At 38.2% G+C, this 135,396-nt stretch overlaps 4 protein-coding genes across 6 annotated transcripts; 2 read left to right on the top strand and 2 right to left on the bottom strand.

Annotated features, from left to right (window-relative positions):
• Positions 1–8,933: 8,933 nt before the first annotated feature.
• Positions 8,934–12,313, top strand: LOC112049373 (zinc finger protein 184). The gene is made up of 2 exons (XM_024087616.2): positions 8,934–9,133; positions 9,215–12,313. Exon 2 carries the CDS (start codon positions 9,222–9,224, stop codon positions 10,041–10,043), a length of 822 nt encoding a protein of 273 aa, XP_023943384.1. The 5' UTR covers positions 8,934–9,133; positions 9,215–9,221; the 3' UTR covers positions 10,044–12,313.
• Positions 12,314–13,917: 1,604 nt separating this feature from the next.
• On the top strand, positions 13,918–75,721 carry LOC112050193 (unconventional myosin-IXa). The gene is made up of 34 exons (XM_052886470.1): positions 13,918–14,770; positions 16,823–16,966; positions 19,328–19,440; positions 27,401–28,314; positions 31,218–31,398; positions 32,221–32,360; positions 33,155–33,401; positions 36,323–36,458; positions 36,837–36,985; positions 37,835–37,945; positions 38,734–38,781; positions 39,231–39,416; positions 40,390–40,584; positions 41,070–41,317; positions 42,547–42,718; positions 43,643–43,829; positions 45,981–46,069; positions 46,719–46,790; positions 47,438–47,554; positions 48,013–48,187; positions 48,828–48,940; positions 49,379–49,551; positions 54,435–54,582; positions 59,879–60,025; positions 60,825–61,242; positions 61,996–62,265; positions 63,027–63,188; positions 64,554–64,658; positions 65,193–65,330; positions 66,071–66,253; positions 67,745–67,860; positions 68,431–68,572; positions 69,826–70,010; positions 71,340–75,721. Exons 1-34 carry the CDS (start codon positions 14,735–14,737, stop codon positions 71,485–71,487), a joined length of 6,108 nt encoding a protein of 2,035 aa, XP_052742430.1. The 5' UTR covers positions 13,918–14,734; the 3' UTR covers positions 71,488–75,721.
• Positions 75,713–78,719, bottom strand: LOC112051042 (uncharacterized). Of its 3 annotated transcripts, XR_008251594.1 has the most exons (3): positions 77,547–78,719; positions 75,941–76,580; positions 75,713–75,901 (listed from the first exon to the last, which is right to left on the bottom strand). XR_008251594.1 is itself a non-coding variant. In XM_024089902.2 (2 exons), exons 1-2 carry the CDS (start codon positions 78,611–78,613, stop codon positions 76,040–76,042), a joined length of 1,608 nt encoding a protein of 535 aa, XP_023945670.1. In that variant the 5' UTR covers positions 78,614–78,719; the 3' UTR covers positions 75,713–76,039. The 3 variants fall into 3 exon arrangements, 2 of the variants coding, with proteins under 2 accessions (XP_023945670.1, XP_052742429.1); XM_024089902.2 differs by having other exon boundaries at positions 75,713–76,580; XM_052886469.1 differs by having other exon boundaries at positions 75,713–76,580; positions 78,223–78,391.
• A 2,279-nt stretch (positions 78,720–80,998) lies between these two features.
• On the bottom strand, positions 80,999–126,233 carry LOC112051862 (probable phospholipid-transporting ATPase IM). The gene is made up of 23 exons (XM_052886471.1): positions 125,943–126,233; positions 110,988–111,046; positions 105,934–106,146; positions 104,914–105,119; positions 102,700–102,830; positions 99,952–100,151; positions 98,808–99,026; positions 98,269–98,377; positions 97,515–97,654; positions 94,432–94,611; positions 93,354–93,464; positions 93,096–93,272; positions 92,256–92,427; positions 91,411–91,515; positions 90,917–91,069; positions 90,046–90,202; positions 86,957–87,091; positions 86,337–86,488; positions 85,001–85,224; positions 84,260–84,485; positions 83,168–83,271; positions 82,805–82,978; positions 80,999–82,270 (listed from the first exon to the last, which is right to left on the bottom strand). Exons 1-23 carry the CDS (start codon positions 126,127–126,129, stop codon positions 81,887–81,889), a joined length of 3,918 nt encoding a protein of 1,305 aa, XP_052742431.1. The 5' UTR covers positions 126,130–126,233; the 3' UTR covers positions 80,999–81,886.
• Between the last annotated feature and the right edge of the window lie 9,163 nt (positions 126,234–135,396).

Raw genomic sequence — 135,396 nt, 5'->3', positions numbered from 1 at the left:
ATGATGATGATGATGATGATGATGATGATGGTGATGATGATGATGATGATGATGATGATGATGATGACGATGATGATGAAGATGATGATGAAGATGATGATGATGATGATGATGATGATGATGATGGTGATGATGATGATGAAATAATTAACAATTATTTTGTATTTCTAAACATTTTATCGGTTTAGTTAAATATATATTACAAAGAATGTCCAAAATTGGAAAATTTTCAAACGATGCAGATATCACATTGGGCCAGCGTGTTTGACTAGTAGCCTAACCCCTGTCATTCTGAGAAGGGACTCGTGCTCAACAGTGCGCCGAATGTGGGTTGTACATGACGATGATGCTCATCGTCAGAAAGAATATCTCATAATTTCATAGCCCATCCAGGATTCCACCATTCCAGGAAACCACATACCAACCTAACCAAAGATTTTATGCAGATATGTTAGATACTAACGCGTTGAAACTGAGGTGGATAAAATTTTTACCTCTAACGGCCATTTTAATCCGTTAGGAGTAAAATTTTTAAAAATCTTGAATGACATTATTTTTAATACTTTATTCTTAAATTAAGATAATCAGTCACTTTTGATTGATGTTTTTAATATAAATCTTTCATGTTTTAAGTTAGTGGTGTTGTAAAATGATTAGTGGCACTATATTAAAATATAAATAGAAGGGGTAATGGGGGTGAAATAGGGGTAAATGTAAGCTTTCGTCGCGGGCGGGCGTGCGTTAGTTACCAATATAGGTAAGTATTACTATTACAAAAGTTTAGGCATGTAATTTCGTAAGTATTCCACTAAAATAAATAGGTAGATAACTAACTACCTACTTAACAAACTAATCTCCAACGTTATACAAAATAGTATGTGCGTATGTATTTCGATAACTGAAACACGATGCCAATTTTATCAAGAGATTTCGCTGTAAATTACCACTCCAAAAACAACACATGCTCGCTAACGACGCTTTTATCTGACGCGCGACGGACAAACAGCGTGTTTGCGTCGGATATTTGTTTATCTCTATCTCCCCGCGGCGTTCCCCAGGGCCACGAAATATTTGTGAGTCAATCTCGTGACCACCCCTGGTTTGTTTTATGCCTAATAAAACTAGCAGTTATATATTTTTTGCTTTTTAACTCATTATAACTAGGGTAAACCCAGATTATACAAAATAGGAACTTCCTTTTAGAATATAGGTTCGTAGTTAGTCCTAGGTAATATAATTAGAAGGGGTAGACATTTTTGCATTTATGAATTGCACGTCAGTGTAGATAGGTACATCAAGCCTATATAATTCTTAGCCTATTTTAACGGCCCATCTCTATCTCCCGGCGGCGTTTCCCTTGGCTACGAAATATTTGTGAGTCAATCTCGTGACCACCTCTGGTTTGTTTTGTGCCTAATAAAACTAGAAGTTGTATATTTTTTGCTTTATAACTCATTAGCTGGCGTGCACAAGGCTTATAACTAGGGTAGGCCCAGGTTATACATAATAGAAACTTCCTTTTAGAATATAGGTTCGTAGTTAGTCCTAGATAATATAATTAGAAGGGGTAGACATTTTTGCATTTATGAATTGCACGTCAGTGTAGATACATCAAGATTCTTAGTCTATTTTAACGGCCTATCTCTATCTCCCCGCGGCGTTTCCCTGGGCTACGAAATATTTGTGAGTCAATCTCGTGACTACCCCTGGTTTGTTTTGTGCCTACTAGTGCCTAATACAACTAGCAGTTATATATTTTTTGCTATAAAACACATTAGGTGACGGCCTCCGTGGCTCAGTGGTGTGCGCGGTGGATTTATCGAACGGAGGTCCTGGGTTCGATCCCCGGCTGGGCATATTGAGATTTTCTTAATTTGTCCAGGTCTGGCTGGTGGGAGGCTTCGGCCGTGGCTAGTTACCACCCTATTGGCAAAGACGTACCGCCAAGCGATTTAGCGTTCCGGTACGATGCCGTGTAGAAACCGAAAGGGGTGTGGATTTTCATCCTCCTCCTAACAAGTTAGCCCGCTTCCATCTTAGACTGCATCATCACTTACCATCAGGCGAGATTGTAGTCAAGGGCTAACTAGTAAAGAATAAGGAATAAAAAAATGATTAACTCCATAATAGGTTATTATGGAGTTTTGTCTGTGGTGGCTTTGGAAGATAGCAGGTTCAAGGGTCCAAACTCTCAACCGTCCAAATAGATAATTATAGTCTATACTAATATTTTATAGCTGAAGAGTTTGTTTGTTTGGTTGAACGCGCTAATCTCAGGAACTAACGGTCCAATTTGAAAAAATCTTTCAGTTTTAGCCTATTTAGGAAGGCTATAATTAGACTATATATTATCCCCGGGAACGTGAAACCGCATGGCGTCAGCTAGTCTATACTAATATTATAAAGTTGATGGGTTTGTTGTTGATGTTTGTTGTTAAAGCTGATGTGATGTGATGTGATGCGTGTGTGAAGTCTGCCAATCCGCATTGGGCCAGCGTGGTAGACTTTTGGCCTAACCCCTCTCATTCTGAGAAGAGACCCGAGCTCAGCAGTGAGCCGAATATGGGATGATAACGAACGATGTTTGTTTACTACATTTACTGACTAACATTCAACTATAGTAAAATGAGGTATGTCTATCTATCACACGCTCTATTAAAATAATTAGAAAAACGTGTAAATAAATACACCTATCTTCAAAGATTTTAAACTATTAGACATGTCAATAGCGCGTCGAAACGGAGGCGACCCTTGAGGTATTGTCTCAATTTAATTTAGTCACATAGTAAAGTCATTTAAACAACGAAAGTTATTTAAACAAACAAAAACTAATTATTGTTTACAATGTCTGATTGTGTGTTCGAGCAGTGTAAAAACTGTAAGAATACAATAACATAAAATTGAAAATTTTGAAAAACCCCCGAAATGACCAATATTTTCTTTCTGTGCGCTTTATTTGAGACCCCACTCGAGTATATTTGCAGACATTCGTTTATTCTTCCCCACTTTCAACCCCTAAAACCTTTAAACGGCTGAACCGATTTTCATCAAACATATCTAAAAATACTCGCCCGTAAGTCACTTTCATACAAAATAAACTAAATCGCATCATCCGTCCGGGAGCTATGGTGCTACAGACATACTGGCATACAGACAGACACGTCAACCTTATAACACCCCTCTTTTTGCGTCGCAGGTTAAAAATATAAAATGTAAGAAAGTAAACACAAAATTGTGTATGTGTGCGCTCAGTGGAGTAGCTAGATTCAGCAGGGTTCCCAATTTAGGGGTTTTCCCCCCAGATTTAGGGGGTAAATAAGTGAGATGGGATTTTTTTAGGGGTCTGAAATTTTTAGGGGTATTTTCAGGGATTTTTTTGACTCTTTAATATTTTTAAATTGATGATAATTTTCATATTTCTTTCTTGACCTAGCGACGTATAACGACATATAATACATTATTCTGCAACCACTCTAAGGCAACTGGTGGCAAAATCTGAATCATTAGATGAAGACGTAATATTTTGTCTGTATTAAATATACTTTTGAAACAAATTACAGCATATTATTTCTATCATTTATTTATTTCTTCTTTTTTTTAATTTTTTAACAATTTAAGTATACAATTATGAATTTATATTTTTTAGGGGGACAACTCAATAAATAGGTAATGTGATTTTAGGGGTTTTTGACATAAACTTTAGGGATAAATATTTTCGAGAGTTGGTAACACTGCTAGATTGGGATCACTTTTTGCGGTGATTTTGTTGGCACGTAACAAATCTAATGATATAAAATCATTGCCTACCTCTATATTAACTTTTATTCGCACAATTTACTCTTAAAGGCATTTTCCGTCGTAACCAGTTGTAGGAAAACAACGGTGCCAATACTACGTAATGGATACGAGGAGCGGATCGCGGGCAGATGCTGGTACCGCCAGCCACCGGACGTTATCGTATCGGCTACACGCATACCTACGTCTAGTACTAACACTACCAGTACCCAGTACCAACTACGCATGTAGGTATATGCTAATTGTATTGCACTTGCGGTAATGTTACGTAATTGCAACGTGCTAGAGATTCCATTCACTGAACTTGAAGCTACCTGTGCCTGCGTAACTTGAAAAAAATCAGGCATTGCAACCAACTAAATGACGAATACTTTATAGAATCCAAATAGGGATTCGCTAGCTATAGCCTATTATTATTTATATATATATATATATATATATATATATATACCTTATTATTATTATTTTTTTTTTTACAAGTTAGCCCCTGACTACAATCACACCTGATGGTAAGTGATGATGCAGTCTAAGATGGAAGCGGACTAACTTGTTAGGAGGAGGATGAAAATCCACACTCCCTTCGGATTCTACACGACATCGTACCGGAACGCTAAATCGCTTGGCGGAACGTCTTTGCCGGTAGGGTGGCACGGCCGAAGCCTCCCACCAGCCAGACCTGGACAAATTAAGAAAATCTCAATCTGCCCAGCCGGGGATCGAACCCAGGACCTCCGTTTTGTAAATCCACCGCGCATACCACTGCGCCACGGAGGTCGTCAAAAAAGAAAGAAAAAAGTTAACGAAGGAATTGGAAAATTTCTTCCGTTTTCAAAATAAATATGACAGGGTTGAACAGGGTTTACCGACTTTAATCATGGCACCTAAAATAAACAATGCTAACCATTTCTATTTCGTTTAATTTTGCAAGACCTACCTACCTACTTCCAAATATTAATTGTAATGTTCGTCGTTACTGTTTAACGTAATTCATTTATATGTTCTTTTTTTAATTTTTTAACAATTTTACTAACACAAAATATAATACAAAACACTATTAAAAATTTATAAAAAACTTTTGCCACTGATATATTTTTTTATATATTTTTTCACTTTGCCAGTGATAACAAGTTTCTCTAATTTATCTCTCTCCTGGCAATGTGACCGAAGTACTCGAGGATCCTCTGAAGACAGGTGGAAAGTCTTTTCGAGATGTTGAGTTGTTTCAACACCGATGCATTAGGTACCGAGTAGGTATGCACTCTACGTTCAAATAGTAGAAAATGGAATATTCCGTCTCCAATACAGGTTCCTCGGGGTAGGCAGTGCGTTTTTGCATCTATGCAGTGCACGCCACTGCTCCATTTATTTTTATACTCTTTATTTGTACACCACAAAAAAATAAAAGAAAACAAGCAAAACAGAAACATAAGAAAAAGTAGAATACAAAAGGCGGCCTTATCGCTTATTAGCGATCTCTTCCAGGCAACCTTAGGCTTAGGAACTTATTAAGATAACTGTAGGTGGTGTGTATGTAATAATAATGAACATTATACATACATACAAATAACTACACACTAATACATATACCATAATACACAAATTATATAATAATTATAAATATCATAAAATAAACTAATATATATAATATATCATTATGTCGTTATTAAATATTCTAATAAAATAAAATATGTCATTAGTGACTAAGATAATATGTCTTAACGGATTTTTTAAACATGTCAAGGGATTTGGATTTCCGAATGTCGACTGGGAGTGCATTCCATAGCTTAATAGCACGTACAGCAAATGAACACTTGTAAAATTTACTCCTATGGAAAGGCATACACAGAGTAAGAGCACGGCATGTTCTTAGCTCTGATTGCACTCCCAGAAATGTGAATTTCTCCTTAAGATAAGGAGGATATTTTGGATTAAAGAGCACACAGTACAGAAGAGAAAGTACATGCAGATCCCGGCGACGGCTCCACGGCAAGGTAACTCGAGAAGATCAGGCTGCAGTATCTATGGCGGTCGGCGCCGCTAACCAGACGCTGGTGGTGCCAGTTACCGGGAGATAGCGCCCACACGTTCGCAACGCGTTTCATTCACGACAGGATGCCCAGATTTCGTACCAGTACGAGTATACCTATAATATAACTTCAAGGGCAGTGGCGTGCATAGGTTTCTGATTCGTTCGTTATCAACCCATATTCGGTTCTCAGCTGAGCTCGAGTCTAATCTCAGAATGAAAGGGGTTAGGCGTCCACCACGCTGGCCCAATACGGTATGCGGGTTTCCTCACGATGTTTCCCTCTACCGTTTGAGACACGATATTTAATTTCTTAAAATGCACACAACTGAAAATAGTTGGTCGTGCATGCCCCAGACCGGATTTGAACCCACATTCACCGGGATCGGAGGCAGTGGTCATATCCACAGGGCTATCAGTGCTCACACCATTCTGATTAACCTGACATTTAGGAAAGGTAAAATATTTTAGGCTTAACTTGGCCCATGGAGTCGCATAGTGTAAAAAAAATCTCCGAATTATTTTATTTCGGCTATTTGCCACGACTAGTGACATAAAGGCTGGCTCGTTTTCTGAGCCTGGCTGTCCAACGCGGAAATGCAGCCAGTATTTATGTCACCATTCCACATGTACATGTTTTGAATAGTTAGGATAAGCTAGCTTATGTAACTTTTCTTTCTCATGTATACATAAGTAGGTATATTGTATTGTAGGTATCGTGTGTATATGATTTAGGGTTGCCAACCGTACTATAATATTTATAGTATGTACTATATTTTGGGTCCGGCGTACTATATACTGTTGCAGAAATATATAGTACGCAAAAATACTAATTTTTTTACATTAATTTTTACAGAAGCCAGTGTGTAGAGTATCCGAACGTGTATTTTAATGTTGGTTTTCATTAATTTTAAAATTACACACAACAAATATATATATCTACCTAGTTATCTTTTATAGTCAATTTTTTTGCTTATTTCATAAAAATACTATATTTTCTTTGAGTGTAGGTACCTACCTACCTACTGAAAAATACTATATTTTTTTTTCTGAAAAAATGTGGACAACCCTAATATAATGACAATGTAGCTAAACTTCAATCTGGTTAGAAGTGTCTCTCTCGGAAAAACCCATCTCGATGGTCCATAGAAATCATGAAATGCGGTAAAATAACGGGAATTCCGTCCGGAGCGGAACTGATAGTATTTTTTGCAACGTTTGCATGCTCTGCGTACATCCCTTGATAAGTATTTTGCGATAACAATCGGAAGTTTGAAACAATTGAACAAGTTAGTGCAGAAACCAGAAATGAATATCCAAATAATATTCTATGTAATATGTTTAGTATCATTAGTATGTGAACTCTTCAAACTCTGGTGATTTTCCAGACCACGGCTAATCCTTTGCACAAAAAATGAGGCAGTCCTTCTGTCACCAGTCGAGGGCCGAGGCAACTAGCCGCGGTTAAATAATGCGGTAATGTACTGTGTAGGTATACCTATAATGTATCTAATATGTAGGTATACATATATCTATTATCATCATCATCATCACTACCTATATTCGGCTCACTGCTGAGCTCAAGTTTCCTCTCAGAATGTGAGGAGTTAGGCCAATAGTCCACCACGCAGGCCCAATGCGGATTGGCAAACTTCACACACGCAGAGAATGAATATTCTCAGGTATGCAGGTTTCCTCACGATGTTTTCCTTCACCGTTTGAGACACGAGATACTTATTTAATTTCTTAAAACGCACACAACTGAAAAGTTGGAGGTGCATGCCCCATGGAGGATTCGAACTCATACTCTCCGGAATCGGAGGCACAGGTCATCCACTGGGCTATCACGACTCTCTAAATATATCTATACTTTATCTATTTTCTTCGACTCTTCTCAGCAGAGTCTCAAACTTGACGTTTCAAAAGTGCTTGTAAACTAAGCCTACTTGAAATCAAAATTAATTTTGCATTTTGAATTTGAATTTGTCGAACGTACGTTTTTATCTCTCATCATCATCATATTATAGGTCTCATCAAACGCAATCTTTGATTAGGTCTAGGCTTAGCGGAGAAAACGGAATATTAGGTATATTATTATTGTTTAGTTTTTCAATGAAATCCACATAATAATTATTGAAAATATAATAATCACCACATTCTGTGTACCTACCTATCTATAATCTTCTATAGGTAAACGAACTGTCGCGCAGGTCGAGCAAACATACGATAACTAAAAGAAAGTGAATGATCGCAATTCAATAAACAACACAACTTTTTAAACTGTTATTTTGCTAACTGATATACCTATACCTACATAATATTACACTACATACATAAGTATATTTATTATGTACTAGCTGACGTCGCGTGGTATCACCCGCGTAGTTCCCGTTCTCGTGGGAATACGGGAATAATATATAGCCTATAGCCTTCCTCGATACATCGGCTATCTAACACTGAAAAAATTTTTCGAATCGGACTAGTAGTTCCTGAAATTAGCGCGTTCAAACAAACAAACTCTTCTGCTTTATAATATTAGTATAGATACCTATTACCTACCTATGCTGAACTATCGGACCCTTAGGACTTCGTCCGCGTGTGCCTATCAGTAAATCTTACAGTGGGACAACTCTTCCTGTCCGGCATACATATTTTTGTGTAATTTTAACCGTTTACGCAGCGCACGCAATGGAACGCAACTCAAAAAAGATTCAATTTTGGTCCCATTTTTCGTTGACATTCCGTTACTATTGGTTGTAACGTGATGTTGTACCTACGAGTATCTACTAGCAGCCTTCGATAAATGGCCTATCCATCACAAAAAAAAATCAATCCGGATCAAATCCTGAGATTTGCGAATTCAATCAAACAAACAAACTCTTCAGCTTTGTAACATTAACGTATATATTCCTAACGTGTAAGGAGGTACGAATACCAACTCAAAAGCTATCTACGCGTTTAACGTTAATATACTGTTAATGCGTTAATACGCACAACGCCCAACCAATGCCCAAGTGAGGAAAAGGCCTAGGAAAGAAGATGCTGTGATAATAGCCAGCCGGTTCGCAGAACTCTGACTAATTATGTCGCAGAATGACACCATGGAATCATAGTGGAAAAGAGGTATGACGCCGGCGCACGCGCGATAATCGGCGATCGCTGTTATCGCGTCCCGTCCGCTGGCCGGAGCTGCACGCGCTCGCACTGACACTCCGACCACACTACGCAAGCAATGCGCTTGTCTGCTTGACCGCTACACACAGATTTCACTTTTACTTCAATTCACATTTTTTTTCGATTCTGACGTAAATTGTAAGTGACAGTAAAGTTTTTTGATTGAAACTGCTAAAGTTTAAAAACTACCCTACGTAATTTTTTATTTTTCATTTCCAGATTCAGAATGAAACGCGAAGGCAGCGGTTTGCTTCTCGACGACGTGCTCGCGAATGATGAACTTCTCTTCGAATACTCGCCGGCCGAGAGTCTGATCAATTTCGAATTACCCTCGAATGGCGCTGACGTCGGCGACTGGCAACTCAGTGATTTGGACTTCCAGTGCGACGCGTTCATAAACGGTTTCAACGACTCAAACAGAGATGGTTCTTTCGAAGGCAGTTCACCCCTACTGTTCGACTTCGACGACTTGGACGACAAAAACCTGGACGATTACCTGCTCGAAGCTCTGAGTGACAAATCCCGGGATGCGCAAGCGGCGGATTCTAACAGTGTCAGTGATGATTTAGGAAGGCTTTCGGTTCTCGGAATCGATTTGGATTCGACGTGCGGTCAAGTGAACACACAGAACGAGTACGAAGAGAGTGAAGTGCGAATTGTTGTGCAGGATACGAAAGTGCGGTCGTGGGGCGAACCGGCGTACTGTCCTACGTTAGGCGCGTTCCGGTGTCCGGTGGAGGAGTGCGGAAAGTTGTACGCGAAGGCGTCGCACGTGCGGGCGCATCTGCGGCGACACAGCGGCGAGAAGCCGTACCGCTGCACCTGGAGCGGATGCTGCTGGCGGTTCGCGCGCTCCGACGAGCTGGCGCGCCACACGCGCAGCCACTCGGGCCACAAACCCTACCGCTGCGGCGACTGCGGCAAGCAGTTCGCGCGCTCCGACCACCTCGCTAAACACGGCAGAGTGCACGCTCGCCGCGCCGCCGCTGCCGCCGCCGCCGCTAAGCGCACCACCGCTCAAACTTACCGCACCAGAAGACTGTTATAAGTTCAATCTACGTTAATCTTAATAACAAGGCAATATAAATGGCGTGTACCCATCCACTAAAAAGCGGAGTGTTAGTCGACCCCTCACCAGGTGGAGTGACGACATCAATCGAGTCGCAGGTTCACGGTGTTGGAAGTTCCTATACAAAAGGCTTATGTTCTGCAGTGGACGTCTATCGGCTGATGATGATGATGATAATGTCCAACTATACAAACCAGATATCGCTGACGGATATCTTAAGTCTAGTGTGGAGAGTGGAATAGCAATGTGGGACATGCATTCAAAGTTACAATATAAGTGTCACATAAGTGGCGAAGCCAATTTCTATTGCCTTGTTCAAAAAGATTTCTATGGTTCCACCAGTGCTCTTTTGTGATCGAGTGATTAAGACTGTTAGAGAGTATAAATGAGACTGTGAAATGTGTAAATAGCACATACTGACCAAAGATCGCGCAGGCGCGTTTTACTTTAAGAATTTATTATATTCTAGTTTTTACTTAGACCAGTTATTAATGGTCTAAGAGTTTTTATTGTGGAGATATTATTTACAGTGGAATTCATAGACGTTGCAGGGGCACCCCCAGGGGACCACGCTAAGTGTCGAATTGTCATACGCATAGAGTTTAAATTCGACACTCAGCGGGTGAACCATCCCCTGGGGGCGCCCCCACAACGTCTGAATTCCGCTGTTTGATACCAACATGCTTACCTATTTCTAAGCGTTTTATTACATGTTATGACCTATGTAAAATGTTTTAGTAAGTACCTACTTACTATGAGTATATGAGTTTATGTTAGGTAGGTGCCTACTTCAAAACTGCTGAGACTATTTTACATTTTTTTTAGAAATAAGTATAGACTATGTATTTAGATGACTCTTATTTATTTAATTATTTGTATGACCAAAAACGTATAAAGCCTTGCTTTGTTACGCCGGCGCCGGCCATAGACGGTTAATAATATACCTAGTACAGCCTGCATACTGGATACAGCAATAGAAAACATTGATACATACAGCCACAGAAAAGTAGAAAATTTAAAACAAGTAGGTATGTGCAGCGCGCGTAGGGATGAAGCAAGTGAAAAAATATCGAAATATTATGGTTATGATTGGTTGTGGTTTCGATATTTCTTTTTACTACATACATCCCTACGCGCGCTGCAGGCAGTGTATACTCTTGACCATCTATGGCCGCATTGCTGGCGGTATTAGGTTCGGAAAACGAATAGAACTACCTAGTTTTTTGTAATTTGCACGCTTTAGCTAACTGTTAATATTATAGCTGTACCTGGTACACCCAGGCACTAAATACGTACTTACAAGCCAGGTAAAGTTTTTATTATATTTCCTAGGTATACGAATTTATTTTCTATCTAAAACCGTGTACCTAATATAAAATAAGAATCAAACAGAATCTCAATTCGCATCTACATAAAATTGTAGTATTTTTAGTATACCTATACTCGTAATAATCGGTTATTATTTTATATAAAAATAAGAGGTAGGTATGAGTAATTCGTGACATGTAAAAAGAACGCTGAACCCACGACGGCCATAGTTACATTAATTTAGTATGCCCAGGTATTAGATAATAATAATCACTATTTTATATTTAACTAACTGCCTACCTACCTAAGATTAATATTATTTTTATATTGTAATACGCCTCATCATTTTCTAGAGATACCTATTCCACAGTAAACTGCCTATTCTTACCAATTATTTTTATTATTATTAAGGAAGAATACAGTACTTAGAGAACTTGAGCTAACTTATCCTAATAACTATATAAATCATTGCCCGAGGGTCTCCACGGCAAAAGGAACAAATATCTAGCTCTCGATAAGAGGAAGCATACTTACCTACCGGTTTCAGCTTTTTCTTACCAATTGACTATTGACACTTAAAAATAGACAAATTAAACCTATGTTGTAAATACTCGTAGATATTAATTAATTTGATAATTTATTAGACCACTTGATTAAAATTCGACATCAGTTTTATAATCAAGTAATTTTCATTAATTTATTATATTTACCGATTCCACATACCAACAGCGTTATTTTTATGTGACACGAGTTATAAGTTAATTTTTCATGTGTTATAAAGTATATTTATATTAAGTTATACGTAGGTATTTCATACGTGAGCTTTGTACAAAGTTGAAAAGCAGAACCATATAACATAAAATGTTTTATCCGTGAGCAGAACAATATTGTTAATAATTCGATAAGTAGCAGCTAGCAATAATAAAAATATTATAATGATACTCGTAGATACATAAAATACATTGTCCCTATTTACTGTCCTTATCTTATTCTATTTACAGTTAGGTATATTTAAAAATCGCGAAAATTGACAATGCAATCATACCTACTCGTATGTTCTCTTTCAACAACTTTCGTTCGTTCGTTCGTTATCAATCCATATACGGCTCACTGCTGAGCTAGAGTAGAGTCTCCTCTCAGAATGAGAGGGGTTAGGCCAACTAAGGTGGGAAGGAATTTTTGTCTGTTGATTATTGTGGATATTGTAGAATAGGTCTTCTACCAATATTTTTTGATTTAGGGATCCGTATGTAAAATATTAAGCTTTTAAGAGTAAATATCTTTTTTTCTCACATTCACACTTTCTACCGGCTAAACGGTTGTGTGTGGATACGTGAAAAAAATCACAAAAGTAGGATATATAATGAAATTTCAAGGAAAACTATAATAGCCAAGTAGCAATTGCTATTAAGAGAGTATTAGTCAACCAACTTAAAAAAACGTAGTTGGAAATCGAAATTTGCATACTAATTCCGTTATTAATTCAAGAGATAAAGTTGTCAGTAAGATAACTCGGAGTTTGTTAAACAATTAAAGTACATTACGGGATTAAAGTGCTAACTTAGTTTACGGAACCCTACACTGCGCGTTGCCCGACACGCACTTGCCCGATTTTTTAAACCTATGACCAGCTTTTGACTGCGAATCAGTGATCACCTGAAACGCATGCTACTAACGAAATAATCTAGCGCAACCTGCAAATACCACTAAAATCTCTTTCATTGCGTTGGCACGAAAGAGATTGGAACCAGGACAACTCCGACCATCCGACGCCATTGGATGATATTTTGTCTTCACTGGTCGCATGTTAGCACTTCTAATGAGTAACAAAGACAATGCAGTCTAGATTAGCAGGCTAATTTGAAGAAGGTACCCAAAGAGTATTTAATCAGGAGGTAAGAACCAACTTTATTCTCTATCCATGCACGGTTTTTACGCGGCTTAAAACCGATAAATATTTTATATCATCTCTAGCGTTAAATTGGTACTAGTTTATTTTCGAATTGCGCGACAAGCTTTTATTATCATTTAAGTTGTACATAATGAGGTTATAAGTTGATAGTAAAAATGTTGAAAGAAAAAAACATTTTCTTCTTTTTAGAGTGTTTAAATAAAAATTTTTTTAAAAAAGTTTTTTACTTAGAATTTATATTTATTGTGATTTCCTCTATAATTCCAAATTTAAAATTCCCGCATTTAATCAAACAATTGTTATCTGTGCAAAATATACATTACGTCACTACAGACGCAGAATGGAATTACTTACAGGAACGAAATCACCTAAAATTTATGAAATATCTTAAATCTAATAAATAAAATACGATGATGATAAAAGTGATAAAGGTGATATAAAATTGATGTGACTAAATAAATTATTTGATTTCCAAGTTTATAGATATAATCTATAGACTCTTCATGGCATAATAAAAAAAAATAATAATATTATCTATGAAAAATAGTAAAAGAGTCTATGGCTCTGTATTATACGACCAAATAATGATGTCCACAGTTTTGTTATATTTATAGGTGAGCTTCCGAAATATATAACTTAGCAGTATAATTAATAGATACACGATTCAATTCAACTCGAGATACAAATAAAAATGGTGGTTCAATTCCTAAAATATTTTGCCTATTGAATTTTAATTATTAATACTACCTATAGTAAATTCCAAGCATAGTTATTTTTATTGTATGTAATCCCATTGTAATTGTGCATCTGGTGCGAGTACGTGGTGCATGTTCGCGAGAGTTGTGTATGACAAATAACAGGTTGTTGAAGACTCAAGACACCGAATTCGCTGCGATTTTTTTATACATACAGTGTACTTTCCAAATATAAAGGAAAAGGATCGTTAAATACTTGAGAAAACAGAGTGTACAGTGCAAACTGACGTTGTTAATGAAATATCAATATCCTAGAGAGGCAAGACAAGCTAGGCGACTCAGTTTCAATCAGCATGTGACCCACATCTGAGATTTCTCTTCCTTGTATATTGTTGTTTTACTAATATTATTGCTTGAAAACCTGACGCCGCTGGTGTTGAGCTCAATATACGACGACGATCGACGAGCAACATCGCTATGGATAGATATGACATTTTATGATCTTGTCACGGTTGGATACAACCCGTGTGGGGTCGAAAATACAACAATAATTCTTCGTACTTCAATAATACCGTCTGCAGTACTCTCCACAAAGGTTCAACATTGTAGACCCAACAAGTGGTGATTGTGAATAAAATAGTTAATGTGAAGTTTTATGAATAATTCTGAAGTGAAGTTTTTGTGGTGTACCAAAATGAGATTAAGGCATTTTTACATTAAATAAAGTCACAGAAGTGTCAAACAATGAAGTAGGAATGGCTCATGCAGAAAATCACAGATATATTGTGCAGGTCAGTTATGCTTCACAAATTTGAACTTTGCTTTCAATAATAATAAAATGAGCAGCAATCACCTCCTTATTTACTCAATGGCATCCTTAGTTGTTCTAATATATAGCAGTCTATGCTAGACTCATGTGCCTTTTATGTGAAAATCCAGTATTTGCACACTTTTATAGGTTCCCACACACAGGCATACACACACATCCACTTCTGCATTTTTAATATTAGCTGGGAAAGTCAAAACTAACACACTCTTTGATTGTGTGATATTTACATACACAGTACAGTATTAACTTCTAGATTGGAGTTGTTATTTCTACATGAACTCTTTATAGTGATTTACAGATAGCTTGGGTATGGTGACAGTTCGTTTCACCCTTGTAAGTTTGCTGCGATTTACAATAATAGTATGTATTATGACATAAGGCAACTGTCACCATGCTATCTGAAAAATACTTTAGTCTATAGAATACTCCACAAACTAATAGACACCTGCTTTCCTTGTTTCAATCATACTAACATAATGAACTTAAAATTTGAGGATAGCCTTGTATTCTTAACAAGAAAAATAAACACAGTTTTATCCAAGTAGTCTGTGTGTGTGTGGGTATGTGGATAAGTATAGTGTTTGACGTATAGCCCAGTGGATATGACCTCTGCTTTCGATTCAGAGGGCATAAAGTCTTCCTATCCTCATTAGGCCAGCATAGTGGACTACGGCCTAACCTCTCATTCTGGGAGGAAACTAGTGCTCAACAGTGAGCTGAATATGGGTTGTAAAAGAATATTGTATGTTCATCAGGGCTTAGGTAGGTATGTGCTGGTGACAGAATTTTTTTAATTGGCCTAGTTATCAGCCTATTTAACACAAACAAACAATTAAATCTTTCCTCATTATAATATTAGTATAGATTAAGTTTATATGCAATAGAGTACTAAACGATTACCCCGGTGATGTTGCTGAGGTTCAACTAACGAGCCTAAGGCACTTACAGAATAAAAAAAAGCTGAACTATTGAAACTTATGAAAAAAAGTTTGGGAACCTCTGATCTAAAGGTATCTAACATGTTTAACTGATAAGTTTAATTTGTACGTATTTTGAGCAACATTTGAATGTAATAAGACTTTATTTGAATGAACTTTTACTGATAGCAATACTTTTACTGACCTTTGTTCATCTTTTATCAGTGCTTGTAGTGAGTATTGCACTATACAAAGCTGCATAGGCAAATGAAATCTATATGTACATATTATGTGTTTGTGTTTTTCAAATTAATCTCAATTAATAGATAATTCTGCTGGATATGCAACTGCCTCATTAGCCCACTGGTGTGCACTTGTTGTTCACAATGTTTTTCCTTCATCGTTCGAGACAAGTGATATTTAATTTCTCTGAATGCACATAACTGAACAGTTAGAAGTGCATACCCTGGACCGGATTCAAACCAAAGCCCTCCTAATCAAAGGCACAGGTCATATCCACTGGACTATCATGTCTCGTCTAATAATCAGATATGCTAATGAAAATGACTGGGACTTGGCTTAACATGTTTCTTCTTCCTTCTGGGCTGTTTCCGTACTTGGTTGATTGGCCATTGTGGTAGGTCCTTGCTGGGTTTACTCCATCCAGCTGAGCTTGCTCGAAAAGCTTAGTCCCAGGCCACTGATAGCGTCATTGAGTGTCCCTGAGAAACAAATGTAGGTTGCTTCTTGCTCTGTTACGCTGTTGCAAGCTTAACATGCTTTACGAGGCCTGGAAAGAGTGACAACACCAATTCACCACTCCACTAATACTGTGAATTTTTGGAAAGGAAAACATACAATATTGCCTGAGTCTAGGCGAGGACCTCTCAATTTATAGCACAAACTAACCACTGGACCCTTGAGGCAGCTTGTTGTTGTACTTGCATTTTTTTTTTTTTAATTTCATGTCCTCATCCGTCCCAGTACCACACTATAGGTGCATTACTTCTACTTTATCACGGTTCATTATTTGCTTTCTGGCAATCCCATTCATTGTACTTGCATTAAATAGTTATTATTATTCTTGTTTCACATAGGTCTTTGTGGGGGCACTCTCTGCACAGTATGAGGCTCTGTCAGTGGAAGCCTCCAAGCAGACTAGCTCAGAAGAGATAGTTTGTTGCATCGCCGATAAACTCAACCTGAACGATGGATCCGGAGGACCTTATGAGCTTGCAGAGGTATGTAGATTTGTTATTTTTATGTGAGAGGAATGCCAACAATAGCAGAGTCTCTCCATAACCTGTTTGAAGACCTTGACATTGCTAGAACTACAGTAAATTCTATTTTAGAATGGGTATCTGGAAGACTATTCTATAACAATGTTTTGTATAAATCGTAAGCGCGATTTTCGAATTCACCTCTTTTTCTATAGTATTGTGTTAGTGAGAGAAAGAGTTGATTGAATTCGGAACAAGCACTTGCGAGTTGTACAAGACACCATTACAGAATAGCCCTACTGAACCTGCTCTTGTAGGAACATGCAAAATTGGGCAAGGCAGAGAGAGTAACATTTAACCCTATGCTGGTCTCAAGTTCCGGGCTCTGTTCTGTTCTCTCTGCCACACAATGTATCCAGCACCTGCACTGTGAACCTTTGAATGCTAATAGTATGAGATCTCGCATATGGAATGTATATCCTCATCTGTTATTTATTTGGGATAAGAAATAAATGATAGATAATACTCACATTGACATATTGCAAATAGTTTGTCTAGTAAAATTAAGCCCAATGAGTATTAAGTGATTCAACTTTTATTAAATTATTTTATTAAATTTATTTAATCTACTTCCTTCTTTGCTTAATTAATAAAAATTGTACACTATTTAAAAGAATATACACAACAGTATAAACGTTATATAAATACCTTCATTTAATCATCTAATATGTCAAATGAAAGCTTATTTTATGCTTAATTTAACTTCATTAGGTTGCCGTTGATCTAGTTCATGGTTTCCTAGATTTTATATGAAAAATGTGTCTGGCCGCAATTTAACTAGGCAACCTATTTGCAATGTGTCACTGTGAATATATCATTTATTTTTTATTACTAATAAATAACTAGTGCGAACTAGGCCTTATCCTTATCCTTATTGCATGCTGTGACAACCAATAAGTGGGTCTGCAATAATTGTCGTAACTTATATATTTCTTTATATTTTATTATAAGATTTTATTGTAACCTGTTGGTGTCCTGTTTAAATAAATAAATAAATAACAGATGAAGGTATATATTTCTAATTCCGGTTCTTAGACCATAAAATATTCCTCGCATATATCTCATACATAGAGTAGAATATTATTTCAGTGACAGTATTGATTATGTCAAAATTAGCATGGCAACTTCGTTCGTAACACTCCCGATGGGTCCGCGCGGGCCGAGGGGCGTGTAGCGATGAATGAAAAACCCACGACTGATGCGCCTCACTTCCCCGAACGCACTTTCACACCCGCGCAGTCTTTCCCCCCGTCGCCCGCATATCATGGGAGTGTCATCAACGAACTTGCCAGTAGCGGATTAAAAAAAACAACAACAAGAGTAGGATATGAAAAACGTGTTTTACTACCAACTTTAGCGTAAGACGGGATTAGTCACTGATGATAAATATCGTCAATTAATTTTTTGCGGCATTAACTACGCGCGCCTGTGAATTCCACACAATTGCAACTTCCTAACAGATGTTTCTTTTTCAAATAGACTGTAATGTAAATATTTTGCCGCGGATATTCAATCAATGTTAGGAATACTATTTCTAACAATATGTATATTCCGGTATTTGATTATTTTACCGGCCCACGGTTTTAACTTGCGCCAAATAGTAGATACTTATTATTTGTTGGTAAGATCTTTGAAATGCTTTGGATATCAGAGTGTAATTCAATTAAGCAATATATTTTATATAAATCCTAATTTATTTAAAACAGAACAGTACTTTTGACAGACAACTGTTAGAGTCGCGAATTATTGAGTGTTAATTTTTGATAATTCATCTCAATTCAAATCTGGTAGCCTATATAACGTAGTTGGGAATATTGGTCATATTACAAAAAAGATGGCTAATATTGTTTAAAAAAAAAAACTTTTTTTTTTTTTAATTTTTAATTGTAAAATAGCCATGTTGACATTGCAATTATTCTGTTTTTTTTTTTATAAAAAACAATCACTGGACGCAAACTTGATGACGCTTCGGAACAGGAACCTCGTGCGTTAAGATGCGCAATACAAAATTAGTATTTAGGTATGATTGGAACACATCCCACTCGAAGTAGCCTTACCAGTGGCGTAGCGTGCCTTTAAGAGGCCATGAATCATAATTAGTTAGGGGACTCAATAGACAAACGGCAAATCCCGAAAAATCTCTTTAGTTTTGTTTACCTCTAACTTTGTGTTATTAATTTTTGAATTTCGTATTTTAATCAAAACAATATCAAGGACCAATGTTGCTTTCACATGTAAGGGGCCCCTTATAGTCCGAGGTCACTGATCCGAAACGTCTGTGCATACTTCATGTTTGTTTTAATGGAGAATGTTGTTACTCAGGTGGTCGGAGACATGGTCAGCGGGGAGTGCAAGGAGAGACGGCTGGGGCCCAGCGAGTCCCCCGTCGCCGTTATGATGCTGTGGCCCAACAACAACTCCGGACAGTATTATAGGTAACCTGTTCTTTTATTCATTACTTTATTTTTTACTAGCGGACGCCCGCGACTTCGTCTGCGTAAATTTCGATGTCAACTTTACTACTACTCCTACCCTACCCTACCCCTACCCTACCACTACCCCAACCCTACCCTACCCAACCCCTACATCTACCATACCCCTACCCTACCCTACCCCTACCCCAACCCTACCCCTACCCTACCCCAAACCTACCCCTACCCTACCCCTACCTTACCTACACCCTACCCCCATCTTACCCCTACCCCCATCCAACCCCTACCCCCATCCTACCCCTACCCTCCCCGTACCCTATCCCTTTCCTACCCCTATCCCACCCGTACCCCTATCTCACGCCTATCCTACCCCTACCCTACCACTTCCATATCCTACCCGTACCTCTACCCTACCGCTACCCTACCTATACCCCTACCCTACCAATACCCTAAACCCGGCCCTAAACCTACCCTACCCCTACACTACCCCTACGCGTCCCTACCCGTAGCCTACCTTACCCTGTAACTTCTCTATCTTACTCCTACCCTTAGCAAAATCGGTCCAGTCTTTCGAGAGTGGTGGTATGACCAAGAGAAATAGAGACTTCTATGCTAATAATATAAAGAGGTAAAGTTCGTGTGGTTGTAGGAGGTAATCTCTGGATCTACTGGACCGATTTGGAAAATTGTTTTACCAATAGAAAGCTACGTTATTTGCGAGTGTCATAGGCTATGTTTGATCCCCATATTCACACGGGAACGGGAACTACGTAAATGAAAGCGCCGGGCGTCATATAGCGGAATTACTGCGTCTTTTAGAAATTTTGTATTATCTCCGAAACTATTTAAGTAATTAACATACTGTAAAGGGCAAATCTTATCTCCATAATATCCTTGTGATTATTAAATAATTTATTTTAATAAGGATTAAAGTTTAGTTGTATAAATAATGACGTAAACCTAAGTATATAAAATTAATAATTTTTAAAACACAAAAGGTACTATATCTGTTAATATATAGAAGATAGATATATGGCGTCGCGGACTTTTTTGTAGAACTTTTAAAGATACATAAAGTCTCCATACATTAATTTCAATTTTACACAATGGTTAAGGCAGCGCATGCGAATAAGTCTGTTTAAAAGGTTTTTAGTCCGACCTGTATGACAAAAACTGTGATAACTCGGCTAATATACATGATACCAATATAAAATATAGCCTATAGCACTCCCCGATAATGTAGCATTCTACTGGTGAAAGAATTTTTAAAATCGGCCCAGTAGTTCCGAAGATTACCCCATTTAAAAAATGTGACAAACTTACAAACTTACAAACTTTACCTCTTTATAATATTAGTATAGATTCTTTACAAGTTAGCTTTTGACTACAATCTCACCTGATGGCAGGGGCGTAGCTACCGCCGTATCAGCCGTATCAATTATTTGGGGCACCGGACTACAGGGACCCCTTGCGTGTGAACTTTAGTAAAATGTAGCCTTTTTCCCTGGTTAAGCGTAAAAGTTGAAAATATCCTACATAAGTCACCGTCATATTTATTTTAAGTGAGCATTTTTGTTTATTTTGTCAGTAATCTTTACCTTTCATTTAGGACCCCCAATTAATTTTGATGCAGGGCCACCCCAAGGCACGCTAGGCCACTGCCTGATGGTAAGTGATGATGCAATCTAAAATGGAAGTGGGAACTTGTTAGGAGGAGGTTGAAAATCTACACCCCTTTCAGTTTCTACGCGACATCGTCCTAGAACGCTAAATCGCTTGGTGGTACGTCTTTGCCGGTAGGGTGGTAACTAGCCACGGCTGAAGCCTCCCACCAGCCGGACCTAGATCAATTAAGAAAACCTCAATCGGCCCAGCCGGGGATCAAACCCTGGACCTCCGTTTTGTAAATCCATCGCACTTACCACTGCGCCACGGAGGCTGTCAAAAAATTCAATTCAAAGGGTATCTGGGCACCAAGTTATGAAAACTGTTTCCAGACCATACAGATATAATACATAACCTTTCTTGCAGTCGGGTAAAAATAGGTAGGGTAGGGTAGGGTAGGAATTTTGGTGCCAGAAAGTAGAACATTTCAGGCACTAAAAACATCAATAACCCGAAGAATATTCCTTTAATTTCCATACACTATCACATCTATTCATGACCCGGATTAGATGTTTGCCTTCACAATCGACCTTCGGGAGCAAAGAGAGAGATTTCCATTAAATATTTATATTGAATATGATGTGTAGGTTTTAGGAAAGCTGGAAATAACTATTTAACGGTCTCTCATTGTAATTGTTTATATTGAATTCCTAATGCCCGTGAAAATATTCCACGTTTATTGGGAGCATCTGCGCTCACGTTGGCATTTATTTTCAGTCATACTTTGATAATAAACACCGAGCCTCGCCGATGACTGACGTCCCCGCACAAAGATCCGACCGTAGACAAATAAAGAAATAGACAACTGCGTGCCGTTGTCAGTCAAAAGATTTAACGTGATTTGGATTTTGACGTGTTTGTGTCTTCCCAACACATTATATAAAACCATTTTTTAACCCCCGACGCAAAAAGGGGGGTGTTATATATGTAGGTGCCGTATCACCCGCTTAGACCGATAAGTAGCGTAACTTACTCAGCCAGTGAAAGCCCCGTCAACATCAGTCCAGCCATTTCAGAGTTTAACCGGACAAACCGACACAGACGAAAATTTAGAAAATATTTTTTGTAATATACTTTTCTATATTATATTAATATTTGATTTTAAATTAAAAACAGAAACTTTATCGATTGCTAATTAACAAATATTATTATTGTCAAATTCGTTTGACCTGCCGATGAGTCTGTTACCGAATATCGAATCACCTTATCTAATTTCTTTACAGAGTTTATTGGAATACGATGGTTGCTATCTATTCGTCTATTTATTTCTTTGTCTACTGACTAATATTTCTTTTTATCGCAAATATGTCATTACTTGCCTTTTTATTCACGTTCTCTATTAGCAGTGTATTTGGAATTTGTATGACGTGTCTATCAGTCTGTAGACAGTCAGTCGGTACCTTATCATAGGCTTTACTTCCTTCCTGATTGAAAAATTTGAGCTATATGAATCATCCGGGTAGTTTTATATGTCATCGAAAATGATTTGTCATTTTTCAATAGTTTCAAGGTCTGAATTCAATCCGAGACAGACTGACAGAAAATCCTAAACAGATTACTTTTTGAATTTGAGGGCTTGATTCCCATTTGCATTATGTCCTTACCCACTTCTAGCTTCTAGCTTTATATATCTTAATCTAAGCAAAAAGCCGTGATAGCCCAATGTATATCCCTCTACCTCCTATTCCGGAGGGTGTGAGTTCGAAACCGGTCCGGGGCATGCACCTCTAACTTTTCAGTTGTGTGCATTTTAAGAAATTAAATATCACGTGTCTCAAACGTTGAAGGAAAAACATCGTGAGGAAATCTGCATACCAGAATTTTTTTTAATTATCTGCGTGTGTGTAGTCTGCCAATGCCAATGCCAATGTTGGTAGACCTAACCCCTCTCATTCTAAGAGGAGACTCGAGCTCAGCAGTGAGCCGAATATGGGTTGATAATAAATTAGATATATAGCTCGACGAAATCGTCTCTCTCTAACACTATATTAAACTCACAATACCGAGTTATAAAACATCATTACAGAATAGCGCTAGGTAATGAAATAGTTTCTATACGCCCGCGCCTTCCGCAAATCACATCAACGCGGCTCATTCCCATTAGTATAATAGAAATCCAGAATAAGCCAATTTAGAAATACCAAATTGACCTAATCCTGGAATTGATCTTGTCATACAAGATGAGAATTTCCGCACTTAAAGACTTTATTTTAATTGAAGTTATTCAGCTGGCTACTTTAAGAATAAACTTAGAATATTTCAATCGTCTGAAAGCTGTGTGATATATTCTTTAAAAAGCTATTTTAAGAATACCATATGGCGAAGACTCTCACGCCCATTACCATGGTGGCCGTGATTAATTCGAAAATTGTCACTATACCTACTTACTCACCCCGAGTTTTTATTATGATGGTTCCCTTGCTTATTATTGAATAAAAGAAGTTGAATGTTTGAAAAACAAACAGAAAAACGAAATTTAGAAAAAGCTAAATCTTTATTTAGTATTATAAAATTGATTTATCTATAAATCTATAGTATATAATATTATAAAATTATCTTATTTATTACTTTTTAGATTTTTTCTTTTTATACTCATAAATCGCCCTCAGTATAGATAGAGAGAAAGGTATTGCCTATGATTCTGCAATGTAAGGTTGAAACATGTTACGTGTACTACGTAGCGATAAGGCTTCCTTTGTATCCTATTTCTGTACTATACTTTTCTGTATTATTTTTGTTATGTTGTTGTGTGTAAATCATCATCATCATCATCATCATCATATCAGCCGATGGGCGTCCACTGCAGGACATAGGCCTTTTGTAAGGACTTCCAAACATCACGATACTGAGCCACCTGCATCCAGCGAATCCCTGCGACTCGCTTGATGTCGTCTGTCCACCTGGTGGGGGGGTCGGCCAACACTGCGCTTACTAGTGCGGGGTCGCCATTCCAGCACTTTGGGACCCCAACGTCCATCGGCTCTTCGAACTATGTGCCCCGCCCATTGCCACTTCAGCTTCGCAACTCGTTGAGCTATGTCGGTGACTTTAGTTCTTCTGCGGATCTCCTCATTTCTGATTCGATTACGCAGTGATACTCCTAACATAACTCGTTCCATCGCCCGCTGTGTGACTCTGAGCCTTCTTATGAGGCCCATAGTTAGCGACCAAGTCTCGGAACGATAGGTCATCACTGGCACCACGCACTGTTCGAAGACTTTTGTCTTCAGGCGTAAATAAATAAAATAAATAAGTATTAAGTTGTAAACACAGCTGACGCTGACAATTTATCGAAGGTCCGATTTTTACCTAAATCTCCGCTAACAACTCTAGCGGAACATTAGTATGAATTAAAACGCTCATAAATCTTCTACAAACGTAACTAATGCCGTTGTTATGCACACCTACGCCGTACGTGTGTATGTCGAGCGAAAATCTATTCTTTTTTTTTATCGTTTTGTTAACAGCTGTACGTATTCTTTGTTTTAAATAACAATAACTGTGTTACACACGATCGGTATGTGTTATATGTGGTATGTAGCTAAATATGTAAACTAAAAAAAATATGTGTCTACTTCTGATTTGTGATTTCGAAACGACTGACTCTTTTATGGCTTCTCTTGTGAGCATTAACTCGGTTATTAGATTTTTTTAAAAAAAGAATATTTGCCAGACCTTTTAAATATGACCAATATTCCCTTTTTTGCTATTCTAAATTTACTAAATTTGCTATTCCCTCCAACTGGTCGGGAAAGACTGTATTAGGAGTGGGTCCGACAATAGACCGACGGGGCGGGGATCGATCCACCACCCCTCAGTGATAAGAATTTTAGATTTTTGATGAGATTATTAGAATTGTCTGTCTATTTCCTATAGATAATAATCGTCCGATCCCATTTTGATTTTTTCAAAACATAGTCGAAAACTTTATCGGACAAGATATTTGCTTGTTCCGTCTACTAATAGCATATTATTGTAAAATATGATATGTATAAAGACAATCGGACTCGGTAGTTGTTCTATGAGGGTTCTATTTTTGTATTCAAACGATCGGAAAACTAAAAAAATTCCGGTGACAATAATAGCGAAGATTGTGCAGTTGTAATAAAAAATAAAGCTATTATCTAAGGACGTTTCTTCACAGAACTTAAATTTTAAATGATTAAAAAACGCTTAATTAATTTGAAACATAACATAAAACCTACATTTTTACATTACGACCTAACTCATTTGTGTCGTAACAGATATAGGCTTATCAGCTTCCACGCGGCCGACGTCGCAGGCAATCGCTAGTGTTCACTATTTTTCCTCTAGCACTTAATTAGCACCATAGCAGTAGCCGGCCCTCTGTATAATTATCCAAGTATAAACGATACAACTAACCTTGCTAACATATTTATTTACATTCAATTCATTATGCGAACAGTATTTAACTTATATAGACAGTGAGCTGTTATTACCTCTTAAGGGTCGTATATCTGACAAAGCGAATTTGTTACTCACTAACTATTATTAACATTGATGATGCTGACCTATAGAAATTAATTAACATGACAGCATATTTGAGAATATGAGAATTAGTTAATTTTCGACTTTATTGCAGTGCCAGTAATGTCAATACTAGTTTGATAGTATCAAGTGCCCACCGCCCTTAGAGGTCGTAACTCCTAAATCATATTGCCCCATTTTATTGTTTAAACTCAGAAGCGTTTACTTTTGCCCACGGATCTCACGCATATTAACGCAATTAATATTACAAAATAATAAAATTAATGATTTAAATATTTATGTGTTTATTTGGAACACTTTTTAAAGGGGTGAAGCTTTTTTACTTCTATACAGCGCACAGACTAGTAACTACAGTTTACATACGCTGTAAAATGTTAATTGAATGTTGGCTCCCTCTAGGGGTAATAACATCTCAACGAATACAATAGATATGCATAAGTATTATGTATAACGTAGAAGCTATCGATTTGAATGACAAACATTTCTATATAGCATTGTTTTAAGATTATTCTATTTTAGTACTAGACGTTAGTTTCCTTTTTAAGACACGTTTACATTTTTTTTTTAATTGATTTTAGTTACCTATTCTCAAATATCTAAACATACTTTTAAAAGTGTACATAATAAATTATATCAAGTTACAAAATTACAACACACCTATTCTAAGTTTTAACTTTTGCTTATAAGTTATAGATGTTTCAATACTATAATATTATAAAGAGATAAAATTTGTAGGGGGTAATCTCTGGATCTCCTGAACCAATTTTGAAAAATATTTTACCACTAGAAAGCTACGTTGTTTGTGAGTGTCATATGTTTTATCCCCGTATTTTCACGGGACAGTGAGACGTAATAGCCCAGTGGATATGCCCTCTGTCTTAGATATTAATGGATGGAGAGCGTAGGTTCGAACCCGGTCAGGGGCATGCACCTGAATTTTCTTAATACTCTAGGTGTGTGAAGTCTGCAAATCAGCATATTTGGGGCCAGCGTGGTGGACTAACTCTCACATACTGAGAGGAGACTCGTGCTCAAAAGTTAGCCGAATATGGGTTGATATGATGATGATTTTCGCGGGAAATGCGGATAAAAACTGCGAGGCGTCAGCTTTTACTAATTTATTTATTAGGAAGAAAAATTAACAGCATTACCAGAAAAAACAACCGATATTTACGCAGTATTAACTAATTTTAATATAATAGAAACTAATTTACTGAAAACATAATTTACGTCATATTTGAAAGGATATTACCGCGCTTATCATAACCATTACAACAGTGTTACTTTATATAACTGCGCCGATATGAACTGCTTCATTAAATTATCCTGTCACTGGACAACTATTTGTAGACGACAATGGTTATAATGTTTTTGCCGTGATTCACGCGGCGTAATTATCTAATAATAAGTTTAGTTGTAATTTTGCACTTTGTATATCCTTAATATGTTTTTAATATTGCAAATTGCATATTGCGCTGCGTCGAAAATATTGAGATGAATCTCGTATACGCAATTGTTTAGTACATTTGTAATGGAATGAGCTTGAGTTGATGAAGGGACCGCGTTACGAACGGTCGGGGATACGGCGAGCGTGAGTCACTCTTCCTGCCGCCGCCGTTTCGCGATAACAACCATCCTGCCAATCAAATTAAAGCTCAAATTTTGTCTCGCGCACCAAACATGACGTCTATTCCAAAATTCAACTGAAAATGACGCAAACGTAATGTTTTTTTTTTATAAAAAAATATAAGTTTTAAACTTGATAGTGAATGTTGTTTTGTTGTTGCAGATTTTATTTGCGCGAAAAAATCCCCGACGAGCCATGGATGGAGAACTTCTCAGTGGACCCGCAACTGATAAAGGATTACTTCCAACGGTTCCTTTATCAGCCGAAGGACCGCGAGTATCCCGATTTGTGCCAGTTGCCCGAACTGAACGAGCAGACTTTACTCGACAATCTGAGAGCCCGATTCGCTGCCGGATACATTTACACGTACGTCGGCTCCATACTGATAGCGCTCAACCCGTTCAAGTTCTATCCGATCTACAATCCGAAGTATGTGAAGTTATACCAGAACAAGAGGATAGGGTCGAGTCTACCCCCGCACATCTTCGCTGTCGCCGACGCCGCGTACCACTGTATGCTGAGGGAGCGAACGAATCAATGCATAGTGATAAGTGGGGAGAGTGGTTCAGGGAAGACAGAAAGTACAAATTTCCTCCTTCATCACCTCACTGCGTTGAGTCAGAAAGGATCTCATGGCAGCGGCGTCGAACAGACTATACTAAGTGCTGGGCCGGTGTTAGAAGCGTTTGGGAACGCTAAAACGGCACATAACAACAACTCGAGTAGATTCGGCAAGTTCATACAAGTGAACTATAAGGAAAATGGCATGGTTCACGGTGCGGTGGTCCAGAAATACCTTCTGGAAAAGTCCAGAATATGCAGCCAGGGTCGCAACGAGAGGAACTATCATGTGTTCTATTATCTGTTGGCTGGTGCCTCCGAACAGGAGAAGGAGCAGTTGCATTTGCTCAGTGTGGACAAATATAATTATTTGTCGAAGACTGGTTGTAGTGTAGTGCCTGGTGTTGATGAACAGTATGAGTTCTCGCGGTTAAAACAGTCGATGGACATGGTTGGTTTCACCCTGGATAAGCAGCGGAGGTTGTTTGCCGTCCTCTCTGCCGTACTACTATTAGGTGAGTTTACCTTTTTTACATAAAAAAATATTTAAATATAAAAACATCTCTACTGTACTCTATATACATATAAATTAATCCATATATCCCTTGGTCACGCCATCACGCGTGAAAGACTGGACCGATTTCACTATTCTTTTTTTTAATGTGGTTGTTATTTTTTAGGTTTAGTTATGACAGAAAAAATTTAAAAATTAGGGGGAAGGGGTAGGGTAGGAGTAGGGTAAGTAAAGAATAGTTTCGATTCTTTTTAAGCCCCTTAGTCATGAATTTGTTTGTGCTACACGGTATAAACCAAATTGCTCTAATTTGTTGGGCATACGCCGACAATGAGTTTAGTCGATTTTTATTTTAATATTAACCTTTTTATGTTTGCAGAAACATATTAATATAGATACAATATAGGTCGTAAGTTCGTTTGTGAGAGAAAACTTCTGTAACTATACTGGAACATGCAAACAGGATGTTCTAATATAAAATGTTTACAAACTGCTCTTGTTTTCCTCATGTTTCAGACTGATTTTTCATAAAACTAAATACATTGTGCATGCAAATATGTAATGCATGCATGTAAGCATGGTTTGACTAATATTGTAAATGTGAAAGTTTAAAAGGATGGACGTTTGTTACACTTATACCTGAAAGTACTACAAAAACAGGATTTTAATATTAACTAGCTGATGCGCCGCGCCGCTGACTTGACCTGCGTTGTTCCCGTTCCCGTGAGAAAACGATAATTTTTTTTTTTTTTTAAATAAATATACTTAAACAATACACATCACTATCTAGCCCCAAAGTAAGCATACAGAGTAGCTTGTGTTATGGGTGCTAACATAGTTGATATTATAATATTCATATACATTTATATACTACATATAAATACTTATATAATGTATAAATACACACAGACACTGGAAAAAACCCATGTTCATCACACGAATATTTTCCAGTTGTGGGAATCGAACCCACGGCCGTGGATGCAGAAACCAGGGTCACTACCTACTGCGCCACGCGACCGTCAAAATATAGCCTATAACAGTCCCAAATAACGTGGCTTTCTAGTAGTAAAAGAATTTTTAAATTCGGTTCAGTAAATCCAGAGAGTACCCCCTAAAATATCACAAATTCTACCTCTTTATAATATTAGTATAGACAGGTGACTTTTTACTCTAATATTAGTGTGTCACTATTACTCATAAAAAGGGTTGGTTTTTTTTTTAGGTAATCCAATGTTACCAAACTCTCATCAATGGTCATAGATAAGTTATCTATTGCTATCCATAAAAAGATAATTTTTGATCAAGTTGCTAATACTTGATTGCACTAAAAAAGTAATTGCTAATCATGTCATAATAATGTATACTACTGATAAGAAACCTTATCACAAAGTTGATTGACCCTAACACCTTATCAGGAAAAAAATGTGTTTTAAGTAAATATAAAGATTTAATTATAATTTGTAATGCTAATTTGTCACATTTGTAAACAATCAAGTTTTTCTATTCCTTACTTATTTATTTAATTATTTAAATATTAAAATACCTGGACATGATACAAAATAAAGTAAAAATAAATGATGGTCTTATTGTAAAACAATCTCTAACATAAATCTGCTCGATACCAACAAAGTGGAATGCTTTTCTTCACAATATAAAAAATATATAACATTAACGGACGCCCGAAACTTCGTCCGCATTAAACCCTACTCTACCCTACCCCAAGTATCCCATGTCCATCTCCTGGTTCTAAGCTACCTCTGCACCCGCTTTCAGCCAAATCAGTCCAGCCGACTTGAGTTATAAATAGTGTATCTAACACGACTTTCTTTTATAAATATTACTACATTTAAAAAGATTTTCAAGTTCTTTGTCTAAATAATTTATTAGCCTGTTTGTTCAACTATAGAATAAACTGAATGTAATTATATGCTTAATTTAGCACACTAAATTACTGATATATCTACTTTATCTGAACGCTGCATTATTTAGTGACAGCATTACCACATACTTTTTTCATAATAAATGGACTAATTTGTCATTAACTGCATAATTCAAATAAATTATTTTAGTAATAAATTTTTGGGCTATTATTGTGTTAATAAAAAAAATATTAATCCAAATGCTACTGCTAAATGTGTTTTACTCACTCCTAGCTACATGTTTAGTTAAAAGGAACATTGTTTATATTTAAAAAATATGTGACTAATATTCTTTGTTAAAAAATGTTGTATGTTATTTATCAGACATTGTTTTGTACAGAGTTCATATTTAACCTACCTCCACAGGTGGGTGTAAGTTTTTTCCACGAGCATGATTCCTTTAGCAGAAAACTCAATACATTACCTATCTGGGAATAATGCTGTCTTTCGAGATGTAAAGTACCTACCCTATGTCTGTTTCTGTACTTTCGTGAATGTGTATGCAAAACTTTATGATAATAATTAAATCAATAAACATAATATGTATGTCCAATTGTACAAGCAAATTATCTTCACATTGACAATATGATTTTGGATGTACATTGTTACTGACACTTTATTTCACCTTTTGTTGTAGTATTAATATAAAATCAAATTCATTTATATCAAGTTTCAGGCTTCTATTCACGAAAAGTTTTAACAGTGAGTGGCGATGCTACCACTGGCAAATTAATAGAATTATCATTCATCATTATCAACCCATATTCGGCTCACTGCTGAGCTCGTGTCTCCTCTCAGAACGAGAGAGGTTAGGCCAATAGTCCACCACGCTGGCCCAATGCGGATTGGTATACTTAACACACGCAGATAATCAAGAAAATTCACTGGTATGCAGGTTTCCTCACGATTTTTTCCTTCACCAGTTGAGACAAGTGATATTGAAAGTAATGATTTTTGGTTTTCATGGTTCATTATATATTTTCAGGTAATGTGGAATTCCAGCCTCAACGCAAGTCCTACCACCACGACGAGGCAGTGGGGGTGCGCAACCCTGAGGTGGTGTCTTTAATATCATCCCTTCTGCGAGTGAAGCAGGAGACATTGCTCGCGGCTCTCACTTCTAAAAGGGCGAGAGCGTCTGGCGAGACACTAGTTATTAACTATAGGTATGTTAAAATAATAGATTATATGCATATGACCCATGATCATAAACGTGCTTTAACTCGAGCGTCGCAGTGACATATTAGATTTAATAGATTCCCTTATGTTACGCTCAAATCGTCAGATTTTCAAAAAGCACACTTTTTAGCAATTAACCCACGCTATCCTTATCTGAGTTAGTTGCTTGAATATTTTTGAAGTTGGTTCTTTGGGTTGAAGTGGCTCATTTGCCCCTACCCTAAAAAAATAACTCTCTGTGAAAACCATCGTCGTACTTCAAGGAATATTCTAAATAAAGAAGCCAAATCGGTTCAGTCAGCCGTTCTCGAGTTTTACGCTTAGCAACACATTTCTTACATTCGTTTTTATATTATAAATGTGTGTGTATCGTTATTGATAAAAAATACGGGCAGAACCGCTGACCTTACCTTGGTCATCGGCTCTGCCATTTACACTAGGTATGCTACATACAATCTCACTAATCGCTCATACACAATTAACTACTCTTAATTTTACTATTTACCCTGGTACTTGTGGTAGAGGAAACGCATCGAGGAAGTCCCAGAACTTGTGACAAGGGAGTAGGTTTAAAGTTTAAACCTTTTAAAACTAGTTAACACTCACCATCCATGCCCGGCATGTTCTCCATGCCCACAGTAAACAATTTAAGCTCAATAATTATTACACTACGAAACATTATCGGACAAACTTACTAACGCGACGACTTCACGCTGCTTAACAAATAATTTAAAAAGTCATCAATCACATTATTTTTCTTAAAATCACTACTTAACTTTTATATATAATATAATAAATAATCGTTCCAGATTGCCGGAAGCGATCGCGACTCGAGACGCGATGGCGAAGTGCCTGTACGGCGCTCTGTTCGATTGGATCGTGATGCAGGTCAATCACGCGCTGCTCTCCAAAAAGGACACGCTGCGGGAACATCAGGGGCATAGTATAGGTACAATCGCATGCAAACTTTATTCGATTCGGAACATCCTGTACATCCTGTGTTAGCCCTCTTATAAAAAAACATTCAAATTTAACAATTCCTTTTTTTGGCTGATTGTGTAAGTGCCTTAAGCTCCTTATGGTACCACAGCGGCGTCACCGGGGGGTTTGAACGAACGCAGAAGCATCGCCCGATGGGGCCCGAAGGGAGAGCAGAGTAGATGGGCGGAACGACTCTCTAAGGGCGTCTCCTCTGAGTCTCGGATCTTGGCTTAGAGGGCCGTTCGGGAAGGGTGTTTTAGCTTGAGTGTATCAGTCCGGGCGCCCCGAGATCGTGAGTTAAAAAGCCCACGTCTGGGTGACGTCAGAAATCGGGGACAACAAATGCACTGCCAAGTATATGTTCACACGACAGCGTTTTGTAAACACGACGCTTTTTTATCGAGCAGTGTTGCATTTTCAATTTTTGATATGGGAGAGACCTTCATTCAACTTACACTATAATATTCGCTACACCCGCAAACGCTGGGTTTTAACGCATCGCTTTTTTAACTCTTGTGCGAATGAGGCCTTAAGCCTAATGCAAGACTTTAGGTATCAGGGGTACGGGGGTAGCGCGCGCCTCCCTCCCATCCGCAGTCGCATCATGCGTCTTGATTTTGTGAACTACGCGTAATCGCCTCAAACGAAATATGAAAAATTTTTACCACATGAAATCTCGATTACATGCGGTCTCAAATTTTTTTATAGTTTAGACCGGACTCCTTTCGGGTATGCTGTTATTAAATGAGTATACATTTACAGGCGTCCTCGATATATTCGGCTTCGAGGACTTCGGTCCGAGCAACAGTTTCGAGCAGCTGTGCATCAACTACGCCAACGAGCACCTGCAGTACTACTTCAACCAGCACGTGTTCAAGTACGAGCAGGAGGAGTACCGGCGCGAGGGCATCCGCTGGACCGACATCGGCTTCCTCGACAACACGGGCTGCTTGCAACTCATCGAGGGCAAGCCTGGCGGGCTGCTGTGCTTGCTGGACGACCAATGCAAGTGAGTAACAAAACCAACAACGAGCACCTGCAGTACTACTTCAACCAGCACGTGTTCAAGTACGAGCAGGAGGAGTACCGGCGCGAGGGCATCCGCTGGACCGACATCGGCTTCCTCGACAACACGGGCTGCTTGCAACTCATCGAGGGCAAGCCTGGCGGGCTGCTGTGCTTGCTGGACGACCAATGCAAGTGAGTAACAAAACCAACAACGAGCACCTGCAGTACTACTTCAACCAGCACGTGTTCAAGTACGAGCAGGAGGAGTACCGGCGCGAGGGCATCCGCTGGACCGACATCGGCTTCCTCGACAACACGGGCTGCTTGCAACTCATCGAGGGCAAGCCTGGCGAGCTGCTGTGCTTGCTGGACGACCAATGCAAGTGAGTAACAAAACCAACAACGAGCACCTGCAGTACTACTTCAACCAGCACGTGTTCAAGTACGAGCAGGAGGAGTACCGGCGCGAGGGCATCCGCTGGACCGACATCGGCTTCCTCGACAACACGGGCTGCTTGCAACTCATCGAGGGCAAGCCTGGCGGGCTGCTGTGCTTGCTGGACGACCAATGCAAGTGAGTAACAAAACCAACAACGAGCACCTGCAGTACTACTTCAACCAGCACGCGTTCAAGTACGAGCAGGAGGAGTACCGGCGCGAGGGCATCCGCTGGACCGACATCGGCTTCCTCGACAACACGGGCTGCTTGCAACTCATCGAGGGCAAGCCTGGCGGGCTGCTGTGCTTGCTGGACGACCAATGCAAGTGAGTAACAAAACAAACAACGAGCACCTGCAGTACTACTTTAACCAGCACGTGTTCAAGTACGAGCAGGAGGAGTACCGGCGCGAGGGCATCCGCTGGACCGACATCGGCTTCCTCGACAACACGGGCTGCTTGCAACTCATCGAGGGCAAGCCTGGCGGGCTGCTGTGCTTGCTGGACGACCAATGCAAGTGAGTAACAAAACCAACAACGAGCACCTGCAGTACTACTTCAACCAGCACGTGTTCAAGTACGAGCAGGAGGAGTACCGGCGCGAGGGCATCCGCTGGACCGACATCGGCTTCCTCGACAACACGGGCTGCTTGCAACTCATCGAGGGCAAGCCTGGCGGGCTGCTGTGCTTGCTGGACGACCAATGCAAGTGAGTAACAAAACTGGCTTGAAGCAGTAAACCGGGAGATACTTTTGTAGTGTGTAAATTTCTTTTAGTGCTACTTTACCGTTAATAGAATATATTTTCAGTTACAGTTATGTCCTTTTTATAAATTTTTGTTTCAACTTCTGACTCCAAGAATAACAAATTAATGGACACAAGGTGATAGGATGATTTATAACAGGAATGGTGATAGGTTGACCCTAAAAATCTGTGGTTTTAAGTAAATGAGTGTCTTCAGTAAGCGATAACTTTGGTATTTTTTAGTTGAAAAAAAAAATCCGTTAATGTACAAAAATTTGTGTATTTAGAATACACAAATTTTTGTACATACAAAAAATCTTATTATATAAAACACTAAAATCAGTGACTCACAAAGCTCAACATAATAATTATCACTTTAGTATAGAACAAAATATTCATCATCATACACAAAACAGCGACATGTATCAGAAACCACGTGCTTGTTCGAGTACAACTAATCGGATTATCGGTACTTAATACCCGCGCTGTTGAAGTGTACGCTTCAAACCTTCTAATGAGTATTTACGTCTTTTAGTTACCTTGCTTAGCCCCTGATTAACTCATAATACTTCGGGAATTGTTAAATAATACTTTCATCATTATCATTAACAGTCGATGGACATTAATGATGATGATGATGAAAGTATTATTCTTGCTGCCACTGCTGGACTAAGCCTCTTGTATGGTCTTCCAAACAACACGCTCTCGAGCCGCGAGCATCCAGCGGCTCCCTGCAACCCGACCAACACTGGGCTTTCCGGTGCGAGGTCGCCATTCCAGCACTTTGGGACCCCAATGTCCATCGGCTCTTCGAACTGCCACTTCAGCTTCGCGACTCACTGAGCTATGTCAGTGACTTTGGTTCTTCTGCGGATCTCCTCTAATTTCTGATTTGATCACGCAGAGAAGCCCCAAGCATAGCTCGCTCCATTGCCCGCTGAATGACTTAGCGATCAGGTCTCGGATCCGTAAGTCATCGCTGACAACACTCACTGTACGAAGACTTACGTCTTCAGGCACTGAGGAATTTAGGACGAAAAAATGTCGCGGAGTTTCCCGAACGCTGCCCAAACGAGTTGCATTCGGCGGTTTACCTCTTTCTCAAAATTGGACCTACCTAACTGGATTGTGTGTCCTAGGTATATATACTCGTACTTGTCAACAATTTCGAGTGCAGAGTCCTCAACAATAACAGTTATTATAGAGCTTTACCATTTGATATATAACAGTCAAGTGCTTTTCGTTATTTTTCTCATAGGGGAGCTTCGTCGGCTAATAAGTAATATAACAAACAATATGTATACGCCATTTTTGTAAATATCATCCCTGCAAACCCAGCAAGGAACTCCCGACGACCCAGGCATATAAAAATGTCTGTAATACTTTGAGAAAATAAAATAAAAACATTAAAATCAGAAACATACTTTACAACAATGTTTGAAATCATTATTTTTCTTAATAAAGTTTTTAAGACTATTTATAGACGACAAGTTGCTACATAGTTTTCTTCTTTAGGATGAGGGATTAGTATCGTTATCGTTCGGAGAGCAGTAGAACATAGTTGTTTTTTCTTATTTCACAGTTCTTCAAAAAAATCATTCATTCATTGTAATGATCATTCTTAAAATCCAGTTAGACTTTAAAATGATTACCAGATAAGACACCATCACAATCAGTTACATCACAAACAGAATCTCAAAGAACAGTGGAGTTTTTAATACTTTGCTTATTTGTTACAGCTTTCCGTGGGCGACGAATGAAACACTTTTGCAGAAATTTAACTCCGTGCATGAAGACAATACCTTCTATGAAAAGCCTCAAAGACGAGAACCTGCGTTTGTCGTCAAGCATTATGCTGGGAGGGTCAAATATCAGGTAATCTTCTCTATCAAACTAGTCTTAGAATATAATTTTTTTTATTTTTGAATGCTACTAGCATAGTCATAATTAATGCTAATGTAACAATTTTTTTCATATTCAATTTGAAAGTTACGTAGGATTACCTGAACTTGGTGGGTATTTAATTAACATCAAGTCAGCTTAGCTTAGCAGTATACCAAACTATCTGTTCATAAAATAATTAACTACCATTTTGTAACTCATCCGCTGAACCGTTTTGTATGCTGTTTGATTTTGAATTTAAAATTTCGTATAGTTGTTAAAAAAACTGTATTTAAGTCTGGCCTGTTGTCTACATTAGTTTTACTTTGCATTATTTAAAGTAAATGGCCTAATGTCTAAAATGTTTTCTAGGTCACAGCGATGCGGGAAAAGAATCTAGATCTAATGCGACAGGACATAGTCAGCGTACTGAAAAACTCGTCGCTGGCCTTCGTGAGGGAACTGGTCGGAGTCGACCCTGTAGCTGTATTCAGATGGGCCATCGTACGAGCTTTCTTCAGGTACATATTCATCATCATCAACCCATTTTCGCCTCACTGTTGAGCACGAGTCTCCTGTATTCTGACAGGAGACTCGTCAAAAGGATTAGGCAAATAGTCCACGCTGGCCCAATGCGGATTGGCAGACTTCACACTCGCTGAGAATTAAAATTCTCTGGTATGCAGGTTTCTTCACAATGTTTTTCCTTCATCGTTTGAGACACGTGATATTTTATTTCTTAAAATGCACATAACTGAAAAGTTGGAGGTGCATGCCCCGGACCGGATTCGAACCTACGCCCTCTGAATCGAAGGCAGAGGTCATATCCACTATCACAGCTCCACTGGCTATCACGGCTCCACTGGGCTATCTCTCAGGGAGATATTAGTAATTATCCAAGGTTATTTTTTTTGTATAACACTATACAAAAAAATGGAAAGAGGTTATGGGGCCGCAGCCCAAAGCGTTGATCTGATGAGATCCGCATCACACTCGACTCCACAGTCTAGTCTACGAAAATAGAACACAATGGCGTGACACAATAAAACTGAAAGTCATGGATGGAGGTGGTCACGACCCTCATATATGAGGAACGCGACTGAAGAAAGAGAAGAAAAGGCGTAGAATATGTGGATACACAATATATATCACTTGTTCGTTAGCAAGAGTTTACTTGAACTTAAAGACTGGGCCAAAAGAATTTTTCGCACAAAACCACACTTAAGCATAACCCAGACGCCACACATAACTGCAACCAAGCTTGCCAGCCTTCAAAACTCCTTCAACCTTAACCAATCTTATTCTTTTTTAATTAGCCAATTATTTAAGAAATAACCCACAAGTCATCAACCAAAGGATTTTTATTACAGAGGGTACTTCGCATTCCAAGAAGCCGGCAGGCGACACCGTGTGAACAGAGTCGATGGCGCTTCCAGGGTACAGAGAGTTTCCATACAAGTGCCGAATGATAGCATTATCAGGTGAGAAACTTTACGTATTGTGACCTGATGTCATCGTCCTGTCCAAAATGTACTAGTGTACGAAGATACGCTTTTGTATACAGTTAACTTTATTAAAGGTCGTGTTCAAAAATAGGCTATAGAATTACATAACACATGTTACCATGATTGGAAAGTTTGCCATACATCATGATGATCTTCATAAGAATAGATTTGCTTAATTCAAATTTCTAGAAAAGGTTTATTGTTAATTACGCTCATTAAAAGAATAAATTAACATGAAAACTCTGTATATTTGCGTGCAATGTCGTAGTAATTAAATAAGTAATTATATTTGATGTCAGTGACGTTCAAATTAATTTGACAACTATTTGCCTATGTGAACGCAACCTAATTATCAAAATGCGTCCTATTAACACAACCTAAAGGCATGATTTCTTGCATAAATAAATGACAATGAAAAGAGTATAAATATATGTAATTATATTGAAATATACAAGTGTTGATATTGATACAACAATTATAATTTTTAATGTAATATTGTTATACTATAAAGTGAAAATGATATTTTGTGGAATTGTTTATATATTATATTATTTATGGTTTTCTCTATATTATCTCAAAAGTATCTAAAATTTTTTAGCATCGTTCATATGTCAAATAAAATGTAATTAAAATTTATTGCACTTAAAAAACAATTTAAGTACAAAATTCAATGTTTCAGTCCAAACGTATCAATACCAACATGATAATTTTTGTATAAGCTTCGCTAATACAGTATTGTGACTCGATGATATGTCTCTGCTCAGCCAACTGGCGACTGTGTCGTCAATCAATCTCGCAATCAACCGCATTGCGTAAGTCACCGTTTATAGCATGCTTTACATTTATGTGCACTAAGCATGGATATCGATGTTTTTTTTTATCTACTCCACTTACTTTTTGTCATCTTTTAGCGTTACATTCTAAGAGGCTGTGTTTAGGTGTCTTCAATTCTGTAGAATTAATAATTTTAGGTAATATATAACGTTTGATGACTTCTGAAATTGCATTTCTTGTAGCCAAAGATAAACAATAGCCTTAAACACAGCCTAGTAATAACTGTACTCGACCATGTCACTGTTAGCGCCCTGTCACGGCCACCTTTAACTAGACCCGTAATTACCGCACTCTCATCACGGCACACGGTATCGCATGCGTACTCGACGGCACCTAATCGACTGGTTTTTTTTTTATTTTGTTCCCCTTAATTTTTTGTTTTCGTTCCATTAATTCAGTATTATGCCTTGTCTGTCGGCCCGGTTAGAACGCCTCGCGCGGCGAGCAAGGCTCGGGTCGGCGACAGTAAGCAGCGGGGCGAGGCGGCGGCGCGCGGGCGCGGGGGAGGGAAAAGTTACAGGATCGCGGAGACGCGCACGCGCCGCCTCGACCGCGAGCGCGACGAGCGCTTCGACGACGCCGACGTGCTCCAGCGCGCCAGCCTCATTGTCATGTACGTGCGCACCGCTTGCCGCTTGCGCGCGGCCGCACGCGCCAACTGTAGTCTGTCGCTGTCTCTGCCTTGGCTCTGTGGCTCTCTGGCTCTCTCTCCACGCTCCACTGCCGCGATGCGTTCATCAAACAAACTAGCTCATTCCATCGACCGATCGGATACTTATATTACCAAATTTTTTACACCGTGCTATTTTCATCGACTGTAAACCGCCCTGACATTTATTTGTCCAATACAAAAAAACCCCTTAACAATATTAAAAATGACGTCAAGCTAAATCACGCTAGCGAAAAAAAAAATTTTAATGTAGTTCTAAAATAATCGGTTTTTGAAAGTTTGTTACAATCGTAACTCCTCGAAATGTACTTTGTTTTTTTTATAATAACTCTAATGGATAATATACATTGGGTACATTATGTGAAATTTCGGTTTAAGACGAAGAGAACTTCACGGTGTATTTACTTTTATTTTATTTGATTGTTTAATTTTATTTATCACAAAAAATCATCATCATCACATACGCATGTCCCGTCTATTGAGGGATATTGTCTTAATTTTCTTTCGTGTTTTGATTATGATTATGCCAAGATTTTGTTTGATGAATTTTCGTTTTTCTGTTTTTTTTTCGGATTAACGTTGAACTGGGTAATACACTGTTGTGGTGATGGTTACTTGTAAATAATTCTTCTTATTCTTTTATTGTAATAATAAATTGGTGGTTCTGCGGTATGTGTTCATTATAATACTTGGGATATAAAAATTAATTTATATTTAATTGTATAATTATATAACTAATAGATCACGGCTTATATAGTTCAGTGAATACCAACACTATGTTTTGGTTATCGTATTGTATAACAGCCAACTAGTAAATGTACGAGCGCATGAATGTATATCATCCAGTTTTTTTCGGTGGTCGGTATCATTGTCTCTAATGTGTGTGTACCTGAAAGTTTTTTATGCATATTGACAGGAAAAACAAGTCATTCAGGCCCAGAGAGCGGGCGAAAAAAGGGTTGAAAAACTTGCAAAGTGTGAAGACTCTAGCGGGCCGCACGGCCGCGCCCGCCGGCAAGCGGAAACAGCCGCTAACTGTGGCGGCGCAGTTCCAACACTCGCTTGCGGCGCTCATGGAGACGTTAAATCAAGCCAACCCGTTTTTTATAAGGTATACACAAGTGATATTTGTATTCAACAACACCATTAAATCATGACTTTTAAACATGTCAATTATTAAAAAAAAGTGTGCGAGACCACACGACTGAAGTGAAACTTCTTTCAAAAATAAACACAAAGCGCCATCTTTGAACCTCAGGTATAACTGCAACAGGTTCTGCAAGTATACAAAAGTATAAGTATTGCTTCAAAGTTATCTAAGAACGCCATCTAATGGTAGCTTAAATAATAAACACTGTTTCACTGCGCCTGTAGATGGCAGCAAGCATCGCTCGATTACAATTTTCTTAATCCATTCATCAACAGCTTACTCCTCAAGTCAAGAGTGTGTAGAGAAGTTTTACTTCAAAGGGGAGAGCTTGTGCTATGGGCGGATACAACTAAAGCCTTACTGGTGGGTGGTCTCAAAACCTGCCCGAGTTCGGCTTAATTTAAAAAATTAAAAAAAAAATACTTAGATGGTATGTTTATCCACAGGTGTATAAAGTCAAACAGTGATAAAGTACCGAATGTGTTCGACGAAGAGACAGTACAAAGACAGCTGCGGTACACGGGCATGTTGGAGACTGTGCGCATCCGGCAGGCGGGCTACAACGTGCGCCTCACGTACGAGGAGTTCATACAGCTGTACCGCATCCTGCTGCCCAAGGGCTTGCTGAGCTCGCAGACGGATGTGCGCCACTTTCTCGCCACGCTCAACTTGGACAGAGACAACTATCAGCTGGGTAAGAGACAGTACAAAGACAGCTGCGGTACACGGGCATGTTGGAGACTGTGCACATCCGGCAGGCGGGCTACAACGTGCGCCTCACGTACGAGGAGTTCATACAGCTGTACCGCATCCTGCTGCCCAAGGGCTTGCTGAGCTCGCAGACGGATGTGCGCCACTTCCTCGCCACGCTCAACTTGGACAGAGACAACTATCAGCTGGGTAAGAGACAGTACAAAGACAGCTGCGGTACACGGGCATGTTGGAGACTGTGCGCATCCGGCAGGCGGGCTACAACGTGCGCCTCACGTACGAGGAGTTCATACAGCTGTACCGCATCCTGCTGCCCAAGGGCTTGCTGAGCTCGCAGACGGATGTGCGCCACTTCCTCGCCACGCTCAACTTGGACAGAGACAACTATCAGCTGGGTAAGAGACAGCTGCGGTACACGGGCATGTTGGAGACGGTGCGCATCCGGCACGTACGAGGATAAGTTACGTGCCTAAACTCAATATTATGGAGGCTGGAGTTAGTTTTAGAAACGAAAACTGCTATCTATGCCGCTCAAAAAACCGCAAATTATATTTTCTCGTATACAAACAGAGTGTCTTATTTCAAAGTGTTATCGCCGCGTTGCAACGACTTGCGGTACGGACGGCTTCAGTGTGCTCGTGGCGTTCAAGCCGTCCACATCTCTTGTTGTGTAATTCTTTATGGGTTACTTGGAATAGGCGGGGAGAGTGACTTGAGTGGAAAAGGGGAGTGTTTGTTAACAGTCAAGGATCCTTTAACCCTACACAAATCGTTAACAAGTGCGTGACTCCACTCAAGGTCAGTCTCTGCCACTCAGGGTTTATTGGTAACATTCTTAGTACTAACTGTTAGACCTGACAGACTTTCATTAAATAATTGTGTTTTGCAGACAACCGCTTCTGATATGAAACCCCTTATACTCTGACAAAAGTAAAACAAAACACAACTATGTTACACAAACAAACATGTGTAGCATTTCTAAGGGTGAATTATCTCGCACAACTCTGATGTTGCACCACCTCAAACTGCGCAGCTATTAGGACCTCTCTGGTGACTGCGATATGTTTTAATTGCGTTATGTTACACTGTGCAGTCATACGCCTTGTATCCAGAGCGGACTCGAAGTTTGGTGCATAATACTCTTGTTAACATCTCGATTTATGCAAAGAGATACATAATAAAAAGAGATACAATGCTTTTATTCTTACACAGGAGCAACAAAGATCTTTATGCGCGAAAGCGAGCAAACGAAGCTGGAGTACCGGCTGCACCAACAGATAATGGCGTCAATCATCACCATACAGAGGTGGTTTCGTGCTGTGCTCGAAAGGCGACGGTTCCTGGCGCTGCGTCGCGCTTCGCTTATCATACAGGGTTACTGCAGGTAGGAATGTTCTCGTTGATAAACCTACGTAAATTCAACTGATATACTCGTAGTCAGTATTATTAGCCTATTTTAGCCAGGGCCAGGTATCCTTATAGGAGAAAGGATACCCAACACGCTATTTCACCACGCTCTATGTTGCGGTTGGCGGATGTAGGATGATAATGATGAATTTTTTGACGATTAACGGAACGGACAGCTTACCACGATCTTGGAGGCAGGGGGTATAACCCCAATTTCCCAATCTGGCTGAGAATTTTTATTGAATACAAGCGACTTCGTCCGCGTGTATCTCGATGTAAACTTTCAACTAAGTTGTAAGCGCATTTGTTGTAAGCATCTATATTTATATATATATATATATATATATATATATATATATATATATATATATATATATATAAATGAGTCGTGTTAGTTACTCCACTTATAACTCAAGAACGGCTGAACCGATTTAGCTGAAAATTGGCAGGGAGGTAGTTTAGAGCCAGGACAAGGACATAGGATACTTTTTATAAAAAAAAGTCGGGTTTTCCTTCCTGACGCTATAACTCCAGAACGCACGAACCGATTTCCACGGTTAGCAAAGAAAATTCAGGAAAAATTTCAATGTAGGGTAGGAATAGGGTAGGGGTAGGGTAAGGGTATGGTAGGGGTAGGGTAGGGGTATGGTAGAGGTAGTTGAAAATTTACATCGAGTTCACGCGGACGAAGTCGCGGGCGTCCGCTAGTAATATTATAAAAAGAAAAAATTGAATAAACTCCGAAACTACTGAAGCGATTTTGTAAATTTTTTTTAGTGATAGGAAGCTACACTATACGCTACATATTTTTGTCCGCGTATTCCTACGGGAACGGAAACCACGCGGGTGAAACCACGAAGTGTCTCCTAGTACCACATAAATAAACTGTTCTGTGTTGCAGGCATTGGCTAGTGCTGCGGTACGAGGCGGCAGTGCGCGTGCAGGCGTGGTTCCGCGGAAGCCGCGTGCGCCGCTGGTACGTGCGTCTCCGGGACTCGGTGCAGCTGTTCCAGGCGGCGGCGCGCGGGTTCCTGCTGAGGAAGACCCTCCCCGAGCTGCGGAGGAGGATCACACCGGTTCGAACCAGAGTGAGTAGTGAACTTTGACTATTTAGACTATGGACCTGTTTCGCACCCAAAATCACCAACAAAAAAGTCGGTTGTTTTTTGAGGGAGACGAGGTAAACTCACACATCGAAAATATTTCACGCTGTTAAATGTATTCTGTGTCCATACACTACACACAACTATAAATTTGACTCGTAATACACACATGCGTAATTTTTACACAGAGTAACAAACACATTGCTTAGACTATCCACAGAATATATACATAGAATATTCGATTACTTGATCGATTTTTTGCTGTTCCATCAAAATAATCGATTCTTTTTAGAAATTGTTTTTATTAAAAATTTAATAAAATTATGGTAGAAATACTTACAAATGGAACGTTACTCCATCTTTTATTAAATTACAAGTTTTTGGCCGTTTTTATGCCATTCAACTACAGAAACCGGCATTTTTAGGGAGCTCTTTACACGACGAAAACGATTACAACAATGTAACATGCTATAAAATATAGCAACTGTTTTTATTAACGCGTTAGATCATTGATTTTTGATCTTTGCCAGAGGGGTAACAGCGAGCCAGGTCCTGATATTAATGGTCGAAGGTAGTGAAGTCTCGAAGAAAGGATGTGTCCCAAAATGGGTCTTTATTATTTATAATTTATAAGCAGGTCGGTAGTATTTTTTACGGATAGAAGATACAAATTGCTGTTTATAAAAAAAAAATCAGTATTTTCGGAACCCGAATTAATTAGATAAATATTTTTTTTGTTTCGCTTCCCTATCTGTAAATTAAACATAGACAATACAGTAAAAGTGTTCAAAACAGCCAATAAAAATAAGTGGAATTGAATTCATAACCGGTGTAAGCTGTCAATGTCATGTAATATTGGCAAATGTCAATATGACACAGGTTAAAGAGAAACATTAAATTGTAGACAGAGAAGCATGAAATAAAACAATTCCTTAGATTGCTTTAAAAACGTCATTTAAGAACGCGACTACGCCAAGATCACTGTCAATCTGTCAGTCAGAAAAATTCTTAATTAATGTTACCAGCTACTGAAAAAATTACATATTATATAATTAATTAAAAAAAATGCGGGTTTCAAAATTTTTTTTCATTTTAAGTTTTAAGCTCTTTATTTTATGTTCTTTAAGATGAAAATCATTTGTTCTGCTTACTTGACACTCGGAATAAAGGCCCAGCCTCCATACAAAATTGGGACATGTCCTTTAACGTTTCTTTAACTCTACTAGAGTCAAGTCCGCTCGCTAGATATTGATGGGATGAAACAACTTTAAGCGCGTCTTCAGTAAGTGAGATTTGGATCTTAGGGACTTAAAAAGAGAATCGGACTAATTATTATAATTAAATTTAGACATGACTTTAAGAAATTGGGAGTTTTAGTAGTCAGAGTAAATTGATATTTATCTATATTGTGTGCCTGTGCGATTGGTGATAAGTTTTGTAAAAAAAAAATAATATTAACCATTGTTAATGCTTAACGTAATACAAATGTATATATACACAAATGTATCGCAGGATGATCAGACAGATCGGATAAGCCTAGATAAACAATTGCATAGGACTGTATGATTGTATTTTCTTTATTGTCTGACCTGTTTGTAGCAACGGTATCTAGGTGCAAACCATAATTACTTTATATTAAATTAGGATCTATATTATGACGTGACGGGTAGCAGCGTTAGTGATTGTAATATCATTTTGTGGTAGAGGAAACACCGCCAAGTGATTTAGCGTTCCGGTACGATGTCGTGTAGAAACCGAAAGGGGTGTGGATTTTCATCCTCCTCCTAACAAGTTAGTCCGCTTCTATCTTAGATTGCATCAATACTTACCATCAGGTGAGATTGCAATCAAGGGCCAACTTGTAAAGAAAAAAAAACCTCGAGCAGGTGTCAAGACTCGGACATTATCCCTATTACTCTATGCAATACATCTTACCTATTTGCATGTACCATATTCTTGCACATGATTGATTTATCTGATCATCCTACATATATTGTACAATAATCCTCGTTTAAAAAACCGTATTAACTGATCTAATCTCTTTGTTTTACGTGTCCTACTAATTTCATCATAACAATAATATGAAGTGTTGTAGTGCCATAAACATGTACAAAACATGCCCCTATGTGTTGACAGCATGAGAGTAAACCGACACTCGACACTGACGGCTTCAAGACCAGACCACCGAGTATAGAACAGCTGAAGAACATTATTGATAAGCAACTGTAAGTAATTTTAGCTTAGGGACTGTTCACATGTAACGTAAAATTGTTTCTACAGTGCGACATAAAAGAGAAAATATTTTTTACTCTTTGGTGTCGCACTATACACATGATGAGTTTCGGGTTTAGTTTGAAAGTAAGCGAATTTTTCTTTTTGAGCGATAAAAAATTAAAAAAACATTTTTTTATTGTTTCTGTCTCTATTTTAAGCTAATATTGGAAAGCACTCAACGGATTTTCGTGCGGTATTTACAGATTGAAAAAAAATATGGAAACACATACATCAAGGTTAAGAAAAAATCGGAAAAAATACAGAATTTCACGCAGACGAAATTGCGGGCGTCTGCTAGTATAACAATATAGCCTACCAAAATTGACCGATACAAAGCATATTGCAATTTAGGTACTCTACACTTATATTACCTGGTATATTACCGGGCCGAGAACATAAATCTCATTATGAAAAAACCCTTGCTTATTGATTTTTCGTTAGATGTGAATGCTTAATTCATAATGATTACATTAATTGATAATTTTTAAATAATAGAGATATGTGTTAAGTTCTAATTTACATCTTTTGTATACTAATATGTAAATGTATTAAAATTTCTTAATAGCTAAAACTTTTTCTTATGATAAAAACACTTTTCAGAAATATGCTCATACAAGAGGAAGCGGAAAAAACAAGACAACTTCGAGCTACACAGTCACTGCCGATAGCGAGGTAATTTTTTATTCAAAACTGATAACTTTTTTATTTAATAAGTTACCAGTAGGCCTAACTTGCGATTCCAAGACATTGAAATATTTTATTTTAATTTTTACTTTGCTCTTAATTGATGATGCAATCTAAGAAGCGAGCGGGGTTATTGGTTTCTACACGACATCGTACCGGAACGCTAAATTGCTGGGCGGTACGTCTTTACCGGTACGGTGGTAACTAGCCACGACCGAAACCTGCCACCAGCCAGACCTGTACCATTTAAGAAAACCGCAATCAGCCCAGCCGAGGATCAAACCCCGGACATCTGTCTTGTAAATCCATCGCGCGTACCACTGCGCCACATGCAGGCCGTAAATAAAATTTTAATTTAAAAAAATGGTTATGATGATTTTTACATAATCATGTTGGTTTAATTTAAGGTTATCTCTACTAATATTACAAAGCTGAAGAGTTTGTTAGTTTAGTTGAACGCGCTTATCTCAGAAACTAATAGTCCGATTTGAAAATTCATTTCTGTGTTAGATAGTCCATTTATCGAGGAAGGCTATAGGCTACTTATATTATTCTAGTATTCCTACGGCAACGAGAACCACGAGGGTGAAACTGTGCAGCGTCAGCAAGTTTTAAATAAAATTAATGTTTTACAGCTTAGAGAAAAAACGCGATAACCTAATAGAATGCTCCGCGGCGCAAACGTATAACAAGAGAAGAGTGTCTAAAACTCAGAATATTACTGAGTTGCCGCTGAAACAATCAAATCCTACGTAAGTTACAATACTCGATTTGCGAACATAATCTACGTATATGTATATATCATACTTATAACAAAACTTTACAAGTCCAATTCACATTGAAGATATTTAAAAAGATATTAGAGAGCAAAAAAGCCAAAATGCAATTTTTATAATTTTTATTTATCTATTTTCTGTTTTAGTTTATCGCTTGGCATGATTTGAGTTCATACTACAAGAGCTAATTTTTATCCCATTAAAACTAACAGCCATATTTATAAACACGTATTAAAGATTTAAACCTCAACTTTCTTCAAAGTAAACTGAACTTTAAATAGTAGACCCATTCACTTTTGAAGAAAATTGAGTCCTAAACCATGTTTATAAATGGCCTTATGTATAGTTAAAGTTTAAATTTACGTGGACGTAAAGTCACTGACTCTGCTTTGTGAAAATAATTTAGATTTAACACAAAATTTAATTTTGTACAGTCTAATTCACCAAGAAGCCAACGAATCGTCCCCGGACGAGAGTTGGAACGTCAACACGAACAAGTACCAGCAGGGTATCGTCGCGTGGCCCAACAAGATCACTGCCGAAGATCTCGCCAACGAGCTGCTGTGGCTCAGGATTGACCAGAATTATCTCATGGCTGAGAAGAATAAGGTATGTTGTCGACTGCTTGTCACAAACTTGGACAAATCTAATGTTATTTTCATTGACCTCTTATAATAAAAGTACGCACAATCATGTAGAAAATTTCACTTTTAACCTTTCTTCTTCTTCTTCAGTCTTTAAACCAATTTAGCTTTGACAGTTTTAGAATTATTGGTAAAGGAAATTATACCTTATGGCCTTTAAATATAGTTCAATATTCAATAAAATCCCAAATTCAGAGCTAATTCAACCTTAAGGATTGAGTTTAAGGTTGAATTTGCAAAAGCGACTACTTGAATTGAGTGCCAAGAAGTATCCCACAGTAAATAACGCATCCACTTTTTAATAGGAGATCAATGGATATTTTATATGAAATGCGTCAATTCCACAGAACAGAAAACGTTAAAGTAAACGCTTTTAGCTATAAAAGAACCAAGGGATCGGGACCTGCGTATCCTCATTATGCAGACATGCTGATGTGTTTGTATTAAAAGAAAATCGGTATTCTCGAAAAAACAATATACCACCAGTTAATGAATCTTTTTATAAAGAAATCTTTATAACTGTTTCAATAAAAAAGTCATAGCTGTAAAAAATAAACAACTTTCAACTCTATGTTATGAATATATATTTATTTATTACGATTTAGATACGGGAGCGAGAATTGGCGGAATCAATAGCGAGCAGTAGTGAAGAGTACCTGCGACAAGTCGGCGACTGGAGTCCGGCGGAGAGTTCCGACACCACTAAAAGTAGTTCCAGGTATGTCTTAGTAGAATATAAACAAAGTATGTACAACACGTATTTTAACAGGCTCCATCACTAAAAAAATATGTAACAGACGTGTACTGTATTAGTTAGTAGTAGTGGTATTAGTTTTAATATAATACGATCATCATTTAATTTTGATTATCGCCGTTGGAAAATCATGTAATATAAAACAGCTGTAATATAAAAGTCATCTTCTTCAGAGTAATAATAATAACAATAGCAATAATAACAAATGGGCACTCAAATGTACCGCAACGAGAGGGTTGATTTTTTTTATAAATTTTTGATAGTGTTTTGTATTTTATATTTATATTGACATTGGTAAAAATTAAAAAAAAAGAACTAATACATAAATAATAGAGAAACAATAGCACACATTTTCGATAACGATATCTAAAAATTCGTATATTTTCTCCCTCCTAATACCAGACGGACGTCCCCTCAAGTGTACCAACGCAGTCTGTCCAGCACGACGCTGGAGCCGCCGGCGCGCGCGTTGCACAGTCTGCCTCCAGTGCGACGCGACCCGCGCGACCAACGCGACTCGCGCGACCAACGGGACCATCGCGACTCGCAAAGGACCGACACGAGCTCCGACTCCTGTGAGCATACTATCTTGTTTCATATGTAGTTTGCATAGCACGATCGAAAGCGCGCGCGCTTTACCGTCTTCTGTCGTTGGTGCGCCGCGATTTGCGCGACCAACGCTACCGTCGTGACTAGGAAAGAAGCGACACCAGCTCTGATTCCTGTAAGCATACCACCGAATTTTGGTCTTGACATTCAGATAGTATTATTTTCATCAGTTTAGACCTTATATTTCAAAAAATTCAAAATTCATTTATTTCAATTAGGCTTAGTTTTTCAAGGAAAACAGTGGTTTCAACCAGATGTAATTCCTTAAGCTTAACATTGGCTTTTACTTGTTGCACGTTAGGTAATGTAAATATTATGCATTTTGTTTTCTTATTGAGCACTAAGTTATTAGCTTCAAACCAATGTACCATTTTCATAAAAGAGTTGTTTACATCGTCATAATTTATTTCTCCTCTATTAATTTTAAAAATAAGTGATGTTTTTTGTCATCTGCATACAAAACTATCTCATGATTATCCTTGTGAACATAAGAAAGGTTATTAATTTAAATGAGTAAAAGTAATGGTCTTAGTATAGATCCTTGAGGAACCCCATATAAAAAACTGAAAGTTTATCAACCCACTTTCCTACCATTAGTAAGTATTTTAGTTAATGACAGAAAAGGTCTAAAACTTTAGTCGTCCAAGATTAAAGACTTCTTCGTGACACCATTAATAGTTAAAAATGTGTGCGTAAATCACAGGTTTACGCACTAAGCTCGCTGTATTTTGTCATGGACAGGTCGAGGCCATAATAGTGTCGGAAATATTGTTTCACTAGCGAACGCCCGTGACTTCATCCGCGTGGAATTCAGTTTTTCACAAATCCCGCGGGAACCATGTTCCGGGATAAAAAGTAGTCTATGTGTTAATCCAGAATAAAATCTATTACCATTCCAAACAGCCAAATCGCTTCAGTAGCCGCAGCGTTAAGGAGGAAAAACATACATACACACTTACACACACAAAAATTCGCCTTTATAATATTAGTGTGAATACAAATACAAACGAAAGTGTATGACTTATGGACGACGTCCCTTTGCCGCCCGTCCAAGTTCTAAACCCGTAATTTCAGGGTTTATATAACCATTTGGGTCGAACAAGTTTCGTCATCTTAATAGTTTTGAACCATCAGCAAATTTATCCTTTTCGTAGTCACGTGGTTGTATTAATTATCTATAGTCAAATTGAGTAGGTATTTTAAACTATGTAAACAAACAAAAACAGCTGACTCAGGGGTGCTCAACATTTTATCATTATTTACGAATATTATCATGAAATAAAACTTCCTGTGATAAACAAATATTTTTTTAATTCTATATTCCTATATAATATATTCTGTTATTTATCAAACAGATAATGCTTCACTTATATTAAGGGTTCCGTTAGGCAATAAAGAACTCTTATAGTTTTGTTTCTTTATTATGTAGAAGCAAGCATAAGGTTTCCTCGACATATTTAAATACATTAATCAAAACGGTTTTCTCGGAGGACGATAAGGGTGATTGATTCGTACGTTTCTTTTTTGGTGACGGAAACAATAGCAACGCGGAATAACTGCTCCGGCTAGTACCAGGCTCCGGTTCACTAATTTTCGTACTAAACTAAATAAAATTAATTAATTAAACTGATAAAAAACCCGACTGCATAAATGATAAAAGAACTGAAAAGAAAAAAAAGCTCAGTCCAGAAGTGTAGAAAACAATTAGAAAACAGTCGGGACCTATTATATTGAATAGGATGATTTTCGTCTACATTTTTTATTAGGTCCCGACTTTAGTTTGATCAATTTTTATATCATTTATGCCGGGTTTTTATATTTGTTTAATTAATTAATTTATTTCACACTTTTTAGTTACGATAGATGGTGAATTTCGGATTTATTGGTTACGTTTGTTACAAAGTACGATAATGTATACCTAAGTCCAACCGAAATTAAGTAAATATTCAAAAAATCTACGCAACCCTCGGTGGCTGAATCCGACTCGCACTTGTCCGATTTTTATAATCAATATATTTCTTTTAGTCTATTTTAGGTGTTTTATAACTACACTTCATAAACCTCGCACCTTATAGTCGTCCGCCTCGCGTATTATGTATAGACTTAATTAATATTAGAATTAATAAATAACGTTTTCCTAATTGTAGTTTTTTTAACATGGCCATGATATACTATTTTGAAATTCTCACAAAAATCCCTTGAATTTGATTCGCATGTTGCAATATTCACAAAAAAAAAACTTCACCCCGATTCTATAGCGTCTCACAGTCGTCTTGTTGGTTTTTTTTTTCTAATTTCACCTATCTAAGAACACTTGGGTTATTAAAACAAATCTAACGTTATCTGAATTACGTAAATCCGTTCAACGGTTTGGAAGATATGAGGTAATAAAGAATATTACATACATACATACATACAAGATACGCGCGAAAACATAACCCTTCTTGCAGTCGGGTAAAAACAGTAAACAAACAACAAATACACTATAATTAACAATAACAACGAAACGAGAACAAAACGAAATAACAAAAATTACAAGGGAAGAAAATACGCACGACAGACTGGATTTAGTTAACGAATCATTAACGAATACTGATATATAAGTAGGAGTATTAGTCATAGACAGCAAATAAAGTAGTGTTCTGTGCTGTGAAGTGTGAACTGTCAAATGTCAAATCTTCTTTCACTTATTAATACAAAATCAAAATAATTATCATAGTATATGGTAATTCTGCAATAAATGAAAGGTTAAATTCACATTAAAATAAAAGAAATCATCGTTTTAATTACAACTTCTTTCTTCTTTTGATATGAAAATACGACATTTATAAAATAATTAAAGTTATAATTTAATTTTATAAATGCACATTTAATACCCATAAAACTCAATATCTTTATTTTTCATAATGGTTTGTGACTCATGTCTGCTTGGGTTCTTTTTATGTCGTTTGTATTGTTTTTGTGCAAACTCTATATATTTAACATAGACGAATTAGAAATGGAAATGGATCGCACCCAAATGCAGCAACAAAATTGTCTGTCGTTTTTTGAAGGGTACGAGGTAAACTCAGTCATCGATAATATTTAACAAAAATAAATAATAAAATATTTAACAAGAATAATATAATCTGTACACAGAATATTAAATTAATGAATCGATGTTTTGCTGTTTGTTCGTTTGTTAGAAGAATAGTATCTATTTTTCTTTTAGATATTATTTTTATTACAAATTTATTATTTATTATAATTATGTTTTTGATGACCTCCGTGGCGCAATGGTATGCGCGGTGGATTTACAAGAAGGAGGTCCTGGGTTGGATTCCCGACTGGGCTGATTGAGGTTTTCTTAATTGGACCAGGTCTGGCTGGTGGTGGCTTCGGCCGTGGCTAGTTACCACCCTACCGGCAAAGACGTACCGCCGAGCGATTTAGCGTTCCGGTACGATGCCGTAACCGAAAGGGGTGTGGATTTTCATCCTCCTCCTTACAAGTTAGCCAGCTTCCATCTAAGACTACATCATCACTTACCATCAGGTGAGATTGTAGTCAAGGGCTAACTTGTAAACAATAAAAAAAAAATCTTAGATTGCATCATCGCTTACCATCAGGTGAAACTGAAATCGAACGTCACGTCATCTTTTAGTGAATTAGAAGTTGTTGACCATTTTTCATGCCATTGAACTACTTACTACACAAACCGGAATGATTAGGGAGTTTTTTCAGTCGACGAAAACGATTACAACAATGAAACATCGATACGATATAAGTATACACGCGTTAGACCGTTGATTGATTGACAGAGAGGTAACGTCTTGCGAGGCAGGTCCTTCTATAATTAGTCCAAGATAATTAATTAATTGTATGTGAATCCGGGCTCAAAAGGGCTAGAACCCAGAGCCGTAAAACTTATTATTAAAAATAAAATGTATGTGAATCGAAACGAAAAGTGTCGCCTAAAAGAACCTTTTTGAGGAGTGATATTGTTGTGTTGTTGACGGCCTAAAGTTGTGGACTATAGATAAATATTCGCGTGTCAACATAATTTCAAATGTCGTAATGAGTGCTCGTTACTTAATAACTCAGACAATCTGGAGACAAGTGAACCGTTATTTTCTCTGTTTACATAATACTTTGTTTACTTTATTGGTAACAAAAGATACCCTAATTGCAAAATTATTTGTTTGCACTTAACAGTTGTTTGTAGACCCTTTAGGGCATTTCTCAATCAGTGGTTGTGCTAAAAACATGTGTCTTTTAAGTGTTTTTTTCAAGACAAATTTTGGTTGTGATATAGATTTTTACTGGGTCTATAAGTGTTTTATTTGCCTCTTAGGTGTATCCCTGTCGGTTATATTGATGGGTTATTATACTGTGGTTAAAGAATTTTTTTTTTACTATTATGGTAAGTTAATGCAGATTTTAAAAAAGTAAACATTTGCAAAGATAAAGCAGTGAGCAAATCAACCCATATTCGGCTCACAGCTGAGCACGACTCAGTGAGCTGAATATGGGTTGATAATGATGAATGATGATCGGACATTGAGAAGGAAAGCTCATAATTCATTTAGTTTAAGCAGGCTCAGTTTACAAGTACTTTTGACACGTCAGTTGACTTATTGTAAAGATTCTACCACTGGTTCGGAAGGCAGGTTCTGCTGATAAGAAACCAGCAAGAAACTCAAAAGTTGCTCTTTTTTAAAAAAACATACAATTAACTTCATATAGCTTCACTTCCTGTGTGAAGGTGGAAGCTGATCCAATGGCCTAAGAGCACCTTTATCGTTAAGGAACTCTCCAATAGTGCAGTAACCTCGACTAAAGGTTAAGGTCGTATTCCGTGTGATTTCAGTATGTGTGCCGATGGGGCGTACAGAGGCGCCGCCCGCTCCACCAGTGCGTGCTGCGCGCCGCTCGCCGCGCCGCTTGCCCGACCGCGTGGAGCACGAGCCGCCGCCGCTCGCCCTGCCGCGCCAGCCCGACCATCTCGACATCAAACGGTGAGTAATGAAACAATAGAGAGTTTTAACTACCAATAAAACTTACCTATTATTTTTTCATCAATGTCCGGAATCCATCTTGAGAGAAGCACCCGTCTTTCCTTGCCGGAAGTCAGCTAATATCACCTCTCCGATGGTGGCGCCCCCTTGCCGCAACCTAATACCTATGTACAAGTGACCGTAGCGAGCCGAGTGAATGTTCGCCATTATTATACTCATGATGCACCAGGTAGGCCTTACCTGGATTCCGGACATTGATGAAAAAATAATAGGTAAGTTTTATTGGTAGTTAAAACTCTCTATTATTTGTTTCGTATCAATGTCCGGAATCCATCTTGAGTGAAGTGTTTGTTATCACCTGGTGCTCGCAAGGTTGACGCTTTAATGTGAATTATACTGAAAAGTATTTTTGAATAAATGAAAATTCTCAATTTTGAAGAAGAAATATACTCTTAATATGTATATTGACTTTTAAACCAAGGACTTTAAAATTAAGGAATTTGATAGTGGCACTAGGTAAACCAGTTATGTATACCTATATATTTTAGAATTCATAATCAGTGATTTTCTAGAATTCTAGATGTTAGTAATTTTTAAAAGTATGTACTTAAATCTGACTTCCAAATCCGTCCGAATTTCTAGAAATGGATAGAATCTGATGAAATTTGATTTGCTTTACAGATCTTGTAAAAAAAAAAAAATTTTATTTAACCTATTATTGTTCAAGATGCATGCGTAACATAGCTCCTAATATTAATAAATTAGTTATGTTTTGCCATTCAGTTACAGCAATACAAAGCAGTTGCCTAAACCATACTTGGATTTTTTACTGATTATACGGAGGATGAAAATCCAACAAAACTCTTCTTCATGATACTCTGCACTTTAAAGTCCAAATATGTTAGCCAACATGACACGCACAGGAACTTGGATATGTACCTATAAATAATCTACTTACCACAACCCATCAGACAGATTGTGCCACATCGAAATGTAATTTAATATCATTAGATTCATCATTCTGGCGATAAATGAATTTTAATTTAAGTGCAATATTTCTTCTCCAATAGTTGATGACTTCGTAGTGAGACCTCACTGTAGCAGCATGGTGGATTCAAGCTCCATATCCCATAAGTAGGCAGGCCCGGCTGATTATGATGACGGTAAATGAGTCCGGTAGAAGCGAATCCTTTGCATGTATGAGGTGCACGTCACTGCTGTTCATTGTACTAGTATCTTGATTGATAAAATTATAACAATCCATGCTCAACAGTGAAAAAGCCCTTGCTAAGCTGGGTGTAGAAATTATTGATTTTGTCAGGATCATGTAAAACTATATAATACGGTGGTAAGTTCAGGATACCAAATTAACTTCTCTTCCGATACTGAAATAGCTTTGGGTATTGATACCAACATGAAGAAGCATTAATATAAGCCCATCTCACCTACTAGTCAAATTAGTATTTTTTTTTTTTTTTTTTTTTATATTAGGTACCGATTTCTGTATTGGCATACTTTTGTCATCCAAGACAGATAGCAAATTATTTGTCCAACATTGTAGAATATAAATTCAATGGTTTGTGGGATACACCATTTCTTTACATCCGTCTCAAACTGACTTTATCATATGATTGTAGCGCCGGCTGGATATTGATAACTGCTGCCCTTGATCAGGTCATCGATCAACATTTCTAGTCACTCAAAATCGGTGAGGCTCAGTAGTTATAATCTTGAATCACTGGGGCATGTGCATCTGTTTGTTTCGTGGTGTGTGTGTGTTCGCCAGATTTAAAATTTTTAAATTTAATAGCTTTTCACTTAAAATGATTGGAATGATTCCGGTGGCCGTGTACGATGAGGTTTGGTGGAAGAGACAACCAGTTGTGCTTCTTTAGTACACATAACGTGTTGTTGTGTATAAGGCTTATTAGTCCTGATCATCTGCTCTCGAAAGGCCATTCAGCATGAGTAGTTCCTACACAAGACGCTTGTTTTGGGCGTGTCTCACACTTGGAATAAAATAGCTGTCGCACGTCAAAAAGAAAAATCATTCTGACTAAGTTTGCTGACTCGAGAGGACAACTCTGTATTAAACCCGTCTAGGAAATATTGAGCTATTATATAAATATTTTATTTGTCTAATTTTGTTAGGACCTGATGTGACTGTTAGATAATTCTGTTCTGTTTATATAAGCAATCCACGTATCGGTTATAGATCTGAAGAAGCATCTAAGCACTTTGCAATCGACAATGCTGATAGAATATCGCAGTACAATTTCTTGTGGTGTGCGTACCATGCGAGTCATTCGTCCAAGACATCGTGAATTTCATGTCATTGAATTGCGTTTTCAATCCACATCTAAAAGCCAATATGAGTGTGTGTTGGCATGGCCAATAGGTGTTTTGCCGGATCTATTTTGCCAAGTGTTCTATAGGTATTCTTGACCTATCAATCTATATCTGGGCACAACGGTATAGGAATAGTCGCCCTGCTACACCTATGTTGACTTATCGGCAGCAGTCGGTTGTAGTATTGTATTGTCCAACTGTGTAGCCTGCTTATCCGTCCTAGGCAGTGCAACAGGCGTGTTGTAAACGTAACCTGTTGACTTAGCTGCTCGAAGGACTGTGGCCCAACACACACAGGTCGCAAAGGTCAGCCTCTCTTTAAGAGATTGATATTTGTCAGAGAGACCACCTGCGACTAAGAAGCTGTTGCTGAAGCGCTGTTGCGTAGCGTTAAGCACTTCGACTCCGACAAGGGGACTTTGCGTTGCGTCTTGCGTCCCAGTTTGCCAAGAAACTCGAGGCAAAGTATCGGAGTCAGCACAGACTTCTTGGAGTTGTTTATCCATCCTAATGTTACTAATGTATAAGGACTGTAAAGTCCTTATTGTGAAAGGGTCAGTCCAGTCCATATGAGATTAGCATTGCTTTACCTCTTACGTTTAAGAAGATGTCGCTCAAGTGTTTTGCATAGCGTTAAGCACATACGACTCCTACAAAGACTTTACGTTGCTTGTATCCAAGTTATGCCGACAATCCCGAGGTATTGTGTCAGTACCAGGACCGACTTACAGTCTGAAGGGTGTAATCTAGAAAAGGTACACTTGTTCCTCGATTTCTTGGAATCGTGCAACCCAATTCGTTGTTATTGCAAAGGTTTTTATGTGCTTATAGACCGAATGTCAATTAGGCCAGCTGAAGTAGCTGCTGTTTGTCTAAACTTCAGTGCTAATCGAGTCCTAGAAATATGCGGTGCAAAATTGGTTGCATAGGCGAAAGCGGTTTTTCTCTTTCCATCAGTTGCGTTCAGTTAAGTTAAGTCAAGATTTAGGATTGGTCGGAATGTTTGGTTCAGTCTTGGTACCAAAACCAAAATGGACAAAACTGTATTGCGCCAGTTCTAAAATAAACATTACGTATACCTGTGTAGCAAAAGTTAATAGGTATTGAGTATACATACACAGTGTACGTTTTATTTCTGAAACGCTGCATGAGTAGAAACTAAAACTGAAATAGGTATATGATATGGTCTCAAGATATGAACACCATTTAAAAATGTCTGATGGTCCACATATTTCAATCTCAAATTTTTTTTAAACATCCGTCTTAAAATGTAAAAATGTTTTCGTTACGTTAGCTTGAATTATCGGTAAGTATAATAGATGTTGTTCTTAAATGACACGCTGAAGAAACAAGACAGTTTTGCTCTGTTTCTGGAACTAAGTGTATCAAGTGTAAGTTTTTTAGCCCCCTCCCCCTTGTTTTGAAAATCGCTTTGCACTTGGGAGGAATTTTATACAAAACATCATATTTAAAATTTTCATTTCACGTAAAAATAAATTGATAAAATCATTTCATCTACCATTGTTTTGTACTTGTATGTATAGATGACCTTTCGGAGTAATAAGTCTAAAGTCTACTAATATTTGTCACGCTTTCTTGTAAAACAACTATTTGGCAACTTAAGAAGTTTTACAAAGCTGCGAAAGAACATTCCAGTATATTTAAATGCAATTCTTTCATAATTATGTACCTCTAAACGTTTTCTTTCACACTAATTCCGGGTGTGAATGATAAAATGTGGGTACCCACATTTTTCTTTTAAGTGAAGAAAAGTCGTAACAAAGGGCATATAACAATATATATTTTAAGGGCATATCAATACTCGTATTTAAAACGATGTTTGAATAAATTCATGAGGTTTATGACTCGCCTTAGTAAATAGATTCCCATAAAGTTGCAACAATTTCGTACTAATTTGCAGACGTCTTAAGCCAAGATCAATCGTTACTACCGTCGCTTTGTCTGTAATTGTACACGTATTTTTCACTATTTCTATTCATAGGATTTGTTGAAAATGTGACGTGTTGTAATAAAATTTAAACTGTACGTAACTCACGGTTTGCAAAGCCTTTCATGCTCTGCGCTGCGACTTCTCGTAGGATCACTACCGCCGCTGCCGCTGGAACTCGACGATGGAGAACGTGCACGTTTTTATTTCACTTTTAACAAAATCACTTACGTTCTCCATTTTCGGAGAGGTTTATTCACACAGAAAATATAAAATATGCACCTAATATGTAGGTATAAATTGTTTTTTCCGTGATCACAATGGCTGACTTGTGAACGGCGTGAAAAAACGACGCTTAATGGCGAACATTCACTCGGCTCGCTACGGTCACTTGTACATAGGTATTAGGTTGCGGCAAGGGGGCGCCACCATCGGAGAGGTGATATTAGCTGACTTCCGGCAAGGAAAGACGGGTGCTTCTCTCAAGATGGATTCCGGACATTGATACGAAACAAATAATACGAAATTGCATTCCTCTATATTTTGACGGCCTCCGTGGCGCAGTGGTATGCGCAGTGGACTTACAAGACGGAGGTACTGGGTTTGAACTCCTGCTGGGCAGATTAAGTTTTTCTTAATTGGTCCAGGTCTGGCTGGTAGAAGGCTTCGGCCGTGGTTAGTTACCGCCCTACCGACAAAGACAAACCGCCAAGCGATTTAGCGTTCCGGTACGATGTGGATTTTCATCCTCCTCCTAACAAGTTACCCCGCTTCCATATTAGATTGGATGATCACTTACCATCAATGAGATTGTAGTCAAGGGCTATGTACGTCTCAATACCTACGCCTGAAAAGTGAAAGATACGCAGAAGGCACCAAAAACGTAACGCTGTTATTCATTCATCAAATCTTACTGCCCATATTTTTTTCATATCATCAAAATCGAACTTCAAAAATATGTATATAATAGTAAAATATACATGTGTTGTCGTGTTGTAGCGCGGCGTCCGAAGTGTCAGTGGTGGGCAACGAGACGCTGCGGCGCCGCAACTCGGACCCCGCGCCCGACCCGCGCGCGCCCGTGCGCGCCGCGCCCGATTACATCGGCCACACCGGCAACGGCCTGTTCGGCATCGCTGGCCACAGGTAACACACTATACTATATTATACAATGATTTCTTTATTTTGCTATCATCCGCGAAAAGTCGACGAACCCATGCGACAACGTCACCCAGGTCCGACAAAATACTCTCTACGTACGTTTCACCCCGAAACCGGAGCATCCTCAGATGTTGACAACGTGCAATTGCAAAGTCTTTGCAATTGCACGTTGTAGAGTCAACATCTCCTGAGGATGCCCCGTTGTCGCATGGGTTCGTCGTCTTTTTAGCAAAATAAATAAATCATTATATAATCATGATGAACTTCCGCAAAGTAACGCCTGGTTCTATCCACTATACTATAGCTTGGCAAATTCGTTCGTTACACTCCCGATGGTCCGCGCGGGCCGGGAGGGGGTAGCAATGCCCCGCGCGTACGACATGCTATCTGAAAAACACTTCAGCTTATACCTACGATTACATCTGTGTGGAATTTAAATTGTTTTATTTTGGATTTCATCTAATCATAAAAAAAAATCTGAATAAAAGTTATCATCTTCCTGTTTAAATCTCTTACATCTTTGTTTTAACTTATTACACTGTGACATATTGATATTTGAAACATTTTCTTAAACAAGGAAATAAAATCAGACAGTTTAAGTTTAAAGATATACAAACCCAATTTAAAGCAAAGATGTTGACTTTAGTAACACAGGCACCATCGAGTTCTGGTCGGTCAATGAATTAGCTAAATAGCACGAGGTGATAATTTCATTCAATATTCTAGGCTTAAATGTTCTTTTTTCACGAACTTAAACTAAATATACGTACTGTTCACGTTCCAGATTCCGTAAAGGAACAAGATTCGCGAAAGGAGACAAATGTGTGTACTGCCATCAAGCGATCGACGCGTTTATAACTCAAGGCCAGAGATGTATCGACTGCAAACAGCTCTATCACACTAAATGTATACAGAACAAAGGCGTCATCACAATGCCCTGCCCCAGCCCCGTCACACTAGCGTCCAGGGGACGTCACAAAAACAGAAAACGAATTATGTTGAACAAAGAGTCGCCATATAATTTAATAACGGATCAGTCCAAAGGACCCGTCAGTTCAAATTTCAATTTGACCGGAACGTCCGAATTTATGGATCGGACGGACAAAATAATATCGGACGCTACGGAACTGCAGGCGATGCAGCATTTCATCACAAAGAAAATTTATTTAATGGAGTCGTCCGAGAATGAGAAACAGTCTGAGGTAAGAATTATATTTGTACTGAAAACGGTATTCTGTACTCAAACTCTGTTTTATAGATCTTTTGTGTACACCCAATTACAACAGAAAGCTGATTTTTGATTGATGAGAATCGGGAAATTGACTAATTCAAAGATATATAGCATTTTAGCATTATTTCATTAGTGATCAAAGTACATGTAATTAAAGTCGACATTCTGTACTAAATCCATACTCGATGTGCACTGTTTGTCAACAAAGAAAATTAAAAATGAAGGTTTTTTTTTTTTCGTTTTTCGCACTGTTTGTCAACAAAGAAAATTAAAAAGGAAGGTTTGAAGGTTTTCGTTTTTTCATAAAATGTTATTTAAAATATAATAACTATATCTTATTAATATTAGCTTATTTTCATTATTTTAAGACTAAGTTAATTATAATTATTATTAGGTTATTTATAATTATTAAATGAGTAGCGATTTCATTTGTTTGTTGGTAAATAGTGCACATCGAGTAAGGCTTTAGTATGGCTAAACCATTGACTGTTGGAGGATTTTCAACTCTAAAATTTGACCTTGAAAAAAACACTTACGCACACTTCGAACTTTTTGTACACATTTTGTATAATATATATAAAAACAATGTTTCTAGCATTTATACTAATTTTCTTCACGCGAATTTTTCGATTCCATTGCACTATACTAGGCTTTAACAACTTAATCAGTATAATTGTTCCTTATATACAACTCAGTAATATCCGTGTATTTGTCTCGATAAAAGGTGGACAGGGTATTCAAGCACGCGCTAAGAGAGTTCAAAGACAACCTGGTAGCGACGTACAGTGTTGTGGAGACCAGGGGGTCGGCTCTCAAGTACAAAGACCTGATCGGGAACTTCCTCCACGTGATGGAGACGGTGTGTGCCAGAGAAGGCTCCACGTTGTCCATCACAATGGGAGTCAACGCCTTCAGGGGGTTCATGGACGAGTTCATGAGCCAACACGACACTGAGAAGGCAAGGACTAAGAGAAAAAAGGATAAAAAGAGAAAAGTAAGTATTGATATTTCTATCTTACTTTTGTTTTAGAGTAGTGTAGTAGAGCTGACAAATATAATCATAATATTTACAATCTTAACTTTTATGTAGCGTAAGTGTATCCAATAGAGGCTTTTAACTAACATTTGCAAAAAATCTATTTTTTCCTTACTTGGTCAGAAAATTAACAATGTTTAAAAGAGAATTATACTATTTTGGCAAAGTGCAACTCTTTACAATTTTTCAAGGGATTTCGTAAGTGTACTTAACTTTTTAAATTGAACTCTATTATCAACTAAGACACATTTCCTGCACTTTTTTATTTAATTCTAATAATAATAACTAAATCTAATATGCTATTAGTATGTAGTTTAGGCCACTAATACCCTGCAGTTAGTGTAATCCTTAATTATTTGTCCGGTTAGTTGTGCCTTTGGTTCCACGTGGACAACCCCAGTACATGATATAGATATTTAACCCTAATAATAATAATTAATAAATCTAATATGCTATAAGTATGTAGTTTAGGCAACTAATGACCACCTGTACCCTGCAGCTAGTGTATGCCTTACTTATTCGTCCAGTTAGTTGTGCCTTTGGTTCCACGTAGACAACCTCAGTACATGATATAGATATTTAACCCTAATAATAATAATTAATTAATCTAATATTCTATTAGTATGCTATATAATTACTATGCCAGTAATGACCACCTGTACCCTGCAGCTAGTGCATGCCCTACTTATTCGTCCGGTCAGTTGTCCCTTCGGTTCCAGGTGGACGACCCCATCCAGTACAAGGGGCACACGTTCATACTGTCGATGATCAACATCCCCACCGAGTGCGAGATCTGCAAGACATTCTTCATGTGGCCCATCGAGCGCTCGCTCATTTGCCAGACGTGCAGATTGGCATCGCATAAGAAGTGTTACATGAAGGTAAACTTTTTTTTTTTTATTTAACACAGGGTCGCATTTGTTTTGGGCCTGACATGCACCTAAACGACGTATCTCGTGAACAGAAATAGACAAATGACAATCAATAATACGAAAGATATGGGACTGGGACTACTCGGCCGCCATTGGTTTATGTCTCTTTACAAGTTAAGTCGTTGGTCGCATGCCAAATATGTCGCATAGTGATGGTAAGTTTAGATATGGTTTAAGGTGGGACATGCTTACCTAGAAGATGCCTATTCAATCTTGTTAACAGGAAACACAGGCTTGGAAAGGCTATTTCAAGCCTAGCCGTTTGTATGAGGACAACAACATACAGTCTTAGGGGTAACAACAACATAGGTATGAAAACCCACCCGGTGTCATGAAGTGCGATGGTAAAAAGGGATAGGAAATACGAATAGTATAGTTAATTTTTAAGCGTCGATTAGATTAGAAAAAAAGATTCCGCCGAATTGATAACCTCCCCCTTTTTTGAAGATGGTTAAAAAACAACATAAACAGGCAAGATTTCCGCTTTGCTGTGGCCTGTGGTTTTGCAAGTGTAGTCCTGTAGGAATATCGTAACGTAAATTATAATTTTATCCACTCCATAATTATTGTTCCTTCAAAATCAGCCCAATGAGCTAATCCCGAAATTAGGACAGCAAATAAAGGGAAGTTTTGTTCTAAAAAAGTTGCCATACATTAGCATACATTACATTAACATTCTGCAATACACATTCCTATCTATACAGTGTGTTTTAAAAATACCGTCCGATCCGAAATGTGTGTGTAAGCATTATAATATTATAAACAGAAAAAATATTAAAAAAAATATACAATAATTAAGCATTTTTATCGTAATAATAAAGTTTCTAATATTAAACATAAATTGTCCCAAAACTTGGAAAATTAAAAAAGTGACAACACTGTACTATCAATTATACGTACGTATAAATACGGTACGTATATCTAGATTATTACCTCCTACCTACACACCTGTGGCACAAAAGTCGGCAAAATTGAAAGCCTTTTGTCAATAAGGACTGCATAAAAATAATGTATACACGATACCTAAGTACACCCTTAAGGCCCGGACGGGATTTCCTACAACACACTGTATAGTGTGCCACGCCATACAACACAATGCAATTTTATAGGCGATTGTTTTCCACTTAAGGAGAGCCGAGTCCTTAATATCCTTACAAAATTCAGTCATCAAACGTATGTACTGGAAGTAGTATAGGAAAACGGTTCAATGTTTCAAAATAAAGTATAAATTATCATACTCAATTTATAATTTTACAATTTTAGTATAATATGTATGTGTGAATTTTTTTTTTATGTATATTTTGGTATGTTTAGGTGAATACAATGTGTCGCTCGGATTCGGGAACGCCGTCAGCTGCCATAGTGGGCGCTGTGGATGCAGGCGGACGGGAACAGTTCGGCGTCCTTAAACGTGGAAAGGTATGTGTGTTTAATAGGGTACTTGATTTATATCAAATTTAATATAAACAATATAATTTTTCGTGTAGTACATGGAATAAGGTTTCGAAATATATCGATATTAATTGAATAAAATGTATGGATTTCTTGGAAAACTTAATTTAAAAATCATGTATTGTTTCAAATGTGCCAAACTTCATAAACGCTGTCGTCCATTTTGTGACGTCACAATGTTACTTGATGTACTAAACGTCACAATGTTACTTGATGTACCAAACGCTCCCTTTGTAAAGGATTTGTTGACGTGACGTCATGAAACCGTTGAAATATAGACCATGGCCGTCATGGTTTTAGCTTGCATTGTCAAAAAAAAAAATTTCATGTAATCATGTCTCATCATGATATTTTTTTTTCAACCTAGTAGAACGATAATGATTAATTTTAGACCATTTAAAAAAAGTGTCAAGTAGCCTATATTTTAACTTAAAAGTAGTAAGTACAATGTTCATCATCATCAGTGAGATAGATACTAAAATAATTTTAATTCTGTCAAAGGTGTTTGGCATACCACTGAGCGAGCTTCCGACCGGCGAGGGCAATATACCATTCGTAGTGGACAGACTATTCACAACCATCGAGATGACTGGCCTGTACATTGAAGGGCTGTACAGGAAGAGTGGACTGAGTTCGAAGGTAACATTTCAATATTGTACAGAACTACTACTGATAATAGGAATATAAAAAAACTAGCGGACGCCCGCGACTTCGTCCGCGTGAAAGTCGATGTAAACTTTCAACTACCCTTAGCCTAGCCTCACCCTACCCTACCCCTAATCTTTGCTATAAACCTCACGGAGCCCGAGACCTTTCCAACGAATGTAAAACCATGGAAATCGGTTCGTGCGTTCTGGAGTTATAGCGTCAGGAAGGAAAGCCCGACTTATTTTTATATAGTAGATTACCATACAATTTATGATTACTCATATTTTATCGTACTTCCATTAGAAATCCATTTATAACAGTCCGCATTAGTGAATAAAATGAATAAAATAAGCATTTAAGATAGGAGAAAATAGACAAAATGTCGTCCAATTGCGGCGGAGTTGTTCCAGTTCCATCTCTTTCGGACCAACGCGTTTGAAATAGCGTTATTTCCGATTGCACCGCCAATCCAATCAGTCTTTACAAATAGTCAAAAGTGCTTGTGTAAACTAAGCCTATTTGAAATAAATGAGTTTTGATTTTAAAGTATCATCATCATTCATCCCCATAACGGAGTTTGCCGGTTGGTATGCAAAAAGTCTTCCTGACCTCCACAACACGTTTCAGTTGTGGTTAGTCGAGTCAGGTCCTCTCTCAGATGTCGTCCAACCATATTTTAGAGTAAGAAGAGTGGCAAATAAGGCAAATAATGATGGTTTTTGTATTGCTAGGTGCGCGAGTTGCGGCGGCTACTGGACGAGCGGCCCGACGAGGGCGTGGACCGGCTGGACTCGTACGCCGTCCACGTGCGCGCGTCCGTGCTCAAGTCCTTCTTCCGCGAACTGCCCGAGCCGCTGCTCACCTTCGACCTCTACGACGACTTCATACTCGCCGCGGAGATATCCGACCCGCAGGTGTGTACATGACTTTAATGATCGATGGTGAAACACTGAAAATGGAGAATTCCACAGTTTTCCTGGGAGTGACCTTGGAATTGGATTGTAAACTTCAATGGGGTGCTCATATAGAAAAACTATCTGGTAAACTCATCTCAGCTGCATTTGTAGTGAGAAAAATAAGACAGTTTACTGATGTTGACACAGCTAGGCTTGTTTATTTTGCGTACGGGCAAGGCTGCCAATATACATTCTATATTGTACTTCAAAAAAGAGCAATTCAAGCAATATGTATATTAAAATCACGCGCTTCCCTTCGTCAAAAGTTTAAAGAAATAGGTATACTGTCAATATATATATATAACAGCATAATCTATGTAAGACAAAATATTAATTTGTACAAACGAAAAGGAGATTTAAACCCACGTCTTACTAGACACGGGCATAAGTTAGTTATTTCTGCATATCGTCTCCAAAGAGTAAAAAACTCTTGTGGGTTTGGGTGTACTCTTCTATAACAAGATCCCCAAGACTGTGATGGACCTGCCAATGCATAGCTTTAAAAAAGCTTTTAGTCAAAAAACATTTGTGTGCTCTTTAATCCAAAATATCCTCCTTATCTTAAGGAGAAATTCACATTTCTGGGAGTGCAATCAGAGCTAAGAACATGTCGTGCTCTTACTCTGTGTATGCCTTTCCATAGGAGTAAATTTTATAAGTGTTCATTTGTTGTTCGTGCTATTAAGCTATGGAATGCACTCCCAGTCGACATTCGGAAATCCAAATCCCTTGACATGTTTAAAAAATCCGTTAAGACATATTATCTTAGTCACTAGTTACATATTTTATTTTATTAGAATATTTATCATACGACATAATGATATATTTATATATTAGTTTATTTTATGATATTTATAATTATTATATAATTTGTGTATTATGGTTTATGTATTAGTGTGTAGTTATTTGTATGTATGTATATGTACAATATTATTACGTACACACCACCTACAGTTGTCCTAATAAGTTCCTAAGCCTAAGGTTGCCTGGAAGAGATCGCTACTAAGCGATAAGGCCGCCTTTTGTATTCTACTTTTTCTTGTGTTTCTGTTTTGCTTGTTTTCTTTTATTTTTGTGGTGTACAAATAAAGTGTATTAAATAAAAATAAAATAAAATACTTAGTCGAGGTTACTACACCATTGATGAGTTCCTTAATGATAAAGGTGCTTGGAGGCCATTGGATCAGCTTTCCTTCACACAAGAAGTAAAACTGTAAGAATTTGTAATGTTGTCATCAATTGTAAATTATAATATTGTATGTTTTTTTTTAAAGTGCAACTGTTAGTTTCTTGCCGGTTTCTTCTCAGCAGAACCAGCCTTCCGAACCGGTGGTAGAATCTTTACAAATAGTCAACTGACGTATCAAAAGTGCTTGTAAAGTGAGCATACTTAAAATAAATGAATTTTTAATTTTGAAAATGTTAATATATTTATGGAATTATTTTCAGGAACGTGTGTCGAGTATCTTTACCATACTGAAAAAGTTACCCAAACGTAACTACGACCTGGTTGAGAGACTGATATTCCACCTGGCGAGGGTGGCGCTGCGTGAGGATCACAACAGGTATGTCATATATTTATTTAGTCCATTATTGTGTCTCCTAACTTGATTTGATGGTCCACATCAACTAAAGCAGCCAACTGTTACTTAGCAGAGAAATTCCAAAAGTTAACTGCAGTACTCTATGAGTTAGCTTGCTTCAGCTTTATATAAAGCTTACTATTGGAGAGTGAACTTTGTTAATTTTACCGAGCTTTTAAAAGGTTTTAAACTCAATATAATGACCGTAGTTTGTATTTGGGCTGAGATATAGACACGAAGGTCAAGGCGAAATATATGATGATGTATATATTCCATGGATTTTTTTTCCATGAATTGTCAGGTCCATCGTGTGTCAGAGATAAAAACTCAGAGCAGACGTGTGACCGATGATCTTCTATAATTATTAGCCTATTTGAACAACTCATTACAAGACCAGTAAGCCTAGCATGCGACCAACGACAGACTTGAGACTGATGGTGTAGGGTTTAACCATCGGGTCACAACAATCTGCTCGCAGTTAAACCGGTACCGATCATAAATGAACAAAAGAGTATAATTGAATCTATGACACAAATTGTTGCAATGTCTCAGGATGGGGCCCAACGCGCTGGCGATAGTGTTCGCGCCGTGCATCCTGCGCACGCACAAGGTGCAGCCCGCGCAGGACTCGCTGCACGACATCGCGCGCCAGACCTCCTGCCTCGAGGCCATACTCATCGACAAGCTCAGCAATGTGAGTCTGCACCGAGCTTCTGTTTTCCTAAAGCCTATAAAAATAAATGAATTTTGATTTCATTTTGTTTATAATACAAATGATTTTTTGCGAAGGAGAATTTAAATCTACGGCATGATTTAGGATAAGAACAAATTCTTAAAAAAACAAATAACTGTTACGTAATTCTACAGCAGATACTTTCGCATAATGATAGATTAATACGAAAAGGAGACTGATCATTTTTCATATATTGCTGGGCCCAGATTTTTTTTTATTGTTTTATAAGTTAGCCCTTGACTACAATTTCACCTGGTGGTAAGTGAGGATGATAAGATGGAAGCAGGCTAACTTGTTAGGAGGGGGATGAAAATCCACACTCCTTTCGGTTACTACACGACATCGTACCGGAACGCTAAATCGCTTGGCGGTACGTCTTTGTCGGTAGGGTGGTAACTAGCCACGGCCGAAGCCTCTCACCAGCTAAAATAATTTGATGAATGTACCTTCCCAAAATCTTGGAGTATACAAAAAGGAATGTTTCAAAGTTCTCTAGGAACGCCATCTACCGGTAGTTTAAAATAACAAACACCTGTGCCTGTAGATGGCAGCACGCATCTTGAAAGCCTTGCTCGATTACACTTTTCGTAACGCGTTCACCAACTTGCATCCCGTGTCATGCGTCCCTAAAGAAGTTTTACCTATTTTTCACTACTCTTGCTCAAAAACACTGTCATATTACCACTCCACAGCGGGGCTAAACTAGCATTTCAGCCTCTAGGGGCTAATGTCATTTTGTTTTTTTAATTTTTGTCTGTTACGATTACCAACTAGCCTACTATAAAACAAAAAAGGTTTAATTTGTAAATAGTTTAATTATACTAAAATAATGACCTCTATAAAACGAAGGAGGTCTTATTCGTAAATAGAATCGTCATAGGTGGGTGTAAAGCCCTGATTGTTTAATAAAAAATAGAAAATGGAACGAAATGCAGCGTTCTTGTCTGTTGAATGCGTATTTTTTTGATTTTTAATGAGTTGCCAGCTGCGTCTGCAAATAACAATGAGTTAACATTGAATACTGTACTGAATTATTTTATTTTTTCGCAATCGTAGTGAAAAGTATATTGCAACACGCGGGGCTAAACCCATTATAAACTCGGTTTCTATTTAGCGGCCCTCGCCTTGCGGCGCGTGCCCTAAAAATACCTCTCATATAATGGGCCTTTTTAGCCCCCTGTATAACAATCTACTATTGAGACTTTGACTTACAGACGCGAGGTGCGCTGGCGGAGATCGCGACGCTGGACGAGGCGAGCGCCACCGCGTCGGACCGGCTCGACACCATCCGCGCGCACAGCCTGCGCCCGCGCCCCGAGGAGCAGATCCTGGAGGGGCACATCCACGAGATCGAGAAGGAGAAGGCCATCATCACCTCCAACTTGCCCACGCTCGTCAGGTATGACCAACGATATGTAGTTTTTACACTTCCTGAACACAAATCGATATTGTAGACAATATTTAATATTATAACTAGAACTCTTTAATCCAGCCCTTACAGTAGTGTCGCTGTAAAAATGGTGTAACTTCTCCCGTTTGCTCTGCTCCAATTGATCGTAGCGTGATGAAAAATATACTATAACCTGCCCAGGAGTATGAAAAATAATTGCACCAAGTTTCATTAAAATCCGTCGAGTACTTTTTGTTTCTATAACGAACATACAGACAGACAGACAAAAATTTTACTGATTGCATTTTTGGCATCAGTATCGATCACTAATCACTCCCTGATAGTTATTTTGTAAATATATTTCATGTACAGAATTGACCTCTACAGATTTATTATAAGTATAGATAGATATAGAAAACTTTCATTGTTTAATAAGCGACTAAATAATGTTAAGACAATTAGCCACATTTTTTCGCCTCAGTTTCGACACGTTAGTGACATCTAATAGGACCCATTACATCTGATCGCCATAGTACACGAGATATTGTGTTTGTGAAGTTAGCAACAAATGACTGCGCAATGAATCAATAACGGTACAAACGGCCGGCACAGACGGGGAGCCGCCTAGACGCGACCGCGCATTCCGCAGCTAACTTCAAAAACATAAAGATCCGTGGCTAGTTCTAAAGCTTTAGTTGTTTAATGTCCTTTGACTATTTAGACTATGGACCTGTTTCGCACCCAAATTCACCAACAAAAAAATCGGTCGTTTTTTGGAGGGGGCGAGGTAAACTCACACATCGAAAATATTTAACACAATTAAATATATTCCGTGTCTATACACTACACACAACTATGAATTTTACTTGCAATACACACACGCGTATTTTTTAACAGACTAACAACACATCGCTTAGACTATCCACAGTATATATACCTACATAGAATATTCGATTTCTTGATCGAATTTTTTGCTGTTCCGCCAAATGAATCGATTATTTTTAGAAATTGTTTTTATTACAAATTTGATAAAATTAAGGTAAAAATACTTACAAATGAAATGTTACCTCATCTTTTACTCAACTACAAGTTTATGGCCGGTTTTTATGCCATTCAACTACACAAACCATTTTTAAGGAGCTCTTTACACGACGAAAACGATTACAACAATGAAACATCGATTCTACAGCAACAGTTTTTATAAACGCGTTAGATCATTGATTTTTGATCTTTGCCAGTGGAGTAACGGTTAGCGAGGCAGGTCCTGTTATTAATGGTCGAAGTTAATGTCGTTTACACCAAACGGCCGCTACAACCCACCGTGTTTGACCGATCCAGGGCGACATCAGACGACGATTTACTATCAACCACAGACCACGACGGCGAGTTTGGCAGCACCGATGACCTCAGCACCGGCGCCTCCTCGCTGCGCTCCCAGCGGCTGCTGCACCGCCAGCTCTCCTCCGACGACCCCATCATGGTGTAGAGTAGACCCCACAGCCCGGCCCCAGCACTGCCGCCTATATACTGCACTAGAAAGTTGACACTTAGTCGAGGTAAATACAGTATCAGCACTACGGCGTATATACTTCACTAGACACACCAGTGGGCTTAACATGCATCAGTGACATATCTCGTGAAGAGGTAAATGGCGACCAAAAGCGGTAGAGTTGTCCCATTCCTAGCTCTTTTGTCCCGAAGCAATGAAATAGACAGCGATATTTCCGGTTGCGCCGCTATTGGTCGATTTGTCTTTCCTGTCTCGAGATATGTCGTAGGGCGTATCTTTGGACTTAAGTAGGTTTAAGATGCGCATCAAGAGATAACGAAATAATTTTGTTTTCTCTTTCGGTACGATGGGACGAAAGATAGTGTTCTATTCCCAAAAATATTCCGTTTTCTCTTGACTTATAGCAGATGTTCTATTTATCACAAGGTGGCAAACCTTGTGATAAATAGTAGTCCGTAGTTGCGGACTGATGTGAGATAGGATGGGATAGGCTGTTTGTATACATGTCTGTGCCATAATGTTTTTGGAAAAAAAAATATAAAAAATCATCACAGACTAGAAATAAGATTATAATTTTTTTTTTCAAATTTCAAATGTACTGATAGAGCGATTTTTTTTCTTTCATCACTAATTGGCAATATATATCTCTGTTAGGCCTAGCATGCATCAATGACGTAAATCGTAAAGAGAAAAAGACATTGTCGACCAATACAGGCGGAGTTCTCTTTCATTCCAACACATTGAAAGTTTGAATTTTACATTTCTGGGGATTTTTATATTTTTGGTCGGACTATAAATTAAGATTTTTGTAAATATAAGTTCAATAAAATAAACCTATTCTAAAATTTACACTTCACAAAAAAAACAGTGATTTTTTTTTAGGGCCATGGTGCATTTTTAAAAGTTATACAATAACATAATGGATTTTCGATATTCTGCAACTATTTGATATGTGAATTTACGAAATTGATAATGAATAATTTAATATTTAAAACTGGAGTACACGGAAAATAGTTCTTGTATAACTGAAAACAAAATATGTGGTGCATTTTAAACATTTTCCTTTTATGCTTCTATCATAAATATAGTTTTTTATGGTATTTACTTTTTGAAAGGTTTTTATAAACATCCAGTATACTGTTCATTCATGTTAACATGATAGTTAACTGTAGGTGTCTCTAATACTTGAGAACCAGCCATCAATTAATCAACTAAATAAAGGTTACAAATGTCAGTTGCCATAGCAACTATTTGAAGATGAGGAGGAAATGAAGGTCATGGCTCATTTCGAGCCACATAGCAATCGACTACCTCCTCTTCATATAGCATGGTATAAGGGTCTATCTAAGAGTGATGATAGCCCAGTAGATATGACCTCTGCCTTTGATTCCGGAGAGTGTGGGTTCGTATCCGGTACGGGGCATGAACCACCAACTTTTCAGTTGTGTGTATTTTAAGAAATTAAATATCACGTGTCTCAAACGGCGAAGGAAAAACATCATGAGGAAACCTGCATACCAGAGAAATTTCTTAAATCTCTGCGTGTGTGAAGACTGCCAATCCACATTGGGCCAGCGTGGTGGACTATTGGCCTAACCGTTCTCATTCTGAGAGGAGACTTGAGCTCAGCAGTGAGCCGAATATGGGTTGATAATGATGAAGGGTCTATCTTAAAAAAATATTCCCATTATGGATAAGAGGTCGGACGGCTTATTCGCGAACTACAATCAACTATTCAGTACAAGTATAGTAAGCATTTAAGTAACTACGTTTTTAAATGAAACTATCCAGCTATTTATATTATTGTTTGGTTGGTGATTACCGGCTTGCAATCTAAAAAGATTTTTTTTTGACTGTTTTAAAATATATTTCTTATTACAAAGGTTTTATAACATGTATACTCAATACTCATACATAAATGTCTAGTTGATTACAAGTGATATCACAAAAGGTATGTAGGCAGTTTTTAATCAATTTGGGACGTTTTTGTTACTAAAAGATTTTAGGCTGGTGTACCATCTGCCTTGATATGTAGTTTACAGCTACTTATTATGTAAATAGTAGTCTATTTATATGTTAATAATCAAGTTGGTAATTATGTTTTTCAAAGTAATTTTAGAGACAATAGAAAATACTATTTGATTTTTTGTTTTTTATTCATTGCGTTACAATTTTATTGAAAATTTTGATTTTGATACAATAATTAGGATCTTCAATCACTTTTAAAAAATGGATAGGGATGTCCTTTAAAAATGTCGTCTTTAAAATGGTCCCTGTGTAGTAGTCTTGGTTAAAATAATGCAAATTCTGCATTTACAAAGTGCCAAAAAAAATGAAAGATTTGGACCTGGCACATAACCTAAGATAAAATTTTTACAGTGATATCTAGATAAAACACCATGTATTAATACTAGTTGCAGATATTAAACTATCTTTTTTTAAAAACTATGACAAGTCTTTTAAAAAAGATAGATAGCACATGTAAGAGAGAAGATATCTGCCCAAGAAAAGTAACACTTTATGGGACTGTGCCGTTTTTTGTCTCTAATTTGGTCGTGTAATTTGATATACATAACATTGTAAATTATTAATTGTTTGTGTGGCTTATGTTACATTGAAAATCATACTTACCCGACTTGGCGTTACACTTGTTTATAGAAATAAATGTTAGAAACATTTGGTGTAAGTGTTCATTTACACGAGCGGTCAGTGACGTCTCGGCGGCAGCCAACGGCAGTCGAATGCCGCCGAGAAGTCGCTCACTTCGGTCGTCGGTAGCAGTTGCCGCTCGTGTAAATGAACCTTAAGCCGCGTGGTGTATCCTAGTGTACCTTGCTTGTATTTTATTCGTTTCATATTCTAAAAGACTGTCTATTGTTAAGCTATTTGAATTATTGTTAAGTCACAAAATTTCGTCTGCTTTTAATTAGTTAACGATCAAACAACGAATATCTCTGTGACATTTAATTTTATGTACTAAACATACTTTTAGCGCTAAGTTACTCTGCTTGATATTTGTGATTTACGAACTCATATTTTTATATTAGGTACAATTATAATAATTAATTGGAGGCCATTTTATATCGCGATGTTAGTTTGAATCTCAAATTATAATTTAATGTTATGTTTTATGTCGTTGACACAAAAATTGTTATAAGTATCTTGAAATTGTGCCGAAATGCCGAATGAATTTTAGCAAAAAATGAATTCAAAAATTTCTCTTTTTATTGGGGGTTGTGCCACAGTAATCTACTGTACTTTCTGTGCCTTCAACTTATTTGCTTTCAACAAGCAGCAGTTCATGTCTAGAAATGTTTAGATATTGTTGTTTTTTACTAAATGTTAATTGTCATATTTTATGTATATTGTAGAATTTTAGAATCATAATGATTAATCATTAGCAACATACAACTAAATCTTAAAAAACAATATTTTATATAAAATATACCTTTGAAATGTTTATAATCCACAAATAACTATTATTATTGCTTTATAATTAGTATGTGTAGGTTTTTGATAAATGTTCGATGTGGCTCCATCTTAATATGTACAAGTAAAAATCTTTGTAGATAAAATAAAAATCCTTGTAAAGTATTGTAAATATTAGAACTATTAGAAGTGTAACAAACTTAGTTACTACTGAACATACTGATTGTGACAGTTTGTTTTAAGTTAATTAGTATGTAGGATATTCCATGTTTTATGATTTATGGTGTTTCAAATTTGAACTGGTGCCTGATGATTAGTTTTATGAATTTTAGGTTTTAAAAATTTTAATTGCATCTAGGTACTTGAATTGTTAAAAACAATTTTTTTGAATAAAACACTTAATGTGTAACTTTGTTTGGGATTCTACAAAAGTCATTTTAAATCTGAAAAGTTACTAAGATCAGGTGATAAAGATTTAAATAAGATATTAATTTGATATTCTTGTTATTATTACATTAAAAAATAGCAATGTGTTAGCAGAAAGAACATTTTGTAACTGCTAAGGACCAACATTTTTCCAAATACAATATTTTATTTTATAGTAACAGCTGCCGACTTATCTTCCTCATAAGCGGTTTGTAATATACTAATTTTATGTATATTAATCAATCTACTTTTAGAAGTTTTATAATGTGTCAATATAATAATTATAATGAAATGTAACCAAAATATTATACTGTATACAAATTATGATAAAAAAATAAACAATTGCTGTGGACAACTGTGTTTAATTGCTTTCCATACAAAGACCTCTTATAATAAAAAGATGCACAATCATGTACAAAATTTACTTTAAAAATTTACACTTAAAAACTGGTTAATTTTGCTTTGTTTTAGAATTATTGGTAAAGAAAATAAAACATCTTTAAATATAGTCCAATATTCAATAAAATAATTCAACCTTAAGGATGGAGCTTAAGGTTGAATTTGCAAATGCAACTACTTGAATTGAGTGCCAATAAGTTGTGTTTGTCACTCATTGAGTGGGGATGTTTCTTGGTTGCTTATTGTGCATCCACTTTTTAATAGGAAATTCAAATCAAATCATATTTTCTACTGAATCGGGTAATACTTGTGTCCAGGGAAGTTGTCCTATAGGACAAGTCGCCCAATCAACGTCTTCAGTAGCAATTTGCCATATACCAAATGTCTGTCTGGTATCTTTTTGCTCAGTATGTTTATCCTGTATTGGAACTTCGATAATTTCCATATCCTCATCTTGTTCAGATTTATGCATGCTTTCTGAATTTTTTGTCATTTCAAGGTCATTGGCTGTGTACATTCTAGAATTCATAACTGGAAATTTCTCTGGTGTTGCTACAACTTTTGCAAGCTCACATATTTTTTGCATTACTGAATCTGGTAGTTTGGGTCTTATAAGGTCTAACAGCGCCTTAATAAAAAGAGCTAGATGACAATTGTAAGTTGAAATAATTGGTTGTAAGAAATCTATGTCAGTGAACTCCTTTGGTATTGGCTTACACAAGTCAAACAAAATATTTCTCTTATCATTGGGGAACCAATCGCAGTAAATACTGTTCATTTCATTATTATTCAGTGTTGTTATATCAATATCAGACCTGGAACAAATATACTAATATTAGTAAAAATATTTGATGAGTATTATCAATAACCTATCTAACCTGAAAATATCATTGGTCACTTGTTTGGGGCTCTGCTCAGAGGTTTTTCTCTACCACACAATGGATCTGGCTTTCAAGGATTCACTATGAATCCATGGAAGTCAGATCCATTGTGAATATTTACTATGAGTTGAGTATCAATGCTAAGATATTCATTTCAAAGTGAAATATAAAACTCAAATGATTATTGTTGAGTATGTCTTAACTAGTTTCCCAAAACTCCTATAGGAAGGATTAGTCATCAGCATTTTTACACAATTAAATACATACATACACAATCCACAGAACCAAACCAAAGTCAATGTCATAGCTCAGCGAATCGCGAAGCTGAAGTGGCAATAGGCAGGCCACATAGTTCAAAAAGCTGATGGCCATTGGGGTGCTGGAATAGCAACCCTGCACCGGAAAGCTCAGTGTTGGTCGACCGCCCACTAGGTGGACCTCAGATGTCAAGCGGGATACAGGGAGCTGCTTAATGCTGGCGGCTCGAGACTGTCGTGTTTAGAGGTCCATGCAAGAGGCCTATGTATGTATGTAAAGTAAATACATAAAATTTTAATACAGCTTATATATTAAACTGCCAAACCTATTTGGGTGCAAAACTAGTTGGGTATACTTGAAAAATAATCAACTGAGTTTAGCTTGGTTTTTGTTGAAATAGTTTGGAGCCAATCACTGGGTTCACAGGATGTCCAGGCTAAGTGTTTCTAATTTCAATATTTTCTTTTAAAATTGGTATAAAATGACAATAAAAAGAATCTCATGATTCTGTAAAATAATATGATTTATAAAAAATACAAGGTTTGAAAGACTGTTCTGAAACAATTTACATAAAATGATGATGGAATAGATAAAACAAGTCAAAATTCCATGTCTGTTAAAAAGGAGACTTGGTATACTAACTTATTTATCTTCTCTAGAAACTTTTGATTATTACTTAAACTTGTTAGTATAGTGGAAACCCATTTAGCTGCAAGTTTACATTTCATAGTCTCTTCCTCTCCCTGAGTCACTTTTATTAGCTCCAATAGAAAGTCTTTCAACAAGTCATGTGTCAGTAGGAAATTCAGAAGTCCAGAAAAACTTTGTACATAGAGCCTGCATAAGGGACTATCATTACTGAAATTGTCATCCAGGTTCTCATACATTTCAAGTGAAAGAATTCCAGATTCATCTGCTAGTAGTGCTTTGTTCACATAACTTGAGAAAGAATCATTAATCAGTATTTTTTTAGCTTTAATGTTAAGTTCCTGCCACAGCCAGTTAATGTTACGATATGAAAAATTATGTCTTTCTTTAAATAATTCACGGGCACCATTCAGCAAACTTTCACTTAAGAAAGCTTGGGTTACATTTGCCGAATTTTTTACTTTACTTTTAGGGTGTGAGCAAATACTCAGCAAAACACAAAAGTCCATCATAGTTGTTATTTCTTTTTCAATGTATGTTTCAATTTGCACTTTGTCTACAGTGTAATCGCTAATGCACACTTTATGTTTATCCCAATATCGTTTTTGGAGCCAATTCAAGCTGATATCACACGCCTCTCTCAAAAGCTCGAGATGCGGGAGTAGATTACCGTGTGAGGTTTCGTGACGCAATACTACAATCCATTCTGGAACACCGAAGGCTTTCGCAGCTTGAAATAAACTGAGCCCTTTCGCAGTTTCATTGTCAAACATGTGGTTTATGAAACGTACCATTGCAGATGAGTACGCTAAGCGAAGCAAGTGATCGCTACACATGTCATGATTCTGCTCCTGATCTTGAATGTGCACATTCAACAAACTCATTGTGGCTTCAATCCCAGAAGGTAGAGAAGGACACCTTGCCTTCCAAATTAATAATTGATCAAGTGCAGCTTTCTTTGAAGAAAGAGTTGACGTTACTTCAAATATATTTTTATAAACTACATTCCATTCCTCTGTATTATACCATGGTGATAAATGAAAAAATTCTTTCATCATCATATTTAACGCTATTCTTATATGAAATTACAAAAAAAAATTAATAATTAATAACAACAATTCGAAAGCACCATGGGGGTGAAACTTCCGCACAGTTCGCTTACGTAAAATATTTTTTATGAAGTGCTGCCCTCCAGCGCTCACGGTACAAAAACTTAAGCGAAGTTTTCTCAGGCACAATATAGATGGCACGCATGAAGCACATTATTTGATTAAAATCACTCCTGTTCAAACTATGAAAATTTTAAAAAATATAGTTTCAAATATGACAGTTTAGCTGTCTTTGAATTTTTTCTGTTGTTGCTATAGTGACATGTTGTTTAAAACTTGGTGACAGTGGTGAACGAAAAATATTAAAATAAGATGTAATCGGTACAAATAAGTGATTAAAATGGGTATTACTTGTGGATTTCGTGTGCATAGTTAATAATTAACCATGGAACATGCTCGACCACCATCGGAATTATGCTTAGAAGGCGGCCCGGTGTGTCACGAAACGGCGTGGCGAAAATGTCGCCAGCAATTTTACGTGTTCTTAAAGGTGATCAGTGTGTAGATGTTATCAGTGGTTATTTATAATCATAAAAGTCAATATTCATAGTTGGTGCACTAATGTTATCAGGCTGCTGAAGTGCATTAAGATATTTTCATAATCACAAAAGAAAAAATAAATCGTTGAATAATAAGAATCTTCTTTTTTTTCTTTGATTAAAAATCCTTTAATATTTGAAGGATTATTGTAGTTTGTTCTCCTTATTACTATATATTTATAAAATTTGGCTATTTTAAATATTTAGGTACATTAGTATTATATAGTGAAATATTAAATGTTTACATTAATTTTTTTTCATTAATAATATATAAGAATTAAGGAAATCAACTAAAAATATAGATTGTACTCGTAGAGGGAACGCCATCTATGGGTAGCCAATAAATCTAATTAGATTGCGCCATCTAGTGATCACGGTACATAACTTTTTTAAACTGAAATGAGAGTTGCGTATCTATCTCAATATATAATGTATCATCTATGGAAAGCAATATCACAAAAACATAACCTCACAGTACTCACTCACACTCACACCTATTATAAAAACACAGACTGAGACTGCTGTCAGTGTCAATGTCAAGTAAATTCCACAGAATATAAAGTGCTCCAGTGCTCCGTCCACTTAATCCTCAGACCAATTACCATAAAAGAAATGTATTGCTAATTTTATAGTGAGTAGTGTAAGAACACAGAATATATTTACAGAAGTTTGGTGTTAAATATTTTCAATGTTTGATTTTACCTCGGCACCCTAAAAAAATTACAGCCTTTGTTGATGAATTTGGGTGCGATACTATTCCATTTGTAATTGGTCTGAGTTACCACAGGACAAGCCTCGTTAGACGTTATCCCTCTGTCAAAAGTATATTTAAGATCACGATCTAACGTGTTTAAGCAAATAGAATAACACATATAAAATCTTTGTTTCATTGTATTAAAATTACACGTGTATGAATACTGATTTAAAATAGTTGTGTGTAGTGGAAGGATACAGGATATATTTATCAGTAATGTTTTCGAAGAGTGACTTTACCTCGTCCCCCTCAAAAAAGTGAATTTAAGTGCGATACAATACAAGTCCAAAGGTCTGAGACGATATCCAATTTGTACAGTCAACGACATAAAACTACGTTCAACTAAGCGATCCTAACTAGTACGCTCACGACCATAGATAGCTTTTTCCTTTCCACTTGCTTGAAGTCTTAGACCATTATAAAGAATGGACCTGTTCCGCGAGTCAAATTTATAGTTGTGTATGGACATAGAATATTTTTAATGGTGTTAAATATTTTCGATGTGTGAGTTTACCTCGTCCCCCCTCAAAAAACGACAGACAATTTTGTTCGTGAATTTGAGTGCGATGCATCTCCATTTTCTAATTCCTCTATGTGGTCGCGTGATGACGCGATTTGCAGTATTACTATAATAATAACTTTAATGCTAAATATTTTATGAATTTTTTGTAAAATAAAATTTTACAAAAAATGTATAAAAATTGGGCTTGCCGATGAAAAGTGACATATAGTTAGTACTTTAACCATAGTTGATACTTTATCGAATGATTTTACAATTTTGTTTCCTAGTGGTTTACACTACTGCCGTTATAAATACGAACGTGAATTTGTTTCTAATTATTTTTTGATAATACTATAGCTTTGAATATTTTTTTCTTCTTTCAATTCCATAAATCAAACAATTACTGTGAGGACACAATCGCAAGCATCCACATTTTCATATTTATATTCGTGTACAAAATTAAAACGTGTTCTACTGAACCTCTTTTTATAGGAACTGTGACAGAATGATTAAATAGGTAGAAGGTATTTATAAAAAAAATCTCAAGAGAGTAATTTTTTTATTAAAAATTTGATACCAAAGCAAATGATGATGTATTACATGCAGCTGAAATAAGGCACAATTTTTAAAATGTTGATTTTGGAATTATTATGTAAATAAAAAATAAACTATAAATAACAATTTAAAATAATTTAGAATTTTACTTATACAGTAATTTTACGCTGAAATTTTATTTCAACTGCATATAGTACGGACATATTTTTAAATGCACATTTTACTAAGGTCTCCGACACAAGACGACAATAATTAAAAAGCATATAAAAACATTAAGCTCACAAGTGAAATAACAAATAAAAAAAGAAATAAAAAAATGACAAGTTTTATACCATAAGAACGAAAAGGACAATGGTCTCGGTAACAATTGAACATATTCCTAAGATATCGTTTAACGACAGTGACGTCGACGATGGAACTAAAACAAACTAATCGTTGGGTCGCGCGCGCGGCAAACGGAACCACGTCGTCCACACATACAAAGGAACATCGGGAGATAACTACGCTTTCCGATACAAAAGAGTAATCTTAGTACGTACCATAATAAATATCTATCAATATATACTCTCGATCAACAAATATAATTTAATATAGGCAATAATATAATACGAATTTTTAAATCTATCAACATTATCACAATACGAGTTGCGACGACATTATGCCGTCTAATAAAAAATTACGGGTCGTTTGTAACCTCTTTATTATTTACAAACATTACTTTCGATCTTATATTGTACAATTTACGTCTTTTTATTATTAAAAGAACACCATCGCTAGCGGAGCCGTCGCCCAGGCGCGGCGCGGCGCTCGGCCGGGCCCGCTGGCGCGTCCGCCGCGACCTCTCACGGAGGGCCATCCTTCGCTCTCCGCGGGACTCATAAGTCGACCGAGTCCAGGTCCTGCTTGGGCGCGCGCGGCGAGGGCGGCGAGGGCGGCGAGGGCGGGGAGGGCGGGGGCGTGGACGCGCGCGGGTGGAACTTGCCCGGCAGCGACGCGAGCGCCGACAGCGCGGCGTCGGCGTGCGGGATGCGGCGCATGATTTTGCCGGACGTGATGAGGCGGCCGAAGCCCTCCTGGTGCGCGAAGGCGTACCCGGAGCGCACGGAGCGGCGCGCGCGGCGCGCGGACGGTGTGCGCGGCGCGGGCGCGGCGGCGGCGCGGCGCCAGCGCGTGCGCGCGCGCAGCCGCTCCGCCAGCGTGGGCCGCCGCCGCGAGCACGCCAGCCGCCACGACACCACCGGCACCATCAGGATCATCATCTGCAGCACAAGGAATCATTCTAACTCATTTTACAAAGTACCAATTCAGAAATAATAATTATTACTGACTACTGTCTTAAATACAAATAATTGAGCCTAACATATGAATGCATATAAATAAATAGAAGTTATATATAACTGTTAGTCTATGAAACAGATATATGTGTGTGACAATAATTTTGATGGCCTACAAAAGCACAATAATTTAAAATTGACGCGCCACTGGAATTACATGTAATTTCTAATAGTTTTTTAGCTCTAAAGTTTTACATGAGATTAGATGAAGTAGAGTATGAAAATGCATCTAATTTAAAAATATTGGGTCTCTATTAGAAAACACACTTCACTGTGCAAAATTGTGGAAATATTCACTTCAATATTGGTTATATTTAAAAATATATAGAAATTTTCTTATTCTTAATCAAAATAAAATGAAAATATAAAGCACTAGTTATAGAACGTCCTGCCATGCAACTGTTTAATAATCTACTATTATAAAGTGTTGTCTATAATAAAGTCCACGACGCCACTAACAGTGAGCACGGCGGTGAACCAGAAGGTGGCCTGCGTGAGCGCCACGGTGAGCGAGCCCACGTAGGGGCCGCCGATCACGTAGTTGTAGAAGTAGTCCAGCACGAAGTACGACACCAGCGAGCCCCAGATTGTGATATGGTTGAATACCGTCCAGTATGTCGTGTCTAACGCGATCTGCAAACATTTATACCGATTTTTAACGATTTTTGTAATTGTCGCTCTACTCCTCAAGTCAATTACTTTAAAATATTGTGGTATGAATAGCTAAAGGAATACAAACGAAAATATCTGGCTTTAATTTGAATCACATGCATATTCACCATTAATATATTATGGGTATATTGATTGCTGACATAACCTCACCTGTGTCGTATTGTCAATTATCAAAATTGTAGCCACGACACTCCCCAGTAGCATGTGGTCGGATAATATCTTGCCGTCGGGCGCCAACCCGTCTTTGTAAGTACCTGTACATAAATAAAATATAATTCTTTTAATTCGTTCCATTTAATCTGGCTGCTATATCAGAAGTGGGATTCTAAGTATATTATATTTTAATAAATGTTTTAAAACTATTTATTTGATAGGCTTCTAAGCAGAAATGTGTGACGAAAACCACGGAAGTCCCATTAAGGTACACTTACGCACCAGATACAGGTATAATGGTTCTATGAATGAACCATACCGTAGGGTATGAGGAAGAGCACGAGCGAGGTGAAGCAGCCGTGCAGCGTGGACTTGATGAACTCGGTCTTGTTGAACAGCTGGCTGGTGTGGCCGGGCGCGTACAGCTTGGGGAACTGCAGCGAGGTGACGTCGGCCACGTCTGCATCACGTACCGTAGGGTATGAGGAAGAGCACGAGCGAGGTGAAGCAGCCGTGCAGCGTGGACTTGATGAACTCGGTCTTGTTGAACAGCTGGCTGGTGTGGCCGGGCGCGTACAGCTTGGGGAACTGCAGCGAGGTGACGTCGGCCACGTCTGCATCACGTACCGTAGGGTATGAGGAAGAGCACGAGCGAGGTGAAGCAGCCGTGCAGCGTGGACTTGATGAACTCGGTCTTGTTGAACAGCTGGCTGGTGTGGCCGGGCGCGTACAGCTTGGGGAACTGCAGCGAGGAGACGTCGGCCACGTCTGCATCACGTACCGTAGGGTATGAGGAAGAGCACGAGCGAGGTGAAGCAGCCGTGCAGCGTGGACTTGATGAACTCGGTCTTGTTGAACAGCTGGCTGGTGTGGCCGGGCGCGTACAGCTTGGGGAACTGCAGCGAGGTGACGTCGGCCACGTCTGCATCACGTACCGTAGGGTATGAGGAAGAGCACGAGCGAGGTGAAGCAGCCGTGCAGCGTGGACTTGATGAACTCGGTCTTGTTGAACAGCTGGCTGGTGTGGCCGGGCGCGTACAGCTTGGGGAACTGCAGCGAGGTGACGTCGGCCACGTCTGCATCACGTACCGTAGGGTATGAGGAAGAGCACGAGCGAGGTGAAGCAGCCGTGCAGCGTGGACTTGATGAACTCGGTCTTGTTGAACAGCTGGCTGGTGTGGCCGGGCGCGTACAGCTTGGGGAACTGCAGCGAGGTGACGTCGGACACGTCCTGCTCGAACACGCCGAGCGCCAGCACCGGCAGCGACGTGTAGAACAGGTTGTACACCGAGATGAACATCTCGTCGAACACCGTCTGGAACGCAATGTTGTTTTTTTTAGTACAGTTAACGGAAACAGATTTTCATCTTTTATCCGCCTAGAGAGACTACAAAATGGCAGCATTTCGTTAGCTTCAATTTTCAAAAAAGGCTACACGCATGTTACGCACACTATACTATTTTTGTACTTATTATATTTGAGTATATATGTATGTAAGGTATGTCGTGTCTCGGGTAACGGTTATGGGTAATCAAATAAAAGTAGGCTCCACTGATAAACACTTATATTGACTGTAACGTACAACGGTAAGGTAACGACTGGGTGACAACGAAACTTACGAAAATGCTTATGTAGAGCATTTTATATTTACATTTTTTTTTTAAAAGAAAACAATGTAAAGGTAGTAATAGGGGTGCGACGTGACATCCTGAACACTATAAGTACTTGTTACACTAACTTAAACTAATGAACTCTGTAAAGCTAACAAAAAAAAAAAAAGACAAAAAAAAAGTACAATATTAATGATTACGAAAGAAAGCAACTACTCACTTGTGCACTAAATCCACAGAACATCGCGAACCAGAAGTGGCAGACCGTGAACGCGAAGTTCTTGTAAAAGAAATATCGCAGGAACTTGCACATCCGGTAGTACGACCAGCGGCCGTGCACCAGCAGCAGTCGCTGCAGGAACCTGAACTGCGCTATGGAGTAGTCCGACGCTAATACTGCTTGCATGCCCTCTTGGCCTGAGATTCCAACGCCTATGTGCGCCGCTGAAATACGAAATTAAGGTTTAAGATCTTTATTTTCTGACGGCCTCCGTGGCGCAGTGGTATGCGCGGTGGATTTACAAGACGGAGGTCCTGGGTTCGATCCCCGGTTGGGCAGATTGAGATTTTCTTAATTTTTCCAGGTTTGGCTGGTGGGAGGCTTCGGCCGTGGCTAGTTACCACCCTACCGGCAAAGACGTACCGCCAAGCGATTTAGCGTTCCGGTACGATGCCGTGTAGAAACCGAAAGGGGTTTGGATTTTCATCCTCCTCCTAACAAATTAGCCCGCTTCCATCTTAGATTGCATCATCACTTACCATCAGGTGAGATTGTAGTCAAGGGCTAACTTGTAAAGAATAAAAAAAAATAGTAATGTATTTACAAACAAAAAATAATGAAAACGCATGTTTTTTTAATTTGTTTAAAGTATTTTTTAAATTTGGCGGGCGATTTCAGTCTCTACTTTCTCTAGCCAAATTCTGTTTGTTGCTTGCCTGACAGTCAAAGTAAAGCTTGAGAGGGTCTACTAAGTACACTCATTATCATTATCATCATCAGTCGATGGAGATTCACTGCTGGACGTAGACCTTCTCTCGAGGTATCACACTCCGAGTGATTTACTTAAAAAATATAGGTATAATTTTATATATATAGGTATAAAGCTATTTTTTTTTATATATTTTTATTTTTATATATATATAGCTATATAGGTATAAGGCTGAAGAGATTGTTTGTTTGTTTGAACGTTTTGTTTAATCTCGGGAACTACTGGTCCGATATGAAAAATTATTTCAGTGTTAGATAGCCAATTTATCGAAGTAGGCTATATATTATCCTTGTATTCCTACGGGAGCGGGAATCACGCGGGTGAAAAAAAACTAAGAAACATTTGAATTTTGTTTTAAAGCGTAAAATGTTTTTGATATAAGGTGTAATATAATACTTCCGAGTATTAAGAGGCACGCACTATTGGAAATTCAAATTTTAAATAACTACACTTTTGCAAGTTAACTTAGACTGCAATTATAATTAGTGGAAAGCAGTGATTCGGCGCGCTCAGGGCTTTTCACTCTTGCATTGAAGGTTTTATGTAAATTATATAAAGGTACATTACCTTTAATCATAGATACGTCATTGGCGCCGTCCCCTATCGCGAGCGTGACCGCTTTCCTGCTCTTCTTGATGAGCTCCACCACCATCGCCTTCTGCAGCGGCGTCACTCTGCAGCAGATCACCGACCGACACTGCAGGACCACGTCTAGGAACCTGATCGATGTAGAAAACAAATTTAAAAGTTCATCATGATATCTCAGATAAAGTCTAAGTTCAAATTCATTTATTTCAATTAGGCTATGAACAAGCACTATTGAAACGTCAGGTAATGTTAACAGATAATGGAGACAATTAATCACAAGTCAGTAATTTCAGGAATGTGGTTCTGTCCTGAAATATAGTATACTAAAACCAAACACGAATGTAGAATGTTAATCAAGAAACAAATTTTCATACAGGTAAATTATTGAATATTAAATGTTATTCAAAATATATTAATATTAATTAACTGTGTCTAAATTGTTCTAAGCGTATTAATCTAAATTAATGTCATTAATTTAGGAACAAGTAGTTTGGTGTAAATAGACTAGCGATTATTACCATCATTCTTATTTTTTTTGTTGATAAAAGTTCCACATTAAGTTTGGCAAAGAAAGACACAAGTATAAGAAAGCGACTCACTTCTCCTCCAGTTTGGGATGCAGGCAGTGCACCAGCGAGTGGCCGTTGACCACGATCGCGAACCCGTTGGAGTCGTCGCTGTTGTGATCGTGCGCGTCCGCCGAGTACGGCCCGCCGCCCGACACGTACTCGTTGCTGCAACCAATCTCAACACTCCAGCATTGTGCACTTAGAGTTTACACGTAGAGTTCCAGTGTGACGTGGAACTCTAACACCCCCAATACACTACGCGCGAAGTTAAGCGGCGATAATAGTGTATCCTTGCATCGCTAACTTACGATCGTTGTCGGTTTTGAGCCCGTGTTACTCAAAGCAAACCGAGATTCAAACACGAAGCTACACTACTCGGTTGATTTTTGGACTTCACCGAAGCGTCCGAGCGATTAGTGTATTTGAGGGTTAACTGACGCACACTATCGGACGGCAGGGGAGAGCTTCAATGAAGATTTATAAAAAAATTGCTGAGATTTGATTGTACTCGTAATAGAGGAAAAAATACCAGCACATATCTCCAGTAGGCCTCGAATGCGTCAACAACATATCTTGAGACGAGAAAAAGACAAAATTACCGCTTTCTCTTTAGTGCAATAGCAACGAAAGAGAGATCACAATATTTAAGATTTCGCCACTATTGGTCGACATTATGTCTCTCTCATCACAAGATATCTCATGGCGCGCATCCTAGGCCTGCAGCTTGATGTGGATCGCGATACTCTATGTTTCATCACTGAGTATGAAATATATGCTTTATTCCAATTGGATAAGTATTAAATTCAAAATGTCAAACTTGTTAAAATTGCTCTACCTTCCCATCCTCAGTGTTTGCAAACCATAAGTCAGTATTCAGTTTATAACTGTGTTTACAAACGGCGTTATCTACTTGCTTTTAAAAAATATATTTATTTGACGCACTATACAAAAGTATTCTTCACTTTTTTTACAATTAAAAAAGGACAATTAAACTTGATTTTTATTATTTATAGGCACACAACATTGCAAACTAGCACTAGCGATAGCAGGGTCACAGACAGCCGATTTCCAAAATCGATACTTGTAAATAAGGGTATTACGATTTTTGTTTCAAGAAATTAGACTTTCTGTGAATTATTCTATGCACATAACAATAAATCATGTAGAATTCGTATCTGTCTTCATCATTATTAAAACAGTCAGTATGGGTACAGACTGTTTCAATACTAATAAAGACTGTTCCGAGATAGTTAATGTAAGTGTCGGGACACAAACCTAACAGTCCTACATATACATATACAGGGTGTCCCGTAATTAGTTAATTTTTTTCGAATGTATTTCTCGCAACCCCCTAATTACTACTTCTATTAGTTTTATAGTTCTGTAATATTAATAACTAATTCTACTAGCTTTACCGTTCTGTGATTCTATTTGTCAAGTAATTACGCTACAGATAACATTATTATAAAGGAGATGGTCCAAAATTGTATGGAGCCCAGGATCAGTCTTTGTACCCTGGCGGAAATAAAAGAAAATAATTTTACTAACCATTTTCTATTATACAAATCTAGGAATTTACTTTAGTTCTTTCGAAATAATATTCATTATCTCCCAAGAAATGCAACATTAATTTGAGTAAGAATGGCGGATTGATAACGTTTTCAACGTAATAATCCTTTTGACGTTTGTTGTCAAATGTCATGTAATAGTTGCTTCATGGGCGCCATCTTGATATTACTCAAAAACTTGGGTTTTAATTTTATTTATTTCATTTTATTTAGTTACATTTATTCACTTATTTATATTTAAACAAATACCCTGTATTTTTTAAATTTTAATGATACGGGGATAAGAGTGGACTTGAAATGGACCATCTCCTTTGTACGTGATTACACATTTCTAATTATGTTCAAACTTGTGATAGGTGTAGTGTCTATTGACCGTATGGAATACATACGGAAGTTATCTCGTGAGTGAACAGTGGGAAGTGTTGAACACACAGTGACTGTTAGTGATTCATAATATTGAGTATTTGAAGACAGAAGATTATTTCAGAGGTGTATATATGTGTATCGTGAATGGTGTCCACTATACTGCTATAAGCTTTATCAAATAAGATTATCATGTAAGATTTTAAACACTTTTGAAAGTTAAATTTGTATGTTTGTATTGAATATTTGGTTTGGAAGATAAATTCTGTTAAGAGCCAATAAGATACTCAACTGTTGTTCTTTAAAAAAACTAACGATTACGCTATAGCTTTAGCTATAAAGCAGTTTTATTTTCAAACCATAAATGTTAAAAATACGAACACAAATGCGAGAGCACGGCATAAAATGAGACAGCGGGATAGCCATTTGATTTTATTTCTTTTAAATATCAATTTAGACAAACTAAATAGTATGAATAATCGTAAAATAAACGAAACATCTGACATAAATGTATAAACTATTATATTATGCAGGCTAATTCTATAATTAGAAGAGCACTTCAAGAAGAGAAACACAGACAAGAATAGCGCCGATAGAGTACGGCGAAGTTTGATGTAACGATGCATTACGATACTGCGTTATAAGAAATCAATATTTACGAAAATAGGTGCTATTAAACAGTGAATAATCGACTAATTTTGCTATTATTCGCGAAAGACTGACAAGTCCAAGCGACAAAGTCACCAAGACTTTTCATTCCAAAACCGGAGACATCCTCCGGAGAGTTGCGATAATACTATTGGAATGAAGTTACGTGAACGACGTTTATGCTGTAAAACAATAATTCTAAAAATTTCATTTTAAATTACTGAATATTTTAAAATTTAAATAGTTAATGGATAGGATACAAACGACATCTTATTTAGGACATTTAATCACTTTTTTTTAAATTTTATTTTATATGTGGCTTAATAAATTAAAAAAAACTTACGCACAGAACTGAGAATCTCCTCATTTTTGGATGTCCAATACCAATTGCAAATAACAATCCAACAACCCATACATAGAGTACCCGTCGGCACAGTAAGCAGATCGTAATACAACCGTAGACGAGCTCCAATCACAGAAGATGGCGGCGAGGCATGAGGTGGCAAGGCGGTGAGTATAAGTGTAGCTGTTGGTTTCTACCTGTTGTGTGCTAGTGTGTTAAGTTCCCACCTAAATGTGACGACGGAGACGGCGGGCGCGTTCAGTTTCACGTTGGCGGCGCGACCGGGCGACGGCCGCGACACCGAGCCGCCGCCGTTCGCCGTTTCTGTATTTGAGTTTTTTGCCTCCGATGTACCTGTGTAAAATTGTCGAATGATTTTGGGTAAACAAAGTCAGTCAGTCATCAACCCATATTCGGCTCACTGCTGAGCTCGAGTCTCCTCTCAGAATGAGAGGGGTTAGGCCAATAGTCCACCACGCTGGCCCAATGCGGATTGGCAGACTCCACACACGCAGAGAATTAAGATAATTCTCTGGTATGCAGGTTTCCTCACGATGTTTTCCTTCACCGATTGAGACACGTGATATTTAATTTATTAAAATGCACACAACTGAAAAATTGGAGGTGCATGCCCCGACCGGATTCGAACCCACACCCTCCGGAATCAGAGGCAGAGGTCATATCCACTGGGCTATCACGTCAGAGGCAGAGGTCATATCCACTGGGCTATCACGCACGCACGGGTAAACAAAACAACCATATATTTGTTATAGAACAAGAACCTGCAATAGATGTATACCTCAGTTTATGAAGGCTGAATGTTTGTCAGCCCACGCTCTGCTACCGCAGTTTCTTAGTCTATCTTGCTTTACTACTTAACTATTGTTTGTATTTAGTGATGTAAAGCGAAGGATTCTAAAATTGAAGCAAGGGGTTCAAACGTAGAACCTAACCGTAGCGAGTGATTCAAAGTAAATTATTAATACATACTAAAATAAGAAACTTCCGCCATGTCGTCCGTCAGCAGCTTGCACAGTAGCTGATGTTTGTTGATGCCACAGTACGTACCGTGCGGGAGAAATGTGTTGACGACGCGTATGGAGTCGCGGCACTTGGCGAGCTGGCGGTCCACGTCGTCGTGCCCCGCGCCGTCGATAACAAACACCTCCGCCATGTCGTCCGTTAACAATTGGCACGAGTAGCCGATGTTTATTGCTGTCTCTGTAACAACCAAAACATATATTAATATACTGAGAGTTTTTAAACAAAACCTTTTTTTAAACACCAGAAGAAGAAAAAAGGTAGATCAAAATTACAAATTACAGAAAAAGAGAGCTATGCATATGCTGCTACTCACGATAGACAGCATTAGGCATGCGCGAATTGCAGATTTGTGCCACTAAATGTATGTTATCAAAGAACAACAAAAATTGTGTTTGATTATATCTGCGAAGACTTTTTTAGGAATTTTATTTGTAACACTTATTTTTTTAATTTTTAAATAATACAACATTATTTTGCTATTTTCATTGAAGCAGTCTATAGAATTACCAAGTGTGTACCTTGTTTATCTCCTGTTAGAACCCATATTTTCATGCCAGCCATACTTAGGTTCGCTATCGTCTCAGGCACTCCATCTTGTAATTTGTCTTCTATAGCTGTGACACCTATTAATTAATAAGTAAAATATTAGCATGCTTTATTTCTAATCAGTTAAAATGTTATCTTCCTGTCTTTCCGACTTGAAATAAGAATTGGTAGTACTTTCTCAACATTTGATTTCAAGGGTGAGATTATAAACATATTTTCAAAAATATTTGGCAGCTATCGATGCAAAATAATTGGTTTAAACCAGAAATGAAATCTTATACTAAGACATACAAGATACATAAAGTTTAACAATCGCAATCAGCACTTAAATAAATATTCTGTGAATTGAAACATGTCCCAATTTTTGAGAAGAAACCAAGATTATGGCTTTTAAACAATTTGTTGAAACTGTGTGAGCTTACAGCAAATACACATGAAAAATGTATGAAAATGTGGTCTGGCCTGGCTAATAACTATTCTCGTATAGTACACTCACTCATGCCGTGATAGCCAAGTGGATATGACCTCTGCCTCCAGAGGATGGGTGGGTTCGAATCCGGTCCGGAGCATGCACCTCTAACTTTTCAGTTGTGTGCATTTTAAGAAATTAAACATCACGTGTCTCAAACGGCGAAAGAAAAACAGCGTTTGTAAACCTGCATACCTGAGAATTTTCTCAATTCTCTGCGTGTGTGAAGTCTGCCAATAAGCCTTGGGCCAGCGTGGTGGACTATTTTTCCTAACCCCTCTCATTTTGAGAGGAGACTGAAACTCAGCAGTGAGCCGAATGTGGGTTGATGATGATGATGACACTCACCCAACAGGATGAGATCAGTCTCAATCTCCTCGTAGATAGCGTCGAGGCGCTCGTCGCGGTCCCTCAGCGCCAGCGCGGCGGCCTGGTGCCTCCTCTTCCACTCCACGAACCCCCGCTCCTCGAGCGGCCGCCACGCGAGCGCTAGTGTGCGGAGACCCTCGCCCGCGAACTTCTGCAATTTATCACTATTTGTTCATATCATTGTTTTCCCATTTAACCTCAATAGCTTAACGGTAGGAGCGGTCGGACTCATCACTGACTGGTGGTTCGATCCCCGCACCATTGGTCTATTGTCGTACCCACTCCTAATATAGTTTTTCCCAACTAGTTGGAGGGGATTGGGAATATTGGTCATATTTAAAAGATATGGCAAATATTATTTAAAAAAAAATCACTATCTGTTCATATCTTTGTTTCCCCATTTTCACTATAGTTTCCAACACACACGCTATAATATTGTCAATACAGTACGTCAAGTCGTATCCCTAGGGAAATAATACTTCAATCGAAATATGGTACTTTAACCAACTCCACACTACTTAATTGGCAACTTACTGAATTCGTGCTTATCAACAGAAAAGTATTTTGTTCAAATATAAATTCATTTAAAAAATAACGTACTATCAATTTGTAAGGATACAAATATTATCGGATGAGGCATTTTTTTCACGTAGGTAATGACATAAAATGAAATCTTATGATGACATTTCGCTTACTGCTAAAAAATATGCATTGCAAAATTTGCTCAATGCATAAAAATCATTTTGAAATTAAGGCCTTAAAACGGCAATATGGTCCTTCGAGCCGGATAACAATCGCGGTGTTTTTATTGACACTTACATTTAAATGCTCTTGTGTTTTTGAGTTTACTTCCTCCTGGCTGCTACGTTTTAATCTGTCGTATATTACATTATCAGCACCTTTAGTATATAACCTAATTTCACCATCCTTCTTCAATATCACGGACATTCTTTTCCTAACATTATTAAAATCTAATATACATAACAACTCATACACCTGCAACAAACAAAACATCGATTAGTTCACAATAACATCCATTCTACTAACTAACAAGTGTTTATTGTATGTTTGTATTACCTCTGTTTTACCCATAACTTCTATCGTAATAGTATTAGGCGAGCGTTCTCTGAACACAAAACCAAAATTTCTCGCCGCCGATACCAACGCTGACTCGTCGGGCGACTGCGCCTGGAACATTGTTACAGTTTTAATATTGCTATAACTACTTATGACCATTTTTAAACTTATTACTGTTGTAAATACCGGCTTAAATAATCAATGATTTTTTTCATTCAAAATAAATAAAAAAAAACTTTAAAAAATATATCAAATATTATATTATATACACAAGAATACATAAGAACGAATTTGTAGAACTAGTTGAACAACGAAAGTTAACTAAATATTGTCTACAAAGACGAGTTCTGTGTTCAGGAAGTTTAAAAACTATATAAACATAAAATGTAAGTAAACACAGAATTGTGCATTAGTGCGCTCAGTGGAGTAGCTATTCGGATTTGAATCATTTATTACGATCTCGTGTTGGCTCGTCTCGACGCTAGGTGGTGCGATTTGTTTCCGTAAAAAGTAGGAATTTAGAAAGGGGTAGCGATCGATTGGCGGGAACGACTTGCGATATAAGGCACTCATCGTACAGCCGGCTTCAGTATGCTCGTGGCGTTCGAGCCGTTCACAATTCTTGTTGTGTAATTCTTTATGGGTTACTTGGGATAGGCGGGGAGACTGACTTGAGTGAAAAAGGGGAGTGTTTGTTAACTGTCAAAGCATCCATTAACCCTACACACATCGTTCACAAGTGCGTGACTCCACTTAAGGTTACTCTAGGGTCTTATTTTAGTTGCAGTTCGATTTGTTTATTAAGTTGTCCTGACAAATATTTGAATAACCTTTGTTCGACATTGGTTTTCTTATTTTTTAAATCCTACTTACTTTTACTTTTACTTTACTACTACTTTTTATACTTTTGAAGCCTTCTGCTAAAAATAGTATAAAATCTTGACCGATTAGTAAAATTCTTTCACCAATAGAAAGCTCAATCAAGGAGTAACAAAGACTATATTTTATCCCCGTATTCAGACGGGAATGGGAATTACGCGGGTGTAACTGCGAGGATCTGCTGGTGTATAATACTTACTTGATACTCGAGCCGGCCGTTCTTCTGGTCGGGCATGACGGTGTGGCACAGCGCGAGCAGCCGGAAGAAGTCGTACACGTGCCTGTCGCCCTGCTTCACCGCCTTCAGCAGCTTCGAGTCGAAGAACTTGAACTCCGGCTCGTACTCCGGGTTGTCGGAAAAGTCCAGGGGCTCGGTGCTCTGTGCGACATTCACAATAGGCTAGTTGACACTTTTTTTTAAATGGTCTTAAATTGTTCATTATCGAACTACTAGATTGAAAAAAACATCATATTTTTTTTTTGAGACGTGAATAAATTTATTTTTTTGACAATACGGGCCATAACGAATGGTCTATATATTAACTCTTTTATTAGTAAGCAACTGCTTACTAAAAAAACTTAAAACATCATTAATTTTAAATTAAAATTAGCATTTCAGTCTATATTTAATTATAAATGTTCCCCTAATTAACTGTGAGACTATATTTAGCTCAAAAAGATTCTTTTCCCTAGCATACCTCGACTAATTTAAGTTGACTTTGACTTACTTTAAATTATGTTTGTCTGTTAAATAAACTTTATTACTTTTATCTTTTCATAATTTTGCTTTTATTGTTAAAGGAATAAAGAGAAGAATTAGCTGGTATTAAAAATACAGTAATAAATAACATTTTTCTGTCAAATATCGAATCTATACTAATATTATAAAGCTGAAGAGTTTGTTTAATTGAACGCGCTAAACTCAGGGACTACTGGTTCGATTTAAAAAAATCTTTCAGTGATAAATAGCCCAATTATCAAGGAAGGCTATAGGCTATATAATTTTATCCCCGTATTCCTACGGGAACGGGAACTACGCGGGTGAAACCGCGCGGCGTTAGTCTAGTATAATATATTCACACATGTAACTAAGGCGACCATCATTGTACAATGTACAACATTTATATACAAACATTATACACACATGCAACAATATTTAACGATTTACAGGCAAAAAAAAGCACACAACACCGTGCAAACTATATAAAGTATAGTAGTCGCTAATGCTGAAAGAACAAAAACACATGCACAAACATAAGCCATAACTAAGTGGATATATGGGTATAGTTAGTCGATATATGGTTAGGGTAAGGTTAGGTGTGCAAAGTGTCATAGTATATTATGTAAATGTGTATTACGCTTAGTCATTATGATTAGTATAACACAATATACTATAAACCCCTAGGACCATAAACAATATACTTTTACGGGTTATTAGTTAAATTACTCAAAATAATCTTATCAGGGCAGCGTATTAACTAAAGTAAAGATATTGTTTGTTTTCAGGTTATCAGAGCTAGCAAGAAGAGGTGTTACTTTATCCCGCTGAAAGTTTGTAAATCTATGAAGAGAGCAAGCGAGTTTAATGTCTTCTTAAATTATGCAAACTTTTTAAATTCATCATAGTATCTTATATTTAAAAAATGTTATAAGAATATTTAATTAATCTTAAAATATTGGATATTACAAGATTTTTCACAATGGTATTACATTTCAAGTTACGCGTAATTTCAACGAATTTTAATTTTTTTTATACTACGAGATATTATCGCATAATTCAAGATACATAACATGCTCGCGAGCGTATAGACCTATACACATGGCACCTGCTCGAATTACTGACTAATTGTAATATTCTTATTGTAAATTTCTATTTTTAATTGTAATTGTAACTCAACTCAAATTCTAAACTAAATTAATAAGTTTCACTTAAATATTGTTTGGATGAATACATTGTACCGCAACGCAAATACATGCGGCAAAGCGACTACGACCATTGTAGGGATGTAATAAGAATCAATTTGCAAGACTCCTCATCCTCACAAAAACGTAAAGTTAGTATAGCCAATATTGAACATTAAATAAAATAAAATACAACACACCGCCAAGCGTATAGATTTTAGCTATGCGATGCAGCTTTGTATTCTATTAATTTAGTTTAAGTAAAACCGAAAAAAATACTATTTATGTAATTTAATCAATGGAATACTGTAGATAAGGGCAATGTGTAAAGGTCTTTATAGCGTGTGTGCGTGTGTGTGTCGTACGTGCGTCGTGGCGCCCGGCGTGCTCCGTCCTTGCTCGTGCTCGGTCTCCAGCAGGCGCGCGCGTGCTCCGTTGGCGCCCGGGGTGGCTGTCACGGCGACGGTGACTCCAGCGGGTGCTGTCACGCTGGGGGAGGCTCCGCCGGTTCCCTTGGCCCGCCGCTTGCCTCGCTGCGCGACACACGCGTCACTCACTGCCCTACCACCCCCACATTGTACGTCTACGCGAGTCGCGCGTGCGATTCGCGTTCTGTCCTAATCCTGTGACGTTTGAATCAACGTCTCGTTTTGTGTGTGACTTTGAGGTTGAAGTGATATGTGTCCTTAAACTCTTTATACATGTGTAAATAAATGACTAATGCAGTCACACTTTCAACAAAACAAACAGCACTGTGTTAATTTACTGTATAAAAGTGTACAAAACATAAGACAAGTAAATCGGCCTTTGTCATAAAATGTACTGCTATCTTGTGCACATGCAAGCGATTGTAAAACTTCTAAATCTTGGCTAATCTATATCTATATAATATTGTGGTAGTAGATTCATGTAACACATATAAATGGACAACATAAATGATTATGAACCCCGAAAAGTTTAACGGACAAATGTGATGGTACGACAATGTCAAAAATGTTGCGATCTATGAGAAAATGCATGGCACCATTTTCCACACATAAGATACACAGAACATAAATAAATAAACTCCGATAGTAACTTGTATCTCACACATATATAAGAAAAACCCACTCAAGTCCAAAGCTTTTTAGACACGGACAAAGTATTGCATGATCACTCAAAAAATTCTTTCTATGTTGTCGCAAAACAGTCAAAACATGCAAATAAATTCAATTTGAACCGTGCTGGTCATTTGCGCTCGTACAAAATAAACGTTTACTGTGCTGGTCTTTTCGATGGAACAGCCTACATGCAAACTGGTGGAAAAAAAACTCTATAGTGAAATTGAATCTACTCGTGGAAATATTTAGGAGATCAAGTCGAACAAACGGTGACACTTACGTCGGTGACCTCCACGATCTCGCCCGTGCTCTCGTCGATGACGTCACCGTAGCACACGCCCGCTATCGAACATTTGTTGAACGTCATAATGTTCTGCGTTAATGTGCCGGTTTTATCGGAAAATATGTACTGGATCTGACCTGAAATAGACACAATACATATAAAACATTGAATCAAACAATAGAATAATAAATAAGAAGTAGGATACATTAGGCGGCCTTAACCTTATAAAATTCAAATTTTATTTATTTCAATCAGGCTTAGTATGCTGGCTAAAAGTAGTATTAGGCTTAAGATGCTGGCTCAAGACCGTTTTGTTTGGAAGTCCATGCAAGAGGACGTCCATCGGCTGATAATGATGACGATGAAGCTTAGTATCTTCGTAACAACCTTCCATGCAACCATAAACTTAGGAAAATATTGTAGAGTAATGGATATTCTTCATTAGTGCGGTGCGATGCAATTGCGTCATCGCAACAGCACTCTAAAGCATTATATGACACACGACGTCGCAACGCAATCAAACTTTTTATTTCCACCGGAACGAGATCTACGTGGATGATACGGCAGAGCTGAGCTAACAACTAATATTAAAGTTCGGCCGCTCAGAGATTGCGTTTCTGAAAGGTTGTAAAATAAGAGAGAAAAATGAGGCAATTTTAATTGAATACGTTCGTCCCATTCGCACGACCGACAGAAACGCAATCTCTGAGCGGCTGGACTTTAGAATGAACATTTACAAATATAACAATACCTAATTCCTCGTTTAAGGTTGTGGTGCGCGCTTTGGCCGCTGTCCCAGACTTTTCGTAGTACATTTTTTCATCCCAATTTATTAAGAAACTCTGTGCGAATCTTATTACCTGAAAAAAAAACAAGTCTTTAGTCAAGTAAATAATATGATTTACCAAAAGTATGACAAAATAAAACTTAAAGCTAACAACTCTCCCACTCACTGACGTGCAGAACACGCACATCGACAGCAGGAACAGCACTATCTGTGCACGTCACTAGCGTCACATACACGCCTCCTTACCTCGACGGAGACGTAGAGCGATATAGGCACGACAGTGTTCATGACGATGGCGTAGGAGAAGAAGACGAGCAGCGCGATGACGATGGCGCCGGACGCGGGCTCGGCCGGCACCAGCGTGTCCCACGGCAGGTACGCCTGGAAGTAGCGCCCCACCAGCCACTCCCACACGCCGCACGCCACCGTGCAGAACACGCACATCGACAGCAGGAACAGCACTATCTGTGCACGTCACTAGCGATGCATACACGCCTCCTTACCTCGACGGAGACGTAGAGCGATATAGGCACGACAGTGTTCATGACGATGGCGTAGGAGAAGAAGACGAGCAGCGCGATGACGATGGCGCCGGACGCGGGCTCGGCCGGCACCAGCGTGTCCCACGGCAGGTACGCCTGGAAGTAGCGCCCCACCAGCCACTCCCACACGCCGCACGCCACCGTGCAGAACACGCACATCGACAGCAGGAACAGCACTATCTGGGGGCGCACAACACTACAGCTACAGACACGCTCTTAGAGTAACTTCAATTCACACGAAAATATACTCGAGCATCCTTATTATCGCAGTGATTTTGTTGATAAAACTTTTTTTTCTTCCTGATCTTGGTCTTGTGTTCCATCACAGAACTTAGCCTTTTGACTTTTTGACGGCCTCCGTGGCGCAGTGGTATGCGCGGTGGATTTACAAAACGGAGGTCCTGGGTTCGATCCTCGGCTGGGCAGATTGAGATTTTCTTAATTTGTCCAGGTTTGGCTGGTGGGAGGCTTCGGCCGTGGCTAGTTACCACCCTACCGGCAAAGACGTACCGCCAAGCGATTTAGCGTTCCGGTACGATGCCGTGTAGAAACCGAAAGGGGTGTGGATTTTCATCCTCCTCCTAACAAGTTAGCCCACTTCCATCTTAGACTGCATCATCACTTACCATCAGGTGAGATTGTAGTCAAGGGCTTACTTGTAAAGAATATATAAAAAAAAGACATTTCCTACACAGGAAAGAAGTATACCTACTACACATATTTAATAGGTGAAATGTCATTAAGTTAAGTCTAAGGTTGTCAAACATACTATATTTACGAATATATAGCTAATTCTGAAAAAATCTATATTTAGGTTAATAAATGTTGATAAACCTAGTTACGGCACTGTCTATAGCAAGACTCAGCATAGTGTGAACAAAGATCGCAGTTTGTGTACGACACACTAACGGCCAGTTTCTTCATCGTAAGTAACAGTCAAAGTAACGTCATAAAGCAAAATTGACGGCCTTAATCACGGAAAAATAAAGTCTTCTTTACTACTCACTACTTTAACTGTTACTTTAGCTTTACATGAAGAAACTGGCTGTAAGACAAAGTGAGCCGACAGCTGACTTTACATAATACATCTAAAAGTCCCACTTACCCCTATAATAAGAAAATTAAGTAGCCTATCTATACTGGTGCGCTTGAACTTGGTCTTGCCCGAGTTCTGCATGAGCTTGGTGTCCTTGCCAGCGAACACCACCACGCCGTAGCACCACGACGTGTTGCGCAGCACGCACCCACGTAACAGGATCTTGTCGTTGTCCAACGAGAAGTGCTGCTCGCGCCAGCTCAGCGTACCTGTACGAATAGTTAGACGAATAGTGCTTTAGACAACATGATTGAAGTAAAACATCTTTAAAAAATAAAACAATACGTAAAAGAGAAACTTGAAAATTAGTAACGGTTAATAGTGCCATCTCTCGTGTAGGACTTGTTTTACTTGTTTGAAGCGGGCTAACTTGTTAAGAGCCGGCTTGTTTGCTGGTAGGGTGGTAACTAGTAACTAGCCACAGCCGAAGGCTCCCAGCCAGCCAGACCTGGGCTAATTAAGAAAATTTAAATCGGCCCAGCCCGGGATCGAACTCAGGACCTCAGTTATGTAAATTCACTACGCATACTATTGGAGGCCGTTCTTGCCACTAGTGGTAGACAACGTATTTCTCTCTTCACAAGAAATATCCTTGACGCATCCTTATGAGCCTACAGGAGTCTGTTACAAAGAGTAGATTTTCTTAAATAATAATAAAATAAAGTTTCCAAAAAAAACGCGATGATAATCTATACTAATACCTAGATACTATAAAGAGGTAAAGTTTGTGGTATTGTAGGGGGTAATCTCAGGATCTACTAAACCAATTTTGAAAATTATTTTAATACTAATAAGCCACGTTATTTGTGAGTATCATAGGCTATATTTTAGTCCCGTATTCACACGGGAACAGAAACTACGCGGGTGAAACCGCGGAGTGGCGACGAGTATCAGATAAAAATATACCCGTCTTGGTATTGATTCATTGTTTCCATTCAAATCTTTCAGCTAACAACAATGCGGCTATAGGTATAGAAGGAAGCGACTCACAAAGCAATCGCGATGCCGTCAATTACATTCTAATTCTGCATCAAACTATCGCTTAGTTACGAAACCGCAAATTGCAGTGTGTGCGGTATATTCTGCAATATTCTTGCGCTTATCCGATGTTGCAAGAGGAGATGCGAATAACATTTGCGACGAATACTATATCTACTTATGCAAATTACTTTAATAAGAAAACTCATCATCATCATCATTATCAACCCATATTCGGCTCACTGCTGAGCAAGAGTCTACTCTCAGAATAAGAGGGGTTAGGCCAATATTATGTATGTTTGATAAGTAAATTCATTTACTTGTAATATAGTATACCCATTAACCTCTTATAATAAAAGGACGCACAATCATGTAGAAAATTTTACTTAAATACCTAAAGGCTTTTAAATATAGTCCAATATTCAATAAAATGCCAAATTCAACCTTAAGGATTGAGTTTAAGGTTGAATTTGCAAATGTGACTACTTGAATTGAGTGCCAAGAAGTTGTGTTTGACACTCATTGAGTGGGAACGTTTTTTGGTCGCTGATTGTGAAAAACATTAAAACCCATGATTTTATATGCGGGTTTACCCTAACTAATTATTAAGTTTTTAAAGAATACAATCTGATTATATTTTATTGTAATTTCCGTAAGTAGATTTAAGATACTTATTAAGATATTTAAAATTACTAAGTATTTATCAAAGGAATATAAATATTGCTTCTGTATATTAAACCTCGCATCAAAAACAAAATACACACAGCGGAAATGTAATGTTTGTCTCATACGACTTATTTGCGACATCGATTGTATTTAGATTAACTTCGACGTCTGCAACGCAAACAATTTCCGCCTATTCTTGCATAATTGCACCAGCTGTTAAGGAACAGGACGTGTATAGATAGATACACATATTCGTATATGTACATTGAACACATATTACTATATCGTTATAGCGTTTATGTACAATATAGATAATATTTATTCCTTATAGAGCGGAAAATACAATGAATCATCCAAGTTTCTCATCGTTTTATTTACCTACTGAGAATTCCAGCAAGTTATAAGTAGAAATCGACGATATATATATACGATATATAGCTTTTCAAGTTCGTTCATGACACTCCCATAATATGCGGGCGACGGGCGGAAAAACTGCGCGGGTGTGAAATCGTGCGTGCGGGGAAGTGAGGTGCATCAGTCGTGGGTTTTTCAAGCATCGCTACACGCCCCCCGGCCCGTGCGGACCATCCGGAGTGTTACGAATGAATTTAATAATAAAATTAATTGTACTTGTGGTCTTTAACAATTTTATTTATTTTATTTTATTTACCTTGCCCAATTTCATGGGTCTAGTTTAACGGGAGTTACCCCAAAGGTTACATCAAGGGATGTGTCAAAATATGCGTTTTTTGCTGAATAAACCGGCCATATCTTTTTTTTAATTATATAATTTACCGTAGACTTGAGTATACGGTTTAAATTTTCAACTTAATACACGCGAGTCTTGACAGATAGACAGACAATCAAAAAAGTGATCATATAAAGTTTCCGTTTTTTCGTTAAATACGAATCCTTAAGAATATTATTGTAAGAAATAAATAAAATATTCTTTGTGTTGCATATTCAGATTGAGACGTTAAGTGTATTGGCTATGGCCATCTAGAATTAGTGCTTTCGTGACCTTTTAAAAGAATTACGTACATTCTGAAGCTATCGTGGCATACTGAAAGGCTAAAAGCTAAATGAATTACGTAAGTACGAGTAGGTACTAACCTTCAAACTTATTAAGTAGATTGTTGGGCGTCTCGCAGACTATCTCTCCGTCGAACACGCCCAGTTGTGCATCGTCCTGGCCCATAGCGGCCGTCTCCAGAAGGCACTGACGACATTTTAAGTTCGTCTCCCTGCAATAACAATACAACATTATGTAAACCTTTACTATACTACAGCCCTACACTATGTGTACTGTTCAAACAACAAACTAATTAAAAATGAGGGTATAAATCGAGTAGCGCTGTATAGTCTGGCAAGTTGATGACACTCCCATGATATGCGGGCGACGAGGGGAAAGACTGCGCGGATGTGAAATCGTGCGGGGAAGTGAGGTGCATCAGTCGTCGGTTTTTCCCTGTATAATATGTATAATTAACAAATTCAAAATAATTAAACAAAATTTTGATTTAATAAAGAACGTGTGAAAAAGCAGACATTTGAACTTGATCTTTAAGCTGTTATAAGATAAGGTTAGGTCAAGAGTAATAAAATTATTAATTACAGATTCATATACTAACACTTGACATCTGCTCGCCGTTTTTTATATCATAGACTAACGGACGATCGCGAATTCGTACGCGTGAAATTCTGTTTTACTCGAATCCCGCGTGAACCATATAAATTTACATGGTTTCAGCATGATTATGGAGCAACATATAAGTTTAGCTTATATGTTGCTCCATAATCTTGGTACTCTATCTTCCAGTGAAAGTCTCAATAAAATCGGTCCAGCCGTTCCAGAGATTAGCCCGGACAAACAGATGGGCAGATTTTTTTAAAAATGGCTTGATTAATGATGTTTTGGTACCATGTAAATAGCTTTAAGCTTTTGAAAAATCTTATTTATTTTGAAATCACAGACATACACTTATTTTATTTATATATTGTATTGATGACGATTTATCAAGTGTCTGCCTGTGATAGCCAGATCTTTGTGATTTTATAAAAACGAATAGTTGGTCAGCCAAAGTAATAATTAATTTATTACTTACTGTAGCTAACTATGGAGTTTGACCATGCCGACGTTGGGAAGTAGCAAGTTTAAAGGGACCACACCTTAACCGTCCAAGTATAAAACGTACATTATAAAAACTAATACACTAAACCTTTCAAAAAAGAAATGTTCAATGAGATATTGTAAGGTGTATACCCACATATTTATATATAGATAGTTTATCTTAGTGCGTAAAGATATAAATTTATATAAACAAACAATGAATCATTGATAGGATCATAGTATGAGTTTCGTGGGAAATGTTAATTAATTATTATCATATCATTATTATTATTAGTAGATGATGTCGTAGTGTTAAAAAAATAATACATGAAAAAGTATACATTATTTTCTATCTTCACACTGAATGAGTCAGACTATGAATAATGGATTTGATATCTTGCCAAATAAATCGTTTGTACTATAGTTTTCAATATTGAAATTTGTCATAGTGTACATAGTATATAATAGTATACCATATGTGTTGTGTATTTCCATCAGTCAACCCCATTCATTAGATACCCATATTGAGGGTATTGTGAAAACGTCCTATTTATTTGATACCCATTTTAAAGGAATATGTAAAAATATGTAATCCACCTTTTTGTGACAACGGCCATATTGGACCGATTTCCATCACATATGTATAGCTAACAACTAATCTAAACTAATATTATAAAACTGAAGAGTTTGTTTGTTTGTTTGGTTGAATTTGAAAAATTATTTCTATGCTAGATAGCCCATTTATCGAGGAAGGCTATAGGCTATATATTATCCTCGTATTCCTACGGGAACGGGAACCACGCGGCGTCAGCTAGTTCATCTATAAAGCAAAAATACGAAATCGCTTCATGCGTTCGGGAGCTACGATGGATGGATGCATGCGTCTATAAATCAGTCTTTATATTCGAAAATAGAGCCGCGATAGCCCATGGATATGACCTCTGCCTTGAATTCAGGGAGCGTAGGTTCGAATCCGGTCCGGGGCATGCACCTCCAACTTTTCAGTTATGTGCATTTTAAGAAACCGAATATCACGTGTATTGAACGTTGGACGAAAAACATCGTGAATACCTAAGAATTTTCCTTCCACATTAGGCCAGCGTGGTCGACTATTAGCCTAATCCTTGTCATTCTGAGAGGAGACTCGCACACAACAGTGAGCCAAATATGGGTGGTTAATGATGATGACTCGAACTCTAAAAGAACGAGGATCTTACCCATCCAGCTCAGCAGTCTCAATGTAGCAGAGACCGTTGGGTTCCGAGCTGCTGAGCAGCAGGATGTCGGCGGCGACGAACTGGTCGTTCTCCAGCCGGATGACGTCTCCCACCTGAACAGACGCCCACTTCTCCTCCACAAGCTTGCCATTGCGGAGAGTCTTCGCTCTTCTGTGGTTCACTTGAGAATCGTTTTGATGACGTTGCTGCAAGCAAATGCACTTAATATAGTATTCTTCTAAACATACATAAAAGCGAAAGGTCTCACTAGAGCTGTGATAGCCCAGTGGATATGGCCTCTGCCTTCGATTCCGAAGACGCAAGTTCGAATTTGGTCCAGGCCTTCAACTTAACAGTTATGTGCATTTTAAGAAATTAATTATCACGTGTCTGAAACGGTGAAGGAAAAACATCGTGACTCGCATGAAAACCTGCATACCTGAGAAAGTTCTTCATTCTCCACGTGTGTGAAGTTTGCTTTGGGCCAGCATGGTGGACTATTAGCCTAACCCCTCTCATTCAGAGAGGAGACTCGTGCTCAACAGTAAACCGAATATGGGTTGTTTATGATGATGATGATGATGGTTATTAATTACGCAATATCAAAAACCGACTGATCTTGACATACAAAGATGAAATTTGGTAGGAAGGTAGTTTGTAGTTCGTAGACGATCGCTAAAACTGATTTTACGAGAGGGTCAGTTTAACGAGGTCTAAGGGCGGACGCTAGTAGGCAATACCTATATATTTTTTTAACATGAGCAATACTTTCTCCCAACTTAAAAGAATTCATGACCCTTTTCCCTGTAAGTAAAAAATTCAACTGTTCTAGCGATTAGCCCGGACAAACAGACAGACAAAAATTTTAATAATTTTGTTTATATGTTAATATAGTGTAAATAAGTATAGGGACTTTGACTACACTAGACTAGACTTTGCGACAGGGTCGGATTAAGGAGGTCCAAGGGCGGGGGAAGTCGCGGGCGTCCGCTAGTGTACTGATATGAATAAAACACTTACAAAGTCGTCGTAAGCGTCCTTGACGGCAGTGAGGGCGAGTACCCCTATGAGCGGTATCGCGGTGGTGATGGGCGTGAGCGACGAGATGGCGGGTATCAGCTGCAGCACCAGCAGACACAGGAAGTAGAAGTTGGCCAGCCGCTGGAACTGCTCCAACAGGTTCAGTGGCAGGAACGTTATGATCGAGTACTTCGACGTCTTGATGTAGTTGTTCTGTGACAGTCAAAACGAATTTTTTTAGAAAAGTCTGTTTTATACAGGGTGCTCGGGAGTTTTTCCCATAACTCTAGGGTTATATTCTTTAACAAAAAATTATTCAAAATGTTCAAGGAACATGTGTTCTAAAATGAATATTTTCGGAGTAAATAATATTTCTTTTAACATGTGTATGGGACACATGTTAAAAGAAATATTATTTACTTTTTTTTTAAGCATCCTTATAGTAACGACGTAGCCTAGTGTCACAGTATACATATTATATCTTTACTCTGCTATTGTCTTATTGTTTTACGTATTTTAAAATGCAACGATAGATAAAGACGTGTGTAACATGGATAGTCGGAATTATTTGAATTATTCGCCTTTCATCGAGACCGAAAAGCTGCTGAAAGAGCCGTGATAGAGGCTATATGACAGAAAACTTCAGTGCACAGAAGTATGAAAGATGATGCCTGGGCCCAAGGACCTTTGAAAAAGACCTTTGTACTGTTTGTGTTTTGTGCCGCTTTTAAAGCGAGAAAATCTGCATACCTAATCTAATAATAATTATTATTGCCGTACTATTTGATATAAGCTTCAACTAGAAAATAAACCAACCAAACTCTTAGGCTGCCAGTCTACCAAAGCGGAGCGAGGCAGCGGAGCCGAAAAACGGAGAAATATTAACCAATAGGATTGCACAACATATCCGCTCCTCTTAAGAGTTAATTTAAAAATGTATATAAAACCGGTAAACGGAGCGGGGAATCTCCTAAGGGGAAGCGGAGCGGACAAAGTTTCTTCGGGAAGTCACTTTTCTCCGCTCCGCATTAATCCGTTTCTCCTCTACGCTCCGCTCTGGTGGACAGGCAGCCTTACCAAGAACTTATTAACCCTTGTCAAACACAGCTTCGGCAGCAGTCTACGATAGATTAATCAACCAATGAAATCGGTTTCTTATTAGTTGATTTTTCTTATCCTATCACTCATCTTCTGAGCTCAACTTTACATTAGTTTATTTTCATTGAAAAATAGCTTAGCTTCGATAAATATTTTGATTGAAAACTAAACTAAATAGTAGCATTTCTACATGCCCACCATGCCATCGTACATGTAGCCGTATTATGATAAATTGATAATACGTCAACGACTACTTCCCTTGGATTTATTATAGGATTTACTTTATTGCTCCCGTAGCAGACTAAACGTAGGCGTCCAGAGATACGCATTATACAAATCAGGCGCATTGCATCAAACGGATTTTAGTATTCATTGTATACAAAGTCATACAAATGCGTCCACTGATCGGCATCGTACGGATCACATCGAATGGATTTTATCTACCGTAAAATCAAAAGTCCATCTGATGCGATGGGTCCGATACGTATGCGGATATGTGGACGTCTACCATTACATGGAAGGAATCAACATATTAAGAACCTCAATGTAGCATTAAGATTTAATCAAATTAATCTATACTAATATTATAAAGAGGTAAAGTTTGTAAGTTTGTAAGTTTGTAAGTTTGTAACAATTTTTTGAAATGGGGTAATCTTCGGAACTACTGGACGGATTTCAAAAATTCTTTCACCAGTAGAATGCTACGTTATCGGGGAGTGCTATAGGCTATATTTTATATTTCTATCATATATAACTACTGAGATATCGCGGGTTTTCTCTTACAGGTCAGACCGAAAAACTTACTTATTCGCATGCGCTGCCTCAACCATTGCGTATAACTGAAATAAATGTATGGAGGCTTTTTGAACCTTTAAAAGTTCTACAAAAAAGTCCGCGACACCATATATCTATCTTTTATATTTTAGCAGATATAGTACCTTTAGTACTTTAATAAATTATTTAAATTTTAAACTAAGGTTTACGTCATTATTTACACAACTAAACTTAAATCCTTATCAAAATAAATGATTTAATAATCACAAGGATATTATAGAGATAAGATTTGCCCTTTACAGTATGTTAATTAGTTATATAGTTTCGGAGATAATACAAAATTTCTGAAAGTCGCAGAAATGCCGCTATATGACGCCCCGCGGTTTCAATTACGTGGTTCCCGTTCCCGTATGAATATCAGGACCAAACATAGCCTATGACACTCGCAAATAATGTAGCTTTCTATTGGTAAAAGAATTTTCCAAATCGGTCCAGTAGATCCAGAGATTACCCCCGACAACCACACAAACTTTACCTCTTTATAGTATTAGCATAGAAGTCGCTTGGGAAATTATAGTCTTTTGGTCATAGCACCACGCACAAAAGGCTGGACCAATTTTGCTGAGGGTAGGGATAGGATAGAGGTAGGGGTAGTGTAGGGTAGGGGCAAGGTAGAGGTAGGGGAAGGATATGGAACGTATAGGGTAGGGTAGGGTGGGGGTAGGGTACGGGTAGGGTAGGGGTAGGATACGGGTAGGGTAGGGTTAGGGTAGGGATAAGGTAGGGGTAGGGAAGGGTTAGGGTTAGTGGTAGGGTAGGAGTAAGGTAGGGGTAGGGTAGGGGTAGATTAGGGGTAGGGTAGGATAGGGTATGGATAGGTTACGGGTAGGGTTAGGGTAGGGTAAGGTGGGGGGAGGGAAGGGTTAGCGTTAGCGGTAGGGTAGGAGTAAGGTAGGGGTAGGGTAGGGTAGGGTAGGGTTGGGTAGGTTTACGAACAGGGTAAGGTAGAGGTAGAGAAGTTTACATCAATTTTTACGTGGACGAAGTCGCGGGCGTCCGCTATATATAATAAAGAAAAAAGTCTGCTGGTGTTGGCATTGACGTGATACGGATAAACTAAAATATGTTTTTTATCTATACTAATAACATAAAAATAGGTAAATGAAATGAAAACGTATTGTTTTAACAAGTTTACTTTTAACTGATTGGGCTGGGATCTTATTATCTCTATTATGTGCTAAACCTGTATCAGAAGGCTCTTCCATGACGTATAATAATAATTCTAAAACAATAATAATAATATCTATAAAGTAGGTAATACATAATCCTACTAATATTATAGACGCGAAAGTTTGTATTGATGTATGTTTGTTTGGGTGTTTGTTACTCTTTAACGCCGCCACTACTGAAACGGTTTGACTGAAATTTAGAATGGAAATAGATTCTACTTTTCATCCTGGAAAAATCCGTGGTTCCCGCGAGATTTGCGAAAAACTAAATTCCACGCGGACGAAGTCGCGGGCGTCCACTAGTATATTATAAAACGTCTAAAACTCACGTTTTATAATATATTGGAGACATATATAGATACAACGTTGGAGTATGCCCGACTAGTTTCGAACCCAACATTTTAACAACAACTCCAATGAGTTGACATGAGTCAATGAGTCCAATGAAGATGACATTCATGAACCGTCAGATAGTGTTATGTAACGGAACCTTCACTCCCCATCCCTCAGCCTCTCTCCCAACGCGCGCTGCGAGCGGCTGCGGGCGCCATCGCGTCGCAGTTTGGATCGTGCCACGTTGCAAGAACCAGTTCATGACTGAGGGCCCCGTATGGGTTCGAATCTAGTCCATACATACATACGCATGGCATACATAATAAATTAATAACAAAATTTGATTATTGCACTTAAAACTTGTTGCACTAAGTCTCAAACATTAGCAAAAATATTTGCAAAACAACTGCGAACGACCACATAACGACGTTTGGATATTATATAAAATATCCAATATGCTACTCCACATATAGCAGCTTCATTGAGAAATTTAGCAAAACTCTAAAATAAACTGTATCTGTGCCAAGAAAACACCCTATATGACACATGGTTCACACAATGCGGACTGCATATGGTAGCAAGTTTAATTTAATTTTTATATTTACGAGTGGATTAGTCGTGTAAAACTATGATTTCAAGTAAACAAAAGTGTTCTGTGCACGCAATTTTGTTTATTACTATTATTTATGTAAACTGTAACAGACCTTCTAAGACCTTGTACTAACTACGAGTATTATATACATATTATGTGGTAGTTGGTACTGAGTATTATACCTACCATACTAATTTCCAGTTCTACAAATAAGATGACTGGGAGTTCAAAGGGATAATCTTTAAAACATTCATAGAAGCCTTTGATAACCAGGCTTTTGTCATTTTATAAAAGTCAAAAAATTGTTGCGCATGCTTATAGCATATAGGTATAGCCATACATACATATACATATAGTTTGTGGAAGCCTTTCTTTCTAATATTCATTATATACCTATTAACTTTTAAATGAGCGAATTAGTGGTATCAGTGGATACAAACCGTTAGGCAATAAATTAAGCTATGCTAATATTATAAAGCTGAAGAGTTTGTTTGTTTGTTTGATTGAACGCGCTAATCTCAGGAACTACTGGTCCGATTTGAAAAATTTTTTCAGTGTTAGATAGCCCATTTATCGAGGAAGGCTATAGGCTATATATTATCCCCACATTCCTACGGGAACGGGTACCACGCGGGTGAAACTGCGCGGCGTCAGCTAGTAATAAATAACGCAAGTTAAAATATTGCAACAAACTCACTTGAGTTACGTTACGACGTTTGTTGTTTTCGTTAATATGTGCGATCCTCATTAGTGTGTTGCGTTGCATTGTGGCAACGAATAAACGCATTGTATGCCAACACTTGCGACTACTCAATGCTTAAATGTATGCCATTAAAAATATAGGTACGGAAAACGACGCAGCGTCGTCGCAACGTAACATAAGCCACTAACGAGGTATCGCTCGAAAGAAACCACTACCGTTAGGTAGTTTAAGTTTAAAGATAAACAAGTATAACAACAAAAAAAGTATTTTATATTCTATTCTATTTCTAAATACAAGCTAAATAATAAAAGTAACATCAACTTACAGCGTAGCGGAACTGCGCGTTGTATTCTCTGTTGTTCGCTTTGATTCTCCGTTCATTCTCTGCAACAAACAACAATTCAAGCTCAAGCGGTTGTCGCTTTATGGAAGTTGATCACAATTGTACGAGTGGAAACTTTTACAAAGAGCGGAACGCATTAAGTTTTCGATTGCCACTTTGGAAAACCCTATCTGCAAGGTGTTGTGGCTACGGAACAACAATGTTGTGCATTTGTGTCAGCTATTTTAGTATCCATAACACAGGCAGGTGCGTAGCTAACGCTGTATCAGCCGTATCAATGATACGGGCCCCGTGGACTACAAGAGCCCCTCATGTGTGAAAGCAAAAATTTGTAAAAAGTTTTTTACAATATTACTTTTTGGTGGTGCTTCCCGGGAAAAAAACTGCAGAAATGACAAAAGTGAAAAAAAAACAATACTTTGTGGTGAAAGAGTTAGGGTAGAGTCAATCAAAAACTAAAGAGATTTTTCGGGATTTGCCGTTCGTCTTTTGCTATTTTCTAAATTGGCTTAGGTCTGATCTAATGAATCGGCCTTGGCTAGTTACAATTTATTACAAATATTTATCGTTCCAGTACGATACCGCGTAGAACCCGACAGAGATATGGGTAGATTAAACTTTTAAATACTTCTTTCAAGTAAGACCGCTTTCATCTTTTTCTGCATCGTCACATAACATCACGTGAGAGTTGAGACCGCAGTCAAGGACCAACATGTCATTAAAAAAATAATACAATGCTTGTATGTCTCATTATAATACATACATTGTTCAATTGAATAGTTAAGGTGCTAATAGACTTGAGCATTCACTTGTAATGTGCATTCGTGCGAATGTTACATCATAGAAGAATACGATAACATTTTAGCGAGCATTCTATAAAGCGTTCTGGCGAGCATTCTAGCGAGCAGATTTGCAGACAGCAGACATATCTTTGCCGAGCATAGAATAGAGCGTTCGCTACAACCCTCAAGATGTTCGTAGCAATATTTGGCTCTATGCTTGGCTCAGTTCGTTGTTCAGTTCGACAAATATAAAAAGGCGAATGCTCGATGTTCTGTTACAAATGAATGCTCAAGTCAATCAGCACCTTTACGTGTTAGGGTTTCGATTTGATGATTCACATATTATTGTTGATCAGCAAAATGCTTAGCTACTGTTTTGCTAATCACCATCGAAACCACAACAATAACTTACGGTTGATTAAGGTTTTGTGGTTATTTTTAACAAGTCATTATACCAAGAAGCACCTAATAACAAACAATGAAAATATGAGAATTATAAAATTAATTAAACATACGTATTCAAGGACTTTTTCGCTGACTGTTACTAGGTACTAGGTATCTACAATTTGAGTTATTACAAGATTTTATATCAAGACTTGGAAGGTTAATGAGATAACCTTACTGGTGCTCGATTGGACTTTTTGGAATTAGCTTTTTGGATTAATTGTTCTGTGGTATTAGCTTAGGAACCATAGCCGCCTTTTTTGCCTAAACGCCACCAAAAAATCCTTTTTAAAAATATGTGTAAAATCTATACTAATATTATAAAGCCGAAGAGTTTTTTTATTTGCTTGAACGCGCTAATCTTAGGAACTACTGGTGAGATTTGAAAAATTCTTTTAGTGTTAGCGAGGAAGGCTGTAGGCTTTATTTTGTCCCCGTATTCCTACGGGATCGGGAACCACGCGGATGAAACCGTGGGGCATCAGCTAGTCATATATAAATTTAAATTCCGTTAACCTATTTCGTTTTGAAAGTCTGATGAAATACCGCAAACGACGCGGCAGTAAATATTACAGGCTTATAAATAAAGTTCATACTGTACGTATGAGTGGGTTCATATATCGAATTATAGCACGCCACAGTCAATGGTGGCGTGCTGTCCTGCTACTAATGCATTAGACTTACAGCCTGCGGTGACCAGATATTTTACAAGAAAAAATCCCTTGAGGACTTCTGCCGATTTGGGCAGGGCGTTTCCGTTTCGCACGGACTAAACGACCTCCTGACTCCGAAGTCAGCATGGTACCACGACACATTCGAATACCAACTCTCTAGCTATTTTCTTTCCTGTTTTTCTCTTCTCTCCTTTAATCCATTCCATATCCATATCCTCATCCTGCCATTCTTGCTCACTGTACAGCACGGACAATCCATTTCTTTTGGCCTGACATTTGAGTCACTCACACTCGTCGTTCGCTCGTTTGCGAAATGTAAAACCTAACGAAAGCCGGGCAAGCCGGACACCGTTTATTTTGGCCGTTTATATAGAAAAGCCTAACTATGTCCGGCTTTATCCGGACATCTGGCAACACTACTTATCTATGATAGGAGCATAAGCTACCTAACTTTCTTTCTTCATAAAATGCGGTATGTCTGACTCTCGCAGGATTTAAGTTCGTATGCCGTATACGTGAGCGGGTAAGTTACACGGCTTCCTCAGTTCGCTGCAACTCCAAACATGCAATAAGTTCTACTTAGTTGAACTCGATTGCGTAGTTCACAGGTCACCTTATAGTATACGAAAGTAAGTACCTAACACCGATCTAGATCTGCTATCTGGATAAGTTTATAGTGGTTCGCGCCAAATAACGCCGTAATAAACATAAAGTTCTTTTACCTTTTCTAAGCACCTAAACCTAAGCGTTTGTAACTATTCTTGGTATTCCTAATGTTAGAGTATATTTTGTTGCTTAAACATAGGATATGACTAGCGGACGCCCGCGACTTCATCCACGTGAAATTCAGTTTGACGCAAATCCTGCACGAAGCATGAATTTTTATTTTAGCCTATAGAGCAACATACTCGTAAGAGTATGTTGCTCTATAATCTCCTCTGTCTTTCATTAAATGTCCCATTAAAATAGATTCAAAGATAAACAAAAAGACTGACACACAAAAATTTAAAAAAGCTTGTTTGTGATTTGGTCTCGTGTAAATAAAATGAGAAATCACCGTATATTTAGTAAAACATATCAACATCTAAAAGTTAGGCTCCTACCATAAGCCTCCGCTATAAGTCAAAGTCATAGATCATTTATTTCAATTAGGTTTAGCTTACAAGCACTTTCGTAAAGTCAGGTAATAATATTATCAGATAACGGTAATAGTAATTGGTCGAAAACTTAAAATTAAAGATACGAGGGTTTCAAACGCGCTTTGGTCAGAGCAAACAAGAAACTCAGCCAGGGTTTATTTTTTGTTTATCACCATTTTACAAATGTATCTAGAACTATGTACACAATCGTATAGTGCAATCACAGAATATTATTTTTAGTGTGGTGCAATTCAATAACAAGGTATTTCTCAAGGTCAAGGTATTATATCATCTTAATAATCATTACCACTATAATAGGATTTTTCTGTAAGCTTGCACCTAATAAAAACTTTGTACTTATTATTATAGAATGAAGTAGTACGACGAACAACCTATCAAAGACTTATTACTTGCTTTTGTGTTCGATAATTGCCTACATTAATTGCCTCCCTTATAGAAAGAAACCAATAAAATAGCTACAGTGAAGCTTTATGAACCCTTGCTATTTCAAGAACAAGTCATATAAAAAATATACAACACAGAGTTGAACCTTAAAATGGAAGGTTTACTGGCTGGTGACGTCACAGCGTCGCGGCGGGCGCCGGGCGACAGAAATATCATTTCATTGTTGCTATTTAAGTGGTGCCATTTACGGTCTAGCGTTTAAATGGAATATGTTTCTGCCCATTAACTCTTTTATCTGCAACTTACTCGTATATCGTTCGTATTCCCTTGCAATGTAGACTGTTGTAAACCGTAGTATAGTATAGTAAACCATACTTGCTTACCTGAGAATTTTCTTAATTGTCTACGTGTGTGAAGTCTGCCAATCCGCTTTGGGCCAGCGTGGTGGACTATAGACTCTCGACTACTGGACTATTGGTCTCTCATTCTAAGAGGAGAGTCGTGCTCAGACATTCATCATCATTAAAATTCTACTACTCCTGTAATTATACCCAATAATACGAAGAAATAAATGAAAAAATAAATAAACACTTATTATTTCTACAAGACAGCTTTAGACATTTAAACTCTATATGTATATTTATGTAGCGTCTATAAAGATAAAGACGTAACCTTGCACTGAAAGGTAACTGAAAATTAAAACTTGCTTTCAATCTTATGCAATACAAACACAATATGTGATTGTGTAGAAGTTGTCAGGTAGTCTCGGAACAATAGGAGGTCATCACATAATCATTCCGAGACTTAGTCGCTAACTATGGGCCTATGGATAGAACGAGCTATGCTAGAACGAGAATCGAATTAGAAATTCAGGAGATCCGCAGAAAAACCAAAGTTGCCGACATAGCTCAACGAGTCACGAAAAAGGCGGCTGGAAATAGGCGGGACCACGTAGTTCGTTGAGCTGGAATGGCGACCCCGCACAAAGTAAAAAGCGCAGTGTTGGTCGACCCCTCACCAGGAGGACTGACGACATCAAGCCATCGCTGGGACTCGCTGGATGGGGGCGGTTCAGGATCGTGATGTTAGGAAGTACATATAAAGGCCTATGTCGAATGCAGTGAACGTCCACCGGCTAATATGATGATGATGATGATGATGTTTGATGTAGATTTAATTTTAACTTGAGTAGTCTTGATTGATTTTGGTAGATAAAAGGTTACTGGTTCACATTGAAGACTGAATTTTTAATTAAAACTTACAGAGCACATTTTGTATAATATGGTTTTATTCACCATCTTGGGAAGAGAGAGAGAACCAGGCGCGCGCGAGAAGGAGACAATGTGTCGTGTGGAAACAGTATAAACAGTATATTCTATAGATATTGCATAGATGATACACTATGCGACATCAAAATACACCTCAAACGTTAAAAACATTATATCAACACGAATTAATAGCAATTAGTGTAACACGAATCGATGCCGTATAAAGTCGCAGATGCAGCACCTAGCTGGTTAGGCTTAAAATAACTTAATCGGTTAATCCTAGACACGTCTAACTAGGTTATGGCCTCCCACCCGACCCTCTCAGCATTATAAGGTACTAGTTTTGCCTGCGACTATGCCTGTGCTATTTTCGCGCACTTCTGTACCTATTAACTAAAATAAGTAATTTTATGATAATGAAATGGGCTTTTCGATCTGGATTAAACTTATAAGCTATTTGTTTCCTAAATAAATAAACGAATATTTCAAAATATATTTTAAAACATTAACTTATAATTCAAATACTCCAGCAATCATAGATTTACGATTTGGTATAAGTACAAATAGTGTTTGTCAAAATAAAAGCAGATATTTTTTATTCGATCTATGTAGGTTAGTTTAAGGGTTCCTACTTCCGTACTTCCTATGGCTATATTTCAAGTCTATCATCAGATGAGCTTCACATGAATCATATTATTGCATTGCAGAATTTTTGAAGGAAAACAATTCCGTTATGTTTGATTTTTGAATCACTTTAACCGTTTACGCGCACGGAGCGCGGAAGCTCTCAAAAGGAAAAAAAATCCCGTTTTTGCTACATTTTTCAATGATGCTGCGCTCCTATTAGTCGTAGCTAGATATAGCCTTTAGACTTCCCCGATAAATAGACTATCCAACACAAAAGTATGTCTTTAATTCAAAACAGAAAGAAGTTCCTGAGGTTAGTGCGATCAACCAAACAAACTCTATAATAGTGACTTGAGTCCACTCAAACGTTTGGAAGAAATTCCAATCGAACTCCCAAGATTTGACCTACAATACCAATAGGGAAAATCAAACAAGACAGAACACAATTCTTATAACGTCATCTCTTCTTCGTTCTCGTCTTTGAAATAAAATATGCAAACGTTTATGATATTACTCCGATTGTATGTATTTGAAGCAAAAAATGTTTGCTCGTCATTCAGCGAGAACTGGTTTGAAGAGGGAGTAACAACCTATTGAATGCTCACGCCCACGCACTCAAATGTGTCTCAGTAAAGTGAGTTTTTTTCTGGTCTCTCAAAACATAATACAGGGACTTAATAAACACTTTGTTGTACTGGTTTTATGAAAACTTTTTTAATAATGTTACATGGAAGCATTATTTAATAAGAACAATAGCCACTGTGTCTAGACATAACCAACATACTCCTAGGCCCTTACCTCTCCAACTAAACAAAGTGGATGGTTAGGAACTTGGGATTATGTATCTAGAGAGGGGGGATATTAACCGTCACTGAGCTACTAATATTAGGGCATCCTTTCACCGTTGAGCTTTATTTAGGTTTTAAATATGAAATAGCCTACACCTCGCCCATGGCCTAGTGATGGGATGTATTCATTATCAGCTTTAACGGCCTACTACTAGTCAGGCCGCCCTCCATATAGGAGAGGGGTATGGGTCTTAGACCCACCAAAACTCAATATCTCATAGCCCAACCCAGGACCTCATGAGCTAAAAACCACAAGCAAAACACTAGCATTCACTATAATAATGGGATACTGAATCGTAACTATTAAGTACTAGACTAGAGAAACACAACAAGTAACAAAAAGATTTAAACACAATTACTTAACCATCTAAAAGCATGAATTTATAAAAAGGAAGGTCAAACTATTTAAGATCTTTGCAGCATGCATTGAAAGAATGTATTTTTATTATACTTTCATTCATTGAATGCCATAAGTAGGTTGTTATGCACAAATGGCCCAAGTTCTTTACAACGCCTCCGTATACAAACCGGATACTGGAGAAAATGAAACCAAAATGAGTAAGGTCCAGACTTGTGCGTGCATAAGATGCTGCGATTACGATAATATAAAAGAAACTTACGAGCAAGGGTGACTTTTTATAATAGAGCATATAAACCGGCATACAGACGTTCAGTTATATCTAATCGACATTTTAATCACAAATAATTTGAAAGAACTCTTCAGTTAAAACTGACACACACTACACACGTACAGAACGGTTCGACTGTTCTCAGTTAAAACTGAACGTCTGAGGCACGGTTAAAAGTAGGCACACGAAAATTTATAAAAAAAATGGGTTTTTAGATATCGATAGATTTGGTGGTTATTGAAATGTTGTGTGGGTATCGGTTTTAATTACTACGATTTTAGAGTAGGTTATTATTCCATCATCATCATCATTATCGACCCATATTTGGCTCACTGCTGAGCTCGAGTCTCTTCTAAGAATGAGAGGGGTTATGCCAATAGTCTACCACGCTCGCTCAATGTTGATTGGCAGACTTCACACACGCAGATAATTAACTTTCCTCACGATGTGTTTCCTTCACCGTTTTAAGACACGTGATATTTAATTTCTTGAAGGGCTCACTACTATTTACATACACATATTAATTTTAATGAAATCAGATGAGTAAAACAAAGATATCCAAAAAAATCTGAAAAACCACAAATATAAAACAAATAGCCGCTTTAAAATTATATAGAACATATCACATTGAATTAGAAAGCCATAAATCTTCGTATAATCATGTTAAATACGATAATGTTACCCCAATTTTCCAATTTCCTGGATACAAGTGACTGTCTCCGTGATTCATCTTAATAGCACGCGGTACGTGCATACTTAAAAGGTTTGAATTACTCAAGTAGGTAGTTAAATGATATGACAATATCTCAATTTAATTTCACTTTATATTGAAACATTAATATCGAAATAATCTCACATGCCTGCAGCGCTAACGGCTTGACATCCGATAAATTTGATCGTGTGTTGGTCGCGATCGGCATGATGGCATGCACATCGCAACCAATACACAATCATGTAAGATTACTTGATCGTCAGTGGCTGTCATTAAATTGTCTATAATAACGAAGTTCTGCAGTCGGTTTGCCGCCTACTATTAACATAATATGTATGTCTACTGACAACGAAGGCACTTTATTTTGCTTTACTTAATTTACAACTTTAAATTAATTTACAGCAAGCAGCCAATGATATTTATAAAATAACATATTGGAAGCAGCTTAAAGTTTAAGCTTAAACTTTAAGGAGTGGAAGGATGCTTGTGCAAACCAATGTCGCCATTTATATCCAAATTCAGACGAAGTATAGGATTTATAATCCTGCGTATTTTTATATGTATAAAGACAACTATTTCAATTAGCTAATGGATTGTTAATTGTTGTACTGGGAAATGTACTGATCCTATGCATGAGGGCGAAAAGTCCGATTTTAACATTGTTATTTGTTATTATAATAATTTCCATCACAGTATCATAATAGAAATATCAGGATTGCGTTTGTAATACACGTGGATGCACGTAATTTGCGCAATCGCGCACGTAACCAGCTTGTGGGAACGTCAATGTTTTGTGTCCGTTCCATAAAGTTATGTTATTATTGTACGGTTTCCTACTAACATAATGTTCGTGCACATTTGGCTAAGGCGATAATCAAACACCTACTCATATTGCATGCGACTTTATGTTTATAGTAGCGCTTAGGTTAATTATATTTGTAGTACGTGTGTGTCAAGTTTCTGTTTGAACTAACTTTTTTTCATAAATACTTGGTGAAAAAAATGTTGACACTAGATCGATAATAAATCTATTCAGCCGCGTGTATTGGAAATGAAGTTGTTCAGAGTCAAGCACTTCCTTTCTGTGTTGGTCGACCAGGTGGACTGATGACATCAAGCGAGTTGCAGGAATTCGCTGGATGCAGGCGGCTCAGTATAGTGATGTTTGGAAGGCCCTACAAAATGCCTATGTCTTGCAGTGGACGTCAATCGCCTGATATGATGAAGATGATTCCTTTCTTATTAACTAATGAAAAGCTTGTCTTAGGGCTCACGACTCGCAATTACCTCAGAGGGCAACACATTCATTAATTTTTTTTGATTTATGATGGTAGAACGCTATTATGATTCATTGAAATTTACTTTTTTTACAGTTCAACCATAGACTGGTCATCACGCAGCATCTTACAGCGGCGGATGGTAAAAATTTAAAAATCTGGGGTTTTACTTTTAATTTATGTAAAAGACTCAATTGGTAATTAATCACAATTGCAAACTGGCATCCTTCGGAGAGATCACTCCAAAAGTATTTAACTATGCACAACCGAAACATACCACTAGAGTCTAGTGGTATGTTTGGTCACTAGACAATTCAAACTTGGAATCGAATCCACTTCGAGTACTTATAAGTGATCAAAAAAAAACAAATGGTACCATTTATACATTTAAAGTAATGGCGACGCATTCCTAACATTTCCACTCGAGAAGTTCAAATGGAGGGTAAGGGTGAATTTGAAGTGTACCTACTATTGGCAGATACAGCAGGCCTATTCACTAACTTTGAGTAACTTTACTGGATATACTCCAATTTTACCAACTAGCTATTGTTATTAATTCTTAAGTCACGTGATTTCATATACACTATTTATTTATTGCTATCTGATCAAAATTATTAACTGGAAGCCATAGCTTATGCTTAAAAAGCAAAATCTATAATTGCTACGTGTACCTATAGCGTTTCTAGACATTTTAGTGTACAAGTACATGCTGTATTTATATCGATATGAGATTACAATATAAAAAATGCCATCCAGTGGAAACTGACAGCCCTTCGTGGATATTCCTTTACTGACTACGAAAAAATTCCGTTGCTATTGATTTGAAGTTAATTATAATATGTATTACGTGGCTGGCAGGCTACTATACGCCAAAGTTAGTGAATAGGCCGGCAAAGCTACAGCAACGGTGTACACAGTACAAGGAACGTATAGGCGCGGCGGGCGCCGCAGAGACGACGATCGATTTACTCTCCACTACGTAGTTTGTAACGTTTTCATGGCATTCCACCCAACTCTACCCACATTCATACAGACGACTGAGGTTTGTTACTATTCCTTACTGCCCAAACAAGCTCATGAGGATATATGAATAATAATAATTTAATTGGCACCTCGGTTAATTACATTAACTAACAACTGATTTAAAATAAACAAATACATAAATAATTAAGATAGGTACGGGATGTAAATCGTGATGTGTTTGCATTACATTTATAATTCTTTAATTGAAACCATACCATAACGTAAATATTACTTTCAGCAATCCTAATACTTGCTAATAATTTTTTTTTAAACCGCATTCCATTTAGATCGATTGATTTTGAGAAAATCGTGAACATAAAAACTTCCATACAATTCATTTTTCTCTTTTTTGTAATGTAAGATATATTCAGTCGAATGATAAGCTTAGGTAACCCAGACCCAGGAAAGTAAAGGCCCAGGAAAGAAGAAGCTTAGGTAGGTATATAAAGTTGAATCAATACTTATTGAAAACGCACCTACTTCTATCATCATCATCAACAATCCATATTCGGCTCACTGTTAAGCAAGAGTCTCCTCTCAGAGAGGGATTGGCCTTAGTTCACCACGCTGAACCAATGCGGATTGACAGACTTCACACACGTATAGAATAAAGAAAATTTTCAGGCATGCAGGTTTCCTCACGACGCTTTTCTTTCAAAGTTTGAGACACGTGATATTTAATTTCTTAAAATGCACATAACTGAAAAGTTGGAGGCATGCCCCGGACCGGATCCGAACCTACGCCCTCAGAATCGACGGCTGCCATATCGACTGAGCTATCACAGCTCTTAAATATTTAACTACTAATAGTATAGCTAAGTATCTACTCATAGATAGAGCGGCTTGACAAACTCAAAGTGCGTGAAGTATTACGTCATTCGCAACGCTTAGTTGATCCTTTGACAAACAACAAAAATGTGTCACACGTTAACTAGCAACAATTACACATCAACAAGCACGTCATAAAATTGAATTATGATTTGACAATTAATATTTAAAAGCGAAAGCCTGCGTCGGCTACTAAACTATAAAAGTTTTCAACGGAACCAAAATTTTCGGTATTGATGAAGGAATGTCTTTTAAAAGTAAAGACCTTTTCATTATGTAATCAAGTGACCTAAATCCTGACCGGCATTAAGGATACTTCAAATGGGGTCGATATATTAGGCAAGAATCCAATAAATTTGTATAACATAAGAAATCAAACTGCTTCGTTGGTCAAGTGATTAGCCAATGTGTCTTTGGATCACGAAGTCCGCGAGTCGCGAGTAAAAGCACTTTAGTCTAAAATGGAAACGGGCTTACTTGGGAGAGGCACAAATTTATTCAACCCGTACTTCCAACGGTTTCTACTCGACATCGTATTGGAGCGCTAAATCGCATGGCGGTACGTTTTTGCCACCAGACCAGACGTAACTCGAGACGTGATTAAGAAATTATAAAATCATAAAGTGGCTTGTGCCGGAAAATGAACCCATGACTTCTTTGTTGAAAACTACAGTACTACCAACTGAGCCAGAGAGTTCGTCAAATTGCTTCTCTTGTTATGAAAGTTTCAGTCATAAATCTCAGCCCGGAGGTGGGAAGTTGGTAATGTAACACCCCCGTACCTCGGAGAGCAAGTTAAGTCCGCAGTCATCCATTCCGTCGGTCATTATATCATTAACATCTGATAATAATTGTTAGAGTTGAATATTATCACCCTAAGCCCGCTATCCCGCATTGCAGTAGCGTAGTGGGTCTTAGCTCCAAGTCCCCTTTCCTCTATGGAGGGAGGCTTGTCCCCTAGCCAAGTGGCACGTCGATTTTCTTTCTACGATCGCTAACGCTTCGAAAATTTAAAAGATGTATGGGAATGACATTTGCTATCGACAGGTCACGTGACCAAGATCTGTCATACCCATACATTTTTCAAGTTACCGAAGCGTAAGCGATCGTAGAAAGAGAATCGACGTGCCACTTGGCGAGCGGGCCTGGCCTTGAATAGGTTGATAACGATGACGAATATATAAGCATAGGTTTTCCTGTCGGATCTTGGTAACGTTGTCGCTTGCATTTGTCGGTTTTTCGCGGATAATAGCAAAATCAATAAATTAGTCATTATTTATATAATTAAGAATGTATATATGATTAGAAGGATGCTTTAGTTTGCGGAGGTAAAATAACAACTTCCGCAAAGTAACGTGTGCTTCCAGCAAAAGTTGAGCAAAGGCAGTGGGTTAAAGCTCCAACTCGTCACCTCTAAGATAAAGTAGGCCTGCGCAGCGGTGGGAAATAATTTTACGTTTACGAGTATAATCACGATGAAGTTCGATATTACAGTTGTCGTTTAAAAATGGAACGCAAACACCTGACTTACGAGCAGACGACCTTGTTCTTTATTGTTATGCAAAAACACTTTCATCAACGAGCTGACATTCTTTTGACATGCAACAAGGGGCTTTATTTGGGTATATTTTTGTTAAAAGCTTATACAAATATATCTATGTAACCAATACAAAGATATACTGTCAAACATAACAATACCAATGATATACTGTCTAATTTAATAAAATTTAAGTTACTAAGTATATTTAAACATTGCTCTAAATGGTAATGTCAACTTGTACATATGTTTTCTGTGGTAATGTACACAATTAAAAAAAATGGATATAATAGCTGAATATGAAGCTGTAACACTAAACTGTATGCCCCGATTTTGCTAAATTAGTTTTTTTTGGAATGGCACCCGGAAGCAATTTCAATGACGTATTCACGTCAAAATATCTCTATCCTCATTTAGTGGGAAAATTATCTTCATTCATTTTACTATTATTACCAGCCTATTTTGACCGCCCACTACAAGTCCATCGGCGCTTACATGCGACCAACGAGATAATCACGTGAAGAGAAATAGACAAAATTCAACCAATGGCGCGCAACTGGTAAAACCGCGATCTCTTTCATCAGATTAGTACGAAAGACATGGGACTGGTACAACTCCGACGCTATTGGAGGAAATTTTGTCTATATTTTTTTTCACTGGTCGCATGTTAGTACTCTCTTTGTAGGAAAGGGGAGAAGAGCAAAACCATCACGCTACTCCAATCGCTCACTATTATTATTATCAATGTCAGATATAGCAGACGCCGCGCGGTTTCACCCGCGTAGTTCCCGTTTCCGTGGGAATACGGGGATAAAATATAGCCTGAGACACTGACAGACAATGTGGCTTTCTAGTGGTAAACAAAATCTCCAAATTGGTTCAGTAGATCCAGAGATTACCTACAAACTTTACCTCTTTATCGACCAACGAAAAACAACAAGAAGGTTAATTCGAGATGTATTTTTTTGTATGAACGTGTAACTTTCTACTAACTAGTCCGATTTTGAATTTTTTTTTTAATTAGAAAGGGTATATTACAAATTAAGTCCCATATATAAATTTGGTAAAAAAAATCATCCAACCCTAAGGACATAATTATTATGTATTCTGTGCTCAGGTAGGTACCATTAATTGTAAAGTTAAAGCACGCTTATCTTATAGTGCTGTCCGATTTAAATAATTCCGTCTTCAAACTGATCAATAGGTATGTTATTTTTCCCTTTTTAATTTCGTGGGTAGGTACGTAAATGATTTAGAGTCGGTTGTAATCTATATTAGTATAGATGTATAGATAACTGATGTCTGCTTTGAATCAGTTACAAACTCGACATAATATAGAAAACTTGAAAAAATGTCGCGTCAAGGATAGACCTAATTGCACCCGGCTGATTATATGGACTAACCTCTATCTATGGCTCAAAGCAAACGAGCCTTTATGTCGCATAATGAGATGTTACGTCGCACTTGTATACAACCAAAATGTTATTTATCTAGTGAGTTAAACTTGTTTGAATAGAAGTAGGTTATAGGTAAATAGTCACAGACTATAGTTTATGACAATCCCAATATGTGGAAAATAACGTGGCTCTCTAGTGGTACTACGAATAATATACAACCAAAATGTTACTTATACATATAGTGAGTAAATGTTATACTGTAAGGCCCAAAAGAAAACTGGATAAGTGTACTTACATTTTGTATAGTTAAATAACGTGGCTCTCTATTGTACCATACAATCAAAATGTTACTTATATTATTGTGAGTAAATGTTAGACTGCAAGGCTTTAAAACTGGGTATTATATTATAAGTGTACTTAATTTTTGTAACATAAAAAATGATTATGTAAAGGATTCTGTTATACGAGTAGTTAACAAAAAAAGACGTACTAAGTGATATAAAATAATCTGATATTCCGAGTAGATGTAATAGGGAATAATTTGGCAAGTGAATTTAGTAATTATTAGACAGCAAAATATTGATAGATAATCAATAACAGTGAGCACGCGGGGTCACACAAGAAACGCTACGGCGCCGTCGCCTCGGCCGTTGACCGCGCAGGGCGACGCTGCGACCTTGCTTATTGTGCAATCTTTCCGGGATATTTATCTTGATGCCACAACAGTTCCACCATTACCACAACATAAGGTGCCCTTAATACCTCTACATAACTATACAACATATAGATTAGGCTGTATACACCGCCGCAGCGTTTCAACGCAAAGGCCAAGCAAAAATAACCCTACACAACTGTGTGTTTAGGCGGCTTAGGTTAGCGTTTCAACAATATTGGCAAACGCGAAGCGAAGTGCCCGTTTCTTCACCCTAAGCGGCTGAAGTATTCGCGAATGTTTGGCTACTAACATCGCTACAACATAAATATTCGACGAATATAGGCATATGGTATGTGTGTCATGTAAGTTACAGACGCAAGAGACGAAAGTAAAGAAATGATGGTTGTGAAAACATAACAAGGTGTCCTAAATGCCCCTACATAGCTGTATCCTACGTCATGTAAGTTACGGGTCGCAGGAGACGAAAGTGCAAACCAATAGTTGTGACAACATAACAAGGTGTCCTAAATGTATACACGTATACATACTCCTAGCTATATATACGTAATGTATGTGACGGTCACCAGGAGAGGTAGTTTTAAGCAATGGTTGTGAACACAACGCAACGTTACAGGTAGAAAAGTAATACGCCCCTACATCTCAGTAACGTATGAATGTGGCAAGCTACGGACCGCAGGAGACGAAGGTGCGGAAGCGATGGTTGTGCCTGGTGCGACGGCGCGGCGCGGCGGGCTGGTCGCGGCGCACCAGCTTGCCGAGCAGCTCGAGCAGCGAGAGGCGCAGCGGGCGCGGCGGCGCGCGCGGCTCGCCGTCCGCGCCCAGCACCTCCAGCTCGACCGCCTCCGAGCGCGCGCACATCCGCGCCGCTACCGCCGCGCCATGCCGCGGGCCACCGCGAGCGGCCACCCCGACACTGTACGCGATGTCTCGCGAGCCGACGCGTCACACGCGCGCCTCCACACAGCGCGGAGCCGATACTCCGCCGCGGAGCACGCCAGCGCCCTCGCACCGGCGCGCGCATGCCTTCGGTGTTGCCACTAGCCGGTCTCCTTACAGTGTTCTCTTGTAAGAAAAACTGAACTGAATTCGCCTGAACCAGATTTTATGAGAATTTAAATACCGGTTTTAGGACACCAAAATGAACATATGCGAACTTACAGCATTACCTCTGTCATTCCGAGGTTAAATACTTATTCTATTGTGGTATTAGCAGTATTATATTATTTAGAAAGTTAATTCGTTTGTTAACAGACTTCCCAAAAAGAGTTTTCCTGTTCAGTTAAGTTTTTCTATGTTTACCGACGGCCGCCGATTTAATTCCTAATTCTTATCTGTTGATTGAAATGACCTATATTCAATATAATATTCAAATATATAATGGCCTGAGCACAAAATTTAATTGTCTGTTTACGACTTCACAACAAATTCCTCATAAATAAATGTTTATTTTATCAAGAGAAGATCCGGATATCTTCAAAAATAATAATCGTCGTTGCAGTTACAATATTTGCAAATATGTCCAGTCCTACCCCAATCACCCGGCAATTTACTTATATATAAAATAATCTTGATAATTTTACTTTAATAAAAAATCATTACTTTATTAACAAAAGTTTGCTGCAACGTTCTAGGTACTTATTTCATACATTCATTTTTATCTTACTAATATTATAAGCGCGAAAGTTTGTATGGATGTTTGTTTGGATGTTAGTACTAAACTGTTTTGGCTGAAATTTGGAATGGAAATAGATTTTACACTGGATTAACACGTAGGCTACTTTTCATCCCGGAAAAATCCATGGTGCCCGCGGGATTTGTGAAAAACTAAATTTCACGCGGACGAAATCGCGGGCGTCCGCTAGTTCATTTTTAATTCATCTAAAAGTCCCCAACGGGGACTAGCAAAGATCGTTGACCATATAGCCTGAGATTTACGACATATTTTGAAGACTTATAATTGGTTCTGGTTACTTCGACGCTTTGATACACTGGCGAACGTTATGAGCAAGAAGAGTGATATTAAATGTCTTTTTCTTTTATTAAGCCAATTATTATTTAACCAGGTCTTTATTTATACACTAGTAAGCGCAGTGTTGGCCGACCCCCCACCAGGTGGACTGACGACATAAAGCGAGTCGCAGGGATTCGCTGGATGCAGGTGGCTCAGTATCGTGATGTTTGGAAGTCCCTACAAAAGGTCTATGTCCTGCAGTGGACGTCCATCGGCTGATATGATGATGATGATGATTATTTATACATCATATTATCATCTCCATATAACTTTACAGGTGTATAACTGGGTTCCCAGGGCCGACGTTATGTTGGCCGGTGGGAATGTTCCTTTAGAATTGAAGATTCCTTTTCATATTTTCAAAATACCGACATTATACCGATTTATGCATCTCTCAGTCCTGCACGATCGAGGCGGCGTATATTTCGCTTTGTTTGTTGTTTTCTTCATTTTGCTTCGTTGAAAAGGAGACGCTACAATAGGCTAGACTAGAAAAGTACGACAGTGTGCACTTGTGCATTGTGCCGTGTTAGCTTTTAGGGTTCTGTATTTTGTATTGAAAAACGCAATACATACTCCTACTTATATGCAAATGCGTATCTAATATATAAAATTCTCATGTCACAATGTTCGTTCCCATACTCCTCCGAAGCGGCTTGACCGATTCTTAAGAAATTTTTCTTGTATATTCAGTCTGAGAATCGGCTATTTGAAGGTAATTTGAACTTGGTTACCATACCATAAAGTGTTAGTGGAGAAGTTCCGGGAAGGCAAAACAATTGACTGATGTTAGTGTAGGGGTAGGGTAGCAGTAGGGTAGAAGTAGGGTAGGGGTAAGGCAAGGGTAGGGCAGGTGTAGGGTAGAAGTGGGTAGGGGTAGAAGTAGCTTGGGTAGGTAGAGTAGGTGTAGGGTGGGATTAGGGAAGGATAAGGTAGGCTATGAGTCCGGGTCCGCTAGTATATTTTACGTATTTTTAAATATTTTAAACAATTTTAAATATTTTTACAAATGAATAGAAAACTAGAATACCAAAAATCGTCCGCCTTAGGTTTATTTTTCTATCCCGCGGACAACAGACAAAAAATATTCAATAAGGCGTGTTGTATGTATAGAGCTATTGCGTTACATTTAAGCTCAATAGGCGGAACTTTTAAGTTTTGGAATCGTATAGCTAGGTATGCCAAAATATTCTCAATCCAATTTTAAGCACGATAAAATTTATCCTATAAACATACTTGAACCCGCGAAGTGGTCAATAAACCAAACAATAATAACAACTTAATTAGTACATTCGTGCGACAAAGTGCTGAGACCGCGGGAAATTAGTTGCAGTAAAAATGTTCGTGGTCTGACCGGCAAACTAAAATTATTGCTTAGAGTATGGAAAACTGTTCAACACCTGCATATTACCCGTCCTTATATACGGCTGCCAATCATGGACTTTGACTCAAGAAATGACAAGAAAACTCGCAACTTGCCAACACGCTATGGAGAGAAGTATGCTGAGTGTCAAGAAATCAGACAGATTAAAAAACAGTTTCATCAGAAATAAAACTAAAATAATAGGTGTAACACTAAAAATTAGAAGACTAAAATGGAAATGGGCAGGGCACATGATGCGAGGCCATGACAAATGGAGCAAGAAAGTGTCAAGGTGGTATCCCAGAGATGGTAAAAGGAAAAGAGGCAGACCGCAGAAAAGATGGGATGACGACATCACAGAAGTGGCTGGAGTTATGTGGAACAGGGTGGCTCACAACAGGTGTGAATGGAAAAGGTTGGAGGAGGCCTTTGCCGATTGGCAAACAGATCATCAAAAATTAAACAAATTGCAAATACTAGAATAAGCTAATTATTATTTTACGTATGATTAAGTTATAGATTTTAAGTTTTTATTCAAACATTGTTATTAGGCTTAAGTTTTTTGATCTGAATAAAGGCAATTATTATTATACATGCATTCTACTCTCACGCCCGGTACAAAATAAATATATATAAAAGCCAAAGGGAAAATAAATAAACTTACTTAAATACACAAAATAAATAAACTTAAATATATATTACATAAATACATATATGCACCGGGCGGAGGATTCACCCCGGCAGGGAGACCAAACGGCCGGGGGTCAGGGCGACAGGTGGAGAAACCGGCGGACTATCCTAGCCGAGTCCAGCAAGACCGCTTTTTGCATCTTGCCTGCGAGCGAACTGCCACGGAACCCCAGCCGCCTCAGATGGTGAGCGAGGCTGACTGGGATCAAACCGTTGGCAGATATAACGATGGGGATGATTTCAGTGGACTCCACATGCCACATGGCGGTAACCTCGTGAGCCAGATCTAGATATTTACGTTTTTTCTCTGTCTCAGCTCTCACAAGGTTCTCGTCATATGGAATTGTGATGTCCACTAAAAACACCCTCGACTGTGCCCGGTCCAACACCACGATGTCAGGCTTATTCGCAAGAATAGTCCTGTCCGTGATAATGGACCGGTCCCAATAGAGCCGGACTCCGTCGCGTTCAAGCACTGGCACCGGTGTGTACTTGTAATAAGGCAACCTCTGGTCCAGGAGACCGTACGTCAGAGCAAGCTCTTGGTGAAGGATTTTGGCTGCTTGGTTGTGTCTGTGCAGATACTCAGTGTTGGCAAGAGCTGAACAACCCGAAAGGACATGTCTGAGTGACTCGCCGGGATGGCGACAGGCTCGACAGATGTCGTGAGTGCCATCCTTCAGAATGTACTTTCGGTAGTTCCGCGTCTTTACCACCTGATCTTGTATCGCAAAGACAAACCCTTCGGTTTCCCCAAAGAGGTCACCGAAGCGCAGCCACTGCACAGACGCTTTTTTACTGACATGGGGCTCATGAAGAGCCTTAAAAAAGCGTCCGTGCAGCTCCTTCCCCTTCCATACGGTCTCCCGGTCAGAGATGCTCTGTACCACTGGTTTTTGCCATTCGCTGTTGGCCAAGGATAGCGGGGTGAGTCCTTTATCACATGCTATGACTTCTGTATGCATCGGGGAGTCCCTTTTCGTCTCGAAGTAGGTCCTGAGGCTGCATATCTCCCGATTGTGCATGGTCTTGGCGCTAAGTAGGCCTCGACCACCACACTTTCGAGGGACATACAATCTCATGACAGACGATTTTGGGTGATGCATACGATAGAGAGTCATAGTCGTGCGGACCCTTCTATCCAGGACGTCTAATTCGGTCTGAGTCCATCTGAGCACGCCAAAGGTGTACATGAGAACAGGCATGACCCAGCCGTTATAAGCTCGAATCTTATTGGCGCCCGACAAATAACTTTTACAGATCTTTGTCAGACGTCGATAAAAACCCTCGCAAACTGACTGTTTCATGTCCGCCTCTTGCACCCCTATAGATTGTGACATGCCCAGATACCGGTAAGATTCAGTTTCAGAAAGGGTCTTGATGTTAAGCAGGTCAGGATTGATCCCGACCGTATGAGTGACCTGACCCCTCTCCACATGCAAGACCGCACACTTGTCTAGTCCCAGCTCCATTCTGATGGAATTACTGAATTCCGTGGTGAGACTCAGTAATTCCTGCAGTCGGGTAGCATTGGGCGCTAGCAGTTTGAGATCGTCCATGTAGAGAAGGTGAGGCACTTTTGTCCCTCCTCTCCGAAACTGAAAGCCTGTTCCCGAACCCTCTAGTAATGTACTGAGAGGATTCAAGGCCAAGCAAAACCATAGTGGACTCAGACAGTCACCCTGGAAGATACCCCGGCGTATCCTAATCCGGTCATCGGCAGCCGCCAACCGCTCGCCATGGAGACAAAGGATCGTGCTCCATTGCCCCATACATGACCGGAGGAAGTCTTGAACTGTACAATCGATTTTGTACATCTCAAGGACCCTCAAGAGCCACGAATGAGGCACCGAGTCGAATGCCTTTTTATAGTCAATCCAGGCTGCGGCAAAATTCCGGCGGTTGCGCTTGACCAATTGGCCCGCGACGGAGTCGATGAGAAGGAGCTCCTTGGTACCACGACTACCACCCCGACATCCGTTCTGAGCCCCAGACATGATGTTATTATCGTCTACATGACGAGTTATCTTAGAGCTCAGAACGGATGTCAGTGTCTTATAGATGGTAGTAAGACACGTGATGGGGCGGTATTTTGAGGGATCTACGGTGTCGGTGGTCTTTGGAGCTAAATGAGTGATCCCGGTGGTGAAAAGGTTCGGGAGTGTCCCTTGCTCGAGAGACAATTATTATTATTATTATTATTATTATTATTATGGAAAATGGAAATATTCTTATTAAAAACAAAAGACTTCTTTCAACTTCGCGACATCTTTTCGTCCGAAATTCCTCAGTGCTTGAAGACAAAAGTCTTCGAACAGTGCGTGTTGCCAGTGATGACCTATGGTTCCGAGACTTGGTCGCTAACTATGGGCCTCATAAGAAGGCTCAGAGTCACACAGCGGGGGATGGAACGAGCTATGTTAGGAGTATCTCGAATCGTGATCGAATCAGAAATGAGGAGATCCGCAGAAGAACCAAAGTCACCGACATAGCTCAACGAGTTGCGAAGCTGAAGTGGCAATGGGCGGGGCACATAGTTCGAAGAGCCGATGGACGTTGGGGTCCTAAAGTGCTGGATTGGCGACCCCGCACTAGTAAGCGCAGTGTTGGCCGACCCCCCACCAGGTGGACTGACGACATCAGGCGAGTCGCAAGGATTCGCTGGATGCAGGTGGCTCAGTATCGTTTGGAAGTCCCTACAAAAGGCCTATGTCCTGCAGTGGACGTCCATCGGCTGATATGATGATGATAATGATGATGATGATGATGATGATGATGAAAAACACAAGAAAACGTGTCTTTCATTGTCTCTAACATCGAAACCAGAATCTTACACTTATATAACAGCTTTTTCACTTATGTACATAATTATAGACTTTCGTAAGTCTATCTTAACGAATGCTTACTCCATCATCATCATCATTATCATTATCAGCCGATGGACGCCCACTGCTGGACGTAGGCCTCTTACATGGACCTCCAAGCACATCGGTCTCGAGCCAGCATCCGGTAGCTCTCTGCAACCCGCTTGATATCGTCGGTCCACCTAGTCGACCAACACTGCGCTTACCGATGCGGGGTCACCATTCCAGCAAACATAACGCGGCAGCAACACACGGCAATCGCGAGACACAGCTCTACAACGCGACTAGTGTAGACATCCCAGAAACATTTTGTTAGCGGCGGCCGTCCATATATGTTCGGACACGCCTCTAACTGTTTCGTAGCCCGACCCTCTACTCTAATCCAAGACTTCATGATCCGACCCCACGTATCTAACCAAGATACCCGGGTGACTTCACCAACGAGGCATCATTACCGGAACGCAATCGCTTAGTAAGACATAGCTTGGCCACCAACCAACACAGGAGGCCTTTTACTAGATTAGACTCCTTAACTAACCCTAGCTGGGAATCGTATCTTGGTAACAATGTAGGCTGAATTGCGCCCTATAGGCAAATTATATCAATAGAGGAGGCTTACTGGTTGCAAACGTCGCTGTCTTAACTGAGAAAGTTGGATAGTTGGATACCCTATAAGTGTATTTTGGAACAAATAGGTAGATTTATTAAATCATGTAACCTCCATTGCTCAGTCACGAGCATGTCGTAATATATTCAATCCAATTGTAATAATGTAATTGTAACCGGGGAGACATTTCGAAAATATAGTTATTACATTTCTTTCACGGTCATATTAGAATAACGTATTATTAATGAGTAATGACACACCGTCTTCCATTCGAGTCATTCGCCTATGGCAATGTCCAAGGGTGACCTTCGACAGGGCAAGTTTTGAGTCGCAAGTTGGGTCACAGTTGGAAATAGTTATCGAACTCACCTTGGCCATGTGTTCTCGCCGAGGACTTTCCCATGTCGGCCGCACCATCGACACACATATAAACATACACTCGCGCGCGACTCTTAACACTAAACACTGTGTACTTATATTTATTAGGTCGGTGTAAAAGAGGCGTACAAAAGTTACACTTTAAAATAATCTAAGGCCACTTGAGGGTTGAGATCGGTCTCCTAAGGTGCCGCAGGCGGTAGGGCGGTATCGGGGCGTGCGGGGGGCCGCGCGGTGCGATCGGCATCCTGCGGTCCAAGTGCACGCTTCACTTTCCTGGAACAAACAATTACAACTGTTACTATTGAAGACTTCAATAGAAGTAATCGTTAATTTACAAAAAATCCTTATGAAGAAGAAGACTAGAAATAATTAATTTGTTTAATTATTCTTCGAGGAAAATCAATATAACCAAGGGATAATCCAGATGTTTTCCGTTTTCGAGGTAATAACATAACATTTCCACGAAATTTCATTATGATTAACGGGAATCGACTTCACCAGTATCAAAAGTGACGCATAATAAAGAAACGAGTGTATCAAGCTCGAGTGCTGCAATTCCATACACCATTAGGGATTTCCAGAGACGAACGAGCTACTCATTCAGTTAACTTTAGCAGAAGGGAAGGTAAAATTATCCGCAACAGATGAGCTTTTCTTTCTTTTCTGTAACGATGTTTACATAACTCGACAGTGTGAGTCTTGAATTCGTTTCTATCTCTCTTTCTAACAAGATTCTATAGATAGAGAGAGTAGTCGTATTCGAGACTCACACTGTCGAATTTTAAGAGAATTGTTACAGAATAACGCTACTGTTGCGCTAAAATATTGTTACCGTTAAAAAAATATTAGATATCCGGTAGAGATCTAGTAGCTGCCCATCATAGTCTACAGGGCTGTCTATAATCCTACAAAGTACCTACATAAATTAGTTCTAAGCACTCTTGACTATCTCATTTGTAACACCAAATAAAAATTGACTCTATAAGCCTTTAACTTTACAAACTCCACATCTTAATGAACTATTCTAGCCCGAATACCCGGAATGACGATTCCGCACCCAGAAAGCGTAGTGTTGGCCCCCCGGAAGGGGGGACCGATGACATCAAGCGGGTAACAATGAACAAGAACATGGTTATTGGAATCCCTTACAAGGGCTTATGTCGAGCAGTGGACGTCCATCGGTTAATCATGATGATGACACATACTTGTATGTATGTAGCAGAACATCATTACCCCGATTAACTAGTCCAAGTAGACGGAAAATCAAAAATTGTACACCAACGTAAGCGGATTGCCATTAGTGACAAGTACTTTCAAGTAACGAGTTGGCTATCATAATTAATTTTTAAACACTGTTTAATCGTTTACTCTATTAATCGAACAGAAATGGTTCAATAAGTGAGCTTGATAGGCGAAGACAAGTTATAATTGATTGCATGTTAATGTTTCCAATCGTAATCATCGTTTACTATTTGTATTAACTTATTTAGTTCGTATATAAGAGAGGTAAAGTTTGTGAGGGATGTTGTTGTTACTTAATGTTGTTGGGGGAGGGATGTAATCTCTGGACCGATTTTGAAAATTGTTTTACCACTAGAAAGTCACGTTATTTGTGCGTTTCATCTTTACTAATAATTATAGACTATATTTTCCCCGTCTCACGGGACATCAAGCGGGTTGCAGGAAGCCGTTGAGTGCTTGCTGATCGGAACCGTTGTGCTTGGAAGTCCATGCAAGAGGCCTATGATCAGCAGCACTCGAGTATATTTGCAGACATTCGGATGTTCTTTCCCACTTTCAACCCCCACAACTTTTAAACGGCTCAACCGATTTTCATCAAACATGTCTAAGAACAATCGCCCATAAGTCACCTTTGATACAAAAAAAAAACTAAATTGAAATCGCTTCATCCGTTCGGGAGCTATGGTGCCACAGACAGACTGAAAGACAGACACGTCAAACTTATAACATTCCTCTTTTTGCGTCGGGGATTAATAAAGCAACACAGTATTTTGATTAAAAAATTGCTGAGTTTTTTTTTCAATATAGCAAAGTATCAACTATTCGTATGAAAACGTTTTCTTACATTACATACTATAAACAATGGCTGTATCTCTAACTCTCTGTACTACAATCCCACAGAACAATATAAAGAAATAAAAAATTCACGGCCAATAGAACAAGAACGAGCGAGCCGTAAATTACAGTA

The sequence above is a fragment of the Bicyclus anynana genome, chromosome 17 (genome assembly GCF_947172395.1).
Source record: "Bicyclus anynana chromosome 17, ilBicAnyn1.1, whole genome shotgun sequence".
NCBI lineage: Eukaryota > Metazoa > Arthropoda > Insecta > Lepidoptera > Nymphalidae > Bicyclus > Bicyclus anynana.
This window is presented reverse-complemented; position numbering and strand designations above follow the sequence as displayed.

Bases quoted from the DNA above. Each gene is read 5' to 3' on its own strand.
- LOC112051042 (XM_024089902.2), bottom strand. From the start codon at position 78,613: ATGATGATGAAAGAATTTTTTCATTTATCACCATGGTATAATACAGAG. The intron at 76,581-77,546 runs GTTAGTATACCA...TATTTGTTCCAG, and splicing joins TTTCTAGAGAAGATAAATAA to GTCTGATATTGATATAACAA.
- LOC112050193 (XM_052886470.1), top strand. From the start codon at position 14,735: ATGGCTCATGCAGAAAATCACAGATATATTGTGCAG. The intron at 36,459-36,836 runs GTAATCTTCTCT...AATGTTTTCTAG, and splicing joins CTGGGAGGGTCAAATATCAG to GTCACAGCGATGCGGGAAAA. The intron at 41,318-42,546 runs GTAAGAGACAGT...ATTCTTACACAG, and splicing joins CAGAGACAACTATCAGCTGG to GAGCAACAAAGATCTTTATG.
- LOC112049373 (XM_024087616.2), top strand. From the start codon at position 9,222: ATGAAACGCGAAGGCAGCGGTTTGCTTCTCGACGACGTGCTCGCGAAT.
- LOC112051862 (XM_052886471.1), bottom strand. From the start codon at position 126,129: ATGTGCGCGCGCTCGGAGGCGGTCGAGCTGGAGGTGCTGGGCGCGGAC. The intron at 105,120-105,933 runs GTAAGTGTTTTA...ATTTGCTTGCAG, and splicing joins AGGACGCTTACGACGACTTT to CAACGTCATCAAAACGATTC. The intron at 84,486-85,000 runs GTGAGTAGTTGC...ATTGCGTTCCAG, and splicing joins TCTGTGGATTTAGTGCACAA to ACGGTGTTCGACGAGATGTT.